Raw genomic sequence first — 115,589 nt, forward strand, 5'->3', positions numbered from 1 at the left:
AGGGTCATTTTGTCCACGCATCTCCTCCGAAACTAATCAAGGTAGAAGCTTAAAATTTTCAGGGATTGTAGATAAATGTCTGTAGATGTACCCCCATGCTTCCAATTATGAAAATTGCTCAAGGCCTTGAAGCTCGCCTGAACCTGAAAATTAGCATCAAATTTTTTCACGAAATTTTTGCACATTTTCTGTAATACCTTTCGATGTGTACATATTTTGTTAAAACATGTAATGCAAAAGTTGTTTTAATTTTTAAGGGCTTTCATTTGGTATCAACAAAACGGGGCTGACCCCTCAAATTAGGGGCCAAGAGGGCTCTAAATTCTTCTTACAATAACTCTTTACTGAACAATAATTTGTTATTAGTTATAAAAGCAAAAATGTTCATTGTACAGCTGTTTATCTATACCGTACCATATTTAAGCCATGTGTTACGTAATTAGGGTCTTCAAGGGGCCAGAAGTTCAAAACTTTGATCATTATTATCTGAAAAAGGAGAAATATTTTTAAAAGCAATGTAGAACAAAAGTTGCTCAAAAAATTGTTCTGTACAATATGCAACCTTAAATGTTTTTGATTATGACCCCATTTAGGAGTTAAAGGGTCGGCCCCTAAAATACATTTGTACATATATCTCAAGAACCGTTAACATTTCGTGAACACTTGTAAAACAAAATATGTTTATATTTTCGAGACCTTTCATTTGATATCAAGTAAAAGGGGCTGGCCCCTCACATTAGGGGCCAAAAGGGCTCTAATGTCTTCTTACAATAACTTTTTACTGAACAATTATTTGTTATTAATTATAGAAGCAAAAATGTTCATTGTGCAGCTGTTTATCTATATAGTACCATACTTAAGTCTTATATTACGTAATTAGGGGTTTAAAGGGGCCAGAATTCAAAACTTTGATCATTAATATCTGAAAAAGGATAAATATTTTGAAAAGCAATGTAGAACAAAAATTGTTCAAAATAATGTTCTGAACAATACGATACCAAAAATTTGGTTGTTAGTGGCCCCGGTAAGGGGTTAAAGGGTCGGCCCCTAAAACACATTTGTTTAGATATGTCGAGAACGTTTTACAATTCGTGAACTCTTGTAGAACAAAATATGTTTATATTAATGAGTACTTTTATTTGATATCAAGAAATAGGGGCTGGCCCCTCAAATTAGGGGTCAGGAGGGCTACTAAGTCTTTTTATAATAACTTTTTTCTGACCAATAATTTGATATTAATCATGAAGCAGCAAAAAAGCTTTTATTAAGCTTATTTTAAAACTGAAATCCGTTTTAAAATCGGACGATGCACTACAGAGAAATCGGGGTTTAAAAATTGAGTTTTCCGGAAATTTTGATGCCGCGTTCTTGGTTTAAAAAATAGTGCAAAATTCACACTGAAAATAACTTCTACTGAAAATAATTCGTCCTGATCATGAAACTATATAAAAAACATAAAATTATGTGCATATTGTAGAGTTTCCAAAGCTTAATACAAAACTGAAATTCGTTTTAAAATCGGATGATGCATTGCAGAGAGATCGGGTTTTAAATATTGATTTTTCCGGAAATTTTGATTCCGTGTTATTGGTTTGAAAAACAGTGCATAATTCACACTGAAAGTAACTCCTTCTGAAAACCGTTCGTACAGGTCATAAAACCGAACTCCTTTTTTTAAATGTTAATCAGAGTGTTTATCGAAACAATTTCCTTATTTCGTTCGATAATTACGTTGTTAGTTTTTATTATAGTCTTTTTAGTCTTAATCGAAATAATTATCGTACGATTCCCCATGTCAACTCGCCATGTTTTAACAACAGCTGATAGCGGTTTGTCTACATTTTTAAAAGAAGCATGGCCTGCAAGACATCGATAGTGGAAATTTCAGCTCAACTAACGTATGACAGATCATAAAGGTATGTTTCAATACAGGATATGTCGTATTGACTTTTTCTTTTCAAAGTATTTGCACTTTTCAATCTAATCCGAGATTCCTCTGACTCTAACCTCCGCTTTTGAAGTACGCCACAATATAAAAGCGGGCGTTAGAGTAAGAGGAATCTGGGAATATTATATGTCCAGTGTATTTTCACGGGTATGTTTTGCACACCATCTTTTGAATTTCTATTTGTTATTATGTATATGTATGTCTTACTTTGTATTGAACAACACACCGCACACTGTAAAACAGTGCATTTTAAAGCGGTGGGAGTCTTAAGGTACACAAGAATAGAATGTTGTAATTGGAGTGCATGTTTGCATGATGATAACTTTGCCCTAAATATTTGAATATAGCAGATCTTTACCATATCGCCTTCATTTAATTTATAAATTAAAAAACTCAGGCTTGTGTTTAATTAAATAAATATATTTGACATAGTAAATATTCAATCTAATTAAAATTAGACCTTTTGTCTCTCTCTCTGTTATATATGGTTATTGCTTGTGTAACGAGCATGTAAAACAGGGTGCTAGATGAAAAGTCTCAAATTTCGTATTATATCAAGCTCAGATTTTAGGTCAATGTTCCATGATATCTATTAAACAGTCTTCTCAAGATATAAGTATTTCACAGAATCTTTGTAATTTGAGAGATTAGTTTATCTTTTATACATATTGATTCATTTTAGGTAAGCTTTACATGCATATCACATCTACATAGTATGTAAATAATTTTACTGCATGTGCCTTAGATCTCTCTCTCTCTCTCTCTCTCTCTCTCTCTCTCTCTCTCTCAAATTTTTTATCATGGCAAAGTGTCAGAGGGCAACTTAATTTTGTGACAAAAATATCTCGGTCTTGTAAAAGAAATCTAAAGTGGATTAAATTTTAAAATGAGCATGCTCGTATTATCAATCCCTCATTTTTTCAATGTGCAACCAAAATCCAAAGCTTTGTAAAATTGTTCCTGGAATTTTCTGCGCATTATACATAGTATTGTTTTCAAAACATAACTCATAAGAAAAAAAAAAAAAACCTCGCTAAATTTATTCGCAAAAAACCTCAGTAGAATTGACAAAACATGGTATACATGTAGCAGAAGCTTATGCTTTGACGCTGTTCAGATTGGTAATACATGTATTCCTTTGTAGTTTATGAATTGAAATATTGCTGTTGCACTACAAGTAAAACAAACTCTCTCTCTCTTGCTCTTGCTCTCGCTCTCTCTCAATCTGATATGTCTACACCCAAGAAATTTTTTTAATGTTATGATATTATGACTTGATATGCACATTTTTGTTTTTGTACTGCCTAAATGTTAATGTCATGTATTTGGATATGTCATACTTATAACACTGCATGGTCAGTTTATTTTTTCCAAAAACATTATGTATATGTTAGTGTAAGCACAGCTATTACAAGTACATGTATTTTAACTCAGCTAATTTTTTTTTTTCATTTCAGCTCAAAACGAACTCTTGTTACCACATTACTTTTACCTGTTGATTCGTATGGTTTCAGCTCTTGAGGTTAACCTGTCACCTCTACCCACATGCATAGTCCTTGTGTTCTACAGACTATCTACCGGTATTTCAAATTAAAACGGATAATGCATGAACAATAATGGAACTTTAAGAAAGCATCATGCCCTATTGTGGTTTGTTCATGTTTGATAAGAAATTATAAAAAACAAAATTAAGGCTGTTTAAAGAAATATGATTGTTGTGAAAATTTGTTTTTCAATGAAAGTATGCAATTATATTTCCTTCATTTTTTATTTTATAAAGATATTTAGATGTCTTTACATAATTGAAAAATCACCCAACTATTTCCAATTGTCTCCATTAAGATTACATGTAGGATATGTAAATGTACATTTGACTTTTGAATAACACCTGCAATGATAATTACTTTTGAAATGAGCAAGAAACAATCTCTTTTCATCCTTTTAAGGTATATGTGCATTAAAAAAAGTAGACACAACATGTCAAATTTTAACATTTTTAATGGAATTCTCCTCCGCCTCCAGCTACCCGGGTGTGTTTGAATTTAATTTTATTTAAGGCAGATGTTGAACTTGTTGATCTTACTGTTTTAGCATGGTTAAAAAGAGACAAGAAACCAGAATAGATTAGATATTCAATAAATATGATTGTTAGCTTACCTTTTTCATGGAAAAAAGAAATCACATGCAAGAATACATGTCTATTTAATTATTAAAATGCTACAAATCATTCAAGAAACAAAAAAGATCAAATTTTAGTATCATTAATGATTGTTTTCAAATATGTGTGAGAAATGACTCAAAGAAATTGCCACAAGTTTCATAAAATTAGGTAAAAGATTTCAAACCATGACTTTTTATGAAAATCAAAAGATAGGGGGAGGGTATACATGTAAGGGTATTTCTAAGTGATGTGATGCTTTTATCAAGATAATATCATGTAGATGTATGTTGTATTGAATAAGGTTTCTTATTAATGGTGGTTGAAAAATAATTGACCTCTAAAAGGTCAGGTAAAGATGTTTTACTATGGAGAACCCTGTAAATCTGTGTTGAGTAAAAGAAATTGAATATGTTGGGTTCACTTAAATGGCCATATGTTTATAAAACCTCAATGGAATTGTCAATATGTAGTATACTTTTTTCTCAGAATTGCATTAGCTTTCTTATTCTAAGACAAGACATCTGTTCATAAAATGTACTAAGTTAAAGGAAGCAAGGGACAGATTCGGATAAAGTACCCGTTAATATTTTTGTAAATTAAGGTACATCACTACACCTAGACTTACACTTTTTAAGACACTACGTCACAAGATGGCGATTTAAATGTTTTGTTGAACTCTTCATATCGTTCGATTGGGTTGTATATCGTCATAGCTCAATGGTTAAAGTATTGGGTTTCTAAACCATTCGAGTTCGAGTCTGCCTAGAGCTTTTGTTACTGTTTATTGAATTAAATTTTTAAAAATGTACTAGTTCATTTAAAATTGCACATTTTTGCCTATTTGACTTAAACACTTCTTATCAATTATGATATCTATCATTATCAAGTAATTTTCTGCTGATTTGTCAATTGAGAAAATATTTCAAGGTGTTTTGAGCCACCTTAAGAGATGCTGTACTTGAAGGCTTATGAGTGTTGCTAAGATTCATAAAATGAATTTTAATGATTATCATTAGAGGGATCTCCCTTGTTGGAATTGGTATGCAATATGAAGGCCCCTAATGTTTAATAAGTACATGAGAATTGAATGGTGAAACTTGCGGCTAAGACTGTTGTGTTGACTATACACTGTGAAATTGCAGGTTACAAATGGGAGGTTATATAACTCGAAATTTATGTGGATGGGACATTATATACCTAATTACTGGGTATGAGGATGATAGCAAGTTTATTGTCTTCCAAGACAGCCACTATTTCATGGGGCGAAGCCAAGTGAAATAGTTGCTGTTGAGGGGGACAATAAACTTTCTGTCATCCAAATAGTCAGTAAATAGCTATAGGTATTTTAATTATTATTCTGAAGAAAACTTTATTTGTTGGCGATGCAGAATTTCTTGATTATTAACAAATTAGAATTATCGGACTTTGAATTTAATGTTGTGATCGGATTATATCAGAGGTGTTCCGAGTTTAAAAAGGAGGGAAATCGTATGCTGCCGGTGAATACTTTCGTTGACTATTCACCATGGACAGATACCATAGAAACTATTTCACAGTTAGATGGAATAGCATGTTTAATCATTTTAATTTTACATAGGCAATATTCACAGAAATATAATAAACTGTACATTGGTAAGTTTCTGACATTTGATGGTGCAACAAGCACACAGTTTGGAAGGTCAAAGGTGACATCTTATGTTTCTGAATCCTTTTCGGCTTTATAACTCAAAAAGTTTTTAACCGATTGAAATGAAACTTTCAGAGATTGTGTGCAACTATTATGCCTCAAAAATTCCAAAGTTTCTTTGAAAACGTCACTTCAGTTTTTACGTTACGTCATTTATAAAATTTTAATAAAGTCGTTTTGATGACTTCGATGTTTCATGAAAACGCTTTGAGATAGAGGCTTGGAATTTTCAATGGTAATGATTTTGTCGATTTACCACTGTAATAAGGCTGGAAATGAAAATCTGTCTCTTCTGGTCGAATCCGGAAGTGAATCAATTTTTCGAAAAATTGAATTTTTTTATCAAATCAAAAATGAACATGTGTTTTGTATAGCTTATTAAGCTGAATCTAACACTGAAAAACCGTTTTAAAATTGGACGATGCATTACAGAGATATCGGGGTTTAAAAATTGATTTTTCCGGAAATTTTGATTCCGCGTCCTTGGTTTAAAAAATAGCGAAATGTTTTAAAGTAATATTAACTCGTACCAAAAATAATTGTAAAGTCGTACTTGAACACATTCGGATTTTTTTTGTTAAGTCGTTCTTGAAATCAGAAAGGTTTTTGTTAAGTCGTGCTTAAAATCATTCGGATTTTGTTAAGTCGTACCAGGAACAATTAGATATTTTCATCTTAGTAACTCTTGTTATTGGTTCAAGAGCTTTGCTTCTTACAGGAACTTCCAGCTTTACTTCCGACATTAACGGAAGACCCACTCGTTGCTTTGCAACGAGCTTTGCTCTAGTTATTATTCTTTTTATTTTTTTTTCTGACTCCTTTTCATCTTTATAACTCAAAAAGTTTACAACCGATTTTAATGAAACTTTCAGAGATTATGTGAAATTATAATACCTCAAAGTTTATGAAGTTTCTTCGAAAATGTCACTTCCGTTTTAACGTTACGTCATTTTAAAAATTTTAAAAAAGTCATTTTGTCCGCGGCGTTTCTCAAAAACGCTTTAAGATAGAGGCTTGAAATTTTCAATGCTAATGATTTGGTCGATTTACCTCTGTAATAAGGCTCGAAATGAAAATCGGTTACTTCCGGTCGAAACCGGAAGTGAAACAAATTTTTCGAAAAAATGAATTTTCTGATCAAATCAAAAATGAATATGTGTTTTATAGAGCTTATTTAGCTGAATCTAACACTGAAAGCCGTTTTAAAATCAGACGATGCATTACAGAGATATACGAGTTCAAAAAATGATTTTTCCGGAAATTTTGATTCCGCGTTTTTGGTTAAGAAATTAGTATCAAGTTCTTGGTTAAATTAGCTTGTACCTAAAAATTAATTGTTAAGTCGTACTGTAACACATTCGGATTTTTTTTTGTTAAGTCGTTCTTGAAATCGGAAAGGTTTTTGTTAAGTCGTACGTAAATTCATTCGGATTTTGTTAAGTCGTACAAGGAATAATTCGATTTTTTCATCTTTTTATTTAAGGTACTCTTGTTATTGGTTTAAGAGCTTTGCTTCTTACAGGAACTTCCAGCTTTACTTCCGACATTAACGGAAGACCCACTCGTTGCTTTGCAACGAGCTTTGCTCTAGTTATTATTCTTTTTCTTTTCTTCTGACTCCTATTCTGCTTCATAACTCAAAAGGTTTTAAACCGATTTAGATGAAATTTTCAGAGATTTTTGCAAGTTGGCGTCCCTCAAAAATGTAAAAGTTTTAAAGAGAACATCACATCCGTTTTGACGTGACGTCATTTTTAAAAATTTCAAAAAGTCATTTTGTCCCGGACTTTTCTCAAAAACGCAATAAGCTAGAGGCTTGAAATTTTCAATGGTTATGATTTGGTCGATTTACCTCTGTAATAAGGCTCGAATTGAAAATCTGTCACTTCCGGTCGAAACCGGAAGTGAAACAAATTTTCCGAAAAAATGAATTTTCTGATCAAATCAAAAATGAATATGTGTTTTGTAGAGCTTATTAAGCTGAATCTAACGCTGAAAACCGTTTTAAAATCGGACGATGCATTACAGAGATATCGGGGTTTAAAAATTGATTTTTCCGGAAATTTTGATTCCGCGTCCTTGGTTTAAAAAATAGCATAATGTATATCGTAAAGTTAACTCGTACCAAAAATAATTGTTAAGTCGTACTTAAACACATTCGGATTTTTTTTGTTAACTCGTTCCTAAAATCAAAAAGGTTTTTGTTAAGTCGTACTTAAAATCATTCGGATTTTGTTAAGTCGTACCAGGAATAATTCGATTTTTTTCATCTTTTTATTTTTATTACTCTTGTTATTGGTTTAAGAGCTCTGCTTCTTACAGGAACTTCCAGCTTTACTTCTGACATTAACGGAAGACCCACTCGTTGCTTTGCAACGAGCTTTGCTCTAGTTCTGATTATCTTTCATATTCCGTCATGATATCTAATGTTGGTGCAAAAATTTAAAAAAAATCTTCCAATCGGTTTACAGCAGGTTGCGTAGCGCTAAAAATTAAGGAAGCACTACTTTCACTCGCAAACAGTTGATTAGAGCTTTAAGAAATGATAAAAAAAACTTGGTTGTTTTATAAATGAACTCATTTAAATTTCTTCCATTTGACCTGAGTGGTTTAACCAGGTTTATTTTGTTAAAATAATCAATTTCATTTTGAGATAAAAAAATGTCATGGCGTTCTTTAATGTAATCGAAATATGAAAGCTAAGTAAACAAAAATGGAGTTTTTAAAACACCATATCCACTAATTCAGATGTACATACCTGTATGCGTTTGTTCGAAGTATGCTATTTCAGATTTATTGCGATCAAGATATATTTTAAAATGTTATATGATTATTCGTGGATGCTTGACGCACACTATTTTTTTTTAAAGTCATCAGTTTTGAAAATATCTGTGAAGGTCTATCTTGAATATATGTCAAATTTCCTTCTGGAACGTAATATATCTAGATTCAAATTTGGTGCACAAAAAAAACAACAACAAAAAACAAAAAAATAAACAAACAAACTTGCCAATTGATTAACATTTTAGGTATCGCGAAAATTCAATTGACAAGGGAGTAAATCAAAAGCACTACTATCACTCTCAAACAGTCGATTAGAACTCAGTAACCTTGTTCATGAAAGTATCTTAAGACCTATTTTAAGACATGTCCAAGGATATATCGTAAGACATATCTTATGACCATTCTTAGACATATCTTAAGATGTAAGTCAAAGCTATATTAGACTTATCCTAAATCAAAATATCTTTGACCAAATGTTCTTAAGTTGGAAACAATAAAATATCAAAATATACTGTGAACAAATATTTGCAATTAAGTATTGAGAATGTATAACATGAAAATACTCGAATATTAAGCAATTGCATTTTCAAAGATTTCTAATGTGTTATTTGATTCACCAATGACGATTATTTATTTCATTTGCTCAATTTTGTATCGCACATTTCATGTTTAAACGTTTTGTAAAATGCTTTTCAAACACTTCTACAAGTAATGATACAAAATCGAACTGATGTAACTTCAATATGGGAGAGGGTCGGGATTTTCAAAGGAAAAAAATAGAAATCGTCTCAGCGTAGTGGAAACTTTCTGTTCTACACGAGGATCTGATAAGTAAAAACTGTACTGATTTCATGTCTTACGCAGGTACATGTAGACAATGGTGTGTACATACATGCACATGAAATTAGCTGATGAAGTGAGGTGGTATCGAAGATGGCGTCCTCCCTCGTTATTTTTCCTCCGAGGTACCCACTTTTTTTAACGATGTTTTTTTTTCTACACAAGCCCCTGTGGACGGATGTGTCCCGGTGCATGGCGAGGACTATTGTGAAATCTTGTTGTTGAACCCATGTTTAATATGTATTTGTATGTTGTCTACTTGGCAAATAAATACTATAATACGTGCGGTCCCATCGCAGTGCTACATATTTTCATTTCTATGTTACTATTTATGTTGTTCAAGCCAACCATAAACCTTAGACCAATACGAAATGTAATGTTACAAGGAACTGCTGTTCAGGTGAGCGATGTGACCCATGGGCCTCTTGTTTGTTTTGTTTTGTTAAACTATACATGTACATATTTCTTACGATATGTACACAACTGGATATAGACAACAAGTCAATAGCTTTTGGTGGCGATATTTATCATTCTGTTGAACAGGTGTCCGCTATTCTCTGTGTGCATGCGATTTAGCTGACGTTTTACAAATGCTGACTAACCTGTTTATACCTTTTTACACACATATTTGTTGTAAACAGGACACGAAAAAAATACCCGGTTATCAACAAATGAATGCTAAAATATAAAATATAAATGATAAATATATTTAGAATTTATCTAGTAACAAAAATAATACGAGGGAGAAAGACTCTGATCGCAAGTACATTATATTGTTCAATAATTTCAAATAGGAACACTTTTTTTAAATAGGGATTTAAGAAAACATAAAACTAAAACGTTTTCATTCGATAAATTTTCTTCCAGCCATATAGGACGAGCCAAGTAACACGCGGCACATTGCGTGATCTGGCCCCGAGGTTATAAAACTTTCTTGAGTACGATCTCGTACTCCAAATCGTACTCCGTGCTCCAAACCGTACTCGTATCAAAGTATCGAGGTTATAAAACGTTTTCATACTCATAGCTTAGTACAAAACGGCGATTTTCTGAGTAAGCTATGAAGCTTTCTCAAAGTTGTACTCAAGACATTTAATCTTAATAAAATGCAGTGCAAACATATAATATAGTTCATATTGTAACGTTGCTGTATTATACGCTATAATTTAATCATATTTACATGTATATGAATTAAAATGGAAAATTATATTAATGACATATCTAGATATAATGGAGGTGAATTTAAGAGTAAGGGCGAACTGCAACCAAGATTATCAAAATAACTTTTAGATAGTTTGCTTTATTTATTAATGTACGTGTACATGTAAATCTACGTACAAAATACTATCGTTGAATAGCTCGACTTCTTGAGAATTCTGTTTTTAGTCAAATACGACCCATACACCACATCATTTAAAACAAAGACTATCGTTATTAATCAATTTCAATCAGATGTACTTGCGGGTCCCTTTTTTTTTATTATAGGGAAAATGTAGTTTAGTTCTAAACATTACAAAAGATGGGGGATGCATAAAAGTCTAACACTTTCTATTACTTACGAATTAATCAATTATCATTTATGTTGCATTCCACAAAACTTAAAAAGGGTAAAATTTTATAGAATAAGCGGTAAATCAGTGGCAGAGTGAAGGATGTCGCACCCGGCGCCCCCACAGCACTCAAAAAAATTGTCCAAATAAAGTTAAATCATACTCCTTCTGGCAAGAAAATGTACAACTTGGGAGTCTTAATTATCTTTTTTTTAACTTGGGGGATTTTTTTTACATTAGACTGATTTCAATGGTGCAATATGAAGAAAACGAATGTGTTCAATGGTGTAACTAAAAATACCCCAGAAAAAACATTTTGGTTACGCTGTCCTTGTGTTCAAATATGACCAGTCACCCATATACCCACCTTTAAGTAATTGGTTATACTAACTAGTGTTTTAACGACTCTTCCATTGTTATTATAATATAAGCTGGTATATATAGTTATCTTTTATTAAAACTTCATTAATTTACATTGTCCCATTGAACTTGATTTTTTAACTGATTAATTTACAGTCATTCGGAAAAAAAAGAAAAGGATATGTTTCTTGGAATTCTACAAGAGAGACGGATTTGTTGACTGTAGGTCTTAATCTACAAATATATACATATATACGTGTGTGTGTGTGTGTGTGTGTGTGTGGTCGTGTGTGTGTGGGGGGGGGGGGGTCGAATCCTACTTCCTGTGGTTTATCTATACGATTGTTTTTTGTTTTGTTTTTTAATTTTCATAGATCAGCTACTGTCTGCATGTGGAAAATACTGGCTTATAAATCGCCTTTCCTCCGTAGGGTCAAAAACGCTGTGAAATTTAGAGTAATTTTGAACAAGGTTCATTTCTTTTCAGCTCGAAATATCAAGACCATTAAAGCTAATAAAAACCTATTTTGAAAGTTAACAAAAAGCAATCTTACTTGGAAATATAGAAAGTAATCAAGAATCAGCAGTAAGTAATCAAAACGCAGATTAAGGGTATTAGATATAAACATAAAGATAAGATTTCGAATTTTCAAGTTTTGTATTGGCAATATTTTTTGAATTACTGGTATTACGTACATATTTGACTTCCTAGATGCCCATACAGACTACATGTAGCTGCAGCAATCTAGGTGTGTTCTTTGTCTAATATAGGCCGCAACTTCTTTTTAATTTTACAGCGGGAAGGTAGGGGATCCATTCCGAACCATCTGCGAGTATTTGATTTTTATTTTCCAAATATCAAAGAAGTTTTACCATGGAACATCACCTACCTTACGATTTTTATTATTTATTTCAAATTAAAACATCGAGAGCATAGACATGTCTAAGTATACGTATGGTGAAATGCATTGTTTGCCTTTACATTTCACTATAAACGCTCGAATATAAGGATGGTGGGTCCCGGTGACCCCATAGTCTTAAGTATTATATTTATTTAGTACCTTTCTACAAATGAATATTTAAAAATAAAATTTGGTTTAATGACATCCGATTTTATTCTAAAATACAAAGTTATGGAAAAACATTAAGTATGATCGACGTTTATATTCTGCTTTAGAATTCGGGTAATTTACAGTTAATTAAAAGCTTGTTTATGTAAAAAAAAAAAAAGAAAAAAAAAAAAAGAGATAACACTTTAATTAATCATAACCCGCATGATAGAAGCTAGAAATTATGAGAGAGAGAGAGAGAGAGAGAGAGAGAGAGAGAGAGAGAGAGAAAGAGAGAGAGATAAAGGGGAGTATTGTTATTCTATGCAATCGATTAAAAATACATGTACTACTTGTGATAAAATAGCTTTTTCGCAATTTCATGTGAGAGATTTTTCTCTAAATAGCTTAGCTGTGGGAATATTCATCTCTTAAATTGTTTTATTAGCAAGTAACTATTTAGATTATTCATATAGTTATTCCTATTTAGCTCACCTGAGCTGAAAGCTCAAGTGAGCTATTCTGATCACATTTTGTCCGTCGTCCGTCTGTCCGTCCGTCCGTCCGTCCGTCTGTCTGTCCGTCTGTCCGTCTGTCCGTCTGTAAACTTTTTACATTTTGAACTTCTTCTCTAAAACCGCTTATCCAATTTTAACCAAATTTGGCACAAAGCATCCTAATGGGAGGGCGAATATTAATTGCAGAAATAAAAGTCTGATCTGTATTCAAAGCGGAGAAAACATTGAAACTGTAGAAAAAGGGGGGGGTGCATTTTTAAAAATCTTCTTCTCAAGAACTACCGAGTTAATCTTAACGTAATTTAGCATAAATCATCCTTAGGGAAAGGAAAATATAAATTGCAAAAATTATAGGCGATTTCTGTTCCAAATTTGAGATAATTGCGAAAATATTAATAAAGAATGGCTCGTTATTCCATATATCGTAGACTGGCAATTCATTGCGATAGACTGGCCCCGAGGTTATAAAACTTTCTTGAGTACGATCTCGTACTCCAAATCGTACTCCGTGCTCCAAATCGTACTCCTACTCAAGATACCGAGGTTATAAAACATTTTCATACTCCTACTCGTACTCCGTCTGAGTACAAAAATGCGATTTTCTGAGTAAGCTTTGAAGCTTTCTCAAAGTCGTACTCAAGACATTTAATCTAAATAAAATGCAGTGCAAACATATAATATTGTTCATATTGTAACATTGCTGTATTATACGCTCTAATTTAATCATATTTACATGTATATGAATTAAAATGGAAAGTTTTTACCATTTTATTAATGACATATCTAGATATAAAGGAGGTGAATTTAAGAGTAAGGGCGAACTGCAACCAAGATTATCAAAATAACTTTTAGATAGTTTGCTTCATTAATTAATGTACATATACATGTATAACTACGTACAAAATACTACCGTTGAATAGCTCGACTTTTTAAGAATTCTGTTTTTTGTCAAATACGACCCATACACCCCATCATTTAAAACAAAGAAATCAATGTACATGTATCGTTATTAATAAATTTCAATCAGATGTACTTGCTGGGTCCATTTTTTAATTATAGTGAAAATGTAGGTTAGTTCTAAACATTACAAAGGAGGGGGGATGCATAAAAGTCTAACGCTTTCTATTACTTACTTATTAATCAATTATCATTTATGTTGCATGCCACAAAACTTGGAAAGGGAAACATTTTATAGAATAAGCGGTAAATCAGTAGTGGCGAAGTAAAGGAGGTCGCACCCGGCGTCCCCCCCCCACAGCCCTAAAAAAAATTGTCCAAATAAAGTTAAATCATACTCCCTCTGGCAAAGAAAATGTACAACTTGCGAGTCTTAATTATCTTTTTTTTTTAACTTGGGGGATTTCTCTACATTAGACTGATTTCAATGGTGCAATATGAAGAAAACGCGTGTGTTCAATGGTGTATCTAAAAAAAACCTAGGAAAAAACATTTTGGTTACGCTGTCCTTGGGTTCAAATATGACCAGTCACCCATATACCCACCTTTAAGTAATTGGTTATACTAACTAGTGTTTTAACGACTCTTCCATTGTTATTATGATATAAGCTGGTATATATAGTTATCTTTTATTAAAACTTCATTAATTTACATTGTCCCATTGAACTTGGTTTTTAAACTGATTAATTTACAGTCATTCGAAAGAAAAAAAATAAAAGGATATGTTTCTTGGATTTCTACAAGACAGAGGAATTTGATGACTGTATGTCTTAAATCTACAAACCTTTAAAAATTGTAAATAATTTTATTACTTTAAGTATACCGGTAATTACGAGAAGAAATATCTCAAACGTCTATTTAAAGACTTCCTTTTTACCCTACAAAATCTCTAGAATCCTGGAGCTTCTGGGGCCGGCTTTGCCCCCTGGGTCACCAACAGGACTTTGCCCTGGACCATCTGGAGGCCACAAAGCGGCCTCTCCAGACTCCCTGTCTTATACTGACGCCCCCTCTAACTTCACATTCTGGATCTACCCCTGGAGCTAAATATTTTTAAGAGGAATTGGTGTTGGTGTGTGTGAGTGGGGGGGGGGGGGGCGAATCCTACTTCCTGTGGTTTATCCATACGATTGTTGTTGTTTTTTTTTAATTTTCATAAAACAGTTACTGTCTGCATGTGGAAAATATTGGCTTATAAATTGCCTTTCCTCTGTAGTGTCAAAAACGCTGTGAAATTTAGAGTAATTTTGAACAAGGTTCATTTCTTTTTATCTCGAAATATCGATAATAAAAACCTATTTTGAAAGTTAACAAAAAGCAATCTTACTTGGAAATATAGAAAGTAATCAAGAATCAGCAGTAAGTAATTAAAACGCAGGTTAAAGGGCGTTAGATGTAAACATAAAGATAATATTTCGAATTTTTAAGTTTTGTATTGGCAATATTTTAAAATTATGACCTACATATTTGGCTTCCTAGGTGACCATGCATACTACATGTAGCTGCAGAGATCTAGATGTGTTCTTTGTCTAATATAGGCCGCAACTTCTTTTTAATTTTACTGCGGGAAGGTAGAGTATCCATTCCGAACCATCTACCAGTATTTGATTTTTATTTTCCAAATATTAAAGAAATTTTACCATGGAACATCACCTACCTTACGATCTTTATTATTTATTTCGAATTAAAACATCGAGAGCATAAACATTTCTAAGTATACGTAAGGTGAAATGCATTGTTTGGTTTAACATTTGATTATAAACGCTCGAATATAAGGATGGTGGGTCCCGGTGACCCCATAGTCTTAAGTATTATATTAGTATCTTTCTACAAATAAAATTTGGTGTTATGACATCAAATTTTATTCTTAAATACACAGTTATGGAAAAACATTTAGTATGATCGACGTATATATTCTGCTTGAGAATTCGGGTAATTTGCAGTTAATTAAAAGCTTGTTTATGTAAAAAAAAAAAAAGAAAAAAAAAGATAACACTTAAATTAATCATAACCCGCATGATAAAAGCTAGAATTTATGAGAGAGAGAGAGAGAGAGAGAGAGAGAGAGAGAGAGAGAGAGAGAGATTTGAAGGGGATTATTGTTATTCTATGCAATCGATTGAAAATACATGTACTACTTAAAATAGCTTCTTCGCATTTTCATGTGAGAGATTTTTTTCTATATAGCTTAGCTGTGGGAATATTCATCTCTTCAATTGTTTAATTTTATTAGCAAGTAACTATTTAGATAATTCATGTAGCTATTCCTTTTTTATCTAAAATAACCAAATATTTATGTCAAATGCATCAAAATTAACACATGTATTTCGAATTTTAAAGATGAAAAGGAAAAGGCTTGCTCAAAAAAATCAAATGACGTTACTTAAGATTAAAAATGACACAGTGCGTGTATGTATAAATTCTAAACACACATTTTCAAGCCTTGACTAAGTGAGAAAAACTTGAACCGTCAATAAAACCCCACAAAAAGGGTTACAGCAACTTTAGTACACAGTTTCCTTGAACACGTTGTTTCTGTTTAACGTGGTCCTCATATTGGAAATTTCAAAAATATTTCAATTAGTGAATTTTCTTAAACTCTCGTGCACATTCCCAAAAATATTGAAATGAGAAACTTTACGTGTGTACTTGGCTTTTGGCATATGTTCATTGATGCAATTCCAACCCCAACCCCCACCCCAACCCTTCAAGATAATAGATGTTTTTTTCTCACAAGAATTAAGGCAAATATAGTATGTTGCAATTAAATTGGAATATCCATATAATTTCCTTAGTGTATACTTTCTGAGTGTGAAAATAAACGGATCTTCTCAGTATTTTTGTGATTTTCTCAAGTATATGTTTCTATTTATTAATTAAACTCTTCCCTGATTTTCCTAATACAGGAACTGCTCACTTAATATCTTAAGAGATATCCACTTCACCCCTGCGAATGTTATTGTCATTTAAATTTTAGACCACGTGATTTTATTTGACCCTTTCAGTTTCGCAGTAAAAATCATGCCTCGTGTGTATAGTGTATTTCATAGAATCATAGAATTGTAGTCAAATATAAAATCTAGAGGTTTATTGATTTTAAACTTGATCTTCATTAATTGGTGGATAAAATGTGTTATAGAAATAAATGCGACAATACAAAAATAGTTTTTGTCTGCTGTTGCAACAATTAACATTCTGGTAGAGATCACCCCTGAGGATTAATTTTCGATCCGCGCCTGACCTAGTAATAACATCAATAGTGAAACAGACTGTACTATTTTATGCAGAATGTTCCTTGAAAATGGCTCAATATACGAAGTTTTTATGCAAAACAGACACCCATTATTTTTCTAAAAACATAATATTGCACACCACAAGCATCAAACATGGCTATGATTTTATTAAGCAACCCAATGTTTATATGTTCAACCACTCTTCACGTGGTTGAACACGAACGATAACTCTGTTCTGAATATTTTCGTTTAATGTAAATAACCGCTGGATGGTGAAAAAAGACTTGCATCTTAAAAGGTTTTCATGTTTTAACATAAATCCAAGTAGGATATGATATGAAAAACGACCATACTTACGTATTTTGAGAATATAATCCGAACACTTACACTTCCGCTCGAAATTTCACAGGAACTGAACAAATCTCGGTGAAGTCTCGTGAGCTTTCATTCGAGCATCTCTGGATTTATTACATACTAAGCAACGATAAAAAAAACATTCCGAACACATTCGCAGGGGTGCACTTTGGGGCAGGAAAACTTAAGATATATCGAACTAAATTATATGTTGAAATACTCTCTTCATATCCGTGTAAATTCTTACTTCTTTCTGTTATATTCATATCGTTCCTTACAACATAATTATACTTAATCATCACATGCATGAATCACTATCTGAGTCTCATGAGAGAGAGAGAGAGAGAGAGAGAGAGAGAGAGAGAGAGAGATTTGACATAAACACATTTTGTTGATAATTTTACCAATTACACTGGATTTATCGTCTTTGTTGCTAAAAAATTCATAAGTTATAGATGCAGACACATCTCCATGCTTGCAGATGAAGAAGGTAATATGTACATGTAAATAATGTGTTACATTTTGTTGATAAATAATCAATCTGAATACATGTTAGGGCTGGGACGATACTGTACTGGGCCGATTCGGTACATATCACGATACATGAGATGCGATACGATACATATCACGATACATTGCAATTAAATGAAAACATGAATAAAAGTTTAAAATTTATTCAATCTGCCGATGTATTACCGCATGTCCAGAGTTATTTTTTTATATTCATAATGAGCGTTGCACAATTTACAAATTACTTTAGTCTCGTGTACACTAGTTTTTCATAAACAAGTACTCCAAAAGTTTTCCACACTCCATATTTAGCTTCCTAACAGTTTGGACAACTTTACGAGGTTTTCCGCCATCTTTGTACTTTCATATTAGCCGCGCGGACTAAAAATAGCCGATATATGAAGCTCGGATATTTTTGAAAAATAAAAAAAGTTCGGTAAGGTATCGTTGTATTAATGGCAAATGTATCGATCCAAATATCGTTAAAATAAATACCGCGATGCACCGGTGCATCGGTGGATCGTCCCATCCCTAATACATGTACAGTTTGCCTACATGCCAGGACTATTTACATGAATTACTGTTCTCTGTCTTTCTCCAGAGACGTAAAATTTCATCGATCGGCTTTTGGAGCATACTCCAAATAGTACTCAGCGGAGAACGTACTCCAAAACTTTTATAACCTCGGTTTTTAAAGTCGTACTCAGTGGAGCACATACTCGGAGTACGGAGTATGAGTATGAGTACGAGTATGAAAAAAGTTTTATAACCTCGGGGCCTGGTCTTATGACAAGCATCACCAGTCTACCGCACCTCGAAAACGAGGTTCTTTGTTTGAAGCCGGCACTTTGCTGTGCAACAGTTCACGTGCGAATATAATCTATGAAACATTTAGATAACATTGGTGCCGATTATTGTGAAGTAATTTGAGGTTAAATAATTTAACGCGTTGTCATTTTCACTTGTGAAGGTGGTTTTAGCTTGTTTTGATTTTTTCGTTTCATTTTGCTTTTTAACTTGGGAAACAATCGCCTTGTATTTGGAACATAGACTTCGGTAAATGTTTACCTGCGGAAATGATAAAATCTGATGCATTAACAACGTACTACAGTGCATTTCCCTCTGTTTTTATTGTTTATTAATTAGGGTCTTCCGTTTCCAACGGAAGACCCTTTTGTTATTCTACGGTTTCTTTTTCTTTATTAAGGTCTTCCGTCTTCAGCGGAAGACCTTACTGTTTTTCTACGCGTTCTCATTCTTCTATATTATTATTTTTTTTCTTGGTAGTCACCCTTAATTTCTCAGCCATTTCTCAATCGATTTTAATGATTTTTACAGGGATGATGTCTTAGGTGAATATCTCTTTGCATCTTACTTCCTGTCTGAAAATTAACTTCCGCTTCTGAATTATCTCCTTTGTTCATGTATTTTGGAACATGATATTGTCCACGCATCTCCTCAAAAACTGTTATAGTTAGGGACTTGAAATGTATATGCAAGATAGAGTGGTTATGGTAGATTTGCTTGCTTGTTTAAGATTTGACCAGAAGTCATCATCCGTGAAGCTCGCCCGGAACTGAAAATGTTGATGTTAAATTTTTTTGACAATTTTTACGAAATTTGAGATTTGATCACGAATATCTTTCTTCTAATCAATATTTTGCTAACACATGTAGAGCATCAAAAATGTATCTATAAAAGATCTTTCAACTGACACCAAGCAAAAGGGGCTGACCCCTCATATTAGGGGCCAAGAGGGGTCTCAAGTCTTATCTATATCTCTTAAATGCAAAATATTTTGTAATGTATTATAGAAGCAAAAATGTTTATCTTCCAGTTATCTACCTATATTTGTTAAAGGTTTTCTGATATGTTACATATTTTGGATTTTAAAGGGGCTAGAAGTCAAATATTTTGATCATTTATTTCTTAAAAAGGAGAAATATTTAGAAATGCATTATAGCAGAGAAGATACTCAGAATAATATTCGTAATAATATTTAACCACCAAAGTTTCGTTTAATGGTCCTTATAAGCAAATAAAGGGTCGGCCCCTAAAACAATCTTTCCCTAATATCTCAAAAACAGTAACAAATTTCTAAACACTTGTTGAACAAAATGTGTTTAATATTAAGGGACATTTCATTGATATCAAGAAAAAGGGGCTAGCCCCTCAAATTACATGATAAGAGGGATTTAAATGTTTCAATCAAAGCTCTTATACATATATCAGAAACAAAACAAGGGCGAGAAGTCCAATACATTTATGATTTATTTGTAAAAGAAAAAGAGGATATAGAAATTGAAGAAAAGAGTCTGTTTAAAATCAAAGGATTTTTCATTCTATTTCCAAATCATGTTTAGCTGGTAAATAGCAAAATAAAGGTCAAGCATGTATCTCAAACTCTGGTGATGTTGGGAATTTAGTATTTTCCGTTTAATATAGAAGTCACCGACCACCGCCCCCCCCACCCTTCATAAAATCATTTAGTTTTTCTGGCCCGATTTTACTTGATCTTTGATCTCGGACCTTTAATTTCAACTTAGTACCATTCTAGATTACCGTACTAATTACCAGACCAATTCGTTCATTATTAACAGAGTTATGAACTTTTTGGCATTTGAGTTTCAATTTTCGTGTTTGACATGTACTGTAGAAAAAAAATCTAACTCCCGAGCCCTTCACTCAATCCTCATGAAATTTTGTGTTAATGTACATCGGACCTCATTCTGTTTTTTTGCCACATTTGCAGCGGGTTGAACAATTAAAAAGACATTTCCGATATCAAGCCGCGAGTATAGCCTGTACGGGGACTAAAAATTTACACATTGCAAAGGGATGTAAGTAGCCGCGTAATATTTCTGTTGCATGTATATTTCTTGTTTTCCGTTTAGTCTGTATCTACGATAGCGTGTGAACTACTTATGAATGTTAGAACTGTGGAAATTACTGTCATCAATTCTTTTATGAATTAATTTACGTGTTACTGATTTCGTTATTTCTACACTTATAAGAATTTTATCAATCCTGTTGATATAAAACAGTCAAACATAATAGTAAACGACACAAAAAAATCTCTACTCTGAAATACATATGTAAAATGCATCAGTCATTGTTTTAGGACTTCCCCTAATTGCCGTTAACCGAATCCGAGATCCACACCTCAAAATTCTACTTTCGATTTATTTACGACGAAAATCAAGCTCGGTCCTTTTCATCCCCCTCCAGACACAAACACGCATCAATATTTCAAATGACCTCGCACTGTTACCAAACCTGAGTAGTGAGACATCTTACACGTTGTTTTTCATCTCATACAAAAATTCAGCTCCTGTCCCGGGCGGAAAGGCCCCAACTTCAAAGAGAAAATCGGGAATTATTTCGCGTCGGCCATGTTTTGACGTGAACCTTCGATAATGAAATTTAGACTGGCAATGCCTGTCTGATATGCGCGATATATATTTTGTACGATAGAGAGAGATGACCAGTCTTCGATGAAATACTGTCATGACACCTGCAAAGGCTGTGTGTTCGAATCTCGCCGGAGCCAAGATTTGTTCTTTCTCTCTATTTCCTTCTTTTCATTTTTCTTTTGACTTTCTAACTAAGATATTCAAAATAAAGGGGTTGTTAGACTGAAGTACAAGTTGAAAAACACTCTTCCTTTAAGATTTAGACAAAAACAGTCCTTTATTATTAAGGTCTTCCGTCTTCAGCGGATGACCTTGCTGTTTTTCTACGCGGTCTCATTCTTCTATACTATTAAAGTCTTCCGTTTCCAACGGAAAACGTTATTGTTATTGCTTTGTTCCTTTTCCCCTATTCTTCTATATTATTTTTTTTTTCTTTCAAATTTTGTGCACGCACGATCTCGAAAACTACTAATTGATTTTTATGAAACTTGTCGGTCTAATAGATGACAATGTAAACCGTATTAGAATTTTTATTTTTATTGATGACGTCACTTCAGGTTTTGAGATATAGTCGTTTTGTCGATTTTCAGAGAGGTATTTTGTCGGCAGTACTCCTTTTAAACTATAGCATATATACACTTAAAATTTTCAGTGATGGTAGACGGAAGATAGAAATTGTGCATGAAGGTTTAAAATCATTTCGATCGCAAAAAGCGCCGAAGCTCGCCTGGACCCAAAAATTGATATTAAACAAATATCATAATTTTTTTCTGGTTTTCTTTGTTTATCTCTTTTTCTGAATAATATTTTGTTAAATATATAATGTTAAAAATTGTTATATTTATAAGACCTTTTATTTGATATCAAGACAAAGGGGCTGGCCCCTCAAATTAGGGGACCAAAGGGCTCTCAAGTCTTTCATCTATAGCCCCTTTACTGAGATATATTTTGTGAAAGATTATAGAAGCAAATATGTTTATCTTACAGTTATGTATCCAAGCAGTGTCATGATTTTATAATGTGATACGCAATTATTGTTTTTAAGGGGTCAAAAATCCAAAACTTTGATCACCGATATCTCAGAAAGGAAAAATATTTTGAAATGCAGTATAGAAGAAAAGATACTCAAAATGATCTACTAAACAATATGGATTCTTCAAAATTTCGTTAAACGACCCCTATAAGGAGAAAAGGGATCGGCCCCTAAAACGCTCTTTCTGAGATATTTCAAGAATGGTAACAAATTTCTATACACTTGTTGAACAAAATATCTTTAAAAGTAAATGACTTTTCATTTGATACGAGGAAAAAGAGGCTGGCCCCTCGAATTAGAGGTCTAAATGTTTTCAACCAAAGTTCATACATCTAAAACAAAATAGTATCTGGCCCTTAGAATGTAGACCTTTGTCTTATATTTTAAATCACGTTTAGCCGTTAAATAGCAAAACCAAGGTCGTACATGTATTTCATGTTCTAAATCACACGGAAGACCTCCTCGTTGCTCGCAACGAGATCGTGTTTAGTTATTTTTTTTTTTTTCTTACAAATTTTGTGCACGCGAGATCTCGAAAACTACTCAATTGATTTTCATGAATTTATGGGATCTAATAGAAGATGATATGAACCGTATTGCAAATTTTTTTTATTGATGACGTCACTTCCGGTTTTGAGATATAGTCGTTTTATCGATTTTCAGAGAGGTATTTTGCCGGCAGTACTCCTTTTAAACTATAGCATATATACACTTGAAATTTTCAGTGATGGTAGACGGAAGATAGAAATTGTGCATGAAGGTTTAAAATCATTTCGATCGCAAAAAGCGCCGAAGCTCGCCTGGACCCAAAAATTGATATTAAACAAATATCATAATTTTTTTTCTGGTTATCTTTGTTTATCTCTTTTTCTGAATAATATTTTGTTAAATATATAATGTTAAAAATTGTTATATTTATAAGACCTTTTATTTGATATCAAGACAAAGGGGCTGGCCCCTCAAATTAGGGGACCAAAGGGCTCTCAAGTCTTTCATCTATAGCCCCTTTACTGAGATATATTTTGTGAAAGATTATAGAAGCAAATATGTTTATCTTACAGTTATGTATCCAAGCAGTGTCATGATTTTATAATGTGATACGCAATTATTGTTTTTAAGGGGTCAAAAATCCAAAACTTTGATCACCGATATCTCAGAAAGGAAAAATATTTTGAAATGCAGTATAGAAGAAAAGATACTCAAAATGATCTACTAAACAATATGGATTCTTCAAAATTTCGTTAAACGACCCCTATAAGGAGAAAAGGGATCGGCCCCTAAAACGCTCTTTCTGAGATATTTCAAGAATGGTAACAAATTTCTATACACTTGTTGAACAAAATATCTTTAAAAGTAAATGACTTTTCATTTGATACGAGGAAAAAGAGGCTGGCCCCTCGAATTAGAGGTCTAAATGTTTTCAACCAAAGTTCATACATCTAAAACAAAATAGTATCTGGCCCTTAGAATGTAGACCTTTGTCTTATATTTTAAATCACGTTTAGCCGTTAAATAGCAAAACCAAGGTCGTACATGTATTTCATGTTCTAAATCACACGGAAGACCTCCTCGTTGCTTGCAACGAGATCGTGTTTAGTTATTATTTTTTTTTCTTACAAATTTTGTGCACGCGAGATCTCGAAAACTACTCAATTGATTTTCATGAATTTATGGGATCTAATAGAAGATGATATGAACCGTATTGCAAATTTTTTTTATTGATGACGTCACTTCCGGTTTTGAGATATAGTCGTTTTATCGATTTTCAGAGAGGTACTCCTCTTAAACTATAGCAGATATAAACTTGAAATTTTCAGCGATGGTAGACGGAAAACTGAAATTGTGCATGAAGGTTTAAAATCATTTCGATCGCAAAAAGTGTCGAAGCTCACCTGGACCCGAAAATTGGGATAAAAAAACGTCGTAATTTTTTGTGGTTTTCTTTAATTATCTCTTTTCTGAAAAATATTTTGTTAAGACATGTAATGTAAAAATAGTTTCTATTTACAAGACCTTTCTTTTAAAATAAACAAAAAGGGGCTGGCCCCTCAAATTAGGGGACCAAATGGCTCTAAAGTCTTTAATCTGTAGCCCTTTACTGAACGATATTAGAAGCAAATATGTTTATCTCACAGTTATGTAATGATTTTTCCATGTGTTACGTCATTAAGGGTTTTTAGGGGCCAAAAGTCCAAAATTTTGATCACCCATATCTCAGAAAAGAAAAATAATTTGAAATGCAGTACAGAAGAAAAGTTGTTCAAGCTGATGTTCTTAACAATATGCAACCCTCAAATTTTCGTTAAACGGCCCCTATAAGGAGATAAGGGATCGGCCCCTAAAACCTTTTTTCTTATATATCTCCAGAACGGTAACAAATTTCTAAACATTTGTTGAACAAAGTGTGTTTAGAATTAAGTGACCTTTTATTTGATATCAAGAAAAAGGGGCTGGCCCCTTAAATTAGTGAACCAAAGGGCTCTAAAGTCTTTTATCTATAGCCCTTTACTGAGGGATATTTTGTAAAATGTTATAGAAGCAAATATGTTTATCTCACAGTTATGTATCTAAGCAATGTAATAATTTTATCATGTGTTATGTAATTAGGGATATTTAGGGGTCAAAAGTCCAAAATTTGATCACCCATATCTCAGAAAGGAAAAATATTTTGAAATGCAGCACAGAAGAAAAGTTTTTCAAAATGATGTTTTTAACAATACGCAACCTTCAAAATTTCGTTAAACGGTCCCTATATGGAGATAAGGGATCGGCCCCTAATACCTTCTTTCCCATATATCTTAAGAACGGTAACGAATTTCAAAACATTTGTTGACAAAATGTGTTCAGAATGAAATGACCTTCCATTTGATTTCAAGAAAAAGGGGCTGGTTCCTTAAATTAGGGGATCAAAGGGCTCTAAATTCTTTAATCTATAGCCCTTTACTAAGAGCTATTTTGTGAAAGGTTATTTGCTGAATTAGGTATAATACGTTTATATATCCTAACAATATAATGATTTTCTCTTGCGTTACGTATTAAGGGTTCTTTAGGAGCCAGAGGTAAACAAGTTTAATCTTTTCTATCTTAATTTGAAGAAATGCAAGTCTTTAAAAAGGCAATATAAGATAAGTTATAAAATGTGATACATAAAGCATAAGTTCTCCACTCTTTTTTCCATATCATGTTTTTTTCTCGAAAATCAAAGTCGATGATGTCAAATTTCCTTCTAAAAATCGGACGGAAGACCTCCTCGTTGCTCGCAACGAGATCGTGTCTAGTTATTCTTTTTTTTCTTTTTCTGACTTTTTTGGAGCGCTATTTCTTAAAAACTACCCAACCGACTCGCACAAAATTTTTAGGACGGATAAAGCATGATCGGCGCTACATATTATAAAATTTTTAAATGATGACGTCACTTCCGGTTTCAGATATTGACGATTTTGTAAATTTTTAAGGGTAATTTTGTCCACGCATCTCCTCCGAAACCAGTCAAGATAGAAGCTTGAAATTTTCAGGAATTGTAGATGAATGAATATAGATGTACCCCCATGCTTCCAATGATGAAAATTGCTAAAGGCCTCAAAGCTCGCCTAAACCTGAAAATTGGCACCAAATTTTTTCACGAAATTTTTGCACATTTTCTGTGATATCTTTTGATGTATAAATATTTAGTTAAAACATGTAATGCAAAAGTTGTTTCAAAATACACGGGCTATCGTTTAAAATCAAGAAATAGGGGCTGGCCCCTCAAATTAAGGGCCAAGAGGGTTGTAAAGTCTTCTTACAATAACTTTTTACTGAATAATAATTTGTTATTAATTATAGAAGCAAAAATGTTCATTATTCGGCTGTTTATCTATACAGTACCATACCTAAGTCATATGTTACGTAATAAGGGGTTTCAAGGGGCCAGAATTTCAAAATTTCGATCATTAATATATGAAAAAGGAGAAATATTTTGAAAAGCATCGTAGAACAAAAGTTGCTTTAATTAAGGTTTCTCCACCCTCGATGTTTTTATGGTTTAATCTGTGTAATTTTTGTTTAAATTTGATGATTAATATGCAAACAAACAAATTGAAGTTAAATATTGGTATGTTGCAAATATTTTGTTCATGCTGTAGGAGCTAACACAGGTACACTATCAGGACAGATATAGCAACGACTGCTCTCTTATCAAACATCACATTTATTTTAACTAATTTCGATATAATACAGCAATTTTTAAAAGAAATTAATCGCAATCCTTTATTTTAACATTTTAAGGCCATTTAAAAATTGCCAGTATGAAAGCTATCACATTTACAGTGCATTTTGATACGATTTTTCAACCATGAAAAAGTACAGTTTAGCAACATAAAACGTCTATAACTTTTTAAATAATGGTTCAAACTCACTGAAAATTGGTACATTTGTAATTCATTATATATCCTATCGAAATCTGCAAAGAAATGTTTACCTTGCCTGGTAAAAAATTATGAATTGTGGTCTCTGTCAAGTTTGCCTATATACGGTTTTATCAGTTTTTCATTGAATTCAGCGATTTCAACTCAAACTACTCTCTATGAATTGTTAAACATTGGTGTCATTTCACTTTACATAGCTTAAAATGTGTTAAACACAAGTATAAATCAAGAAATATTGGCAAAACTATGCACCACATAACACTATTATTATAACCGATAACGGTAAAATATTCCGGAATGCTCACAATGACGTCACACGACAATCGAAAGACCTTAAAGTTCTGTACAATATGCCACCTTAATTTTTTTTCTTCATGACCCCATTTAGGAGATAAAGGGCCGGCCCCTTAAAACACATTTGTAAAGATATCCTAAGAACGGTTAACATTTCGTGAACACTTGTTGAACAAAATATGTTTATATTTGCAAGACATTTCATTTGATATCAAGAAAAAGGGGCTGGCCCCTCCAATTAGAGGCCAAGAGGGGTCTTAAATCTTCTTACAAGAACCCTTTACTGAACAATAATTTGTTATTAATTATAGAAGCAGAAATGTTCATTGTGCAGCTGTTTATCTATACAGTATCATACCTTAGTCATATATTACATAATTAGGGGTTTTAAGGGGCCAGAATTCAAAACTTTGATCATTAATATCTGAAAAAGGAGAAATATTTTTAAGAGCAATGTAGAACAAAAGTTGTTCAAAATTATGTTCTGAACAATATGATACCATACATTTTGTTGCTAGTGGCCCCGGTAAAGAGTTAAAGGGTCGGCCCCTAAAATACAGTTGTTAAGATATCTCGATAACGGTTAACCATCCGTGAACATTTGTAAACAAAATATGTTTATATTAGCGAGACCTTTTATTTGATATAAAAAAAGGGGCTGACCCCTCAAATTAGGGGCCAGAAGGGCTATTAAGTCTTTTCATAAGAACTCCTTTCTGACCAACAATTTGATAAAAATCATGAAGCAACAAAGGAGCTTTTATTAAGCTTAATTTAAAACTGAAATACGTTTTAAAATCGGACGATGCATTACAAAAATATTGGGATTTAAAAATTGAGTTTTCCGGAAATTTTGATTCCACGTTCTTGGTTAAGAAAATAGAGTTATGTTAAAAATTAAAATAACTCGTACCTCAAATGATTCGGAAATTGTTAATTCGTACTTGAAGACATTCGGGACTTTTTTATTAAGTCGTTCTAGAAATTGTAAAGGTTTTTGTTAATTCGTTCTTGAAATCATTCAGACATTGTTAAGTCGTACTAAGAATTATTCGATTCTTTAAAAATATTTTTTTTAATTTTCTTTGTAGTTGGTTTTAGAACTCTGCTTCTTACAGGAACTTCTATCTTTACTCTCGACACCACTGGAAGACCCACTCGTTGCTTTGCAACGAGCTTTGCTCTAGTTACTTTTCTAATTGTGCCAACAAGGATCAAACAAGGGTGTTGGTGTTAGCTTGTTCGGACTTTCGTTTCGTTTTCATTATTTACGCTTTGTAACCTGGAAACTATCGTCTGTATTTCGTGATTTTTACGTATCAAATCAAACAGATACTTCGGTAAATCAAACAGTTAACTGTTTACCTGCGCCAATTAAGCAAAATCTGATGTAGTACTGAAATACAATTCATTCTATCGGTAATTTGGCATTATCTTTTGCGTAATGGTAGATTAATGCAATAGGTTTTGTTGAGATGCTCGACATTTTCTCGAGTTTATTCAGTTTAAATAGAGTTTGATATCGCTGACGGAAATATGTAGGTATATACATGTATATATATATGATTCATTTCGAAAAAATAAATTGTGTTCTTTATTTGTTATACATGTAGTGCATGTTTCTTGTGTTTAATTGTTTACAATTTCTATTTACTAATCATATTTGAGTGTTAAGCTTCGAATTATAAGCAAGTTACAAAGATTTGCTCACAATTCTATGTTTGTACACAGATCTTAAAAACTAAAGATTAAAAAAGTAAAAAATTTGTCAATATTTATGAAGAAAATTTTCAAAGTCTCTTCTTCCAGAAACCAACTTTAACAATTTATTGCATTGTAAACTTAATCTTTTTAGCTCACCTGAGGGTGGGGCGACAATGGAGGGGGGGGGGGGGTGTCGCAGTTTAACAAATGAATATATAGAGTAAATCTTTAAAAATCTTCTTCTCGGAAAGGAAAGCTGAAACTTGTGTGAAAGCATCATCAGGTAATGTAGATCCAAACTTGTGAAAATCATGAACCCCAGTGGTAGGGTGGGGCCACAATGGGAGATCGAAGTTTTATATAGGAATATATAGAGTAAATCTTTAAAAATCTTCTTCTCAGAAACTAATCGGCCAGGAAAGCTGACACTTGTGTGAAAGCATCCTCAGGTAGTGTAGATTCAAAGTTGTGAAAATCATGACCCCCAGGGGTAGGGTTGGGCCCCAATGGGTGGTCGAAGTTTAACATATGAATATATAAAGTAAATCTATAAAAAACTTCTTCTCAGAAACTAATCGGCCAGGAAAGCTGACACTTGTGTGAATGCATCCTCAGGTAGTGTAAATTCAAATTTGTGAAAATCATGACCCCCGGGGGTAGGGTGGGGCCACAATGGGGGGTCGAAGTTTAACAAATTATAATATAGAGTATATCTTTAAAAATCTTCTTCTCAGAAACTAATTAGGCAGGAAAGCTGAAACTTGTGTGAAAGCATCCTCAGGTAGTGTGGATTCAAATTTGTGAAAATCATGACCCCTGGGGGTAGGTTTGGGCCACAATGTGAGGTCGATGTTTTACATAGGAATAAACAGAGTAAATATTTAAAAATCGTCATCTCAGAAACTAATCAGCCAGGAAAGCTGAAACTTGTGTGAAAGCATCCTCAGGTAGTGTAGATTCAAGGTTGTGAAAATCATGATCTTCAGGGGTAGGGTGGGGCCACAATGGGGGGTCAAAGTTTAACAAAGGAATATATAGGGTAAATCTTTAAAAATCTTCTCAGAAACAAATAAGTCAGATGATTCTTTAAAATTGTTAAGACTTTGGCCCCAGGACAATTCTTTGGCCTCACGAGAAGGTTCAGAGTTTGATGTACGTTTATATCCCATATATAAACTATTGTTAAGGATCTTTTAGAGACGCAGCACAGTTAAGGCTGTCAATAAACTCCGTTCAGACAAAAAGTACGGGAAATGTGTATTATGACATCACAGTATATTACAAACCTCAAAAGTACTTATTAATCTATTTATTAGTCAAATTAACTTATACTAATCTTTTAATTAAAAACAACAATTGCTATTACTTACAATTTTGATGTCCGTTATATCGTACACACTGAAAAATAAGCGAGATGTCGTTCTCGCTGTACTACAAAATATGACGTCATATGCTTCAAAATGACGCATAAAGTTAAATCATCGAAGGCTATCGTGCAGTTTTATAGCGAAGAAAAATAAATGTCATACATTAACGGAAAAGTGTAAATGAATATTTTGTTTAAAATTATTAGTAGTAGAATGCTACCTATATAGTCTTATTTTCATTTTGTTAAAAGTATGCATCGTATAAAGAAGCCACCTCGGTTTTGTATAAAATATCGTATATCTAAAATCTGAGTACCTAAATAAATCACTTAATTGCAAGGGCTTACACTTACCTGATCCCGACAAACTTTTACATGTGAATTTGAAATATGCTATGTAACTTAAAAACTTCTACGATCCTTGTAAAATCTTGCAAATTAATTATTTTTTAATGAAATTAACCCTGTGACCTTCAAAATTATTCAACATATGCATTATAAATTACGGTTTCTACTAACAAATATTCTTATCTTAAAAGGTTCGCACCGGTTTTCAAAATCTACGATATAACATCAAGTTATTTCATAATTCAGTTGTGAATTTTGACATGATTATGCCCTTGCAATATTGAATTTTTTAAATGACCTCAAAACCACAAATACATCTGCTTGTACCATGCGACTGCAATATCACGTGACCACTATGAACATAAAATATTGTACTGTTATATATATATTTTAGAAATATATTGCATTTGAGTGACTGTTATTGATTTCAAAAAGGACATGCCGGTTTAACTAAAGTATACGTGTTTTCATCACAAAAATTTGCCCATATTTTTATTGACGCCTTAACTGTACTGCGGAACTGCAATACTCAACATATGATATGACTATAAAATCATCCTGTTAGAAAAGGGACTAATGATTATAAACTTAAGAATATCCAGGGGAAAATGGATTTTATTTATACAGGATCTACATGTATTATTGTACATTGTCCAGATAGTTTGTATTATGACTCCATTAAGCTGATTTTATCATACCTATTGTTCCTCAGGTGAGCGATGTGGCCCATGGGTCTCTTGTTTATCCAAAGTAACCAAATATTTATGTCAAATGCATCAAAATTAACACATGTATTTCGAATTTTAAAGATGAATAGGAAAAGGCTTGCTCAAAAATATCAAATGATGTTACTTCAGATAAAAAATGACACTGTACGTGTATGTATAAATTCTAAACACACATTTTCAAGCCTTGACTAAGTGAGAAAAACTTGAACCATCAATAAAACGCTACAACAAGTGTAACAGCAACTTTAATACACATTTTCCTTGAACACGTTGTTTCGGTTTAAGGTGGTCCTCATATTGAAAATTTCAAAAATATTTCAATTAGTGAATTTTCTTAAACTCTCGTGCACATTCTCAAAAATATTGAAATGAGAAACTTTACGTGTGTCCTTGGTTTTTGGCATATGTTCATTGATGCAATTCCAACCCCCACCCCCACCCCACCCCACCCCTTCAAGATATTAGATGTTTTTTCTCACAAGAATTAAGGCAAATACAGTATGTTGCAATTAAATTGGAATACCCATATATTTCCTTTGTGTATACTATATGAGTGTAAAAATAAACGGATCTTCTCAGTATTTTTGTGATTTTCCCAAGTATATGTTTCTATTTTGGAATAAAACTCTTCCCTGTTTTTCCTTAAACAGGAACTGCTCACTAAATATCTTAAGAGATATCCACTTTGGGGCAGTGACTTTCCAGTTTTGTATTGGCGTCGTTTCTGACCTTTTCCTATATCAAAATCGTTAAATGCCAGGAAAACTTAAGATATATCGAACTAAATTCTATGTTGAAATACTCTCTTCATATCCGTGTAAATTCTTACTTCTTTCTTTTATATTCATATCGTTCCTTACAATGTAATTATACGTAATCATCACATGCATGAATCGCTATCTAAGTCTCATGAGAGAGAGAGAGAGAGAGAGAGAGAGAGAGAGAGAGAGAGAGAGAGAGAGAGAGATTTGACATAAACACAATTTGTTGATAATTTTACCAACTACACTGGATTTATCGTCTTTGTTGCTAAAAAACTCATAAGTTATAGATGCAGATACATCTACATGCTTGCAGATGAAGAAGGTAATATGTACATGTAAATAATGTGTTACATTTTGTAGATGAATAATAAATCTGAATACATGTACAGTTTGCCTACATGCCAGGACTATTTACATGAATTACTGTTCTCTGTCTTTCTCCAGAGACGTAAAATTTCTTCGATCGGCTTTTGGAGCATACTCCAAAGAGTACTCAGTGGAGAACTTTTATAACCTCGTTTTTTAGAACCCTACTCAGTGGAGCACATACTCGGAGTACGGAGTACGAGTTGGAGTACGAGTATGGAAAAAGTTATATAACCTCGGGGCCTGTACTGTTGTACTTAAAGTGATTGACAGGCGAAGCACTTGGCGTCCTGAGATTAAATCCCGCTCAAATGACCAACTTATAAAGTTCAGTGATAAAACTTTAATTTAAGTATTATAATCAACACACAAGTTCTCTCTCTCTCTCTCTCTCTCTCTCTCTCTCTCTCTCTCTGTGTGTGTAAAGTGTATGTAATTGTGTGCAAACAAATTGGAATTATAAGATTTTTATTTGTATGAATTAAATTCATTTATTTTAGACTCATGGTTTTCACAACGATTTCAACACAATGACTGAAAGTTTGTACAGTAGACCATGTATTCACATTGGATCTCGACGGTTAAAATTTCGACGCTATTTCACATCACACATATTAGATAAAACGAGCTGTGTTTGTGCTTATATGTACTTGCAAAATGTTATTATCTCATTCAACTATTTACAATGTAGTTAATTAGTTTTTTTGGTACATTAATGTACCCGGTAAATGATATTTTCATCGCAAGTTAATATGTGTGAACATCCCGCATGTATAGAGTCGCTGAATTGTCCTACGGATCCACGCGCCGTTAGTCTTACGTGTAGTTGTTTGTGTACATATCTACAATCAGTTCTTTTGTTTTTATAAATTAAGAAAAGCCATGAAACTAACAAAGTAGAAGTAAGATATATCCAGACTATACACACGACAGATTGTGATGAGTTACCTAACAGGTGTCCGTGGAAAGGTGTGAATACCGGCATCGCGTGTACACCTGTTTAAGCGTCCAAATATACAGAGTTAGTTGTAAAGTACAATAACTGCTAAAAAAAAAAATAAGACAATAACACCTGTTGTGTATAAAACCAAAGATGAAAGACTCTGCTGTGTTTCTGATCAGTACATCTGTATTGCACGAGTGATTTTTGTTCATGTGAAATCACGACGCCATTACCAGCTAAGCGGGAAATAAAGTTGAAAGTTATTTTATGGAATGCGTATATTTTTTTTCGTTCAATGCTTGCATTTAATTTACTATGGTTGTGTACATGTATTTATCTATAATTTATCATATGAGTGATTTTTTGTTTATTTATTGCTACATAAATACATGTAGCCGAATCACAAATCAATCGAGTCACCGGTAATTTGCGGTTGTCATTAACTACAGCACATCCACATATATTTAAAAACATGATCTCAGATGTGTTCTTTTCTCATTTTCAATTGGTTTTAAGTTTAACTGTAAATTCATTAACAAATCAAAATGTGTTCTATCAAAAGGTGTTTTTTTTATTACAGAAAATAAGACATTAAGGCAAGCTCCCGACATTTTAATCGGATTGTCAGTTACAACAACACGTCTGTTTAGAAAAAAAAAGCACAGGACTTAAATTGATTTGATTTTTCATCATATATCAATTGATTAATAAATATATCATAAAAATTTAACTTCACGTTGAAAGCCCCGACAATTTTCTGGGTCCGCGTAACTTGAGTCGGCATTCTTATTTTTTTTTTAATTTGAAAAGGATATAAAGTTATATATATATATATTTCAACCCTTGTTTAGCCATAATGTATTTATTTCTAAACAATAGTTGATACAATATGTTCATTCAATACTTGATCACAACCCGGAGATCGATTGTTTTTAAATTTTTAACTGCGGAGAGGATTTCTTCCTCTGTAATAGTACTATCATGAAACTCATAACTAGTATCCTAACACTCAAAACTTGGTTGCTCCATACTATAACTATCGATGCGTTCAGTTTCATTCATACTATGCAAGAAATCATACATATCATCAATATTGACGGAGCATTTACTAACTTGATCCGATTGGTTAAAAATTTTCCAGAAGTCCCTACCATTTTTACTGCGAAGATTTTTTTTTAATTTCTGGGATAAAGTGGCCTTGTAATCTTTAATACATCGGTCTAGAGTTTTCTTGTATTCTTTGCGTTCTACCCTGAGAGAAGCTTTGGTTTCATCGGACTTATATTTATTGTGGATTTTCTTTGCTAAATGGAATTTTCTTCGTGCCGTTTTGCAAGTTTTATTAAACCATGGTTTCGACTTACTTTCACCTTTCGATTTATTTTTGTTTCTGGTACCGATAGAAATTTTTGCTGCATTAAGTGTCGCATATCTTATTCATTACGGAATCAATGTCCCCTTTTCTAACAACGTCTTGGGCCTGTTTCATTGAATATAACTGACGTCGTAAGCTCTCTATATCGCATTGTTCTATTTTCTTTAAAAAAATCATTGGCTTTGTTACCTGAGCTTGTGAACGGTACGGTTCGCTTTGTGAACGGTACGGTTCGCTTTGTGAACGGTACGGTTCGCTTTGTGAACGGTACGTTTCGTTTTGTGAACAGTACGGTTCGTTTCTTGCACGGAACTGTACGGTTCGTTTTAGAGGTGTAGTAACACGATTTATGGTCTGTATGTATATAAATAAAAGAAACAAAATAAGACAATAACACCTGTTTTGTATAGAAAAAGTGAGAATCCCAATATCGTGAATACTCTTTAGCGCTAATATTGATATAATTCTCTAATGTCTGTAAAAATGATAGGAAACGTAATCAAAACTGAACAATGTAATTAAACAAAATATTTATTTTCTATAGATCTTAAAATAAACAAAAACTATAGCAGAAAACAAAAAATGTTGATGATGAGTAAAATGACTTAAATACTTAAAGGGATATTAATATACAAATTTATAACTTGACAAAAAATTCTTTCAGAAGACAGAGGTTTAAAAAAGTTATGTACACTTAAACCAAATAGAAAGAAATATGAGGAAGACTGTCTAATATGTATATATTTACGAATCATCCTCATTATTGACCATTATCCATCTTATGTGTAATCGTTTGTGCATAGTTATCTGCAATTTCAAATTAATATAAAAAAAAACCTCCAATTAGTACTAAAGTTGCTGTTTGTTTGCAAATAACATTCAATATTAGAAGTGTAAGTGCACTGTACAAAATAAAAAGAATAATACGTCAAACATTTCCTATTTCATGTCTTCTGTTTCCATCGAAAGACGTTATAGTGATGGGAATGTTTCTTCTTACTTTTTTTTATTTTTGTTTTTTTTATTACTTTTTTTTTTTTTTTTTTAATTTTTTTGTCCACAAGATTTCTCAGAGATGGCAAGATAGGTTTTTTTAAAATGTTCAGTGATGACAGGGAGTTATAATATCTTGAGTCTTTAGAAAAAAATCGAAATTTATTTCTGGCTGTCCATTTCCTGCTCCGCGACAAAAAGATTGTCATATCGAGATCTCTAAAACGATACATAACTGAGCATCCAGACTTTGTCGGATGATAGAGATATAGCTCCAGATGTATTCAAACAATTTTATTTTGTATGTCGTTAACTCAGTCGTAACTGGAAGCACTTGATAAATTATTTTATTTACGTATTAAATTTATTTTACATAGAATGAATATATTAGTATATATCCCCACATTTATTTTATGTGCGAACTTGAATAAAAAAAAAATACCTACTTCCGGTGAAATATCACATATATCTCAGGTGGCTTTTTTAAATCAAATGTTGTACCCGCGAGATTTCAGAAACTTTAAGTGACTAAGGCACAAAACTTACTGGGATGATAGACATTTGATGAAATTGTGTTTTAAGGGTTTCATTTTGTCGATTGTCACTTCCGGTTCACACCAAAAGGGTTCAAACAAAGCAAACTGTTTAGAAGTTAAGATTTTTTCTCTCAATATTTTATTCAGTCTGATGAACAGTTATGTATCGGAGGTAAATGTACTAATAATATCTCTTTAAGCGTCTTCCTTCACTTCTGTTTCTCCAGTCCAGTCCTGAGACAAAAAACCCTTTTCTCAATGAGATCTCAAAACTGACAAAAACTGAACAACCGAACATTGAGAAAAAACAAAATAATGTATGAAGAAAATTTTTCATATTATGTTTGATCCGGCAAAACTTCCGTTCGTCACAAGAAGTACTCTAAAATTCACTTTTTGTCATTTTGTTTTGCTTTGCATAGAAACAATGCAAAAATCCGTCACAGTATACATCAGATCCGTTTTCTTTTTACAAAAGGAATCCATTTTTTTTTAAATATATACATGAGGAACAGAAGACCCTTTTATCTTTAGCAACAAGAGTTTAGTTATCATAATAATTATAAAAAAGCAAAATATTAATCAATTTAAATATAAAAAATGATACATAATAAACAGTAGTTTATATATTCATATAATGGTTTAAAAGAGTTCAATGTTGACAAAAAACATGCAGGTACAGTAGGGGGACAAAAGTCTTGAGAAAAAAATGGCGTCGCATATCACACAATCTTGCAAAATGAATTTTGTTTACACCTCAACGGTTTCAAACTTTGGAAATCCCGTGAAGTATAAATAGCTTAGTATGTGACACGTGCCTGTGACGTATTTTTTTCGTCTGCTCGAAGTAATTTTGTCTTTCTATCGGTGTAAACAAAATGGAGGCGAGACGTTGAGAAAATTCACGACCCATGAAACAAGTCATCGTAGAGCTTTATTCAAACGGAGAAAAAGTGTCAGACATTGCACGAAGTGTCAGCAGATGTTTAGCTTATGTTTACCGAGTTATTGGTAAATTTCAAAGAACCGGGTCGCTTGAAAACCTGCCGAGATCGGGCCGACCCCGTTCCATTGGCGATCGGAAATATCGAAGGCTACAGAGGATCGTTAACAGGGATCGTCTGGCTATATAACGAAAATAGACCAACGTCCATATCTAAAAAAACTATCAAACGGCGATTGAAAGAAAATGGATTTTATAGAGGTGTATACAGGAAAAAAGTTGTGATCAAAACTGTCAACAGAAAGAAACGCCTTTTGTGGTGTAGAGAAAAGAGGTGGTGGACTGTAAGAAATCAGTGGTCAAAAGTGATATTTAGCGACGAATCTCAAATATGTGTTGGTGAAAATAATCGTGTCTGTGTGTGGAAAAAAGCCGGAGAGGGTTAGAGACCTGACCTAGCAGCGCGACAAAATGGCCGAGAGTTCAGTATTATGGTCTGGAGCTGCCTGTGTTTTAACGGTGTTGGTACTTTGTGTCGAGTTGAAGGGAATATAAACTCAGAGAAGTACATTGATATCTTGAACACAAACCTTTGGCCTGTTATAGCTCGCCATTTTCCAGATGGGAGTTACCTTTTCCAAGACGATAACGCCCCAGTACATCGGTCCCGTTTGACTCAGGATTTCGTCGCCAGAAATCGGATTAAAAACATGAGCTGGCCTGCACAGTCTCCGGAATTAAATATTATAGAAAATGTTTGGTTATATATTAAAAGAAAACTTCAATCACGTATACACATGATCAATTCACCGGACGAACTTCTTCACCAAACATTGCAAATTTGGCAGGATATCAATTTAAATTATGTTAGAAATCTTTATGAACCCCTTCCCCGAAGAATCCAACAGGTCATCCGTTTGAAGGGACACTTAACTAAATACTGAGGTAAGTTGTTCTATTCATAGTAGGCAAATCAGCTGTCAAAGCGGTTTTTGTACGAGTTGTCCCTCTTGCGTTAGAAACGTGAATCCATTTTTTTTCTCAAGACTTTTGTCCCCCTATTGTATATAAAGTAAATGCACATAGAGAGAACTGCTTAATTTTGCAACGTAACATTTCGAAGTCAGGCTCGAGGACGTATCATTAACCGTATTGTTTTCAGGGATATATACGAACTTTTCCAGTGATACCATACATTGTAATGCCAGCCAGTTTTCTCAGAGTCGGTGTAGGCTCCATTAGGGTTGGCTCTGTAACACTTGTTGAACCACCATCCACAATTGTACCCGCCGGCACAGGAACCTGTGTCCAGGTCATTATCCTGGTCCGGAGTTGAGAACTTCATGTTATTGTGGTAATCCAGGCTATCTCCTACATTCACAATGGTTATGATGTGCGAATTATGTCAATAGAACAATAAATATAAAAGGTGTAATCATAATAGCTATACATGTATCTCAAAAGAAATTAGTTTCCAACAATAACTATATTTTGACATTTTAAATGGTTAAAAGAAAATGATTAATATATAGAATAAAATAAATACTTATTAATATATTTCATAATATTTAACTCGATCTGTCGACGAGCAGAAAATGATTAAAGTTCTGAATGATAGACACGCTGCATAATTGTTACCTGCATTCCCACTGTATCCATTCACCTGTAGCTGATATTTACTGGCCTCGTCCCCGACAGAAAAAGTAGAGTATACAGCATAGGCTTTCTCTCCATTAAATCTCTCGATATCTGCTCGCAGTTCCTGGGGCTTCAGTGTCGTCAATCTATGTAGCATGTCATTTCCTTAAAAAATTGTCAACGTCTATAACATAAGTTGTTCTAAGTACCGTCGAATTTTTATCTCTTAATATTTATTTTATCACACATCATAAGAACTAATCCTGTCATGCGCAAATCCAGAATTTTTTCCGAAAGGGGAGGATGTATATGGTCAGTATCAAATACCATGACTGTGAGTTTAAAACGTTGAGTATATACGTTTTGTATATTTGCTGGTTCCGCACATTATTACATGCAACCCTTGGTTTCTCCAATTAGATCCTTGTGTGCTGTATATTTTTTTTTAAATCTAATCGATCATTGTGCTTGTTACAATAATCACTTAAGAAAGAATTTCAATGCAGTTGCCATATATTTAATTGTTATTGAAAATGGTCGTTTGCTAATTCTTGTCCATATAATTTCGTTCATTTAATAATATTTGCATATACCGAGTAATGTCCACTATTTCTTGACAACACCGATCGTGATCCATAGCTCTCTAGAAACTGGCAGGGCTGAAATCTACACGATCCATTTCTTACCAGTTTATCGATCGGTCGATGATAACAATTATGATATCAGTGCCATTTTGTATATTTTTGTATATTGTATATTTTGTATATTTTTAGTTACTGGGTGGGTGTATATACAAAGTAAATTTAAGAATCATACCTACCCAGGAAATTCAATTTTTCAACATGATGTTTCTCACAGAAACATTAACTGCAGATGTCGTTTCCGTATTATAAGATTTATTTAACTTATAGCAATATTCCGTGAGGTTCGGAGTCGGTGGTAAGAGCGCATTGACCGTCGCTCTCCAAATACCGAATACTTAAACATGGCCAACAATCACATATAGATAACCAATCATTTTTAACAATATAGATTGTAGAAAAGTAAAAGTAAAGAATAAATTCAATTAACTGATTACTTAGATAAACTAAAAGTCAATTAGGGGTCTAGATCAACGACCTTCAACGTCAGTGACATGTGCAAGGGAAGGAATATAATGACATCAGACTCAAATCCCCATGTAAGACGACTTGGCTATTCATTTTATCAAACGTATTGATGTACATTAACAATAATTGAATTAATTTCACTTACTCTTTGCAAGCAATTGATTGATTTGTTTACAGAAAAATGTAAATTAAACAATAAAAACACTACAGAAACAATTAATATAACCTGATGACTCGGGTTATGTGAATTTCATCTGCAATGACCACTATTTTCATTTCACGCATAATTCACCTAAGAAAGCATTTTATTGTTTAGTTTTCCACTTTACGTAAATTACTCACATTACATTGTTTAAGCTTGGTTTAAATCACACAAAAACTGAAAACAGAATTTGAAGACGCCGTCTTATTTTTTTTCGTAAAAACTACTCTATATTTTTCACCATGTGTAATTTAAAACAGCTATAGTATACATATTTGAGAAATTTCATGAAAATTTACCATCTGATTCTTTTAAGGTGTTATCTTGGAATACAGATAAAATGGGGTATCATTAGGTACATTGGGGTTTTTATTTCTTGTGCTAAATAAATAAAAGAAAATCAAACAATTTTCAACTTTATTTAATTAACTGCTCCCTAACATGTTAATAAGAACATAACATATCTCAAAGCGAGTTATGATAAAAGAACAGGGCACTAAAAACGTATTTTGATAAATTTGTAGATTTCAATGTAAAAAACAAAAGTCTTGATTGCGACTTTAAGACACTATTATGCACAGGGAGTTATTGTATATTTACAAAATGAAAGCGGGTATACATGTTTTCATGTGAAGCTTTTAACTCTCATATTATGCAGTATCCAAAGAATACTAAATTACAATTTGATTGGTAAGATTATGAAGAACAACTCTTCCAGTGACAGCATTTTCGAAAAATTTACCGTGGCATGTGGAATCACTTTTAGCTTCTTGAAATGACTACGTAATTTTGTAGTTTTTTCTATTCAAATATACATTTAAAACAGCTTGTATGGGTGTTGCGAGAGAGAGAGAGAGAGAGAGAGAGAGAGAGAGAGAGAGAGAGAGAAAATTACCTATCCAATACTCATGATCAGCAGATCCAAACCCGTTCTTGTATTCCGTCCAGTTACGTTCAAATTCTTCCGATCCATTCACTCTTCGCTGAATCACCTGTTCAAAATTAAGACAACATATTACAAACATCCATTTTTCAAAAGCATATATAAATATATGTTTTGTGCATAAACAATGACGATATTTACGAACTGACTTAAAAAGAATTTATCTTTTAAAAAGCTATTTCTTTTCTGAGAGAGATAGAGAGAGAGATTACCGTCCATCCTCCATTGCCAGTGGTCATATCACAGTACACAGCCTTTGTTTTATTTAAATCCATAATATTATAAACACCATCCCTCTCTCTGGTATCTGGAAAGTAGTCCAAAATGTCAGCACAGTCGAAACCAGCAATGTTGTTCAATCGACTGAATATTTCCAGATATCTTAGTACACGCATTTCCTGTCTCAGGAGTCGTTGTTCGGTCTGAATAGTGGAAAGACTTTTGTTGTTCTTTGTCCCTATTTGGTCCATCTTTGCCTCGATGATGTTTTCGAAACCCTCAAGTTTCTTCATCACCATCCTTTCAATACCTTGACTAAATTGTTGTAGGTCGGTTCTCATGGAGAGTAATGCCAAGTCTACAGTCCTCTTCCTGTCTCCCATATCATCATACAACGCCTGTCCTTTTGTTGATAGAAACAATAAAGACCAGATCAGAAATTCAAACAGTCTACCCATCGCAATGTTATCCGTCAGATTCGCTTACAATGCTGTGAAAATGAAATCAAGTCATAAAACCATAAAGTGTTGTAAAAAATTGATGTTAGGGTGGTATAGTTGTATCAATGTTTTTGGAAACGATCCAACTAGATTCATCTAAGTGAGACCATGTCACTGAAGATACCTTATCAAGACCATCCTTTATATCTGACAAAGTTTATCTTGATTATATTTCATATTCCGTCCTGATATCTAATTTTGGTGCAAAAATAAAAAAAATCTGCCAATCGGTTTACAGCTTGCGTATCGCTAAACTTAAGGAAGTAAAAGCACTACTTTTACTCGCAAACATTCGATTAGAGCTTTAAAAATGACAACAAAAACTCGGTGGTTTTATAAATGAACTCATATAAATTTCGTCCACTTGACTTGAGTGGTTTAAACAGGTTTTACCAAAAAAATCAATTTCATTTTGAGATAGAAAATATCATGGCGTTCTTTAAAGTAATCGAATAGGAAAGCTAAGTAAACCAAAATGAATTTTTTAAAACACCATATCCACTTATTCAGATTTACATACATGTATGCGTTTGTGCGAAGTATGCTATTTAAGATTTTTTGCGATCAAGACTTTTTTAAATATGTTATATGGTTAGTCGTGGATGCTTGACGCACAGTATTTTTTAGTCTTCAGTTTTGAAAATAGCTGTCAAGGTCTATCTTGACTATATAGTATATTCCCTCCTGAAACATAATATATCTAGATTCAAATTGGGTGCAAAAAACCAACAAAAAACAAAAACAACAAACAAACAAATTTGCCGATCGATTAACATCTTAGGTATCGCTAAAATTCAATTGACAATGGAGTAAAAACAATTACTATCACTCTCAAACAGTCGATTAGAACTCAGTCACCATGTTCATGAAAGTATCTTAAGATTTATTTTAAGACATTTCCTAGGATATATCCTAAGACATATCTTACATGTATGACCATTCTTAGACAGATCTTAAGATGTAAGCCAAAGCTATCTTAGACGTATCTTAAATCAAAATATCTTTGACCAAATTTTCTTAAGTTTGAAACAATAAAATATATATACTGTGAACAAGTATTTGCAATTGAGTATTGAGAATGTATAACATTAAAATGCTCGAATATTAAGCAATTGCATTTTCAAAGATTTCTAATGTGTTATTTGATTCACCAATGACGATTATTTATTTTATTTGCTCAATTTTGTATCGCACATTTCATGTTTATACGTTTTGTAAAATGCTTTTCAAACACTCCTACAAGAAATGATACAAAATTGAACTGATGTAACTCCAATATGGAAGGGGATCGGGATTTTCAAAGCAAACAAATAGAAATCGTCTCAGCGCAGTGGAAACTTTGTTCTTCACGTGAATCTGATAAGTAAAAACTGAACTGGTTTCATGTCTTACGCAGGTAAATGTAGACAATGGTGTGTACATACATGTACATGTACAAATGTATACATGTCATAAAATTTATGTTTTCATCAAATTAATATGTGGACAATGGTGTGTACATGCATGTACATGTACATATGTATACATGTCATAAAATTTATGTTTTCATTAAAGAAGATGATTGGATAAGGCGTGTAAAATTCCCACACATCGTCGGAGAAGCTACTGAAAAATCAAAATATCAATAAACCATATATATTTATTTTAATCATTTAAAACAGTACATGTTTAACATATCATTGATATGTAGCCTATAAATATGTTTAATACTTGGAATATGTTGACTCAAACAGGGTATACGTATCAAAACCTGCAAATGGTGTCATCTTTTAAAAAGTCAAGGCATTTTCTTTTATAGAGTGGATCTTTGCTCCATAATGTTATCATAGTTTAAATTAGGTCTTATGGAAAACAAACTGATTTCAATCAACAAAAACGTGAAGAGATTATCCACTATACATTAAAAATTGCATTTTGTATCTCAACAATTCAACATTTTGAAAAATAATACAAGTCCATAAATTCGTGGCCAAAGTCACGCATACTATTTAAACAGCTTATTTTGTTGTGTCTGAAATGGCTCAGTAGTCAGAGTATCTGTCATCAGCTAACCTTATATATCTAGGGTTTTTATGTGATGGGCTTGATTACACAAAAATGTCAACCAATATTTTTTTTTCTTATATTTTGTTAAATATAACAAAAACTGAATATAGTTAAGAATTGTGCTATGTATTAAATATATTTGAATATATTTAATTGGGAAAAATAAATTAAAAATGGTATTTTACGACTAAACCGAATGGGCATTAGCGCCATCTTATTCCCCCATCTTCTTTGAACTGCCTGTATTTTTTTGTCACAAAGGATTATTTGGATATATCAATGATAATTTCAATCTGATACACGTATAATTCGCTGCATATTTTTTTCTTGATAAAATGCAAATTACAGAAATACTAGATGTAAATACTAGGTAGGAAATGTTCTGACAAAATTTTAGAAAATGGATACTTACTCAATGTTTGGAACATAAGGCATGCGTGGATTGAAAGGGGGGGGGGGGGGGTCGTTTGAATTCAAACTAAAAAAATCACTTAGTGAAGTTACTGAAAATAAGCCTCGGACCCCCTCCCTTCTTTCCCGACAAGCGAATCTAAATATTATCAAATATAATTCCTCGCTATCACCCCCCACCCCTGTAAAAATGTCCCCAAATAATTCATGTATTTATTGTTTCTATTATATAACAGACTTAAATAAAACTACAGAAAAAAATGTATAAGTGGGTATGACCGGTTCATTTATAATGATCGATGGTAGTGGTCAATTATAGACTATATTGGTCTCCTTTAGAAGATTTCTATATTAACATTTAAAAAAGTTTAAACGAAGAAAAAAATTGATTTTTTCTTCTAAAATAATGGTTAGTAGCTTAACAAATCATATTTCTAAATCTTACGTAGATCTGATGTTTAGTTTTGTTGACCACCCAACCTCCTTAAACTGAGCACGCACTCTGATTGTTTCAGTGAGCGAATTTTCCTATAAAGCCACGCCGTTGCCTTTTGTTCGTGCGTTTGAAATGTGTTCATCTTAAATAAATACCACTTTAAACAATTAAGTGTACAGCAGCCAGTCACGACAAAATATCCCCAAATCCTTGTTTGTTTTATAAAAAAAAAACCACCAAACAGCGTTGGTCGCTTAATTAGTAACGTGCTGTATTGAGACCTACATTGGCGATTGGTTGGGAGTGATTGTAAATAAGAAAGTAATAAAAACGATTATTGGAGTAAAATTAACACAATATGTGTGAAAAATTAGTTAGATGTGTTAAACAATATTATTAAGAAACTAACTCAATACAAAAATCAAAGAAGATATTTCAAAACACCCTTAGTTCTAAATAAAGATACTGCTTTGTTAAATTATTGAACATTAGTAAATGGTTGATCAGTACTTTTCAAATGTCATGGAAATGGAACTTAACAAAAACAACGACTATTTTTTTCCATTGATATCTGTTTTTATAGTTCATCGTGTATCAAATAGAAGGTGACTGATTTTTTTCTAGTCAGTGGTCGGGTTGTTAAGGAAGATTGGTTGATGTAAGATATAGGTTAAACTTCATTATTTTACAGAGAACCAACAATAATGTGATAAGACAAAATATTCCAGGTTATTGTATTTGTTGTAAAATCAAATTACATAACATGTACGTGTGTGATGAGGCACATAGCAACCAGGGACAAGGTGAAGGGTGCCGCTACCTTAATCCTTTTTATAGACAAAAAATGCTACATGCATTAAACAATTTTTGCAGAATTAAGTTTATGAACAAACTACATTGTACCAATGTTTTTTTTTTTAAATTTATATTCATTTGATTTAGTTTCATTGGGATTGTCATTCTCACATTTAAGTATTTTTGTCATTTTGTAGACATTAACTTGTACATGTAAATACATAATTAAGATATTATCACATTGGAAAAGAAACAAAATATGCAATCAATTGTTGTGTCATTGCTGTGTCATATTTTAGATGCTTTATTTAGTTGTAAAAACTAATTTTGAAATATTATCACGATTCCTTCTGGCTGGCTGTCTTTCTCTCTCTCTTTCTTTCTCTGATATATTTTTGACCGATATGTTTTGAAAGATTGTTTCTTTCCTGTTTCAACGAAATGTATATCAAAATAGTAACACTTACATGTATCAGGATTCTGATCCTAGAAGTGAAATGTTGTACGTGCTTTATTCAACGAACTAACGACGCCTATTCCCGACTACTTTGTGTCTATTTTTACAGTACAATAATATAAATAAAAATCTGTTTAATCTTTTTTTTATTTATTTTGAACGGCTTTAACTTTCTCTATTACCTATAGATCTAGAAGATTATATAGTTTTCTTGGAATCTTGAGACACACGTCACGTGACCTTTCACTAAACTGACGTTTGTATACACCTCTTGTTATTCATACACGGAAGTGATTTTTGACTACATTTCTAAGATGCGTGGAAGCCTCCCCTTGGCATTGAGCTTTATCTAACTTTTTTTTGCGCTCTTAACATTTTCTTTTTTTTTTCTTTTTTTTTTACCTCATGTCTCTTCGTTTTCAGTATGAAAACCCTGCACGTTGAATGACGTTACCCATTCTTTTGTCCAAATACATATACTCTATATTTTCGGGCTTGTTAATGTCCAAAATACAGTTACTGCCACACCCACAAAATGTATTGCCGTCAAATACATATGTGCAAATCAATTTTGACATATGATTTGCACAATTCAGTATTTGTACTATTTCTATGGGTTGTTGGCCGTGCTTAATCGATATTGTTTGTATCTTTCATTGCGCCGTGACGTCGGTGACGTTAACATTTTTAGTCAATTTTAAATAGGACTATATGTCTTATAACCGATATCCGTTCAACAAAACAATATATCTCGTCAATTTTTGGAACATAAAATAGCAAGACAATACTTAATTTGAGGTTTCAGTTTATAATTATAGTCCAATTCGTAGGAAGATTACTTTCGCCATTTTATGGTTTATTGTTGACATAACATTAGTTTTAATTGTGCGCCATGACCTAATTTTGACAGGATTAAATTTAATAGTTTTTAATAATAAAGACATAAACTTTTTTTTTATCAAACTATTTGAACATATTGATTAATTAATTATGTCTACAAAAGTTAGCAATAATAGCGAGCGCAGCTCGCCGGCGCGCAGCGAGCTCTACCGGCAAGGCGTGTGTGAATAGAAAATTCGGACTAGTTGCACATTCATTCAACGGATTTTTTTGGCGTCAGTAAATCGGACCAGTAATGCATCGTTTTAATCGTCCCAGTAGTTCCCTGTAATCATGGCAATTTTTATCACTTCACACTCTCACGAGAATCAGCAAGACAAATTTAGACAGTAAAAACAATAACGATGTAAGCGACATACAGTCAATGTTACCTCTAAAGTTCACCTCGGTACACTTTCAATCAAAAATAATCGTGTGACGTCACAAACGTTTACACATTGATCCGATATATTTTTTCGGAGTCAGTAAATTTTGACCCACAATTCATAGTACCAATGGTTTCCAACCTCACGTTCCAACATCACGTTCTCCCGAGAATCAAAATAAAACCTTTGAAAAGCTTATAAGATGTGTAATTTTAAGAACATCATGCTTTTTAAGTAAATAAAACAGTATACTTCGCATACTTTTATTTCTCAGGGGAGTTTTAAAGAGTAAGACGACACTTAACCAACGTCAGCTTTGACGTCACAATAAGCACTGATAAGGGGAAATTACTCTAATTGAAGTTATTGTAAATCTGCTGAAATGACCAAAATCCTCTTAAAATCTTGCAAAGGCTAAGATAAAGAACAGCTGACGAATAAGGGCATTTCTTCAGATACAGGAAACAGTTGTAAATTGCACTAATTTGGATGAATGCTCACAAATATTTTATTCAGTATAATTACGGTAATTTCCTGAAACGTAACGTTATACGTAGCAGCGCCTTTTTTTAAAGGGGGTCGGTGGGTGGATGGCAGCCTCATCCAAAAAATCTTTGCAAGCAAAAAGAAAAATAAATCATGAAAATTCTAATCCTTCAGCTCTTTAGCAGTTCAATGGTTTCTTTATTTTCACTTCCATTTATTACATGCGGGGGGGGGGGGGGACAACACCATGTTCTTTTAACATGATAAGCAAATATTTTTAAGCGTAAATTAAAAATAAAATTAAACATTAATTATTTTTTTTAAGTGGAGGGGCAAATCCATGGTAAGTCGATTTTCGATGTATAAATTGACAAAAATGAAAAAAAATTTAGCATGGGGGGGAGCTCTATGATGAGTCAAGTTTTATATGTAAGTTTAAGAAAAAATGTCTACTGCAAAAAAAAAGGGGGAAATCAATCAATCAATCATAATCACAATCACTTTAAAAGAGGAGATGCATTGCAATGAATATTTATATATTAAAATCTTTATTATCTAACAACATTGTATCTGAGATTAAACTATTGTTCTACATATAAATAAATAAATTATAACAAATCTTATAAACTATGAATAATGAAAATTTACTGAAAAATTGGTATGTTTTATTTTTTGGCATTCAAATTTCACGTTGTTAATTTTATTTTATTAATTTATTATAATTCATTGTTTGATCACATGCTGTGCTCGCCCCAACGGTCGCACCGTAAAACATATTATGACGTTAGGTAAAATAGCTATAGTAAAAGTCTTCGTATTTTTTGATTGACCCTTGAAGGTTTTTTTGGGAAAGAATAATTCAATGAATGATTAGCCATGTATATTTGTTGAAATCTGATAATTATCGAACCCCAAAAGTTTTATCGTATGCATTTTTGATTCACTAGTATTTTTCTTTTTCCAAATATTAGTTTATAAGTTGGATTATGTTTAGACAATCGGAATCACATGACTATCGGAAACACATGACGGTACGATACGTGTGTTATATTCAAAACCAATTTTATACTTCTGGTTTGATATTTTAAATTGTCATTTTGCCTAGCAACATTGGTTCTTATATAGCAATGCACTTATTACACTTTCAATAGATTTTGAATTTTTTTTAAGTGCGTTAAATACGGGACCAAAGCATTGCACTTTAAATAGATGTTCAAAGTGCGTTAAATTTGGAACCAAGTTTACCAACTTTGAAATGTTTTTTCAAAATGAATTATGAAGGTAAATCAGCATTTTTAGTATCGAACCATTAAATGCATTGAAAATAAAAATATATGTATAAACAATTAAGTTTGGAATTCAATTTCTAATTTGTTGATAGTATGATATATTTTTTTTTTACACAAGTGCATCTAATTTACGTCTTTGAAAAAAATGATTGGGGTAGGAGTGGGGGTTAACCTAAGGTACATGTACAGGTCAATTACCAGTACATCATTTTATTGATCACATGAAAAAAGTGGCCTGTCTCTCATTTTTTCACCCGAAACATATAATGATTTTCAGCAGCTTGCAGTAAACATTTAAAATCGAGAGAAAGAAAAATGCAGTTGTTTACCGATCTACTTCATATCATAATGGAATAATTCAAAGCACAAGGGACGTTATTGGCCGAAATTTGCCGTGTTTCAAATATGCACAGCACCAAACATTTTAAAAAGCCTGGAATTTATCAAATCCAATGGTATATAACTTATATATGTGACTTAAACATATATATCATGAAATTTATATTGAAAACTGTTCCATTTTTAGCAAGACGTTGAAACCGTTATTGGCCGAAATTTGCCGTGTTTCAAATATGCACAGCACCAAACATTTTAAAAAGCCTGGAATTTATCAAATCCAATGGTATATAACTTATATATGTGACTTAAACATATATATCATGAAATTTATATTGAAAACTGTTCCATTTTTAGCAAGACGTTGAAACTCTAAACGCGACGTCATGCATATTTACGGGAGAAGTAACTCTACCTGTGTTGTAAAACATACCGGTATCTGTGCATGAGTTTCGGGCTTGTGAACCGCAAATAACAAGTTTAAATTTGCATGCGTTTCATTTCAATTTCATCGAACTTTTGAAATTATAAGTGTTTAAATACAAAATTGTATATTTTTTCGCCTATATGACTTACATGTATATATTTCTAATGCCATATGCAACATGGCATCCTTTCTAATCATGAAAATTTCTGTTAATTTGAGACACAATTTCAAGGTGTAGTGAGTCAGTTACATGTAAATACAAGTACCTTACGGCTTCCATTGGTTATTCACTAAAGTACAGAAAGCAAAAGTTGTCATTATATTTCTGATAACAAGTCTTAATTAAATGCATGAACAATGAACTCTAAGAACGTAGGGGAAAAGGGGGAGGGGGGTCTTCGACTCTCTGAAAGTTTGATAAGCAATCTTAATTAAAAAATATCATTGGATGAAAAAGAATTGGAAATGGGAATGATTGGACTGGACTTGAAAGATGTTAAAACAAATTAGATCTGTTCATGTTTCACAATATTGTTCGCACCCAAATCTACATTCAGAGAGAGAGAGAGAGAGAGAGAGAGAGAGAGAGAGAGAGAGAGAGAGAGAGAGAGAGAGAGAGAGAGAGAGAGGGGGGTTTACACGTGTAGTTTTCTGCTTAAATAACGTAGTATGTAAACAAATCAACTTTCACACATAGAGTGTGTAAGAATCATATTATACATTAAAAACACTATAAAATACTTTATTGTCAAACATATTTCTATTTTCTTTTGACTTGAAAAACTTTATCACGGAAAGAGCACGTGGTGCAGCTCGCGGGCTAATTTGATTAACAGATATAGTACGTGGACTGAAACTGCTTTGTTGGATTCTATTTCAATGTGCATTACTTTAAACGATAACATATTAGTGAATTACAAATGAAATCTCTCTCTCTCTCTCTCTCTCTCTCTCTCTCTCTCTCTCTCTCTCTCAGTTTCTTCAATTAAATGATGTTTGAACAAAATATTTAAAGTGTCCGATAGAGATAAAGTCAACAACTTTAAGACAAGATCACGGAAGAAACTTTATTTAAATGTTTAAATTGTCTGATAAAGATGAAGTGGAAATTTTTAAGACAAGATCATGGAAGGAACTCTATCTAAGTGTTTAAAAATTCTGATAAACCTTAAAACAAAATCACGGAAGGAACTTTATATGCCGATCCACTGATTCTACGATTACTTCTATAAAAACGAATATACCACATGCACAGTGTAGGAACGGAAGTGTACAGTTATGAGCAGCGCTGTTTGTCGAGGCAAATAAACAAATAGAAGATGTGGCTCTGCGAACAGTCGAAGATTTTAATCAAACGAATTGATAAATGGATCTAAAAAAAAGAAAACTTCCTTAACAATTCAATACGTTATGGTAATAAACTGGCACAAATATAAACAGTTGTATTCATTTCATACATTCACATGATTTTTAATGAACTTTTTGACAATCAATATCTAAGGTCACATTCCAAAATTGAAATGATTATTTTGTAGGAAATACAATCATTAATATATTACGACTGAATAGGAGACATGTGGAGGTAGATGTATACTTTAAGAGAATAATCTGTTAATTTGATACCATTGCAAATAAAATTAGAAAAAATCCTCAGAATATCATGAGTTGTCATTATTTCATACTGTACGCGTAACGCAATTTTAAGGATGACGTTTACTCAGAATGAAAAAAAATCCACTCATGATAATGAAAAACCAACTACTGTGTGTTGTAGACCTTACATGGTAGTGTTATTATTCACTTTCAAATAAGTAGGTCAATGACCTACTTTTTGAGTTAATGGCCATTGAAGATTTTTTGAAAATTGAAGAAAAAGCCATAAAAAAGTTACTCTATGATTGAGATTTTCTTAATTGTGAAAATAATACAAATTGCTTAATTCTTTGACAAATTAAATACAGTTTATGAATGGAAGTGACATTATATAGATACAAAGAATTTAGTTTTCATTCACAATTTTTTAGGGTATTCTAGTCCGAATTTCCTCAATTAGTTTTCAAATTACTACCCATTTTTGATTCAATATAACAAAAACCTGAATGATGATAATGCTAAAACATTTATAGTATTACACTAAGTATAATCACTTTTCTCTCCTGGCATAAAATTTATATGAGGTCAATGATCAAAATTTTGAGATATGGTGTCTTTTATCATTTTTAAGCATTTTTCAATATTTTTGAAGTGTGTGCCATACGATTATCTAAACGAAAAAGCAAGATAAAACCAACAGAAAATATGTAAAATTATGTTGACTAACAAATAAAATCTTAAATTTAAATATTAAAGTACTATCAAAAATATTTCAGTGGAAAACAAAATCTGAAAAATTTAATCCGAATTTCCTCTGCTTTGCTAAAAGTCAAACTTTGTCAGAGCCTTATTCCATAATTTAGTAAAAATATCGATTGTTATGTCAATATTAGTTCATTTCATAAATACTTTTTGTATTTAAAACAAATTTTACTCATTAAATTGAACTTTTTAACAATCCGGTTTTGAGAACTCAAACCCTGAGTAAACAACGTCCTTAAGCATATATTTAGAATTTTACTGTATGCGTAGTTCTATAATTAAGCATTGGTTTGTAATGGTAAGTTAACTCAATAGAATGACCATTGTATGAATGAACTCACCACTTCAAAAAATTTCAATGATGAAAATAAATATTTTTGCTGCATTTTTTTGTAATAATTAATAGTTTTTTAATCGACATTGCACATCCTTTTACATAGCTACCATATGTACACCAGTGCTATTTTGAAAACAACTATATTGGTTTTGGATTAATAAGATTTAAAAACGGAGTCCTAGTACAAGTATTTGGATTCAAGTATTAATATTGACAAGTGGAACTAGAAACTTTATCTATAATATACTTACAGTATACGCAATTGATATAAAAACCTTTAATATATAAACTAGACTTAGACCCGTGCGTGCACGGGTTGACATTGCATGTGATATCGGACATTAACGTATTGTTGGCATGTACATAATCAGGCTTTAAGCCTACAATAAAACTATTAATTTCACTACAATCTACCTAGTAAGAATAATCTAACTGTGTCTCGGGAGAGGCCATCACCACAGTTAAAACGCCTCCCATATACCTGTAATGTAGCAACAAATTGCAGAATCGCTCCAAAACGATTTTTTGAGAAAATTAATGAAAAATAACAGTCAAATTATTCATAACAAACCATTTTGAGGCTGTAAATACCTTTTATTTAAAACTTTATTTATATTAATGAACAATTCAACACTTTTTCACAAACGTATTTTACTCGCTTCGAATCTCCACACCATGTTGACACTCGGAACTCTTGGGATTTTTCATATTAAATGCACTGAGCTAGAATTATCTCCCGTATTTCCTTTGATGAACAGAATACTATAAATTCCTAATTAAACGCGACGAATTAATATCAGCATAAAATTGCGAGAAACTCGTCTCGCGAATTCTAAAATCTCGCTTTTAATATTCTGACATATGTAAACTACATGAAACTATGATAAAATTTCGGCATTCACTATTTTATGTTCTCGCAATTTGATGGAGAATCGTTGAATCGCGGAATTAAGTACTCGCGTAAAATAAGGAATCTACAGTATATGAAAAAGCTCCAATTAAAATTTACACGTATTTGTAATATCGTTTGAGTTTCTCCATGCAAATGTGATATTGTGGAAACATAAAGTAAAGAGCCTCCCATGATTTAGCGTGAATGTAATGCGCATGCGCAAGATTGTAAAATTTAAAAAAATCCAGATGATTTCCGGGTTTTTAAAAGGACTTTTCGTTGATTATTAATTAGCGAAGCTTGATTGGGAAGATATAAAAACAAATTGGTAAACTTCAAGTACCACTGATGTTTAAAATATATAAAACAAAAGGCAGTTCTCTTCCGAATTCTCGGTATTAAAGCCCAAAAACTCGAGTCTATTATTTTAATATAGTAGTATAGATAACTAGATGACATCACACGCAATCGCGGGAAATAATTTTACAAATAAATGGGCTTTGGTTTTTTTGTATACATTTGTGTCCGATTTTTTTCTAAATTGTTTTTTTTTTACCTTTTTTTAAAAAAAAAAACGAGTCTTACAAAACGTAATTTCAGTCAACAAAAATAATATAGCTCGTTGTAATGTTCGAAGTTACGCATACAGATATTCATCGGCAAATCAGACCTACCCGTACATACTTATAAGAACTACACGTATAGTGAGCAAAATCGAGGCATGGTAACCCCCCCCCCCCTCCCCCCCGAAAAACCTTCAAATTTAAAAAATGCATTGCTTCCTTCATATATGTAGTTTTTTTTCTGAAAGATATCGTATTGGGGAAATATTTTCAAAACAAGAAACAACATGTTTTGTGAAAGAAATGAGAAACACTTCTCTTGAAATTTTGATTCGATTTCTTATTGAATGTTTGCACTGTTTTGATCCAATAAAAATATTTTCCGAAGATATATTTTAAGATTGAAATGACGAGCATAAAGATTAACTTTTTCTAGTTAACAATTAACCATATAAAAATCGCGATACTGTCCCTCCAGATATTAGTTATTTACGTATTTTCCGTCTATAATGTACATTTTACGATCAAAATACTGTTCGCAGCGCTATTTGCTCTCTCGCTTCGACAAACATCACTACCTAAAATTGTACACTTATGTTCCTACAATGTGACATGTGAATGTACATGCACAAACATGCATTATAGAAAAAAAAAATAACACAAAATATAAAACTATGTTTTTCTTTTTGAGAAAGTACAATTGTTTTCATCCGCCCTTAGAGTTGATTTCGTTGAAAAGCGTTCGTGAAAAATATTACAGGAGACAATATATGTTCTACAGTTAATTCTACGCGCTATTTAAATTGATCAGACTACTGCGTATACGATCTTATATTTACAAAACGACTTAAACATGCTTTAAACAAAAAATAAATTATTAGTGTTTTGATTAAGCCTTTCAATATGTCGGCGATATCCACCGGAACAATTGTACGAGGGTCAATCAAAAAATGCGAAGACAATGTGGCTGTCTATCATATATTTTTTATGAAAGTCATACTTAACAGTCACTAAATTTAGTATTGATATGACGTTAAGTAACATAGCTATGACAAAAGTCTTCGTATTTTTTTGATTGACCCTCGTATAGGTTTAAGCGTTGTTTGTGTTGTAATTTGCTGTTGTTGTTGTTTTCTATTTTTTCCCCTTTAGTTTCTCTTTAATTAGTAAATTAAAACATAGTCAAGTTTGTTAAAAAGAACTAAATAAAACCAAAAAGTATTGTTCCTGAATCCTCCATATTTATATATATATAACACCGGGTGTTACACATTGTTGAGCCGTGTCGCACCGTCCGTGTTCGTAGGCTGTACTGTGTGCATGATTTAAGAATCAGTGGAACAATATTTAGGGCTAAATAGTTACTTGTCAATTTTAAATGCATTCTACTGATCAGCTTCTCACTCAGCGTCAATAGCGTTGTTGACGTCGATAACAATAGATGAAAATGTTATTTACATCAGTAAGATATCATCTTTTGTATTCATTTTCTTAAAAATTCATATTGTTCACACGTGACAACCAACACCATTTTAAGTGTAAGAATAAGTGATGAAATCATGAGCCGGCACGTAAACTATTAAAGTGGTTGTCGCATGTGAAAGTGTCTTGTTGTATATCTTTGAGTGACGACAAAGGACTAATAATATATATTTGTCTATACGGGTATCAGTGGCTACTTGATAACATTATACCATTTAAAGGACCAGAGTAAAAGACAATGAATCCTTTCGTGTTTGATAATTATTAATTTGAATACGTTTCTGCCTAAAGAACTCAAGGTCCACAGGAGCTCCATGTACCGAATCTTAACAGTGTTGTACTTACTAAATCGTCCTGTAAAATACGCAGTAACATTCAAAAGACTAAAAAATGCGGTCATTTTTTGAAAGGGGCATTTTCTCCTTTTTTGACATTAATGTTAAATTTTTGAATTACTTGTTTAAAATGATCAAAATAATGAATCAGTTTTTATTTATTTTTTAAAATTAATTTAACGTTAAACTTATTTATAAAACACTGATTTTTCATGTCAATTTTTATTATTCCAGATATTTAATGTCAAACCTTTCAGATGTAATATGTTCCACTTTTTAGGCTAGTGTTAACGTACATTTTAAGTTAATATGGTCTTAAAATTTCCATAATGACATTCTACTTGTTAGTGACAAGACTTTACCTACAGGAATTAAAACTACAGATAATTCTTTTGTTAACTTAATATCATAATTTTAAAAATCATCAGCCCTGAAGAATCAGTATCAGCTCTTGAGATTAATACGGATATTTTAAAGTTAGCTGTATCGCATATACAAAATTCTTGTATTTACATGCATTTACATGCTTTACTGAGTGTAATATAGTAATAAAAGTACAATAATCATAATGTAATGAAATAAAAATATATCAATGTCGGTCAGTAATGCATATAAATCCAAGATTTTTTACCCATCAGAAGGCTGTAATTGTATCTAATTGTAATCAGCATGATACTCTCCTTATATATATCTACATCGACTAATTGTAAATGATTAAGATATAAGTTAGTCCGAAAAATATTGACCGGTCAATTTATATTTGTTTTAAGCATTGATAGGCTAAGGATAACAATGATATTTCCATCATTTCAATTAATCTCTTTTGATTAACGGTAACGTAAATAAATATCTATGTAGTAGAAGTAACAATTATCTTTCTTGACCATGTTTTTTTCTATACAGTCAGAGAGTTATTCCTCTTTGTGTGGAACACTTCTATGTTCATGGTTTCACATTGTGTACGTGCAGTCCCGCAACAGAGCTACATAATTTCATTCTTATCACATTTCCATGTTACATCCTTGTCCCCTCAAATTGTAAGTACATGCATTATATGCATCTACATGTCTAAAATATTCATTTTTTATGTTGTTTTTGCCATGACATGTTTATAAAACAAAACATAAAACACCCTCGTAATGACTGTTGCAGTAGGTTGTAGGCGCCATATTTTCTCGTGTTAACGTATCGATGTACCTTTATCATTTATATAATTAATTTAATATTAATCTGGTCTTCTATTAAGTATACATTACTCCTATAAAGCGTAGTTTAATTTTTCAATTTAATTTTTCCACTTATAACCTACATTCCATAACTTCTCCTGGGCTACTTCAATACCGGGTGCACTTTCTTGGAATTTGTGAATCTTAATTATAGCCAATTTATTTCCTATTACAGCTATGATATACATATGCATTATTGTGTGAAAGGCTAAAATTTAATTTTTTTTTTTCATGTAATACCGTGTATTCATAAATTGTTTATAATTTGTTTCAGCATTTTATCATCAGATCTCTAGATTCAATAAAGTTTACATACTAGATATGACTATTGGTTATGCTTGCTGGTTTTTTTTTACAGTATTATTTTAAATTTTAAAACAAGGTCATATTATGATGGGCATTCAGTCAATGGAAGTTAGCAACCGGTTTGCAATGTGGCGTTTTGTTAACATAACAAACCCAAGAATTTGCAAATTCCTGATAAGTATACAAACAGACAGAAAATTTCTGTCAACAATTGTATGGGCAGATATAATCTAATACCAGCGATATTTAGAAAAAAATTTTAAAATGAAAGTAAGTATTGCGCAAAATGATTTTAACGTTGTGATCGAAAATTAAAGGTGATTTATTTGAAAACACTTTCTTGATTTTTAATTTGTTTCTTTTTTTCATGCGATGAAACACGGTGACTGTGTCCTCTGCGCAGGTAGGTTAAGGCAACTCCGAGTTTAATGATCCTAAATATTATGGTCATTTCATTAATTGTTTGTTTTAAAGAAAACAATGCTGAATATCTATATCAAATGAATGTTTTTACTATGGAATTATATCTATACTTTTGAATTGAGTCTCTCTTTGAAGCTGTTGTACCATGGTACCACGTGAGCGTTAAAAAAGTAGTTTACCTTGAGCAACAATGACTTTAAATGGGCGTTCAAAAGATATTGTGCAATATGGCCCCTCGGTAGAATAACAAAAAATTAAATTTTGTAAAGTATTCGAATTTTACACTTTTTTGCATACACGTAATCTTTGACATCTTACCTTTATGGAAGATTATTTTTACCGAGAATAAGAAAATCCTACGCAAGATTAAAACTAAACATTTGATAGGGGTAAACTGTTAAGTTCCAGTTCCCAATATTTTCGTTCTGCCCCCTTCCTTCTTTCACTAACAAGTGGTTAGTAAACAGAAGTTGTAAACAATTAAACACAAGAAACATGCACTTTTACAAATTAAGAACACAATTTATTTTTCAAAATGAATCATATACATGTATATACCTACATATATTTTCGTCAGCGATATTAAACTCTATTAAAACAAAATAAACTCGAGAAAATGCTGAGCATCTCAACAAAACGAATTGCATCGATTAACCATTTTGCAAAAAAAATTAGATCATACCGAAATACCGATAGAATAAATCGTATTTTAGTACTTTGTTAATAAATCAGATTGTCTTTAATTTGCGCAGGTAAAGTTAACTGTCTAATTTACCGAAGTCTCTGTTTGATTTGAAACGTAAAAATTACAACATACAGGTGATAGTTTGCAATAAAGAATGAAAACGAAACGAAAATCAAAACAAAATAACACCAACGTATGTATGTGAAAACTGTCAATGCATAGAAATATTTAACTTAAATGTACTTCGCAAAATCGGCACGTTTCAAGTATTCCCTTCGCACGAAACCTGTTGCACAACAAACAAATTCCTTTTTGTCAGATCGACCCGTTTATCATACATGTACGTCATGGCTGCTTTAATTAAAGAACCTCGTTTTAGAAGTATGGAATAAACGTGAATTAGTAAGTTTCTTCTTAAATATACGTCATGGCTGCTTTAATTAAAGAACCTCGATTAAGAAGTATGGAATTAAACATGAATTATTAAGTTTCTTCTTAAATAAGACCACAAACCCGTAAAATGTTGGCCCGGGTTTGTTTACCCATTTTACGAGTGTTGGTAAAATGGGTTGGCAAACTCGAGCCAGGGCAAAATAAAAGCCGGGGAAGATCGGTGTTTTTTCTTCTTCGTTATTAATATGTTAATCTCTTTGAAATTTTTAGGATATGAAACGGAACGGTATATTTGTATTTGCTGAAAATATTGCTGCACAACAATGCGTATTTTGTAAAAATAAGTTAGGCAAACCAGGATTTACATTTTAAGGGTTTGTTTGTATAGTTGCCATTTGTTTTAATACTGTTTTTTTTTCAATGGTGAATGAACCATATCAAGCTAAAGCAACACAAAACAGACCAAAAACAAAGAAACATTAAATGAGATATATTTTAACAAATATATAAAAGCATATTGCTTATACCATACTAGTATTCATGACTAGATCAAACTGTTACATGCAACATGAAATTGTCAAAATCTTTTAAATTAACCCAAAGAAAAATGTCATTATCAAATCTATTGAAAATATAACATCAGTGCAGATTTTGCAATATACAAAGTTGAATATTAAATCATTGTTAATGGCTCAACAAACTGCACCAAAAATAATTGTAAGGGGAAAGTAAGAATGTATAAATACGTTGACAAATAACCCACGGCAGCCTTTAAACACATTACCTCGAACAATGGAACAACTAACGTCCAGTTGCTGCATTTTGTGAAGTTTGAGATGGCATCTTACTTTTAAATTATATAGAATTTATGCAAAAGTCAATGAGTGCATAATTTCTGAAACTGATCATGAATGTTCTGAATATGTCACAATCGGAGCAAAATTATGTGTGTTTCATGTCCTGTTATGTTCTGTCACAATCTGTTTAAAATATAAAAAAAAAAAAAACTTGAAGTGTTGGATTTTTATTTCCAAATATTACATCAATATGGTCAGATGCCAATGTTATGATTGATTCTGAAATTCCAAGCTTTTTTCAACATTATAAAATACAATTTGTTAATGTTATTTTTTGTACATATATTTCATGAAATCAATTTATTATTTCAAAACAATTGTAAATCAATGTTATGTGTAAAGCAATATGATACTATACAATATGCACCTATATCAATATATCTAAAGTAAAAGAAAAATTATATGATTTTTCCTTTTGTTCATTTTTTTAAAAATGAGCTACAAAATCTTGAAATTTTAAAAATGCCATTACGAATTACGAAATAATTATACTTTTAATCGGTATATCAGTAATAAAAATAAAATGAATGCATTAGACATGCACCTTAAAAGACATTATTTCTTTATTTATAGGCAAACATAGAGATGAATGTTCTTCCTTTGTTACATATATGCATACAGTTACAGTTTATCATCCAATGAAAACCCAAGAAAGCAAAAGAACTATGGATTAAAAATCTTAAAACATGTAATCTACTTTTACTATTTCTACAATGCATATGACGACTGCAAATAAACTTCTATTATTTATTAATACATGTAACTAAAGTCGTATACTTCTTCGAAGTTTTAAAACGACCACTTTTGTTATCCTTCAAACAAATTGAACATGAAAAAATTCAAGGGATTCGCGATAGATCAATTTTCTATTAACCAAAACGTATTATTGATTTCTACTGAAACAATTTTTAAAAATCTCCTGGGAAACGTAAAAATTAAAAAAAGGATAAGTTTAGTGATCATGCTTAAAATATCTGAACTATCAAACCAATGAACGAATATAACTAAAAAAAATATATATCTGAGAAACTAAGAGCAATAATATTATTTAATGAGAATAGATAATAAAATTCAAGATTTACAAAAGGTTGGATTTATGTTTTCTTATAAATTTCAACCTCACACAAATTGAGTATATTTGTTTGTTCTGCCTTTGATTGGATTTGAAGTTTTACTGAAGTAGCATACGCTTCCGGTAGGCAGTAGAACAGAATGATATCACCCTCACGTGACAAGAGACCGGGATAAAATCCACAAATGCCGGTAATCCCTTTGTTTTGGTATGTGACTTTCAAATTGACCAAACGGGAACCTGTTAAAATGTAAGGAGATATATATATATATATATATATATATATATATATATATATATATATATATATATATATATATATATATATATATATATATATATATATGTATGTATCAGTATATTTTTGATTCATATGCATGCATTTATGTACATGATGATATTAGATAAGGTTATTTCTAAATCGAAATCATGATGTTGGCAAATGATTAAAAAAAATAGTGTCCTTACAAAATATATTTGATTTTAGTCGCAAATAGTAAAATTTAAAATATCTTATTTAGTTTGCAAGTCCGTAAATGGTACTTTTCAATATAATATAAGACAAATTGTCTAAGTGTCAAAGAGATTGAACTAGGTTACATTGTTTGTAATCAAGAAATACAACAATGACAAAGTCTAACAGGGATCAAGTCGAAAATATTAGTAAAAGAGGTTTTTCCACCATTGTCGAATATGCATTTGTAATTTAAGAGAAAAATGTAGCGTAGTTTATCGGATAAAATAATTCGTCAATGTTGCGTCTTTTTCTTAAAGTTAAAACATGATGAGAGTCAATTGAACTTAGTTTACTATTGAGTGCATATCTTTATAATTTCTTAATTTTGATTTTTCAAAAATATTGAAAATTAAATTTTTAGCTTTCGGTGGTGCCATCTTTTTTATTACTTACCACAACACTCTACACGATTGTAGATTATTATTCTCCAAATTGTTATTGTCCCCGACCATGTCACCTCTAACCACGGGTTTATTTCACTGCGAGATGCGTACACATTTGCATGTAGGCAGTAACTGCCGTATACTCCGTCCAGAACATTGGATGCTGGAAATTCTCTCCCATAATTGTTAATGAATGTTGAGCTTGTTCCTGCTGTCAAGTTTGCAGACCCTTCATATCAAGATAAACAAAAGATAATGTTGCATCAGGATACTGGATATTGCAAAATTGTGTTATATTTCTTCAGAGTATTAACCTATTTATTTGAAATCGATATTGTTTCAAATTTCAAAGAAAGCCGTTCTCAATAACGACTCTAATGTCTTATCAAATATATTCTTGTAAAACCATTCATCAGAAAACTACTTCTTATAATTGCATATGTTTGCCATATAAAATGCATACTGGCATTTTATTTAATACACATATCTCATGCATTCTAATATATTTTAATATGAATGTCGGTTTATGAATGCAACGAAGTTGTTTGCATAGGAAAGTCATAAAAGAGTAACACATATGATTATAAATGATTTAGTCTTATTCAATATCAATAATTTTTGTGCGTTTATCCTGCAATGCATGAGATCTGACAAGAATAAATGAGTGTGAATTTATTCACTGAGACTAACATTGTTGTAATACATATGATTGTAATAAGAGAAAAATTGACAAGGAAAGCATTTAATTCACTGAAATTATACAGTGACAGTCAATTCCGGGTTTTTTTATTTTATACTTACATCTGGTTCCTCTTGATTCCACGCTATCTTTGCTCTGTGGACAGATACGAAATTTTAAAACGTATATTCCAGTATTACCAATAATGAGAGTTTAGAACAGTTAATACTAAAATTACGTACTGGATTAATACACTCCGATATTTAGTAATGAACTGTTGTAAACGTATTCTATGAAGTATAAATAATTCCTTTATATGCGAAAAAATAATGGTTTAAACAACAGAGCAATTAAAGTGCATTCCAAAGATTACAATAATATTATTTTTATTTGCTAAAATCTGATTGTTTGATATATTAAATTATTTTTTATTTAATTTATTATTTTCATGCATCCATAATCCTTTCCAATCAATGTAGTTGATAAGATGTTCATAGAATACAATTTGTGATCAATTGTTGTTCAGCTTATCTATACATGTGCCATACCAATACCACATTTTTTTTATTGTTCCCTTTCTTAATATAATGAGTATTTTTTTAAAAATCTCTTCTTAATGAATAAATGACACTAACAAACCGCCAAACATCTCAAAAATCCATAAAAAGAAATACAAATTCAAAGCAGAGCAACACGAAACTCCAAATAGATAGAGGTAGGATCAGATGCCTAGGAGAAGTGAGCATTCTTTGCTGACCGGTCACACCCACCGTGTGCTCTTTGTCGTGATCGAGAAAAAAAATCTGAAAAGTCCGTAGACAATAAGGTGATTAATTAATTTTTTCCCGATTACGACAAAGAGCACACGATGGGTGTCACCGATCAGCAAAGAATGCTCACTCCTCCTAGGCATCTGGTTCTTACCTCTATCTATTTGGAGATCCGTGTTGCTCTGCTTTGAATTTCTATTTCGTTTTATGGGTTTTTGAGATGTTTCACAGTTTGTTACTGTCATTTTTTATTGAATTTAAAATATTCATGCTTAATTTTATAAATTCTAAGAAGTTTTATAGAAGTTTTTTTTGTTTTCATTTTATTCATTCTTTCGTCGGAAAAGAAGTTCTTGGACCATTTTAAGGAATTCAATTAACGATGTATTGCAAATATATAAGAACTATTTTTCCACAATTATAATAAAAAAGAATACATTTAAATTTCACAAACCAGCTCAAATATTTGCAGCTGTCGGTAGCATTTCTAGGGAGGCCTCCATCTTTGTCAACCACGTACCATTCACAACATCCCCTGCATCGTAACAAGTCTGGTCGTATCGTGCAAACCTCAACTCCGACGCATCGCTGGTCTTTCTCACATCGGGGGAAACACGCATGCATGACCGACACCAAAGATTCCTTTTCTATATCCCAGAGGAGTTTTGCTCGATCTTCGCTAAGTGATCCGAAGAACTTCATTGCAAAAGATGAACATTGTGGTCGTTTGGTGAATGAGATTTGGAAACAAGCAATTGTACAAAGAATTAAACTCTCTATTCCAGCGAATTTTAACTGCATGTTGCCGTCTTTTTTTAATTTCAACGGAAAAATAAGGTATATATATTTGTTGACTTCTGATAATAATCCGACCTCGAGACAGAAAGTTCTTTCCAATTCTGATTTGTGTTATTTCAAAAACGACTGATTTTCAAGCAGGATTGTGGTTCAAAAATCAAAATAAATTGTGCCGTTAGAAGAAAGAACATTATTAATCATCACCTTATGTCAAGATACAGGGCGGCCATCTATATGCATCCTCTGGGTCTCCATTTCAATTTAACATCCAATAAACGGTATAAATGTTTCATTCAAAATCAATTTAATGCATTTACTTTCATTTTGTTTTATAATTTGACTTAATTGGCAATCAATATCGATTCCCCATCACGAAATATAAAATTGAAATTCCTTTACAGTGTGTAATGTACGGTATCCATTGCAAGTGTTAATGTTTGGTTTTTTTCCGTTTTCTCACCAGGGAAAATAAAATACGAGACATCAAGTAAATCGATGCCTTTGCGATTCTTGTTTTGTTTACACAGAACTGACCTTCATGTGTCTCACATGGCAGGTGAAACATTAATCTTTAAAGACTTATATCACATTAAAAAAAATTCATGAGAAGGTAAATTTTTCTATATGAAATTTTTAAAAAATGATTTAAAAAACCTATATGAATTATATTTCCGTAAAATAAATGTATTTCCTACATTTTTTCCAAATGGCGGGTAGTTGTTAGTTAAGGAATTACAATGTTATATCGGAGTTCTAAATCTTACTTTTGGAGTTCTTTTCAAATTGTATCGAAATACCTGTAAAACGTCCATTAAGGAACATACTGAAATTTTTCTAAAGATTCACGTCAGACGGGTACAAAAATGCCACCTTCCCACTGACATCATTATCAGGCAAAATGCTAGTAGCATTGTCAAGTATTTTCGTTATCCTTTAAAAACATGTATATTATCAATTAACCAAACCCCTTCTCTTACTTCACATTAACTGAGTCTTATTGCTTTAATTTAGGCTTGTTAATATTATGTGTTTTTAAAAGTGTTTTTTTTTCAACTGGAGCGGCAGAGAAACATATGAACAATGTGATAAGATGAGAGGTTTTTTTAAATGGCATGAGTTTCTAAAGTGTATCTCTTTACATTAAATCATATAATTGGGAATTACGGCGCAAAAGCTGTTTTCATCACAGTTTAGCTCATAAAAAACCAAAGACATAGGCTTCAGCGTCTTATGGAACTTGATGGTAAACAAATCAACCACCCTATCTGTCTTAAACCTTAAAATATTTGTTTTAGGCTTAAAAAATATATTTACAAAAAGAAAGATATGAGTGTTTTAGCTATAAGTTTTGATTATTTTCCTACATATTTTATAATAGCTCTTCGTCTTATAAAGGGTAAAAATAGCCTATACATGGTGAAGATCATTCTTCACTTTAAACGTGCTTTTATGAAAATACTTTGTTTTGTCAAAAGAATTCTGATTCACGTCATAAGTCTTGTAAAACAATTTCTCCACCCGGTTTTTTTCTTTTCTTTTGTTTTAATATATGACCATAAAACTAAACTCTTTAGAGAATTAAGATATGATATGCTCAGATTTACCCACTGTGGTAGGTTTCGGGCAAAATATTGTTTGTATAGCGGCCATTGAATTCACAATCATATATCAAATAATCATCCACTAACTCAAAAACATTAAACACAACAAAAAGGAATATTCTGTGATCGATGAATAAGATAATGAATGTATAGGAGCAAATTGCTTATATCATTTTTAAACACATGTAACTAGTTTATATTAATACGTATATGCACGATGAATTATACCATCCTTTCTGCAAGACGCTAGACAGAGGCTCACATCAAAGCCATGGAAAATATAACCTCAGCGCAAATTATCCTTTTACAAAGCTGAATGTATCAAGGTTGTTGGTATACAAAATCAAACAAAATCAATTATTATATGAATGATCAATTCCTAGCTCTCTGATTGGCTCATATCCAACTATCTTGAAAAAAAAAACTGAACGTTATATTCACCTGCACGTGACCTAGGAGGTCAATATTACATTTGATTTTCTCTACATTGGAATGCGATGTGTTTCCATGATTTAATATTTGATAAAATTCCAAAAGATTAATTAGTTTATGTCTAAAATTTATCTAGTTTTTCTGATCTGTTTAAGTGATTTAGAATGTGAATATCTCTGATTTTTTATTATATGAAAAAATTAAAAACGTTTTGCCTTTAAAGTTTATGAATTAAAAAAATCATTAACACGGTGTACATTATACAATTCATCACTTGTAAACATTATTTCTCGCATCCATCGAATTTTCTTCCGTTGGTATATATGTTTGTTATCGACTTACAGCAGTACAAGGCTATTTGTGAAAAATTAAATTTTCCATATGAAAACCTATATTTTTTTTCAATACAGATATTCATTTATATAAAATGAATTCAATCAAGATCTCTTAGGCCGATGTTTATTGTAACGTATATTGTTTTTAAAATTTATGGAATTTAATACCCTTTTCTTTATTTTGTAATAGGAAAAACCCCCAAAACAAACTTTTCTGAATATGAACAACAGTATCTGACAAAATACTAACAATAAAAAGAGGTTTTTGTGTGTGTCTTTTAAATCATCATTTCAAAAGCATAAATCAATAGATTTGTGGAGTAACTATTACGTAAGAATGTTAATTATCCTAAACTCTAACGTTTGAAAGTATGATATGATCAGTACAAATATTTTCGAAATCATAAGATGATTGTTGAGAAACCAATATGATTTTTGTTTCAGTAAAAATTCCGTAAATCTCTTAATATAGCCTAATTCAAATGATTTGGCGTCATTTTTTCAGCCACGGAAGCGTATTGCATACAGTTTGTCTGTTGCTACATGCAGATACACATACATGTATATTATATTATAAACAAAACAAATAATAACTGTGTTAAATGTTTTGAAACATCAGACCTATTTTGGATTCGGGTTAAGCCTTTAGAAGTTTTACATTTCTTGTCACAAATTGCCCTCCCAAACATATTGTTCAATTTTCAAGCCAATAACCATGTTCTGTCTTGGCAATGCAATTTATACATAAACGTACATTAAACAAGATATGAATTTGAATGCTACTAAAAGCATGTGTCACATGTATACTGTAACTGCATTTGCCTAAGTGTTTGATGACTCGCCTAAAACTTCATAAGATGGCTCTTCCTCCCTTGCACCCAATGTTGTGTACACACTGACGTCCTCTGTTGTGTTCAAATCACTGAATGTTTGCGATGATTCCTTGTTTTGAGGCAAAGGGATGTCTGAACCCTGTCTGGTGGTTTGATTCATCAATACGTGACGTAGAAGAAAAAATATAGTAAGGAATGCAATTCCTAGCAAAGCTGATGTAATTGCTAACGCGACCACTCCTGTTGTTGTCAACCCTTGCTCTATTTAAAAATAACAACATAATATTACATTTTGTATAAAATGACCTGTGTAATGTAAATAATGAGTAATAACTTGAAAATATAATGCATAATAATATAACATTATATATAGCACAAGTCAACATAATTAAGAAAAAAAAGTATGCTTCTTCGTATTCCTTTGTATTTCAACTCACTCTGCGTTTCACTTTCTGTGTCGACATCTTTGACTATAAGAAAAAAATGACTTAATTAGTTATCATTTATTATCCATCTTGTTAATTAAGCAATACGGTCAAGTAAAAATATACACATTACCTGTAACGCAGTAGCCCCCGGTCCACCCATCCTCACAGCCATCTGTACACAAACCCGTGTCTGTAGAACATGGCCTGCCGTCCTTACAATGACCGCAATCAAAGGCGCAATTTGGACCGTACTTGTACGGAATGCAATCTTGATTACATCATTGATATACATGTTAACATGTTCAAGTAAAATGGACAATAAAACAAATGCACAATTAATTCTTATCCTACAGTATACAGGAACATATTCGTTCCTGTTTTAGTTTCGCCCCTTTTGCTCTTAAATTAACTCTCTTTAAACTTAAATGTATTTTGGCGAAATACGAAACTGTTCACGAGTATAGAGAGACAAAAATTACATGGGACAAAAATGACTTTGTATACAATAGGTTATTCAAAGACGTTTGTAACTATATGACTTGTAAAAAAAAATATTAATTTCATTAAACAAGTATTAATGACCACAATTTGTATTTAAAAAGAATAATGAATATTCTTGATGTCGTATTAAGGCCAACATTTGGCAGATAATGTAAATGGAAATTGTTTTCTCGCCGATGATATTATGTTATATATTTAGAGTGTCATTATGGAAGCATTGTGTTCTGACATGACGGCACGAGATATTTGTTGCGAAATCAGAACGTATTTAAAATCCCATTAACATTCATATGTATCGTATTTCTTCAAAGTTGAAATTAATTTTAACTTGATGACGTTTTTCTTTCAACCTTCAAATGTAAAAAAAAAAAAAAAACAATTTCATTTTGGTATTGATTGAGCGTAGTTTAATTCCTTAAGGCATTGAATGCTTGTTCTTGGATATCGTTGGTCCTATGACACACCAAGAGGTGCAGACAAATAGAATACCGCAAGTGCATCAATATTTACCGAATGTAACAATAATGTGTTGTGTAAGTCTTGTGACAATCCCTTAAAGCTTATGTAAGATTAAAATCAGAGATAGAAGTTGATTGATGAAAGTAATTTGATATATATATTGTTGATCTATAAATTATATGCTTTCATTTAGTATCCTTAACAGAGAGTAAAATTAAATATCAGCATAAATCTATAAAGTATTCAATATCTACAATTGATTTCTTAAAATAATAACCATCAACAACAATTCGCAGCAAAAAATTGATATACCTTGACAAAGAGGAGGTAAGAAGTTTGAACTGCAACCATTCATACAGGTACCGTCTTGTTTATCGCATACCTCTCCGTGTAAACAGTGACCACATTCAGCAGTACATGATGCGTTGTAAAACCCGTCTTGACACACTAATTGAATATGAATGATTCACAAACAATGAGATCAACTATAACATTTGCAAAATCAAAAAATGTTTCTAAAATGTGAATTTTCATAGCGATATATTGATATATAATTTGACAATATGGCGTTAAAAAGTGTGGTACACAACCGCCATTACAAATCCCGATATGTTTATCACATGTTTCGCCATTTGCGCAGTGCCCGCATTTTGAGCTGCAGATGGTGCCATAATATCCTTCTTCACATTCTGAAAAAAGGCCTTTGCTGACTTTATTGTTCGTCATTCGTTAATTGTTTTTATTATTGTTAAATATCCCAAACATAATGGAAGTATATTGTTTACTTAACAATGTTATATAATGAGAAACTGTAAAATTGTATCGTTTTGATGAGCAACCTTTTTAGCTTGGGCGTACTTAATGAAAAACAACAATCGATGAATGACATAAAAATAATATATATTTATGGAAAAACGAAATTTATGGTGTTGTTATTTTATGTCCGGAAAACTGAGGACTTAGGACAAAAACAAACTGGTTTAAACCCTAAAATGAATTTTAACGATTTCAAAATGATTCTTCGTTTTATTTAACACTTTCACTCTGAATACCATTATTTAGAATGAAGAAAAAATAATTTTAAACGTACTCTTCCTATTTATACACACCAAAATACTTTCAATAGCCCGGTTACCTATGCTTAAGTACTGCTTTCTATAATGCACAAGCGAGATTTATAGTTATACCTTGACAAAAAGGATATCTGAAGTGGTTCATGCATCCTATAGAACAATGACCTGTGCTTTTGTTGCAAGCCGTTTTGTTTAAACAATGACCGCAAGTTTCTGAGCATGAACTGTGGTAAAAGCCGTCTCTACATTCTGTCGAAAAAACTTAACATATTCAAATGGAGAATCAAACAGATGATGTGAAATCATTAGATTTTGCGATGTCTCATTCTCTTAGATTTTACAGGAATTTTTCATCCACAAATTAACAAATGATAAACGATTTAAAGTCATGTTTTCTTTCTTCTGTTGTTATTATAGAATACACGAAATAACGTCCCCTTTATCTTGTAAATTTTAATCAATCCACGAAATTTGGCTCCTACATATTCAAAGATTCACAGACAAGTAAATCAAAACGCCACTTCAAATTGAATTATTTAATGTGTAGTTTTTTGTCAATGTTTCTCTGAAAATGCAAAAATATACCTTGACATAATGGAGAGTCAAAATTAGGTTTGCAGCCACTAAGACAGGAACCATCATATTTATCACATACTTGTTCATTGAGACAATGACCACATGTTCCAGAACATAATGCGTTGTAATGTCCATCTGCACATTCTATGAAAAACAAACCATAGACAGACACTCTTAATGATTGAAACGATACACATTAATTCGTGAGAATTTTTTAAACAGTGTAAATCTACTATATTCTTTTTTAAAGAGTACAAAAACCAAACGTTTTGTTAACGAGTGTTCTGTGTGCATTGTTCTTTATGTTAATTTCATATGGGAATTTTTATGCTACCATCTTTTCAGTTAACGTTTCAGATAGATTTTATGTTGGTCTATAAACGTTAAATACACTTCAATTTGCCATAAACTTTGTTTTAAAAAATAATTGTCTGTGTGAAAAATAGAATTTATAAAATAATAAAAATCTTTAAAAAAAAATGTATATTCCAATATTAGAAAAAAACATGGTTTGTTGAAAAAAAATCTTTAAAAATTTATAGTCCAACCTATAATTGCGTCAATAAAAATTTTTCAAATTGGTTCCAAAAGTCACTTCCTTAAACCTATTTTAGTAAATGATTCATCACGTATGCTTTTTAAAGATACTTTTCTATGAAACGTGGTGATAACAGGGTTCCAAAATTTAAAAGTCCGAAGGAAAAATACATAACAAGAACAGAGCAAAAACAGGCCTGTACAAAAAATAAAGGTAGGACCAGGTGCCCTAGAGGAGTGAGCGTTCTCTGCTGACCGGTCACACCCTCCGTGTGCTTTTTGTCGTCATCGGGAAAACGAATACAATGTGTAGATGATTCAGTGATTAATAATAGCCGAACAATAAGAATGAAAAACGTCAGTCAGCATTGTACATACCGAACGATTGTATTTTCTGTGTAGGTCGTTGTATCGGCCGTAGAACTTACGAAATTATGACTACAATCGAGACTGTTGGTAATTTTGTAATATCAGTTTAGTTTGTAAGTAGCTTGCCTCGTTTTAGAGATTGTTCATACATGGAACTTTATTGTGGAATTATTTTGTTACTACGTGTTGTGTGTAAGTAGAAAATATCCCTATGCATAAACTCCTCTTTGATATACTTCTACTAGATAAGAAAAACAAAATAAATACCAATAAATTAATTTATAAAAATCAGCCAAGTTAAAAATTATAAAAATAAACTCTGAAGTTTTTTTTACAGTAATGAAAAATGGAATATTCTCAATTAAATAATTTATCCCGTTTTATAGTACAAATATACACTATTGGATGCTAACCGTCGCACTTGTCACCCGTCCAATGGTTCTGACATCCACTGGAGCAGTGACCAGTAACACTGTCACAAGGAGCATTACCTCTACAATGTCCACATGGCTTGTTGCATTCTCTTCCATAGAAATGTTCACTACATTCTGGAGTAAGTGGGTATTTTTAGGAGGATTCACATATTGCTAAATGAATCTCACATGTTGTTATGTACACAATGTAGTACTTATTGTACACTTTTAGTCGTTTAAGACTAAAAAAGATTTTTAATCTTTTTTAAAACTGTAAGAAAATTACGACCTAAATATATAACTGTGCGAAGTAAAAGAAAAAGTTCAAAACTCAATGTCAACAATTCAGTTATGTAAACGATTCATATTCAATGCCCTTACATAATAAATTACTCATAGACAATAAAATCATTCGTCTTCCATTATTTCAGAAGTGGTCTGTGTAAACATTTAGATTCTTACAGTCGCATTTGGATTCTTACCGTCGCACTTGTCACCCGTCCAATGGTTCTGACATCCCCTAGGGCAGTGACCAGTGGCACTGTCACAAGGAGCATTACCTCTACAATGTCCACATGGCTTGTTGCATTCTCTTCCATAGAAATGTTCACTGCATTCTGGATATATTTTCAATTAGAAATTTATTGACATACGATATGAACTACAAAAAGGACCAAAGGCCAAAATCACTCATTTAAGCAACATTAGCTATCAATCTGACCAAATCAGAACATCAATTAAGTTTGAATCATTATTATTTTCTATGTTGATTTATTAGATTTATAATGAGAAATGTTTACATCTAAAATCGTTTTAGTGCGCATTCTCGTTATGATGTCAAACGAAATTGTACCAAGCAATCATTTAATATTTATTCATTTGATGAGATATCGGCGCTTCTGATTGGTCGAAAAATTTCTTTGATACCTGCATCAATAAAATTTTTGCCGGATCTACTTTTCTCAACTGTTCTGATCTAACACTATTTATAGAACGGGAATTTCCAAGATAAATACTGTCAACAAAATGTAAAGTTGTGTCTGTTTTATTGTCAGCAAACAAAATGCAACCTTGTGAATATAAAAAAATGAAAGTTTAACCTTCAAAAATAAACAAAACACATTATTTGATTCACGAAATAGAGAATTGAGCGTCTTCTCACGATTTCGTCTGCTTGAGATCAATCAACATTTACAGCGAGGCTGGCTGTTCCTTTTCCAGGAATATTATAACGAACATATAGGCCTATAAACTTTCACGGTAACACTGCTGTTCAAATTTGGTAACGATGATTTTTGAATTTACACACGTACATCATCTGTCATCAGAATAAGCGTCGTAAAGAAAAGCTATGAGTAACTCCTTCGGCGCATTGCAAGCGGCAGAAATACCATTTAAGTACATCACTGGCTATATAGTTACCACAACGTTTACAAAAGTCGCTTATACATACTATTCTTTGTCGACAAATCAGCTATTTTCATCTACGATCGCCTTTCCTTGGATGGTTATGTCCAGCTGCATATTCCAGCGATCTCACGCGAAAACTAGTTTTATTACGAGTTTTTCTGCACAGTGAATAATATCACAAGCTATCGCATGTATTTTCCTTTCGTTTTCAATTCAGCCGGTTCAGATTTTAACTCACTATTTGTGTTTAATCCTTTAAAGGAAGTGAACATGAAAAAATTATCAAGGGCTCAAATTTGTCTGTTTGATGTGTATAATGATATCTGAAAACCGTTTAGACAGAGCTTTCCTCAGTAAAAAGATATACCACTTAGAATAACTAATTCTTGCAATCCATGAGCGCTGCCATATTGTTAAAATCATTACCTCCCTGCTGGGTTATCTCTAAGCATCTAAGAGAGGGCAGCACTGATGCTGCCGTCAGTGAGACACATTGCATTTTTACACACGTGTAGTAACAGGGATAAAATGCCATCATCAAAATGTGAATGGAAACTTGAAAGGAATGTAAAGAGTTGTCATTTTAAACAGTGTTTATGGAGGAAGATTTTGGATCTCAGAATAATGCATTCCCACCAGCAGTTAATGTGACATGTAACTAGAATGGAATGTCCGTGGATCAGTGTTATTGTGACCTATTTTTTCTTGCACTCGGGAATTTCTTGTTTATGAGTTTGAACATTATGTGTGCTACATAAATGAGCACACAAGGTGCATTAATTGCACAGCATCCCGACTTTTAAAAAGTGTCTTAGTCCTGTTATTCTTCTGACAGCATAAACAGAACTGGCGTACATATCATCAAGATCTTATGTAAAAAAAAAAACAAATCAGAAAAATTTCCAGGGCATTTAAATAAAAAGTAACGGTAAGAAACCCCACATGGAAAATGGAATTACAATTTTATATTAATTTAAATTGAAATCTAAAAACAGCATTTTATTTATGTAAACACTGACTGCCACATGCATCTCCGTACAAACATCTGGAATGTGATGGTCTTATATTTCACAAATTAATTTATCTATATTCATTTTTTGTACAAATCATAAATAGTTATCTGAGGTTCATTTATAGAAATGTACTAAATCCTTGTCTTCTCATGACAGTACACAAAATTTTTCTTCACATCAAGGCATAATTTTTCTCCTCAACTTTTATCAACTCTGTACATAAACACTGGCCTAGTTCCAACATTGACCCAGTCACCAGCAGCAATGTGGCTTATCTACGTCAGAGAACAGATGCATGCTGGGGAATAATGGATTACCTCCATAAACCTTTCACTGAGAGTGTTAAATTGATAAAATCTCTTGATAGAAATAAACAAATAGGTAACAGACCTCATTTTTAAGTTTCAAAAGGCTTTTATAATTTATTAAACAACAATTATTTTTTTCATGTTCACTTCCTTTAATTCAGCTCAATAGCTCTGCATCAGCTGAAGGCGCATCCATTTTGAATATTGTTGCTGTTGTTGTTTTGTATTCATACGCGCCGCTTCATTTACATTATTTACATTTTTGATCAATGACACTTCACATTTTTTTATTTGAAAATGTTTTATTAAATGATAAGAAATGAAGATAATAATTTTTCTATTGATCGACGTATCAAAGAAAAAATTGACCGGAAAACTTTTTAATCAATGCGCTACGCGCATTGATGCAGTTTTCCGGTCAATTTTTTCTTTGATACGTCGATCAATAGAAAAATTATTATCTTCATTTCTTAAAACTCAAAACATTTAAAGATAAGCGTTTTAATTAGTACCAGAGTCCCAAACTGTTCAATATTTACATACAATATATATATATATATATATATATATATATATATATATATATATATATATATATATATATATATATATATATATATATATATATATATATATATATATATATAATCGTTAAGTATTACCAAGGACAAATCGTAAAATAGACAAATAACAAAATTCGTTCATGGCCACAAAAATATGTAAATGCTTTCAAATATGCTGTCTGCTCGGTAAATATTGACGTTAACTCAGTGCTATTATTTCAACTCAATCTTAACTCAACATTAATTTGATCAATTAACTGATTTAATTAATGGACGCTTTACAATACAGTAATCATTAAAGATTGTTTGAGCTTAAAGATTATATGGTGTAATTATATTGTAATACCACACACGTACGTAGTAAATTACACATGTAATATGTAATGCATATGATTTTTGTACAATTCAAGTCGGTTTATTTAGGTATTTTACAATAGTTTGACTCGTTAGCTAACGTTTCTTTTGTAACTTACATGAATAGGGAATAAAAATATTTTATCACATGTACACTATGTAAATGATAACACCGTATATTGGGTCCTGATCCGGTCACTATTGTTACGTTAACGATTACTCTTTGCTCAATTTAACCTCAAGTAATTTTTAATAGAGTTTGGTCAATTTCCAATTAATATTTATTGCTATGATTATTTTAAACTGCGTTGCAATAAATTATCTCTTTGGTTTTTTTAAACTCTTACTGATCTACAAGCATTTGGAATTAACCCTTGCCTGCTCTTGGTTGATGAGAAGATTCATAAATATGTATGTAGTGTGGAATTAATATTGTGTGATGTATATATATTTGCATATGTATCAAAATAAAATTGCTCAATTACAAACACATGTTGTAATAGTTAATATTACATGTAACACAATGAATCCCATGAAATATACAAAAACCAGCATGTGTGGTAGTACATTTGGCCATTTCGTATTCAGTGAACAAACAGATACTATTTTATTTACCTGTATCAAAATTTCAACATATTTTTGACAAATTTCCTTACTTTCTTTTGAGAAACTTCTTCAATACCTTATTATTTTGTCGATGGAAAAAATACCTTGACAAAAATCTCCAGTCCGATGGTAGATGCATCCATTTTCACATTTACCGGTCAATTTGTTACAGCGTGAAATATCCTTACAGTAACTCGAACAGTTCACACATTCCCGATTAAAAATGTATTGTCCATCTGCACATACTGGAAAAAAATCATTTGATATATTATCTAATCATTATTGACTAAAATACAGAAATGATTGCAATTATTATTATACAATTAGATATCATGAATGATTTATATTGACGGGCAGCATTTATAGGATATATTGTTCTCTCTTAATGGAAACATGAAACAAGTATTAAATACTGATAAAAACCCTGCTACCTATCACTCGATACTTTACCAATGCAATCATCAGTGAGTGCGTTGGGATTCGGACATCTTTGAAAACAAGATCCATTGAACACGTCACAATGGTTACTTTTACATGTAGCTGGGCATCTGTCAACGCACCCAGGGGAATATTTTGTTTTATCACAACCTATAAAAGCAATTGCTAGCCACTGTATTACGTCCATGAAGTTAAATCTTCGAGTTATGTTCCATAGATAGATGTTTATCCAGTATATTAGATATAGATGAGGGCTAACTTATAGCAATGCAGGGTTATAATTTTTTGTGTTGTTCATTTTAAGATTGACTTACCCATTACTTTTATTTCACAGATTTCTATCGATGTATACATTTTGTATACGTCGCTGCCCGAACCTGGACATACTGATTTGTATCCAACTGGCCTGCTGTTTGTGAACACTATTTGTCGAACGAGTCTATTAATTGTAATGTTCTGTATTGGAGCAGGACACCCAGACATTGGGTCATGGCGATATATTAGGCTATTTGGATCAGGTGACAAAGAATTGAAGGTGTCATCGTAATATGCGTAAATCGAAAATCCCGCCATTCGATCTATAGCTATTGAAAAAAATCGGGGTACTTCAAAGCAAAATACAAAACCCAAAGCATTGCTTAAAAAGAAAAAAAAATAAGTTTTAAGTTATTAGAATGCATTTTTAATTTATTGTCGTGACTATGGAACAAAGATATAAAATAATAATGAAAAAACCTTTATGTAGAAAATACTTTAATTATTTATTATATTTAAGATTTTTAAAATCCAAAAAACGTTTAAAAATTCTAGAAATACTTATATATTGTACATTTAGGATAATATTTCTTCTAATCATTGTTAAACAATAGAATTGTTATTTTTTTAAAAAGTTGGGGTTGTAATCTTTTGCATGCTTTTTTGGGAGTTGAATTTAATCAACTCTCCTATGCAGTTACTCTGGCAAACCGAAACTGAAACAGTGTTTGGACCTAAGAACAAAACATCACCGCTGACAAGAGTTAGTTCTTGAAATAATCGATAAATTCGATGTAATGTACGCTGAAGCATTTTTTAAGGCAACTTATTTATGAATACCTAAGAAATAGTCAGATTTTAAATACATGTAGTACGAACAATTTAGAAGTTTTTTGCAATCGTATGTATTCCTACGCCAAAGTTCAATATAGTCTCGTTCAACCATCGGCTGTCTCCGTACATCTCCGACAAGCAGAGAGTCAGTCTATATTTAGAGATCGCATCATCAAGCTATCACGTGACCTTGTATATCTTACTTGTCGGAGATTAACAGAGACTGCCGAGCATCTGGTTGAACGAGACTAGAGTTCATTATTGGATGGATCCATACAATATTTGAAATATTTCGAATACCGATTTTGATAAAATCAATTCTATTTTTAAATTTTAATATAATATAATATTTAAACATGATTCATAAGAGGTTTTCTCGAACTTCTCGTCGGAAAAGTCCGAGAATCCATATTTTAAAAATGTGCGTATTTCAAATAGAGATTATAAACTACTTGCCAAGCAATGTATCATATCGTTGTTTTTAAGATGAATAATAATTGATAAAATCAACTCCCGTCAGTACTTCAGTACTTTGATTTTTTACATTATACTTTTTTTTTTTACTTTAAAAGCAATAAATTCAAATTCAAACTGATACTCTTATCTACAACAGTTTAATGAAAATTATTTGATCTTGAATATTTCTTTACTACTTAACTTTAGGAGAGGAACGCGTAAGTTGTAAGAACTTGTTTTCACTCCTCTTGTGTAATTATACAATACGATGTGTTAAAATAAAAAACCTAAAATGATTTTGTTTATATATTTCATTAGACCTAGCATGAAAGGTATGCCTATACGCATTGATAAACTATTTGTGCGATAAAAATAAGTTTGCTTTTTTTCTAAACTTACTTCCTTCACTTCGAAAATAGATTTCAGTATATGCAACGTTGAATAATCGTTGTAGATGAATGCTCAACCAAACTGATGTGTATCTCTTATAAAATTCAATGATCGCACATGATGATCCATTGGCTGTCTGGTTGGTATTTCCATCAATAACTTTATACGCTTGCCAATTGTAATGCTGAGGAGGTTCACTCATTGTTGCTTGTCCTTGTATATGTTGACTAGGTGAGTAAGCTACATTGACTGTTAATAAAAAAAAACATGTTTTGTTATTTCATTTTCAATGAGACGCATAAGCAACATTACTACTTAATATAATATCTTTCAAAATTATAAAATTTTGGAGAAAGTAAATATCAACATATCAACGTGTATCTTTATTTCAAAACACTATTTTTGATAAAGAAAAAAATCTTATCTTTGAAAGTATAAGAAAATGTTGAATTATATTACATATTATTTGAAATGAAGTGTGCTGATTTTAATCAATGAGCAATCTACCGAAGAAAAGTATTGTAATTATATAAGAAAAAAATATAAAGATACAAAAGAAAATGTCGTCACAACACAATGTAAGTTTTCCATTTCATAAGTCAACATATACAAAATAGATAAAGCTTACCAAATCAAAATACAAAACAGGTAAAGCTTACCAAAGCAGATATTATCGTCAAATAAACATATTATCATCAAAACTGTTGCAACGCAATTAGACCCCATGTTTTACAAGGATAAGTTCACAGTAATGTATTTTTAAAATTATATATTTCCTCTTCCTGGTTAAGCTGTTATCGCTTGCGCTTACGTAACATTGTCTTAGAAAGATGATCAATAATTCAGATTAGAGGTCGTGCCTTACCGGGAAGAATTACATGGTGGAAGAGATCACAAAAAATATTCATGTTTGGAAGGGCTTCTGTTGTCGATTCTTTTCACAGCATGATATCTGCTGCCATTTCACATTTGCCTGGCTATGAAAAAATGTTTAAGTCAGCATAGTATTTTGAAAGAATTTTGCTTTTTTTTACCGAGACACAACACGCTGCATCATTATTTATTGGCAACATAAGGTTACTTAAGTTTCAATGTAAATTTTATGATCCGTTGCATATTTTGGATATACAGTGCTGTTATCGTGAAAGTTGATTAAAGAAGCTCTATCCTATCCTGTCCATTATCCTGTATCCTGCACCCTATCCTACAAAAAAGCTTTATCCTATCCTATCTTATTCCATATACCATCCAAATTAAGGAATAAATGTTAAATACAAACGAAAATGAAGAAAATTATCTTTTATTAACAATTCATCGACTAAGGTAATAATCGAAACGTCTAAGTAAGACTTAATACCAAAAATCTTTAGAACGAGGTGGCAGGGGATAGTTTCGAAGGAAATACCCGGTCAAAATTTTGAAATAAAGGGAGAACCTGGGGTTTGGCTAGTTATTTGAGGGGTATAAATTGGTAGAATATTTATTGCATTCATTTTGTGGATAGAGGAGCTCATGTCAATGTCATTGATATATGACACTTTAATACTGGTAGCACTTTTCATCAGATATGGAATGAACATGCGAAACTGCCACCTGAGGTAACTTTTTTTCCCGTCCATTGTTGATATTGAATCGTACGCAGAGAGTACTCAATTGCGTAAACAGGTAAGCGATAAAAGTTTTGGTTTTATTAGATATTATGCATAATACTGTTTAAAAGGAGATAAAGAACTTTTACGTATTGCTTAAACAAACATTTTAGTAAAATTCTTTTTTTTATATTTAACATCCACGGAGATCAGCGGTAATCGGCTGATTCGGTCGCCGATGAATGAAAACATGATCCAGGAAGCATTACTTTATGAACAAATTAAAATGTCGCATTTTTTACCATAACAAATGAATGTATTGATAAAATAAAAATTCTTAATTTGATCTGGTCAATGTAGTATCGGGTCTTATACGTCTTTCTAATTGGACATGGAAGAAATTATATGAAACATGATATGTACACAAAACAACGTTCGTTTCTTGTTATGTCAAATTGTTCGTAGACTGCATTTTCTGTGTTAATACTTTGGAAGTCTTTAAATAAAGCAATTCATCGTGTTTGTGTATCAATTTTACGCTGCATTGTGCTGCCTAAAAGTTTACCTTACAGAGGTTCGCTCCTCTCTTTTTTGGTAGCTATTTTATGTCACCTCTTATCTAAAATGTTTTACATTATATACTGATTCTATTTGTATATTTATATTTTACAATACAAATAAATTATATTGAATAAAATTGTTAAAAGAAAATAATATATTTTCAGAGTTTAGTGGCGGAGGGTTTTTAAGAAGAAATAAAAAATTCATAACTCAGTAGTTATAGAGTATTGTTACTTTAGCCTCCTAATTTTCAGCGCGAATAAACATCCAGATAGTTTGTGTATTACAATATATTCATATTTTTCTCAAAAACATTTTTAACAATATTTTGACATTTTTACATGTATCGATATATTTTGGCATGCTTAGCTTGTGATAGAATTCAAGTAAATGTTTACACCAAGTTTTCCCTAAAAACAGCCTATTTTATGTCATATCTCAGGGGGGGGGGGGTTTATATGTGACCCCTTCTTTTTTACTTTTATATAAGAAATTAAATAGATGTCTATTTGTATGCAACGTATTGGAATGTTGACATTACTATTGATGTTTTTAATTTGCGTTATGATTTCATTATTCCAAAATTGTGTAACAGTCTTTACATTTGCTGTTGTAGTTTTTATGTACTTGCATTTGAAGTATCAGTTAAGCAATGTTTTTAAACTGTTTATACTGTATTGAAATAATAAATAAATAATACTTCAAACAATAAATATTTGTTGTATTTCTTCAAATAATCAATGTCCATGCAAAATTGAAGCAATAATTTTAGGACAATTATTATTTTTGTTTGAAGCCCCATATTTCCATAATTGACATGTGACATAGGTCACTTTCTGTTAGGGGCTCCATTCCAAAAAAATGAAATGTGACATACACAACAACAACATTAAAGCATGCATTAACAACGCAACCTTGTTGTACATTAATGGCATGCAAAAACAACGCAACCTCATTGTACATTATTAACATGTACAAAAAACGCAACCTCATTGTACATTGATAGCATGCACAAACAACGCAACCTCGTTGTAAATTAACAGCATCCATAAACAAGTCAACCTTATTGTACATCGTTAGCAAGTTAAGATTACTCAGTTTGCATGGATTGGTTCGTTTACCAGAATACATTCTCTCTTCTGGTAATCATAGAGAATTAATTTACCTCGTATCGAAATTATTATAACTTGATTGATGTGAGTTTAAAGTATATGAACTCTGAAAATACTAGAATCTAAATACAAACAATATAGTCCTGATATTCATTATTTAGAAAACATTGTATAGTATTAGGAGTTTTTTTTGTTTTGGTCATGTTTATGTTTTGTTTTATTAGGAATATTTTCAAAAGATTTGGTCAGCAATTTTTTTTACATCTGATGCCATTTAACTTTTGTACAATTGCGTACCAGATTATGTTTATGAACAACCACTTAATTGTTAATAAAGATTTTGGAGTATATTGAAGCATTGGATAAAAAGTGATTGAAAAGGTATAATTTCAATTGTCCTGCAAATATTTCAATCAATAGGAGCCGTTTTAAGCATCTCAGGTTTGCTGTAAAAATGCTATTATAAACATTCTACACGCCATTTATACATTTAAAAAATAGCTAAAACAAATTCTTAACTGCTTAAAAAATAGTTTAATGTAGTATTTAGCAAACCAAATGTATACATAACACTAATGATTTTTTAAAATTAAATCACATATGTTTTATTTTACTTGTAACCCACAAGAAAGTCGTAAGTTTTTTTTAAACGCATGCACTCCTTTCTAAAACCAAAGCTACATATGTGCATGTGTATATGAAAGCTAATCCTCATTCTCTGATATTTCTAATGGAATAATATATAATGCATTTTGATTTTACTGTTGTAATTAAAAAGTAATCAAATTGTAATAATGATTACATGATTTTTTGGCGTAATCGATTAAGTTACGATAATTTGTAATCAGAAAAATTGATGATTTCTGATTTCTCATGATCGATCAGAAAACGGTGAACAATTACAGCTGATTATAAATACTGATTATGCTTACTTCATACCTAGTTTCTACTATTATTACTCGATTGATAAGATAGATGTAAATATAAAATGTAAGTAAGAAATGCAAAGGCATTCATTTGATTAATATATTTTGTTTTCATGTATTCGACATTGAAAGTCATGAATGCTTACCCCTTCTAGACACCTGATCCTACCTCTATCTATTTGGAGGTCCGTGTTGCTTTGCTTTGATGGTTGAAGGTTTGTTATTGTCATTTTTTCGTATGCCATAAATGTTACCATCTGCTAGCTCAATGAACAACACTATTTCAACGTTTAAGTGTAGACTATGAATATGCTAGAATGATTACAATGACTTTATTGTGATGTTTCAACTCGTTATTCTTGACACCCCATTTTTGGATAACATATTTTGGAATGGTGTGATCACAGACACTTAAATATCATATCTTTTATCCAAAACTAATTATAATGTATATACTGACTACATCAAACAATAGGACTTTTTATAACCCTTTAACGGGATTTTAGGAACGATCTTATAAAAGACGTTTTTACACATATGAGTATCAAACATTGCTAAATAAATTCAATGTTATATTCCTATTTTGAAAAAAAGGTAACGAAAAGCAAAAAAATATTGCGAGAATTCGTTCAACAAGCATTATTAGTCTTAATTGCATTTAAATGGTTCTTACAACAAGACATGGTATTTACCACAATCAAGCTGTCACAGCTGAATCTAATATTTTATCATTTCATTTCATATTTGAAATGCAGTAAATGACCGCACTTGTTATGTTTACATAGAGTTATAATTTGACATCTATTCAAGAGTAATTGCGGGAAGTTTAGGTGATTATCACAATGTAAATGAAATTTCATCCATGTAATTATATAAGCACATTTAATCAAGCTGTTTCAAATCAAGATTTACAGTAACTTGTTTGGTTGGTATCACTGTATTCAAAAAAGAAGAAAGTGATTCGCATCCATTGTTTATGAATTATGTGTACAAGTACGGCAGATAAATATTATATGGAAGGCTAAAGCAATATAAACCCTTTAATTACATATTTAGTGATACATACAGGCTTTTTACATGTGCGATGCAGCTAACATTATATTACCTGTATCCGTATCAAGGGCTGATACGGATTCTGCGGGGCTGCTATTAATCTGCAGTGCTGATACGGATCCGTATTGCACCCCTCTAAGAACTTCTCCAATTGTTTCCTCTTCAGAATTAGGTAGAAATGTAAAACAATGATTCATACGTCACAATGGTTAATGTACTTCACGCGTTGTTACGTCTTCATTGAATTAAGGCATAAAAATGTCTTAGATATCAAGTATGTAATAAATATACAATACATAATAGTATCTCAGGCTGATACAAAGTGTAACATAAAAAAAAGTATGTATCATATTCTATGTAAAAAAGATGAGTATTATGAGTATTATAGTGATAACTAATAATTAACTGTAGAAGTATGAAAGATTTTGTTTTTAAATCAAGCAATTGCATCGGTGGTTTCTCTTTGCAGTTATCATTGGAAACAACAACATGGAATTAGCATCTCTTGTTTGTAAGTTATGAATACAAGTATGACATATACATGTACATCTTAAATATGTACCGAAATCGAACCTGCTACTATTAAATAAAATGTTCACAGGATTTGAATGTTTTTTTTTCTTTACAACTGTGTATACCAGTGCCATAAGAACGTTTATAGGTCTTTTTTATTGACGACGAACGGTAGCAACAAAAATACATTAACCGCACGTAATATTCTGAAATCCACTGTTTATCGATTTAGTTCCAGTTTAGTGTTTGTTTTCTACAAATGCTAACAAAATGCCAACAACACAAAAAGTTGGTGCATTTTTCAAATTTACTCCAAATGACGTACGACCAGGCCAATCTAGATAAATGTAAATGATATAAATTCCCATTAAAAGTTTTCCAAATCTGACTTCATTCTGATCCTGTTGCTCGAACACATGATGATCTTCTTCAGACTCGCAGCTCTAGTTGGGGCAGCATCTCTTTGTCTTGGCTGCTGGCTGATGCCAACAATCGATCAAATAGATTACTGCTTTGCTGATATTGGTATGCGATTTGTTTTCTTATCACTAAGATAATTTGCATGTTTTCTCACAGAATACTGTAAACGAATTATATTTGGCGTGTACGATATTTGGCGGAAAAAAAGTTTTTGAACAAGTTGGCGTAGATTTTAAATAGCGTATCCCAAAATGTGACTATTCGTTTACATATATGCATGGTATTTAGCGATGTACTTGATTAAGCGGAAGCTGCATTCCGCCAAAAACGCTAAATAGAATACACAGCCAAATGTAGTACGTTTACAGTATCTTAATACAAACAACACTGTCTGATGTCCATTATCTAAAAAACATTGTACTAATATAAAATAGTACAAATAGTAATAATATTTTTAATTTCAGTTATCAATTTATTTTTTGTATTATTTTCAATTTAATCAAAAAACATTAATTGAAATAGTTTTTACCACCTGCTGTAACTCCTTAATTTGTTTTAAATTTGACACATAACTGGTAATATTTCATTAGTTTTGGGAAGTTGATTTTAATCAACTCTCCTATGCAGTTACTCGGACAAACCGAAAGTAAAACAGTGTTTGGAACTAAGCAGAAATCATTGCTGCTGACACGACTTAGTTAGTTGAAAATAATTGATAATTTCTATGTAATGTATTCAGAAGCATTGTTTTTCAAGAAAACTTATTTATAAATACCTTGAATACAGTCAGATTTTATATGGCACGAATAATTTAAAAAAATTTGGCAGTCGCATATATTCCTACGCCAGAGTTCAATACAGTCTCGTTCAACCCGACGCTCGGCTGTCTCCTTAAATCCTTGTCGGAGATTTACGGTGTCAGCGTATGTTTGAACGAGAAGAGTTCAATATTGCTTGGATCCATACAATATTCGAGAAATATTTCTATTACTAATACATAGTCTGATTGAATTAATTTTATCTTTAAATATTATTTAACAAGATTCATATGGGAGTTTCTCAACATTCTTGTCGAAAAAGTCTTTAAATTCATATTATAAAAATGTGCGTTATTCAAATTAGAAACTACAGTACCGATCAGACCCAACCTAACACCAGAGTAAACCCCAACTAAACCCCGGGTTTACTTTTTGGGTTTACTTGGGGTTTACTCTGGGATTACTATTTGAAAACTTGGGTTCACTCGGGGTTTACTTTGGGTTTACTTTGAAATTTCTTTTGAGGTCTACTGTATGCACTGAAGTGTGAAGCAGACCAGTATTTTATCTTACCATCCTACTGCCTGTAATTCCTACCCTTTGTATATTCCGAATACACAGTTAGTGTCTGCTTTCAGGGGCATATTTCTGACTGGGTTTACTCTCTATGTCCACTTTGGGTTTACTTTGGGTTTACTCTGGTTCCACTCTAGTAAACCCAAAGTAAACCCAAAGTAAACCCAGAGTGAACCCAAAAAGTAAACCCAGGGTTTAGTTTGGGTTTACTTTCTGTTAGGTTGGGTCTGATCGGTACTGTATATATACTTGTCATGCAAAATAACATATCATTGATTTTAAAATAAATAAACATCGACAAAATAAACTCGCGTCCGTTCTTCAGTAATTCGATTTTTAATTCTCAAGGGCTTTAAATCATGCAATTCGAGCCCTTGAATGATGCATTTTTCTGTTTTGTTTTGATATAGCTTTTACCGTGGAAAGGAAAGAGGGCAAAATTAATATGACTGCAGTTGAGTATGATTATGATATCAAGACTATGTACAAGGTAGGAATGATTTTATAAGTTCTAATTACCTATCGTAATGTTCGTTCACTCCATATTATTTATTCTTTAAAACATTAAACATCGATTTTCTTTTATGTACAATTTTTTTTAATCCTATAACAATTTGTTAACATACATGTATATGTTAATTAGATAAGGACAAATAGGTTTTTAGGGGACATTTTAATTATGTATGTAACTTTTTAATGCTATAACTGTTTCCTGTCAGGTTGTTTATTACATCTTACTTATGTGTAAAGGATCAGATTCTCCTCGTATTTTTTCGTCTTTAAACGTGTATATTTGAAAACGGTTTCTCCCAGTCTTAAATTCGGAAACTAAAAGGCAAATATTACCCTGTTTTCAGTAACGCTATCTTTACAGGGTAATCCAAAGGGTAGAAAACTAATTGGTCGCGGAGTAGCAAGTTCTTGTGGGCCGGAAGTCCTTGATCTAAATACCATCTACCTAATTTATGGTACATGTAGAATATCAACTTTTCTATTCATATTGCTGACTGTAAAAGTACAGCTTATTAAGGTTCAGATCTAGTAAATGGAAGGTGCCTACATGTCTATGAAATTCAATAAATAAATTCCTTAAATGATGCATCATAACAATATCTTTGTTTAATAGAGTGTACCAGGCCTTATCTGTTTGATAAATACTATGAAACAATCATGTTTTAAACAACCATTTCTATAAGATATGAAGACTAAAAGTAACAAATCGCGAAGTTTTGTCAAGTAAATAAAAGGTGCTTACAAGTTTATGAAATTCAGTATACGTTCTTTCAATGATGCTTCATAACAATAACTTTGTCTGATAAAGTGTATCTGGGCTTAAAATTTTGGTAAACACATTAAAAAGCCAGGTTTCAAACCGTCATTTGCTATTGAATATGAAGAAAATAGGTTAGAAAAATGACCATTTCTGACAAACGAAATGTACAAGTATCTACAATGGCTATAGTCTCTCCAAAAACGGCATTAATCAAGCTCTTAATCTCCTCTTTAAAATGATGTCATTTTGAAAATAGGTACCGGGATTACTTATCCCGTGATTAAATATGGAATGTCAAAATATTGTTTTATTTTCTACATGATTCATTTAAAGCCGTATAATACGGGAAAAGATTCATCAAATAAATTATGAAGTCATTAGGTTCTAACACCAAAAAGACCATCTGTAATCATTTACTAGCTCTTGACCTAAGAATTGAAATTTAATACTTAGCCAAATATATTTTGTAGATGTCAAGTTTTTGTGTCAATTGTTTTTTCGCCAAATAATGGTAAAACTATTTGTCACTGGCATGAGCTATTCTTGTAAGTAAATGCCAGTGTATGGTTTATGAAATATTTTGGAACATTTAAGCTTCTTTGTAAAAAGACAAAACGCATAGTTAGAGTGAAAGTAATAAATATGTTTTCATCAGTGAAAGTAATAAAAACACTTACTGAATTTTTTTAATGAGCTTTGGTTTGGATTTTTTTCAGCTAAAACTGATGATAAAGGTGACTTTCTGAGAATATTGTCTTACAAAAAGATGACTGATGTCACATATGAGGACATTGAACGGATGGAGAATTATTACGACTGTAGCTGCGAGGTAATTAGGGTTTTTATGGTCAATTATGTGCAAACAAAAGTTTCAATTTTTCTTTTTTCAAATGATGTACGTTCATATGCCTTTATAAAATTATCTCCATATTATATGCAGGTATCAAAGTAGTTTTTTTTCTAAATAATAATGAGATCTACATGGATTTGTCGTCTTACAATCAAATTAACTGATCAATAAACGAAGTATTTATTAAATGATATCGTAAAACTTTTAATGTAAAATAGACAACGAAAACCGAAATTCATTTTGAATATTATTAAACGACTCTTTTGTGTTTAAGAGTTAATAAATACTATGGAAACATTGAAATTAAAATACTGTTTAGTTCCCCGAGGGTTGTAGCGTTAAAAAAACAATGAATGCAAATTTGTATTTCAACCATTAACTTAATGTTAACGTTTCTTCTATGAGTTAAATAAATTTTAATCCTTTTAACATATATGAGGAAAATGTTTTAACTAAGTATGTCAAATACATATGGGAATCAAGATAAACCAAAAAGTAGTTAATTCTAAATGAACAAGATTTTTATTACAGATCAGCTTTAACAATTTCGCCCCTGTCATCGGACCGCCGGGATGGCCTTCTAATGGTCTGTCTGATCCAGTTAAAGAGATGAAAGAGTGTAAAGTACCGTTCAACTACTGTCGTAGAAGCGGGTACTGTAAGAATATTGAAGGGAAATGTACCTGGGGTAACCATGGCGCATGTGACTGAATTACAATATTTTGAATAAACTGATTCTTGTCGTAGTTTTTTCTTTGCTGTTGTATTTTTCATATTGTCCCTAATTTAATGACAATTTGACTTAGATGGGTTAAATTTGACTTTTAATTTAAATTCAATTTAAATGAACAACGGTATTATAACAAAATAATTTTATCTGTTTTGTTTTTGAGGAATTGCTTTAAGAATAAGTGTTACTTTCATAAAATTAAGTAAACTCTACGTGAAGAAAAATTACCCCTATTGAATAATGATCCTCTTAAAATTTAAACTTCTTCATTACATTTTCTTGTTATATGTAGAAAGTCTCTTCAATATTGTCATTGTATTCTGTAAACAGGGAGTAACTATATATTATTTTTACAATGTACATGTATTATAACATAAATTCAAATCAACGTTAAGTGAGAGAAAAGATATATTTTATGAAATAAAAATCGTTTCGTTATAACTGATACTGATATATCTTTTAATGAGATATAGTTCTCATCTGAACGAGATAAATGTATCTTATTATTAGGAATGAAAACAAATTAAACTATTTAAGATGTAAGACAAAATTATATTTATTAGATATGAAAAAATTAGACTGTATATTGCTTATAAATTATAAACTTGCAGTTTATAATTTTTCCCACTGCTCTCTACTTGGTATGCAAGTGAAGCACCAATACTTACTGATTAAACCAAAATCGTGAAAATTTCACTCTATTTTTAGAAATTATTAATCGATTGGACTATCTATCAAATTAAAATCTCCAAAATATCAAGTCAAAACATTTTGTTACCGTTTCACTTTAAAACATACATAAAAATTCGCATAAGATAATTCAAAGGAGATATTGTTCTCTGTATTGTAAAATCATATTTCAGAAAAAATCGTTATCGGTTCATCAAATTAAATGCTGGTGTTGAGGAACTTTGATTGAAAATATACGGAGGCATCATTGGTCGTAACCATTTTTAAACAAGTATAAAGGTTACCATATTTAATCAAATTTTAGAAATTAGTTTCTTCCAACTACACCCTACATGAAGACCTAGCAGCTTACCAAAAAAAAAAGAAACTCATAATTTAAATATATCTACATCTATGTCTACAGAGCATCTAACCAAACTTGGACTGCAAACTCAATATGCATGCAAAGAATGTATCACTCACCCCACATCAGAGTAACCACATAACACTCTACAATTTACATGTAGTAGCTATTTAATTATATACCGCATAGACTAGTCTCACTGGATATGATAACTGATCACTAAGCCATATAGTGACAATAAGTAAACACATATCATAACACCACACACTGAATATGACAACATTGGTAAACCGCCAAAACATAATCCAACTACACCGGATATTACAACAGAGCATCTAACCATAAAGGGGCTCCTTGGTAAGCCATATATCATAATCCAACCATACTTGATATTACAACATAGCACACAATCATAGGTCACCAGAAGATCCAAGCTTGCTGGACATAACGACATAGCACTCAACCATCTAGGGACTCTTTGGTAAGCTATATATCATAATCCAACCATAATGAATAAGACAACATAGCACCCAACAATATAGGGGCCAAACGTCTATTATATGATCAAAGCAAACCGGATATTACAGAACATAGCACCAAACCAACTAGGGGCTATTTGGTTTACCAACTAAAAGTATTATATTCCAAATACAGGGGATATCACCACATAACACCAAATCATATAGGAGCTAAACCGTTCATGATATATTTTAGTACACACAAAATATTGACCAAAACAACTGGCCAACCACTTGGCAATCTAGCTAGATAACATCTTGATTTTGACCACGAACGAAAACGTGCGCTGGCCGTGCAATACTTCGTCGCCTTTCATCGAGGTTGAATACAGTTAAGCGACTATTTCAGAGAATTAATGCAATGCACATTGCATAGATATATACATATTATAAGCACAAACACTGACATAACTATCAATTTGACGAAGACCTACCTATAGTGAGAGGATATTATATATATATATATATATATATATATATATATATATATATATATATATATATATATATATATATATATATATATATATATATATATAAAGCGCAGGAAAATGTCAAAAATCGGTCTGAACGGAGGTGTTTGATAAAGCATTACCCGTTGATAAAGTCACGTTTATCACACGGAAGTATACACCAAACGTTGAAGTTAAATACCCTGGGAGTTGGGACACTTACGATATGGCTACTGTGTTGAAGGTTTATTTGATTTGTATAGATTTTCTTATTTTTCATTTAAACTTGAGAAATTAAAATTGCTCAAATTAAAGTCTATGTGGAGTAGAGAGCAGTGGGTTTCTTTTACATATTTTTAGAAAAACGCCCAATCAACTGACGGTGGGCAACTGTTCAGATGTAATGGCATCCCTTGTGCGCTACACAACAAGCATTTGCACATTGGATCTTTATATTCTACTCATATATATATATATATATATATATATATATATATATATATATATATATATATATATATATATATATATATATATATATATATATATATATATTTTTTTTTTTTTTAATATAGTTTCTTTCATAAGGAAATTTCCCTCTCTCTCTTTCTCTCTCTCTCTCTCTCTATCTCTCTCTCTCTCGTTATTATGATTTTTAAAAAGTTTAATTTAACAAACATGATATTTTCATACTTTTATTTTCAATGAACACATACTAGAACTATTTAGTTGCAAAATTACTATTATTTTGTCATTCTATACGAATAACATTGTTTTGTAAATAGATTGGAGAAAAGCAATAGCAAAAGTGTTAACCTTTAATTGAATTTGATCTTTGATTTTAGGCGGAATTAACGGGTAGCCTTGCCCTAACAAGTCAAAAAGATTAAAATGGGGTTAAATTGACAGCAAGAGCATATTGTTTACATATTGTGACAAACCGATTTCAATCACAATCGGCACAAGAAATCATATTGACGCAAGCGTCAAATGGGCCGCAAAAAATATAATTGTTGTATAAATCATTGGTTGTACTAATTTGTATGGTAAATTTTAATATACTTTCAGTAACTTGCTTTGAAGTTTAACATTTTACTATTATCATAAAGAATCGATTTCGTTACTGTAAGCATTTCTAACGGAAATTGTATGATCATTGCCATAGTATGAAGTAATGGAGAACACATTGATTTTTACATTACTCTAATAAAAAGTTCAACTTATCATTTTTCTCTTGGAGATTATGTATTTCAAACCATTTTTTTTGTTGCATTGTATTGAATGAAAACTTAATGCATTATATAGTCATTTTATTTGACACGGCACTTAGAAATTCAAATGTATCATTTATATAAAATTTAATGACATTCAGGTCTTTCGTATTTCAGGTCTTTAGTATGTCCCGCATACCGATCCTGATGCATTGTTTTGAAAAGAATGAAGAACTCCGAAATTTTCCGAATAGATTATAGTCTCGATAAAAACGCGCCAAATACGACAATCTACTAAGTATGACATACTTTTCATTTACGAGTAAAACAAAAAATATGTGATATTTTCTAAAAGGCATAAAACATATTTCTACATGCAAATTTACGTTTAATTCATAAAAATAAGCATAGTATTAATTCTATTAAAAAAGAACTATCCCGCAGAAACGCAGTAACAATATTTAAATGTGTATCAAATAACGGACCGCCTTCCGGCGGCCCGTAATAAGCTATAAATACGACTATTCAAAAGATTTTATAAATACCTCCAAACAATCAAAAGTGTCTACATTCCTAATAAAAGGAAAGAAATTCGTTAACCTTATGTGCATATTTTGTTTGTAAATAACAAAGATTTGTAGTTCTGTATATCATTAACAGTGAATCTGTACATGATTGCTATAAATTTGTATGTGATTGTTTTAAAATTTGGAAGGCCCTGAAATGTGCGATATAATATAAACTTTACATACATAACAAACAAATAAGTTTGAATGTATCCCTTTTGATTTGCAGCAGACGGTAACTGTGCTAGTTCATGTATTTGAGTATTGTCTGTGTTTATAAAGCGAATATAAGGTACTAGTTTGCAGCTATCAAAGCAACGTAACGTCTTTATCAATTCACATTTTAAAACTGCATGTATTTAAACTTTGAATGCTTACTTTAGATGTTGTCGGTCCTAAAACACACCAGATCGTGCAGAGAAGTTGAAACCGCGTGTAATCGCGTTATGATAATTTTTCTGTGCGGCCGAGTGTGTTATAGAACCGACGATATAAAAAAAACAAAGCATCCGATGCTTATTTTTTTCCATTTATTTTGATGTTTATTTTTATGAAATAATTGTGTATGGTCGCTTTCAAGCTAGTATGTACCCTATTAGTTAGGGGTATGGAAAAAATACCTGGAACAGCCTTATAACATGTTATAGAGTTAGCTTCCGCGACTTAGAATAAAGTGCCGTAATCTTCGTCGATTACTTTTTTAGCTTACCTGAGCTGAAAGCTCTAGTGAGCTTTTCTGATCACCCTTTTTCCATTGTCTGTCTGTCCGTCTGTACGCCCGTCTGTAAACTTTTCAAATTTTGAACTTCTTTTCTAAAACCACTTGGCCAATTTCAACCAAATTTGTCACAAAGTAACCCTATAGAAAGGTAATTATAAATTGCAGAAATGAAAGACCGATCTTTATTTAAAACGGAAAAAACCTCGAAACTGTAAAAAAAAAAAAAAGGGGGGGTGAATTTTACAGTAATGGGTTTATTGTATGTTACATTATATCTTAAAACATAAGAGAGAAAGTCGTGAGTTGTCGTGGACATTTTTTTTCAAAAATTGAAATGAAAAATTGCTATAGTATGCAGGGAAAAGACCATTTAGTTGCAAAGTTATGTTTTCAAACATATCAATGCTGTGTTTTGTACACGAACTTGATCATCAAAGGAACGATTGTTGACATAGTTCGCTAATGTAACGGGATTTGACGGCAACAAATGTAGACAGCTACACATTATCCACTTAACCAGATTTTTGTAATGATGTAAATTTTAGACTCTTTGTAATGTTTCTCTGTAATATAATATAATAAAATAAATACAACATAATTATTTTATATCAAGTCATGAAGTGCGTTTATACAATATTACAATACGATTTTTTTTTTTAGTATATTTTATTGAAATATACACATTTCGCTATCCCCATATACATGATATAATTTACAACCTGTCCAAAATTTTTTAGACAAAATTATTTGAAAAATATCTTACCAAATGTTAACATACAATAATTATCTTTCTTTCTACAAAGAGATTTTAAAATACATGTTTACAGATATAGTCAAACCAATTCATGAAATTGAGTCAGGTTACAAATATAACCGCCAGTTTAAACAATGTATTTTGAATCCTTGTAAAGATATCTCTAAGCATGAATTATAAAGAATAATCTCCTTTCTCTGAAAAAAAATATCGCTACAAAAGCATGTTAACCTGGTGGTTTTTTTTTTCAGATAAGAATGTTTAAACTTTTTCGATCATCGATCGCCACATTCCAACAAACGGTTACCCGTGTCATAAACAATTGTTTACAAAATCAATCACTTCCATCAATTTATAAAATACATATAACTGCAGTTAGTATTAATTCTATCTTCAAATACCATGGGTTATTGTCAGAAATGCACATATTTTGACATCAATAGTTTTACAGTGTTACATTCAGCGTGAAATGATATTTAGTTTAAATGGAAAATTTGGCAACACACGTGCGTGCTAGAATAAATACCAAAATAATGATATACAAAGTGTGTAAGTGTATACCTGCACCTATCTGTAAGATAAGGCAGCGCTCGCTGTTGGTAATTTATGACCATTTTTTAACTAAGGTCAGAAAAAAACCACTTACTTAAAAATAAAAAATAAAAATTAACCTTACTGTTATTGACCGAATTAATCAGCAAAATTAGCTTAAATAAAAAATGATAGCTAGACATCGTGATTGATATAAAGTCTGGAAATTTAAAATGTTTCAAATGTAAACATACATTAAAATGTTTCGACCAATGAGGTCAAAACGTTTGGGTTTAAACGGCCCTTCCCTCTCTTGTGAAAAGATACCTGGATCACACTCTAAATATGTTGTAATATTGACAGGTATGTACGCTTTCAGTACTTTGATGTGAATCACGTTTATTTAGTAAAAAGTAGTTTTAGGCTAACGACCAGGTTTTTTAATTCAAAACTACAAAAAAGAAGTTCATCATTTCTCCATCACAGTCGTAAAAGGCGATAAAGTTTAGAATAAGAATAAAAAACTATTCTAATAAAAATGAAAGCAAATATGTTCAGTAACGAATATTGTAAAGATACATATGGAACATTGCAGCAACAAACTTTAAGTAAAAAACATTTTTTTTTCAAAATATTTTGTTACATTGTGATTGATAAGACAATTCTTTTAAACCATGTTCTAAAAAGGCATTCATTAGATTAGTAGTGGTTTCCTATGTTTAAAACTCTTAAACTAATTTCCATATTTTCCCTATTTTTCAGTATCTTTATCAATTTTAATCAAAATGCAGACTTGGATCTACTGGCATTTATTAGCAGTGATTTTTCTAGGATTTCTGTGTAAGTATCAAATTGCGAAACTTCTTTTTATGGTTTTGTCTTTTTCGATACGCCTATATTAATTTATTAATTGTAAACAAATCATCCGAACAAATTATGGTTATTGAGTTTTACTGCTTCTGCTTTGTTTTTATCAAAAATGATTTGATCCATTTGGCACTTTGGTAACTTAAATTGAAACTTTACATCTTTTGGGAATATTTTTTTGTAATCTTCAATGAAAAAAGTGGTTAAAAGTTGGGGTTTTTTTTATACTTTTTAAAACAAAGATTACCATAATATATACACAAATTGTGTATTAAAATTTGTTGTGTAAAAAGAAATGTGGTAAAAAAGTATACAAGTAGTATAAATGTTTTCAAAGCACTAAGAATTACTTTACATTTCAGCATATCAATTTTTGTCATGTTCCTTTTCCAGTCCCATGCGTTCTATTAAAATCTTAACTGATAACAGTCGATTTTCTATTCTTGCACATGGCTTTGATCTTATCAAATCCTAACTGACCTAAAACCTGCTGTAAATCTATCCCTCAGCAGATAAAGTCTTTGTAATTGTCTGATAAAAACTCACGTGCTTCTTATAGGCAATAGTTACATATCAACAAAAGGCTCAACATGTTGGATCAAATTTCGAAACGTTACCTTCGAAGATCAATGTGTTTTTGAATAAACGCAATAAATAAGGTTTTACCTGGCTGACGCTGCTATTCTACAGTTATGTTTACCCTAGCTATTAAAGTTTGTATGATCAAACGGTTTAATAAAGATGATAAAACTTAAAGATTTATCGCTTATTCAGGGTTTTTTTTACTTGAAGTAAAATTTATTTATCTTAACATACAACAACTAATATTTTACTATGTGCTATATATGTATAGAAATTGTGTCACTTTCATAGATTTTAGGGTGGTACGCATTTGTTCTGAATAAATCCAAAATATGTTTACTCAAAGGCACATAAAGGACTATGTGCGGTTTTATGCATTTTTGCCCCCAAAATTAAAGTTTTATAAAGAGCTTTAAAAATAAGGTGGAAGATAGTTAGAATCATATTTAAAATAAGGGTGCAAAAGATTATCACCACAGTGACGTCATAATGTAGAAATGACGTCATGAAGATTGCCTAATTTTGATATATTGATGTTTTGTAGCACAATACGGGTGTTTTCCGATAGTTTTTCGACTAGGAAACATCGAGTGCAGGCTTGCTCATGTACCATTTTTTTAGTTCAATGAGTATATTTATCAGAAGAAAAACATATATATAAAATCGTACTTGAGCAGACCTGCGCTCTATCCTTCGAATGCAAAATATAAAGCAAAATTGAAAATATTTTCAATTGTTTACAAATTTTCGGGAATTAGGTCATTTAGTTGACGTCAAAGATAAATAGCGAATGACCAATGATGACTAAAATCATGATTTTAGTTATAGGCATCCACTGTACAATGATTTATGAAGATTTGATTTTTATCGGACACTATTTAAAAATTGGTTAAAATTGGGGGCAGATATTTGACCATACCGCACATAGTCCTTTGTGAATTATCATTTTTACTTGTAATTTTGTATCATTAACATTTTTGAAGATGGAGATAACGCTGGTGTAGAAATTGAACCATGCCGTCATGCCGTGAAAAACCATCCATGCAACATGACATGCCGAATTCCTGACTTAACACAAATGACTGTGTTTCAATGCAATGGTTCATCAAGAGCAGCATGTTCTGTATTTCTTTGTCCAGCAAATATGATTCCAAACGGAAGCAATGCAATACATTTACAAATATCTTCTCTGGCTTACGCCACTGATAACTGTATATGGTCATGCACACATGGAACGACAGCATCATCTGCAATATCCTTTACAATCTATAGTAAGAAGAGCCACTGTGTTAACAAGTGCAAGTCAGATTTTATTTATCAGATATCGGGTAGTTTGTAAAAAAAATTGTATTGATCGCATTTATTGAATACACCTTCTTCAAGAAACTCCTTTCAATAGAAATTGCAGTTGAAAGTCTATGTAAGAGTAAAGGTTGACTTAGATATCTTACGAAAAATATTAATTGCAATGTTACATTGAAATTGTTGTGAAAACAGTCGTATCTTAAAGCTGATATTGTCATAAAGATGCATTTTCCCACAATAATAAGTGACCAATGCTAGCTCTTGATTCCGTTTGTTGTTCTATATAACCGTTAAATAACCTTTAAATGTCAAACAACAGGAAAAAGAAAACGTCTCAGAATTATAAATTCTATCATTATATTAATGAACAATCCAGGTGACAAAAAAGATATAATGAACAATGACTTTCAAAAAAAATCATTGTATTCAGGGTTTTTTCGCCCCGCAAAATTTCCGCCCTTCTACAATTGAAAACATGTACAGTTTCGCGGAATCTTGTTCACCCAGACACATTTTGAGACCCTGGAATTCGTCAAGTCTTAAGTTCGCACGCCGACAAAGAGAGCGAAATTGACGAAAATAAAATGGAGAAGAATATTTCCCTTTATACAGTATGTACCTGTAAGTAAGGTAGATACACCTGGGGTTAGGATAGATAAGCCAAAATCGTTGCTGCTTTTAATTTCATTCATGGAATGACTATAAGCTAACTGGTCAGTTACCGACAGCATCAAAACGTATGACCATGTTGCTTATTTTAACTGGATATAAAAATACCAAAGCGTCACCTGAGAATTTGAATGTTCTACACGATTTTTGTAAATATTTGGGAAAGTTATGGTATGTCCAGAAACCTTTTTAATTGTAAGTTTTTGAATAAATTAGTATTTTTTCTGTTTTTAAAAAGTGGATTATTCTTGTTTGCATCTACGATTAAGTGTGTTAATCACGATTTTTTTACCATTGACATAAAACAGGGACGTTGGAGGAAGTGTGTAAATAAAGGGTTTTAACATGAACATAAAACATGTTATATGGAGATAGAAAATTGTATGAACTGGAACTAATTATTTCAAACAAAAATATAACTAAGCAAATGAGAATACCGAGTAAATATATGTTTAATATTGATTACATTTGTATCATTGGCAAGGTTCGACTGCCACTTCAAGCAAGGTTTCATAGAGAACTTCGTATTCGTATATAATAATGAAATAAATCTTGTGTTCAAATATATTCACTGCAACAGAGGCTCCTCCCCAATTTCATATATTTTGAATTGTTGAAGATGATATTTCTTTATTTGCTTTTATCTAATTTTAAGGGTCTTGCACATATTTAGTAAACGTTTTGCATACAAGCCTGAATTTTATTTTTTTAAGGGATATGGATTTTTTGCATGCATTATGGAAACACACTGCGTTCAACTTGATAATTCATTTTTTAATTTTATTTTTTGGGGGGGGGTGGGGGGTGGGAGTGGAATAGAGTTTTAAAGATATATTGCTTTTATTCTTACACGGAACATATGGGTTAGTAGACTGATTATATATTATATGGCCACTACGCTTCCGCGATAGACATTTAGATTTGGTAATATGAGATAGTTTCATAATGGGAGCACAGGAGAATGGTTCACTTTTTTTGTTGGGGGGGGGGGGGTACAGTTTTAAAAGCAGCTCGCATTTATTCGTAACGCCTTGGGCCAGTAGACCGAATAAATAGCCATTGCGCTTCAGAGATTTTTTTTTGATTGGGGCGACACAACACACACACACACACACACACACACACACACACACACACACACACACACACACAGATTGTGTGAAGTTTGAATAAACAAACATTTGTATCTGAGTCAGCCATTGACAAAAAATACGTTTACCCGGGGGGGGGGGGGGGGGGGGTTGGTTTGCATATGACAAAATTTTTCGCAAATGGGTTAAAAAAAACTGTTTCAAAGCATAAGTCATTTTTTGCAATTTTAAAGTTTTATAGCAATCAATACTTAATATATTTGTTGTATTTTTTTTAAATCTCAGTTTTATCAGAAAATAGAACGTTACGAAAAAAACGGATATACAGTAGATTATGTTAATTATAGAAGTCATTTTTGAAAAAAAAAAATTGTGTATCTCATAAAGGTGAAATAGTACTTTTGTAGTAAGATATATGAATTCTTGAACATTAGAAAAAATAAGTTGAACATAAATTCAAGCTGCTTAATCATTATCGACTTACTTATCTTAAAAGATTCAATTTTGTTTATTTATTTCCATTCAGGTGGGTTTTCGGGTTCTACAAACCTAACAGGCAGTATGAAAGGAAATGAAATTATATTAACATCAACTGTTGATTGTTTATATCCGTATAATCCATCGGTACAAGTCCAGTACAGCTATGAGGTAATTACATTGTAAGGACAATCGAAAAAATCGTTTTAGGTCATCTGAGTATCTCTGGTGACTTATTGCCCTTGATCTTTGCCTGTCGTCGCAGGTTTTGCGTCACCTGTAGTCCGTTAGCAATTTTACATTTTTAACCTCTTGAAAACACGACAGCAGGTCGATCCCTTGTGTCTTTCTCATTGTTAAAAACAATTCAGAGACTAGAGCAGGTTTAATAACCACATTACTAAAAATTTTCTATTGCTACATTATGTAGTACATGTAATATGGAATATAGATTATGCAATCTTTAAATACCGATTACTTCATACAGTTCCTGAAACGCCTTATTTTCCCATTTTCCATGCACTCACAGTGTGTTCACTGCGTTCACACTGTTTGTTCACAAAAATTTTAACTTGAGCTCCCCGCTTAGCTCCGTTCACACTCAGAGTTCACAAAGCACTCATCGTGCGTTCACCGTGTGTGACCAAGCGTTCACCTTTTGCCCACTGTTCGTTTAGCGATCACTTATCCTTCAGTTAGATAATATTATATTTAGGCTGATTTTAACCTGATTATTGAAACACGATATGAATATACCTCCCGTGGCATTCTGAATAAATTTTTCATCCCCTGCGTTCTCTCACCGTTCACCGCTCACAAGTGCGCATGCAAACTTGGAATTCTTTTATAAATACTAAACAAACATATCAATTAGCAAATATAACCACATATGTTTTCAAATCTCTATTCAATTTTTCAATAAGAGTTATTTTCATAAATGACAAAATTTAATGTTTATTAGTAAAAAAAAAATTATGGTTATCATGTATTTTTTTTTTTATTTCAAGGGATTTTTTTTTCAATGAAGCGCCTACATCACAACAAAACTAGTTATGCACTCAACGAGGCCAATTTTAATTATTTAATTATTTCTACCGTACACCTTTTAATGAAACTTCTTGCATGACCTTTTACTACCATATAAATATTCTAAGATTAGGGTTTGGGTTTTTTTTCATTCACCATCCCTATTCATTGGGGCGTCAAAAGTAACCAATTTTTTATGATATATATGATCAAACGAATAATTCTTTGAAAATCGCCAAAGAATATTTTGTTTTAATTTCCAATTTATATAAACTTTTTTTTAAAGTAACAAATTAGTTAGGTTTCAAATAAATATTGACATCTTGGTTTGGTTCTTTAAGGGTTTGATGCATACATGTACTTAGCAATATAGCAAACATCCTGTCGTAAGCGCAATTTAAGATATTTACTCAATTTATCAAAAAAAAGATACAATTTTAAAAGTCATAAACGTTACTAATATCACCAACTTTGCATAAAGAGAGATGGAAAAAGAAATTTATAACTACGACTGCATGAAACTTAAAAGATTGGCAAACTCATGTGCACTTGATTTGTACTTTTGCTCGTTAATTTTAACGAACTGTTAAAATATACATGTAGTTGTCTTTTTCAGTTAGACGGACCATTTTCATACCTTGAATCGCCAGTGTCTCTTCAAAGTTCCAATGTTCCCGGAGTTTGTAGTTTTGATATAGAAAGAAGAATAACTGCATTATCTGCTCTACCTGTAAAACAAAGAGAATTAGAAGGGAGAAAAGTTTTCTTCAGAGTGAAATTTTTACAGTTCCCAGCTGGTCCTGTTGCTTTCAGTAATATAGTTGGACCATTCTATTTTCAAGGTAAATGTCAGTAATAAAGATAATATTTTGACCCCAACAAATCATCAAATCAATAACTTGTGATTTTTTTTCATTTGCAGCAGGTTGCTCTCCCTTCTTATTTGGATATTTGCCGTGTTTCTTGATTGTGTTGATGGTGTCAATCATCGTTTTAGTTATTATGATACTAATGCCATCCAGTGAATTGTTCAAAGGTAACCATGTTCTTTTATATTTTTTATCAAAGAAATGACACAATTTTAATTTGGTTTGCGCTTTACTTATCATTTGATAATAATCAATATTGTCCAAAATATGTACAATCATTTCAGAATGTATTTATTATGTGTCTTTGATAAAGTCAGTGATATCATATATTGTGTTTATAATCACATCATTCAATCTTATCAATAGTAAAATGATTATAAAGTGTATTTTATTTTATTTAGATTTTTTTTTGGTTTAGATCTCAGAAAGAGGAAATTTTTAATCATCATAGTCTTCAATGTCGTTGCCATTGTCATTGGTATAGGTCTGGGATTGGGCCTTAAGCACTGCGATCAAAGCAAGTTAATTATTATTATTCCTAATTATATATACCGTGGTAGCACCGTTATTGTTGACAAACCACACGCACGATTCTGATACAAGAACGATCACGCACGATACACGTAAGATCGCAAACTTACTGAATTTTCACGATACACGAACAAAAACGATAAAACACGCAACCGAACGATTCTACACCATTGAACAAGCAAAATCAAAATCAATTTTTAGATTAGAATTAAGGAAACGTATAACTTTAATTTGTATTGCTTTACGTTTGTGTTTTATTGAAAAGCGACATGTGCTTTAGGCATGCACTGTTTTATATATTACGCATGATTACGCGTAAACACTTTTACACATCCATACAAAAATATATAGGATTCACACACAAATTAATTTTTTTGTCTCCATAACGAATATTAACTTCTATTATAAGTTAAAGAAAATTACGTGAAATAGAAATGAGAATAATGCATAAACTACACGAAATTATTTACACACGAGTTGACTGTTTATGTAATTTAATTCCCTTACGTACGATTTAATTATGCGGGATACAGGTAAATTTTTTACCTTGTTCCATAGAATTTCGTTTTTGATTTTTCACATACAATATTTACATTGTTAACAGTACATAATTGATTTATTTCTTTTTATTCTAAATTTTAGAGCATCTAAATAAATTTTATTTCAACAAATGTTTATACAATCTACCAGATAATAATGCGTATCGTATTCTCATTTGAAAGAAAAACGTTGAGAATAATCGTTTAGTTTAAAACAGGGAATGGGACGGCTTGGCCTATTTCATTCAACGTGTCGCTCTTGCTAATATGATTAAAATTATGAGTCATGACACAATGGATGCTTGATATAGGCTAATTATAAAATAAGCAAAACTTACTCGCCCGAACAAAGGATTGAATGAGCTATGGAAATACTTACTAAATGTATTTAACGACGAAAGAGAGAATGAATGTCAACAACTGTCAATGTTCTTCTGTAAACAAAAAGATTTAAATTCACATTGTTTTAGAAAAACTACTTGCCTTTTTTAGAGAATAAATCCTGGCATTCCGTAAAAAAAATTTACAAAACGAAAGAACCGCACGTTCACGCACGAACACGCACGGTAAAAAATGCAAACCAATTTTCCTGATACACGCACGATCCCGCACGTTACACGAACGATCACCCACGTTACACGAACTATTTAACACGATTGGCTTTTCAACAATATCGTTGTTACCACTGTAAAACATACCGTAATTACAACTATCGTATGTTTTTTATTTAAATTTAAATTTCAAACAGTATTTATCCCATGCCAAGCTCAATATACGGTTGATATTACTCATTTAATAAATTTTTAATATTACACTGGCAATTTTTAACCAACGTGAGGTCTTAATGAAACATTACATAGGTTAAGGCGGTCGATTGGTGTAGAAAAAAAGTAATTCAGTTGAAAATTGTTGAGTTGTAAATATGAAGTATAAAATGCTGTTTGATTTTTTTCCTAAAAAAAATTTTTGTTCGAAAATGAAATATTTGTTTGTTAACCTTCAAAGTACCTTTTATGCCTTAGGTTTGGGTTAGGTAGTAGATGTATTGTACGTTGCACATTTAAAAAAAAAGACATATCATTTTCAACATATACAGATAGTTGAATATTCCTCAAGATAATCGTCATGTTTAAGACATCGGTTTTAACAGTACATGTACTTCTTTTTTAACAATAAATAATAACGAGGCAGATCCCACGGTTGAAAAAAAGAAGGATACAAGCATCGTCAATGCTTTTCGAAATGCTGAAATGTATACCATGAATGTAAATATCGAACTAGAATCAGATTCTGCTTTTGTTAATCATTGATAAACATTGTTTGTTGTGTTGTAGGTGGTCTCGCTCTCGGTCTAAGTTTGGGGTTTGGACTTCTCTTAGCCATACTCCTGTTGTTGGCAATCTTTATCCACCACTAACATGGCGACATTTTGTTTTTCTTTTCAAAAAATAGCAGGTAATGGAATCATTACCGTAAATTTTGTTTCAAGTTAATATTTTTACATTTTACACAACAAAATCAAACGGAATTTCGGATTCTTGCTCAATAGTTTTACTATGATAAAAAAATGAATACATATGTATAATTCTCATTAAATTACAATGTACATGTAAGTGATACTATATAGTTTTGATAAGTTTGGTATGTTGTACAAACAATCTTTGTCTTTATAGTCTTTTCAATGTAATTTTTTTTATACAATCCTTAAAATGTGAGCCTTTTTTAAAACAAATGGACTACATGTAAATGGTAAAATATAAGCATTTAAAAAAAAATTAAGCATGCTGATTAGAAATCAATTGTTTATAATCTTTGCTGAGTTCATGTATTGAGTAAGTGTATACGTGTTCCTGTATTTTTACATTTTGTTTATTAAACAAAAAAAAGCACTTTCTACCATTTAGATAAAATTGATTCAAGATGCTTTTATGATATTGTTTTTAAGATGTCATAAATTGTGAATTGGGCATAAGTTTTATTTTTGTGGTTTTAAAACAGAAAACAAATATTCTTCCCTAAAAGTATAAAAAAAATTATCAGACAGCACAACTTTTATAAGGACAAAAATTTGTGTGTCAAAATTGATTTACTGTTTCTTACATGGTATTAACAAGTGTTATGTCCTGTTATATGTACAAATATTTACAACTATTTCAAACTTATTTTAAATAAATAAGTGAAAACATTCATTTATCATGAATTATATCGACTTGACAAGACTTTTAAACACTTATCTTAAAATGCTAGATGATTTCTGCACAAGCTTTTTATTGTTAAGCTTTTTACACATTAACTTGATACAGTGCTAAATATGTAGAACCATATTTTAGCTCAGTTTTGTATAAATGGTGTGTCTATTTATTTTTCTTTAACTGCTTTCTTGACACAATTAAAAACAACATGGCTAGATGTTTAATGGAGCTGTCAGGTATGAAAAATTTAAACTGAAATGGACGATGTAAACATGTACGTGGCCTTAATTGTTTTTTTGTTGCAGCTGACTGAAAAAATAGCAAACTTTCTTATTTGATTATAATTTAATTCTGGTTGTAACACGCTTTCTGATTGGTTGAAAAATTAATTTTATATCGTATAAAGAATGTTGCCTACGTCATAGTAAGACTAACGTCAATAAACGTATCAATCCGCCTGACGTTACATTTGAATTTTGTGCAATTTGATGTCATTTTATAGATCAAATGACTGTTTTATCAACAATTGATGGCAAATAAATTAAATTATAAGTAATGAATTCAATATTTATTAGTTTTATACAATATAAAATGGTTTGGAACAGTTTACGCTTTTTTATAAACCATTTTATACCGTATAAAACTAATAAATATTGAATTCATTCCTTAAATAAACCAGTGAGCCGACATTTACTGCGTCGTGTTAGCTAATTTTGATCTTTTGGTTAAATTTCACAATAATTTTTGTCACTGTTCGAAGTTAAAATTTCAGAGCAAAAACTGTTTAGAAGGGAAAAAAACATTTGCCATCTCCACCCACTTAACTTCCTCGTTTTGTTCATACATTATTTAATTATTTTTTTAGACGCAAACCACAATACGTCCAATATGTACAAATTTATGTATAAGGTTTAATATCAATCTATTGTGATAAAAGTGTACGAAATAAAGAAACCAATAATGCATGCATATTCATTTGCATACTACAAGCCAGAGTTTTTAGGTATAACGTATGACTATCTACCCAATGGTTAACTCTTTCTTCACTTTCCGCCATGACGCTAATTGGTATAACCGCTTTCCATGAAAGCCGTAATCGACGTTAGGCTTGTCATCAAAACTAAAACCGTGTTTAATTAATGCATTCTGTTTATCAAGTTTTGTTTCAAATAACCATAGATTGCTGATCAGTTTGTGATGAATTACAAACTCGTCCTCTTAACTCCCGCCCTTGGTTACAAAGTTCGGGAAAGTTCTATCCGATTTTCATGTTGCTCTTTTTTTAATAACATATCATTCTTTTTCGATCGTGATCACGTTAAATACACTGTATATGTGTACATCCAACAGAAATCACCAGCGGGCATGCTAAAAGGAACTTCTAAATCACGAAAGTGTGGAGCAGATGGTATTGACTGCAACTGCGATATACTACAGAAAACGCAATAACACAAAATCAAGACACCATAATTATGGTGACGATAAGCGATGTATAGCGTACATGCATATTATCCGATAATTTCATATGCTGAAAAGATTTTGAACAACTTGTTTTTGATAGGTAACATGAAGAATGAATAAATGATATTCTTGAAATATTCGATTCAATAATCAGTGTTTTCTATCATAATTTTTCTATTAAACTGAACTTTTTTATATTACAACGATTGATAAACAAGTTCTACAACTTATATTAATATCTGTCAATGACACGGATGTTAGCATGAGGAGGTCATTGCTGTGGGAAGAAGCCGGAGTACCCGGAGAGAATCCACGTGTCCAAGCTGGCGACCGCCATACCCTATCACATTCAACCACTGTCGATCACAGGGATTGAACTCGGGTTTCAGCGATGAAAATCGAGTGCATTGTCCACTACTTGGACACCATTTTTTGTATTAGAATAATGAATTGTGCAAGTAAATAAATAATTCACATTATTTCTATAAGGGCTCATTGTAATATAGCACAAACAAGAGGGTGTTAATTGTTTTTTTTACTGACAGATGCATGGTAAAAGAGTTATATTGCTAATACTTATCCATAATGTTCATTAACTAGTTTTTTTTTTTAACAAAGAATGAACTCCAAAAGAAAATACATGAAATTGATTGACTAGACGCTCATTAACTGTTTTGGTTGCAAGACTCGAAATGTTTGTTTTTATATGTATTCTTAGTGAATAATATGTTACAAAGTTGACTTCAACGGGATTTTGTATTGCAGAACTGTTGAACTTATCGTTCAACAAGTCATAATTTAAATATATGTGACGAAGATATCATGTATTTCAAATTTCATTTCCATTACTAAGCATTAGCGGATACCTCAGTGGATTTTTTCATCATTGTCTGGCAGAAACTGAATCTATAACTGATTAACGTGCTATTGTTTGGAGAGTGTGAGTTAGATTGTGATAAACTTAATACTTTCTTCTGTTGGTAAACAATGAAGCATTAGTACAGATGTAATACAGCTATACGTAATCTCATATGCCAGTCTCACATAAAATCTATTCTTATTTCAAAAGTTAACTTTTATTTTTAGAAAATGTGATATGGAATTTCTTAAACGCACCCATAGTGATAAATCAATGAATATCTAGTATTTTGTATTTACAATGTAAATAATATATACTTAAGGATATTATCATACGAGGGTTGTTAGAAAAGTTCGCGGACAAAGTGATTTACCGTGTACTGTGTAGGATGTCGTATTTTTTATTAAATTACAATCAACTGAAAAAAGTGTGCAAAAAATCATATGATTTTGAAGTTGTTTTTAATAGATACAGCGATTTCATTTTGCATCAATTGGACTTACGGAGCACCATCTCATATTTCCACGACGTCATGTGACGTCGAACTACTGAAAGGCAATTTAAACCTGTCACTTTATTTCAAAGTAAACACCTTTTAGTTCACATCTTTTCATGTCATTAACCTATTTATAAAATGCATGTCCACACCATTATTTGTCATTTTCTTTTTGTCATATCGCAGATCATTTAGGTAAAGAAATCTCTGTCCACACAGTTTTGACTTCAGATAAGGATATCAAGCAAAATTCGTAGGTGCAAGATCTGGGCTGTATAGGGGGTCGGGGTGCTGCAAGATATCAAGATATCAGTATTTCCATTTACAAACCTTCAAATCCAATTGTGGTTTCAATTGTAAACCGTTTTGCAATACAAATAGCAGCATCTAAGAACCTTTTAATCTCCTTTGGAGAATTTTCTGCGTGCACACAAAACTTAATGACGGCAAGGTGCTCTAAGGTGTCCATTTACGTTAACGTTTTTGACTGACTCATTTTCCTAGCGTTGGTCGTCCATATTTGGCAATAAAACGGTCATAAAATCTTCATACCTCATTATGATTTCATATGAAAATATCGTTTATTTATATGCGCTTAAACTGTATATTTTCATTAAAAGGAAAATTGCGTTCAAAATATTAAACAACTGAAAACTGACATGCTTCGTAAAGCATATCTTATCAAAATAATTAATCTGTATATTTTTTAAGATGCATTCGAAATAAATAAATCTTTACATATTTCTTAAAAAATAATTCAATATATAAAGTTTAGCTGGTATCATGCAAATAGTCCGTTCGTTGATATCGAGATATCAATGGACAGGGAATGTCGAAATGTTTTCATAAAGTTACCAATAAAAAAAAGCAATTTCAAAGAAAAAAATGTATTCTGACGAATGAATTTATTTTTGGTTTTGAGATAATACTAAAATATTCCTCATAAACATTTTACTATGAACCAGAGTACATGTACAACAGTAATTAACTTATTTCATATAGTTCAACAAATATAATAAATATGTAAAATAAATCCCGCATACGAACTGAGACATACGACTTTTGAAATGGCTATCTAAGGGAAACAAACATTTCAAATTGTTTAAAGAATCCGAACTTATTTTGAACCAAGTATAATTCTTTAAGTATCGTTTTCTGTTCATAACCGCAAAAAAATCATTAGAATTAGAGGTACAGAAAACGAGACTTGTCTACCTCACCTTTTTTTCTGATCGTTAGCAAGCTCAGTCGATATCACTTTCTGTGTCTTCGGTCTATATCACTTGATACGGGTCCATATAACCACATATCGACCTACAATAAAGTCTATCATTGTATAAGGTTATAGCAACCTAATTTTTGTTAAGGACAGCAATTAATTCTTTTAATATCAGTGTCCTAATATCTCTTATAATTACAGGTACCATTGAGGTATCACTAACAAAGCTTTAAAACCAAACATTTTTCTGTTATTCTCATGGTAAGGTTTGGGTTAGGGGGAGATAACTCACAGATTGTCAATGTGACGTAACATTAACTGCCCTTTATTTTAGATATGACGTCAAGATTCATATGACACAATAATTGATTTCATTTTTTTTTAATTTGCCGGGTTTGAAGTTTTCAGAGAAAAAGTAAAAAGACACAAGCATTTTATTATTTTCAACAAAAACAAAGTCCGCAACATATTTAAAAAGTAAAGCTAAAAACAGATTTAAAAGCACCAAGCTACACATATACTAAGATATGTTTTTCTTGAAATCGGTATGCTTAAAAAGGTTTAAAAAAGGTATTCACCTTGGCATTACAGTTGCTCAAAATGAAACGTTTGTTCCATTTTACTCTTATTTTAGTTACTTCATTAGAAATGGAAACGAATCATGATTTAGTGATATTATTTTCGAAAAAAAATAGTTTAAATAACCATCCTAAAAGTCATCTTAAAATTGCATATATCTTCACTTAATAATGTATATTTCTTTAAAATGGCAGATTGAATGGTGGCCTTTTGTAGTTGTAGTAGGCTCAATCATTTAAATTCCATAAGAAAACATACAATAGTTTGGTAATGTTTAGTTTGGTAGTTGATTTAGCATGTCATATTTTATATGAAGCAAGAAATAAAACTTTTTACGATGAAAAATGATTAATAACGTGATATGATTTATAAGTTTTTACAATTCAAAATCCTCTTTAGGTACACAATATCAAGTCGCCGTAAAAAAAAATGCTGAAAACATGAAGGCGTGCCTTTGCTTGACTCCTGAACAGGTTGAATTCTGTCGAGCCGAATTTGGTAGGTTCAATGTTTATATATATATATATATATATATATATATATATATATATATATATATATATATATATATATATATATATATATATATATATATATATATATATATATATAAACATTGAACCTACCAAATTCGGCTCGACAGAATTCAACCTGATATATATTTTATCAGTTGAATTGATGAAAATAAAAACATTGTACAAGAGCAAGATTGTGATGAACTGGTTGCAATTAAATCGTAGAATTTATGTGTATTTCTATTATCAAGTATCTCAGCAACGTATATATCTAGTTTAACTGTTTGTAACAAGATACTTATTACCATTTCAGTTTTTGGGGCGAATATATATAACGCGAGTAAATTGGGATGATGCAGATGCTAGCTACGAATTTGTGGTAAACAAAGTCTACAAGGTAAGAAAATATTGTTTAAGGAATAAGGAATCATTCTTTGAGTATATATTCAAAGAATAAATTATATTCCGTATATTTATATAATTTGTGCCATTGTACGATTAAATATTAAAATATAGATATTATTCGAAAAAATAAAGTTTAATTCGTTACAATACTCCCTTCCTTTTCAACCTAAGATCAAAGAGAGCGTCACGTGTTTTTCATTAAATATTTAAGTGATATTTACAGTGTACACAGGGGAAATTCGCTTCCGTTTTATTTCCGCGCCTTTCGCCATCGTTGTCAGTGAGCGAAATTAAAACTTGTCGGATGCCAATGTCTTAAATTATATCTCTTTAAACACAAGTATTTATCTACATATGTATTGTTTTTGTAAGGGAAACGTCACGAATATATCATCTCGACTTATCGGACCAAGTGATGGAACATCTTCCTACAGAATTAGTGAATGTAAAATATTTTGACGAGGCAGCGTTAAAGAAATGGTACATGTTAAGCTCGAACACAACATATATCGTTCACGGTAATAAATTCAAAATCAACACACATTTTAGGTTTTCAATTTTCCTGATATTTCATGCCAGTTGTGTTTTATGCTGGTTCTTATTTTTTTTGGATAAAAATAATAATATAAAATATGAAATTCAACGTGTAATTTTGCAAATGTGAAAAGTAGCATTCAGGAAGTCTTTATTCATTCCTGTCTTTTTAATTTTAAATTTTCAACTAGAACTTATCAAAGATAGACATGAAGAAAAACAAATCATTGTAATAGCAACAGAGCAACAATGAACATTTTTATCAAACTTTCAGATGTTTTAGGGTGTTTGAAATTAATTCCACTTTCCTAGATTGAAGTTCAGTTGAATTATTTTTGTTAAGTACATACAGTACATACTTTGTTATGTTATTAATACATTCAATAGTTAAATATGCACTTTCAGCCGTTTTTAGCAAATATTATACCTCGGGTTGGCCGGAAAGGCCTGATCTTGTGATGACATATGTGAAAAATATCGCTAACGTTACAAACATGGATAGAGAGCGATGGACTACCGAATTCGACTGCAACTGTAAAGTATGTGTTTTTTAAAAAGTTAATTTTAATACTGATTTTTTTATATTCAGTAAAGCTATATATTTCTATTAATGTGTTGTAAAGTATGAATATTAAGACTTAATAAAACAGTGTTACGAAATTCACTCACGTTGTAAGTGGAATCACATGGAATGCTTTTTCAGAGGTTGGGACCAGTGTCCCAAATGAGATGTATTAGCCTCTTTGGGATATAATAACTCAAATGGGATGTATTAGCGTGCTTGGGATATAATAACTTAAATGGAATATAAATTTGCAGTGTAAAAAATTAAAACATCTGATTTCGTTATTCAGTTTATGAATCCGCGTAATTTCAAATCAAATACAGCAAAATTTTATTATCAAGTCTTCCTATAAGCCAAATGATTAAAAAAAAGTGTTGATATATCGAGGGTTTGTTCTGTAACAGTGGGGTAATGAAAAGCTCTTTTACTAAATGTTACATTTAATCTATTCTAATGCGGATTGAACATATTGTTTGCTTTATCTTGTTTTTTTGTTTTGTTTCGTTTTGTTTTGTTTTGTTTTTTCACTTTTTTTTGCACTTCAAATTTTTAATTCATTTGGGATATTATATTACAAACAGGCGATTTTATTCCATTCGGGAGGTTGATCCAAACCTGTTTTATCAATAACTATGGAAAGAAATATCGAAACTTTTAACATTACAGGCAAGACTTAAACAATTCAGTGCATCATTATTTTGATCAGAAAAAAACCTGTATTTATTTACAGATAAACTATGACAAAGAAGTACCTAACGGCCCTTTCAATGTGACAGCCAGCGAATGTAACGCTCCGAATGATTTCTGTCCCAGAAGTGGGTTTTGTAAGAGAAATCCTGACGGGGTCTGTACATGGGGTAACCATGGCGAGTGTAACTACTGAAAAAAATAGATCTCCAACAGATCTATTTAATTCCTATTTCCTCCAATAAAATGTTTGACCAGTAGCTTTTTTTTATCTCATTATCCATCTATTTTTTTTTTTTTGTATTCGTATGTATGTAACATACTTTAAATGCTAGATATATGTAACCTTTAAAAAAAAATTAATGCTATAACATTTTAATGAATTCAGTTTCAGTTTATTCTTTAGAAAATTTGTTTAAAAATCACATTCTTTATCAGACTTTTTTAATGCTGAAGAGTTTTCTTTATAACAAGCTGCGAATATTTTCAATATTTGTTCGTTGTTTCCACTGAAATACATGTCGAGAGCAATATGACTTATTGTAAATTGAATAGGTTAATTTAGTAATCTGAGTTATTTGTTCGATTACTCCAAAATTATGCAGAACTTTAACAGAATAAAAAATACTGGTAATCCAGTATTGTATATCCATGTTTCTATTGCTCCTTTCGGGCATGATAGTTAATTAAATTTTCTAGATAACGTAACTAGTCACATTTAACGTCATCTTTGCAACATTATATTCTGAAAACCACTGTTATTTTATTCTATACAATGATTAATACAAAAAAACAAGCATTCTGAGAGTATTGCATAAGCAATACACGTCCCCTAACGGTTTGTAGAAATTTGTGAAAAGAATGCACTGTTGCGCAGAATATCACTTCTTACCGTCTTCTGTACCCCGAATCAACAGACCAACCCGATAACGAACCCGATTGTAATTATACACAAAAAAACCTGTCGATTAAATTAAAACACAATTCTTGACACAATATTTTACAGAATTTATTTGTTTGTTAGAAACAATAAAAGGAATGGTACAAATAATGCACGATATTTTCACTGACTACATACGTTCCTCGTCTATTCAATACACACCGAACCCGATAACGAACCCGAACATTTAAAAACTGGAAGGCAAAAAATTAATTTTCTCAAAAATGTGTCAACCAGACGCTACAAAAGTGTAAACTTGATCTGTAGTTTGACATTTTGAAGCTGTTCAGCAAATTTCATGTTATTCCTCAAACGTATAAAGAAAAAATGTGTGGAAAACTGAAGTGGGACAGACAGATGGACGGACAGACAGACGGACTAACGGACGCAGAGGAAAGCTATAGTACCATCCGGTGAAAACTGGTAGGGGACTAATAAACAGGGGAAATAACACTTAATGGTTATTATGTCACTTAGATGGGATGGGCGCAATTTAAAGTCAAATTCTATTTTTCTGTTTTCATTATTTACAATTATAAGGAATGCATTTCAAATAATCATTCAACTTGAGTGTCAGTCGTCGGGGTATAAGCAAGATACAGGGCTTGCAACTCTTTGTCATGTAAACAAGAAATGTACCCTGCTTTTGTTTACACAGGGTCAATATACAAGAACACAATCTATTCAAAGTTAATTTGTCTTTAATAATTTATTCTTTTTCATTTCAAGCCTAAATAATCAGTTCCAAACGTTCAACACATCCATTTTAGGTCTAAAACTGGAATTTTTATACGTCAACGTTCAAAATGTAAACTAAGGCTTACAAAGCAAAGACGTACATGTAGTTTTTTTTACCAAAACCGTGATCATGCTTCTTGAAAAGAAAAACTATAAAATTGTTTAAGAGGAGGTTGTAGTGGAGGTTATAGTGATTTTTTAAGGCGCAAAACATAGCTGCAGCGCTTTTTTGTTGCCAGATTTTTAATCTTACTTCCAAATTTGTTTTCGCGTTTCCAGTGTAAAGAAGAATATTGATTCCATAGAAGAATAACCGGGGGTTATTTTTAAACGTAGAATAATGACCCCAAGCTAGGAAATAATTTGGATTTTTGGAAGAAAAAAGCCTTGGGGGTAATTTCTCTTCATATTTAAAATAAAGATAAAAGTCCTACACAGAAAAATGACCACTGTCGAAAACAAGAAAAGATATTCTTATACATTACCCCATATCCAATATATCTAACTTTTAAATTATTTGAATTTTCACTCTGCTCAGCTGATTTTGAAGTTAATAACACTGACCTTGTTATGGAATGGTTGTATATAGTTTTCATATCCTAAGCAAACACAATTTTATTGATAACAGTTAGGTCTCATCTCCACTCGACATATGGCGGGAAACGGCGCTTCACTAGCATAGAAAACTACTTTATTCATTTAAAAGATTTATATATATTCTATAACTAAGATATGTCTAATTTCGATTTAATTTCAGATTTCAAAGAAAATGTTTGTGCATTTTTACAATGACACAAATATATCCCGACTAAAATATGATTCCTCACATGTTTGTTTAACATTCGGTATTTTAATACTTCCTTACAGTTTTAGCACTTGTAAGTACTTTCAGTACCTTGTTTTTTTAGTTATGTACTTGCCGTCAGGATAGGCTGACTACATTGTAAGCATACATGTCTGTTCTATTTAACATCTATCAGCGATCAACATATTAGTCTTCCTTCTATTAATATTTATATGATTTATTAGAGAAATACAATAAAAAGGAGTCTGTTGACTCGAATCATTTATATTCAAAATATTCCATATAAGGTACACCATTTGTTTGAACACTAGTTTCTTTTCGCACAATTGTTGAAGATGAGATTTTTATTTTGCACATCAATTGCACATCTATTAAAAATGTGTAGAACAATGTCCAGGTCAAAATATTATCTTAAATATGATGAGGTTGGTTATTTAATAGGTAAATACACGTAGACAACACTTTTACTTTCAAAAATGTAATGCATAATTTTAAACCAATTTGAATATGATTATATCAACAACATACTTTGACAAATTATTCTCTAATGCAAAGATGTTTACAAAGAGTCTTGACACTTTATGTGGGGGTATCGTTTACACATATGATTCACCAAAAACATGTATTATGTCCGAAAGATTTCATCTTTTCAACGATTGTTTTATCTGTTGAAATGAGTAGTTTTGACAAGCGACCAAATATTTTAAGAGGTGTTGATCTATCAATCTTCTCTGGATAAAAAACTGGTATTGGCAAGTTAAGTTTATGTAGTATTCTTCTGAAATCAGCATTTTTTTAATTGTACTCACAAACATGAGATACATTTGAGGAATCAAGTAAACTCTTAAGGAAACGTATGGTCTGTTTCAGTTCAAATCAAATTAAATAATTCATGTAAAACACAATGCGAAATGAGTCTTATGCAAACAAAAAATATGCGTTGAACATGTAACAAAAAAAATGCTGCAAAAGTTACGACCATTCTTAGACAGGCGCATATTTGTATATTTACTTAGGTCGACGCATAGTTACGCCTTTTTGTAAAACAGATCTTAGAAAATTTTACTTAATTTATTTCAGTCCGGTTTTACATCAAGCGTAAGGAAACACCTGGCTAATGCCTTTTAGTGAAACTGGTTCCTGTTCAGAGTCAAACTGCTTTCACTCTGTATAAAGATGCTCTCAATTTACACTTTTCTAATTTACAACACATGTATTAATGATTCTGGTTTTCAACGATTTTAAGATTTTTCCCTTAAAGATTTCATGGAACAGCTAATTTAAAAGATAAAGTCTGTATAGATTTTGCATTGTAAAAGGCATAAAAAGTGGTTTCACTTTAAAACAATTTATTTGTTTGACCTTCAAAATGGCAGCCATAAGAAAAAACTCGAAGGGAAAGTCATTCATATAGAAGTTATTTATTTTCAGTACAAGATATCATTATCATTTGGAAATTTTACATAAAAACCTTTGTTTTGGACCCATCCATCATATAGAACGAAAAATTCG

The 115,589-nt window shown here is 31.6% G+C and overlaps 5 protein-coding genes and 1 long non-coding RNA gene across 6 annotated transcripts; 3 read left to right on the plus strand and 3 right to left on the minus strand.

Moving 5' to 3' along the window:
- The first annotated feature begins 1,574 nt into the window (after positions 1-1,574).
- Positions 1,575-3,700, plus strand: LOC128162512 (uncharacterized). Its single transcript, XR_008240680.1, has 2 exons — positions 1,575-1,916; positions 3,406-3,700. It is a non-coding gene; the product is annotated as an uncharacterized LOC128162512 (long non-coding RNA).
- Positions 3,701-35,209: 31,509 nt separating this feature from the next.
- On the minus strand, positions 35,210-41,922 carry LOC128164126 (fibrinogen-like protein A). The gene is made up of 4 exons (XM_052827872.1): positions 41,268-41,922; positions 41,008-41,104; positions 38,802-38,966; positions 35,210-38,534 (listed from the first exon to the last, which is right to left on the minus strand). Exons 1-4 carry the CDS (start codon positions 41,730-41,732, stop codon positions 38,287-38,289), a joined length of 975 nt encoding a protein of 324 aa, XP_052683832.1. The 5' UTR covers positions 41,733-41,922; the 3' UTR covers positions 35,210-38,286.
- An 18,748-nt stretch (positions 41,923-60,670) lies between these two features.
- Positions 60,671-63,798, minus strand: LOC128162521 (fucolectin-like). The gene is made up of 4 exons (XM_052825756.1): positions 63,448-63,798; positions 62,350-62,383; positions 61,559-61,777; positions 60,671-60,888 (listed from the first exon to the last, which is right to left on the minus strand). Exons 1-4 carry the CDS (start codon positions 63,796-63,798, stop codon positions 60,671-60,673), a joined length of 822 nt encoding a protein of 273 aa, XP_052681716.1.
- A 2,686-nt stretch (positions 63,799-66,484) lies between these two features.
- Positions 66,485-78,705, minus strand: LOC128162103 (multiple epidermal growth factor-like domains protein 10). The gene is made up of 14 exons (XM_052825303.1): positions 78,639-78,705; positions 77,989-78,228; positions 76,359-76,628; positions 76,057-76,194; positions 75,711-75,851; positions 71,835-71,969; positions 71,353-71,487; positions 70,043-70,177; positions 69,572-69,706; positions 68,939-69,073; positions 68,697-68,831; positions 67,555-67,692; positions 67,434-67,466; positions 66,485-67,257 (listed from the first exon to the last, which is right to left on the minus strand). Exons 1-14 carry the CDS (start codon positions 78,703-78,705, stop codon positions 66,986-66,988), a joined length of 2,109 nt encoding a protein of 702 aa, XP_052681263.1. The 3' UTR covers positions 66,485-66,985.
- Positions 78,706-84,149: 5,444 nt separating this feature from the next.
- On the plus strand, positions 84,150-88,321 carry LOC128163716 (uncharacterized). Its single transcript, XM_052827358.1, has 5 exons — positions 84,150-84,258; positions 85,898-85,977; positions 86,362-86,455; positions 87,477-87,589; positions 88,142-88,321. The coding sequence occupies exons 1-5, from the start codon at positions 84,150-84,152 to the stop codon at positions 88,319-88,321; spliced, it is 576 nt and encodes a 191-aa protein (XP_052683318.1).
- Positions 88,322-94,901: 6,580 nt separating this feature from the next.
- On the plus strand, positions 94,902-104,404 carry LOC128163714 (uncharacterized). Its single transcript, XM_052827356.1, has 6 exons — positions 94,902-94,966; positions 96,559-96,846; positions 99,167-99,288; positions 100,760-100,985; positions 101,066-101,179; positions 103,417-104,404. The coding sequence occupies exons 1-6, from the start codon at positions 94,912-94,914 to the stop codon at positions 103,497-103,499; spliced, it is 888 nt and encodes a 295-aa protein (XP_052683316.1). The 5' UTR covers positions 94,902-94,911; the 3' UTR covers positions 103,500-104,404.
- The last annotated feature ends 11,185 nt before the right edge of the window (positions 104,405-115,589 follow it).

The sequence above is a fragment of the Crassostrea angulata genome, chromosome 9 (genome assembly GCF_025612915.1).
Source record: "Crassostrea angulata isolate pt1a10 chromosome 9, ASM2561291v2, whole genome shotgun sequence".
In the NCBI taxonomy this organism is placed as follows: Eukaryota; Metazoa; Mollusca; class Bivalvia; order Ostreida; family Ostreidae; genus Magallana; species Magallana angulata.

Excerpts from the sequence above, each read along its gene's own strand:
- LOC128164126 (XM_052827872.1), bottom strand. The coding sequence starts at position 41,732 with ATGGGTAGACTGTTTGAATTTCTGATCTGGTCTTTATTGTTTCTATCA. Across the intron at positions 41,105-41,267 it reads CTGGCAATGGAGGATGGACG|GTGATTCAGCGAAGAGTGAA; the intron begins GTAATCTCTCTC and ends AATTTTGAACAG. Across the intron at positions 38,967-41,007 it reads TGATCATGAGTATTGGATAG|GAAATGACATGCTACATAGA; the intron begins GTAATTTTCTCT and ends CAATTTTTTAAG.
- LOC128162521 (XM_052825756.1), bottom strand. The coding sequence starts at position 63,798 with ATGCAGTTAAAATTCGCTGGAATAGAGAGTTTAATTCTTTGTACAATT. Across the intron at positions 61,778-62,349 it reads GGAATCAAGAGGAACCAGAT|GGTCTGCAAACTTGACAGCA; the intron begins GTAAGTATAAAA and ends CTTGATATGAAG. Across the intron at positions 60,889-61,558 it reads CAATCGTGTAGAGTGTTGTG|GTTCCCGTTTGGTCAATTTG; the intron begins GTAAGTAATAAA and ends ACATTTTAACAG.
- LOC128162103 (XM_052825303.1), bottom strand. The coding sequence starts at position 78,705 with ATGGGGTCTAATTGCGTTGCAACAGTTTTGATGATAATATGTTTATTT. Across the intron at positions 76,629-77,988 it reads CTATTTTCGAAGTGAAGGAA|CTATAGATCGAATGGCGGGA; the intron begins GTAAGTTTAGAA and ends TTTTTTCAATAG. Across the intron at positions 71,970-75,710 it reads GACTGGAGATTTTTGTCAAG|AATGCAGTGAACATTTCTAT; the intron begins GTATTTTTTCCA and ends AAATATATCCAG.
- LOC128163716 (XM_052827358.1), top strand. The coding sequence starts at position 84,150 with ATGATGATCTTCTTCAGACTCGCAGCTCTAGTTGGGGCAGCATCTCTT. Across the intron at positions 85,978-86,361 it reads ATATCAAGACTATGTACAAG|GGTAATCCAAAGGGTAGAAA; the intron begins GTAGGAATGATT and ends CTATCTTTACAG. Across the intron at positions 86,456-87,476 it reads TACCATCTACCTAATTTATG|CTAAAACTGATGATAAAGGT; the intron begins GTACATGTAGAA and ends GATTTTTTTCAG.
- LOC128163714 (XM_052827356.1), top strand. The coding sequence starts at position 94,912 with ATGCAGACTTGGATCTACTGGCATTTATTAGCAGTGATTTTTCTAGGA. Across the intron at positions 99,289-100,759 it reads AAGTCCAGTACAGCTATGAG|TTAGACGGACCATTTTCATA; the intron begins GTAATTACATTG and ends TGTCTTTTTCAG. Across the intron at positions 100,986-101,065 it reads TGGACCATTCTATTTTCAAG|CAGGTTGCTCTCCCTTCTTA; the intron begins GTAAATGTCAGT and ends TTTCATTTGCAG.